General features: G+C 46.1%; 1 protein-coding gene across 4 annotated transcripts; it reads right to left on the bottom strand.

The window, feature by feature from the left end:
- Nucleotides 1–31831: 31831 nt before the first annotated feature.
- GPCPD1 (glycerophosphocholine phosphodiesterase 1) lies at nt 31832–143459 on the bottom strand. 4 transcript variants are annotated; one of them, XM_063918605.1, is made up of 21 exons: nt 143343–143458; nt 141745–141833; nt 124329–124419; nt 122326–122410; nt 114981–115056; nt 107717–107758; nt 92372–92495; nt 69251–69494; nt 67136–67298; nt 66191–66323; nt 64811–64865; nt 62033–62125; nt 59116–59193; nt 57860–57899; nt 56469–56527; nt 53845–53910; nt 52029–52165; nt 51147–51282; nt 49821–49981; nt 35439–35460; nt 34582–34670 (listed from the first exon to the last, which is right to left on the bottom strand). In XM_063918605.1, the coding sequence occupies exons 2-20, from the start codon at nt 141791–141793 to the stop codon at nt 35448–35450; spliced, it is 1845 nt and encodes a 614-aa protein (XP_063774675.1). In that variant the 5' UTR covers nt 141794–141833; nt 143343–143458; the 3' UTR covers nt 34582–34670; nt 35439–35447. The 4 variants fall into 4 exon arrangements, with proteins under 4 accessions (XP_063774672.1, XP_063774673.1, XP_063774675.1 ...); XM_063918602.1 differs by lacking the exon at nt 35439–35460 and having other exon boundaries at nt 31832–34670; nt 143343–143456; XM_063918603.1 differs by lacking the exons at nt 35439–35460; nt 143343–143458 and adding an exon at nt 143212–143313 and having other exon boundaries at nt 31832–34670.
- Nucleotides 143460–144179: the final 720 nt, after the last annotated feature.

Raw genomic sequence — 144179 nt, 5'->3', positions numbered from 1 at the left:
CAGCACACACCAGAGCGCTATATATATACAGGGACTAACTGAGTTATGTCCCTAATAGCTGCTTTTTATATAATATACTGTATACAGTGCCAATTTTAATGCCCCCCCTCTCTTTTCCCTCTTACTGTACTGTAGAATTGCAGGGAAGAGCCAGGGAGCTTCCTTCCAGCCGAGCTGTGAGGGAAAAATGGCGCCAGTGTGCTGAGGAGATAGGCTCCGCCCCTTTTTCGCGGCCTATTCTCCCGCTTTTTATGGGATTCTGGCAGGGGTATTTACCTCATATATAGCCCCAGGGGCTATATATTGAGGTATTTTAGCCAGCCAAGGTGTTTTTATTGCTGCCTCAGGGCGCCCCCTCCCCCCCCCCCCCCCCAGCGCCCTGCACCCTCAGTGACCGGAGTGTGAAGTGTGTATGAGGAGCAATGGCACACAGCTGCAGTGCTGTGCGCTACCTTGGTGAAGACAGGATGTCTTCATGCCGCCGATTTTCCGGACCATCTTCTTGCTTCTGGCTCTGTAAGGGGGACGGCGGCGCGGCTCCGGGACCGAACATCAAGGCTGGGCCTGCGGTCGATCCCTCTGGAGCTAATGGTGTCCAGTAGCCTAAGAAGCCCAATCCGGCTGCAAGCAGGCGAGTTCGCTTCTTCTCCCCTTAGTCCCTCGCTGCAGTGAGCCTGTTGCCAGCAGGTCTCACTGAAAATAACAAATTCTAAGACTATAACTTTCTAAGAGCTCAGGAGAGCCCCTAGTGTGCATCCAACCTCGTCCGGGCACGAAATCTAACTGAGGCTTGGAGGAGGGTCATAGTGGGAGGAGCCAGTGCACACCAGGTAGTCTAAGATCTTTCTAGAGTGGTCAGCCTCCTTCGGAGCCCGCTATTCCCCATGGTCCTTACGGAGTTCCCAGCATCCACTAGGACGTTAGAGAAAATATATTGAAAAAGCCAGATTCACATAATACACTTCAGCTCCCACATGTGTCACTCCAGCCAGTACCCCTGCTGTGTCACTCCAGCCAGTACCCTGCTGTCACTCCAGCCAGCTACCTCATGTGCCACTCCTGCTAGCACACTACTACAGTATGTCACTCCAGCCAGCTCCCCCATGAGTCACTCCTGCCAGCACTCTCCTGTGTCACTCCTGCCAGGACCCTCATATGTCACTACAGCCCCCCCCCCCCCCAAAAAAAAAACCCAAAAAACAAACACCTCGTGCCATTGTAGCAGCCCCTTATGTGTCCTCTGTTTGACAGTGGGTGTCTCACCTCAAGTATCTGGCTCTCTTAGTTCTCAGTCCCCGTAGTGCTGCTGTTGACTGTCTGGCTGGAGTGCAGCAGTTTCCGGATCTGTTGTGGTCATGTGACTTTGAGTGTCGGGAGCCACATTTGAATAAAGAAAGAGCCGCATGAGGCTCAAGAGCCACAGGTTGGCCACCGCTGTTCTATATATTTGCAGACAATCATGACCTGCTATGAAGGAAAATAAGATTTTAAACCTACCGGTAAATCTTTTTCTCCTAGTCCTTAGAGGATGCTGGGGACTCCGTAAGGACCATGGGGTATAGACAGGCTCCGCAGGAGACATGGGCACCTAAAAGAACTTTCTAGTATGGTGTGCACTGGCTCCTCCCTCTATGCCCCTCCTCCAGACCTCAGTTAGAGAACGGTGCCCAGAGGAGATGGACAACACGAGGAAAGGATTTTGTTAATCTAAGGGCAAGATTCATACCAGCCCACACCAATCATACCATAAAACCTGGAATACACATACCCAATTAACAGTATGAACAAACAACAGTACCGGTCCAAGACAGAGTCTAACTGTAACATAACCCTTATGTAAGCAATAACTATATACAAGCCTTGCAGATTTTCCGCACTGGGACGGGCGCCCAGCATCCTCTACGGACTAGGAGAAAAAGATTTACCGGTAGGTTTAAAATCTTATTTTCTCTTACGTCCTATAGGATGTTGGGGACTCCGTAAGGACCATGGGGTTTATACCAAAGCTCCCAATCGGGCAGGAGAGTGCGGATGACTCTGCAGCACCGACTGAGGAAATGCTAGGTCCTCATCAGCCAGGGTATCAAACTTGTAGAATTTAGCAAAAGTGTTTGACCCCCGACCAAGTTGCTACTCGGCAAAGCTGTAATGCCGAGACGCCCCGGGCAGCCGCCCAAGAAGAGCCCACCTTCCTAGTGGAATGGGCCTTTACTGAATGCGGTAACAGCAATCCAGCCGTAACATAAGCCTGCTGAATCGTGTTACAGATCCAGCGAGCAATAGTCTGCTTCGAAGCAGGCGCGCCAATCTTGATAGCAGCATACAGGACAAACAATGCATCTGTTTTCCTAATCCTAGCCGTCCTGGCTACATACATTTTTAAGGCCCTGACTACATCAAGGGACATGGAATCCTCCAAGTCACTCATAGCCACCGGCACCACAATAGGTTGGTTCATATGAAATGAAGACACCACCTTGAGTAAAAATTGAGGACGAGTCCTCAATTCCGCTCTATCTACGTGAAAAATCAAGTAAGGGCTCTTGTAAGACAAGGCCGCCAATCCTGACACGCACCTCGCAGATGCCAAGGCTAACAACATGACCACCTTCTAGGTGAGAAGTTTCAACTCCACCGTTTTAAGGGGTTCAAACCAGTGTGATTTAAGGAACTGCAACACCACGTTCAGGTCCCATGGTGCCACCGGGGGCACAAAAGGAGGCTGGATGTGTAGTACTCCTTTTACAAACGTCTGGACTTCTGGAAGAGAAGCCAATTCCTTCTGAAAGAATATTGACAAGGCCGAAATCTGTACTTTTACAGAGCCTAACTTTAGGCCCATATCCACTCCTGTCTGTAGGAAGTGGAGAAAACGACCCAGATGGAAATCTTCCGTAGGAGCATTCTTGGTTTCACACCAAGAGACATATTTCCGCCAGATACGGTGATAATGTTTTACCGTCACCTCCTTCCTAGCCTTTATTAGAGTAGGTATGACCTCCTCCGGAATACACTTCTCCGCTAGGATCCGGCGTTCAACCTCCATGCCGTCAAACGTAACCGCGGTAAGTCTTGGAACATGCAGGGCCCCTGCTGTAACAGGTCTTCCCTTAGAGGAAGAGGCCAGGGATCTTCCGTGAGCATCTCCTGAAGATCCGAGTACCAGGCTCTTCGAGGCCAGTCTGGAACAATGAGTATTGTTTGAACTCTTTTTCGATTAATGATCCTCAACACTTTTGTGATGAGAGAAAGAGGAGGAAACACGTAGACCGACTGGAATACCCGTGGTGTTACCAGAGCGTCTACTGCTATTGCCTGAGGGTCCCGGGACCTGGCACAATAGCTCTGAAGCTTCTTGTTGAGGCGTGACGCCATCATGTCTATTTGAGGAACTCCCCAGAGATCCGTTATCTCTGCAAAGACTTCTTGATGAAGTCCCCACTCTCCTGGATGGAGATCGTGTCTGCTGAGGAAGTCGGCTTCCCAGTTGTCCACTCCCGGAATGAAGACAGCTGACAGAGCGCTTACGTGATTTTCCGCCCAGCGAAGAATCCTGGTGGCTTCCGCCATCGCAACTCTGCTTCTTGTCCCGCCTTGCCGGTTCACATGAGCTACTGCTGTGACATTGTCTGATTGAATCAGAACCGATAGGTTGCGAAGAAGAATCTCCGCTTGTCGAAGGCCGTTGTATATGGCCCTTAGCTCCAACACGTTGATGTGTAGACAGGACTCCTGGTCTGACCATAGTCCCTAAAAAATTCTTCCTTGGGTGACTGCACCCCATCCTCGGAGGCTCGCGTCCGTGGTTACCAGGATCCAGTCCTTAATGCCGAACCTGCGACCCTCTAGAAGGTGAGTACTTTGCAGCCACCATAGAAGAGACACCCTGGCCCTGGGGGACAGTGTTATTTTTTGATGTAATTGTAGATGGGACCCGGACCACTTGTCCAGAAGATCCCATTGAAACGTCCTTGCATGGAACCTGCCAAAGGGAATGGCCTCGTAAGTTGCCACCATTTTCCCCAGAACCCAAGTGCATTGATGAGCTGACACTCTTTTCGGCTTAAGTAGTTCTCGGACCATGTTCTGGAGGTCCTGGACTTTTTCCAACGGGAGGAAACCTTTCTTTTGTTCCGTGTTCAGTATCATGCCAAGGAAGGCTAGTCGAGTTGTCAGAACCAACTGTGACTTTGGTAGATTGAGAATCCACCCATGTTGCTGAAGCACTCTCTGAGAGAGTGCCACGTTCTCCAGTAATTGCTCTCTTGATCTCGCTTTTATCAGGAGGTCGTCCAAGTATGGGATAATTGTGACTCCTCGCTTGCGCAGGACCACCATCATTTCCGCCATTATCTTGGTGAAAATCCTCGGGGCCGTGGATAGCCCAAACGGTAATGTCTGAAACTGGTAATGACAATCCTGTACCGTGAATCTCAGGTACTCCTGATGAGAGGGATATATTGGGACATGAAGGTAAGCATCCTTTATGTCCAGTGACACCATAAAATCCCCCCTTCCAGGCAGGCTATCACCGCTCGGAGCGATTCCATCTTGAATTTGAATCTTTTCAGGTACAGGTTCAAGGATTTTAGGTTTAAAATGGGCCTGACCGAACCATCCGGCTTCGGGACCACAAATAGGGTTGAATAATACCCTTTTCCCTGTTGGCTCAGGGGAACCCTGATAATCACACGCTGTTGACACAGCGTTTGAATTGCAGCTAGCACTACTTTCCGCTCTGGAGTAGAAGCTGGTAAGGCAGACTTGAAAAATCGGCGTGGGGGCACCTCTTCGAATTCCAGCTTGCAGCCCTGGGAGACTATTTCTATCACCCAAGGGTCCACGTCTGACTGAACCCAGACTTGGCTGAATAGTCAAAGGCGTGCCCCCACCCGAGCGGACTCCCGCAGGGGAGCCCCAGCGTCATGCGGTGGACTTAGCGGAAGCCGGGGAGGACTTCTGCTCTTGGGAACCAGCCTCAGCAGGTGTCCTTCTTGCCTCTACCTTTACCTCTGGCGAGGAAAGAGGAGCCCCGACCTCTTCTGGATCTATGTGACCGAAAGGACTGCATCTGATATTGTGGGGGTTTCTTTTGCTGTTGGGGAACAAAAGGTAAAAAGGTCGCGGTAGCTGTAGAGATTAGGTCCGCGAGGCCGACCCCAAACAATACATCACCTTTGTAAGGTAAAACCTCCATATGCCTTTTTGAGTCTGCATCCCCCCGTCCATTGGTGGATCCACAAGGCTCTTCTTGTCGAAATAGCCATAGCATTGGCTCTTGAACCCAGTAAACCAATGTCTCTTTGAGCGTCCCTCATATATAAGACTGCGTCCTTAATATGAGCTAATGTTAACAAAATTGTATCCCTCTCTAGGGTATCAAGGTCAGCTGACAGTGTATTTGTCCAAGCTGCTACTGCACTACATACCCATGCCGACGCAATTGCCGGTCTAAGCAAAGTACCAGTATGAGTGTAGATAGACTTTAGTGTAGTCTCTTGCCTGCGGTCCTTGAGGGCCGCTGTGTCAGGGGACGGTAGCGCCACCTTCTTGGACAGGCGTGTTAAGGCTTTGTCCACTTGTTTCTTTCCCTTAAACATGTGTATCCTCGTGTCTGGCACAGAGGGCTCATCAGTGATATGTAACACATCTTTTATTGCAATAATCATGCACTGAATACTTTTTGTCACCCTAGGGTGCAACCTTGCTTCATCATAGTCGACACTGGAATCAGAGTCCGTGTTGGTATCCGTGTCCCTTATTTGTGAGAAGGGAAGTTTCTGAGACCCCGACGGGTCCTGTGAGTTGGCACAATCTGTAGATTGATTACCTACCGACGCTCTGGACTCTGCTTTGTCCAGTCTTTCATGCAGTGAAGCTACACTAGCATTTAACATATGCCACATATTCATCCAATCCTGAGTCGGCACCGCCGACTGAGACACCACTCATCTGTTCCACCTCCTCTTTGGATAAGCCTTCCGTTTCAGACATGCCGACACACGTACCGACACCCCCCACACACACTGGGATATAACTATAAGGGGACAATTCCCCAAAGAAGGCCCTTTGGAGAGACAGAGAGAGAGTATGCCAGCACACACCAGCGCAAACTGACCCAGGGAAAAAACCCCAGATAGCGCTTTTACATATAAATGTATACAGAATTCCCCACTCACTGCGCTTTAAATATGTGCCCCCCTCTTATTTTCAGCCCTCTGATGCTCAGCAGGGGAGAGTCCAGGGAGCCAGCGTTCTCTGCAGCCTCTGTGGAGAAAATGGTGCTGGTTAGTGTTGAGGGATCAGCTCCGCCCCCTCGCGCGGCAGGCTTCAGTCCCGCTCGATATTTAAAAAAAAAAAAAAAAATAATGGCGGGGATTCGTACTTTACTGCCCCGCAGCCTCTCTACATGCTTCTTGCCTAAAAACGAGGTCTATTGCTGCCCAGGGCGCCGGCGCGCCCCCCCCCCCCCCCCGCACCCATCAGTGCCATGTGTGTGTGTAAATGTGGGTGCAATGGCGCGCAGCTACCTGCTGCGCGCTTACCTCATGAAGATCTGAAGTCTTCTGCCGCCTGACGTCTTCTTATGATCTGTCATACTCACCCGGCTTCTTTTTTCCGGCATCTGAGGAGGATGGCGGCGCGGCTCCGGGACGAACCCCAGGGTGAGACCTGTGTTCAGACTCCCTCTGGAGCTAATGGTGTCCAGTAGCCTAAGAAGCAAAGCCCTTAACTCTTAAGAAGTGGGTCTGCTTCTCTCCCCTCAGTCCCACGATGCAAGGAGTCTGTTGCCAGCAGAGCTCCCTGAAAATAAAAAAACCTAACAAAATTATTTTTACAGAAAACTCAGGAGAGCTCCTGTAATGCACCCTATCTCCTCTGGGCACAAGATCTAACTGGGGTCTGGAGGAGGGGCATAGAGGGAGGAGCCAGTGCACACCATACTAGAAAGTTTTTAGGTGCCCATGTCTCCTGCGGAGCCCGTCTATACCCCATGGTCCTTACGGAGTCCACAGCATCCTCTAGGACGTAAGAGAAAATAGGATTTTGGTACTTACCAGGTAAATCCTTTTCTTTGAATCCATAGGGGGCACTGGAGTACTCTTGGGATATGGATGGCTTCCACAGGAAGTAGGCACTGAATAAATTAATTTTGGAACTATACCTCCCCTCCATATCCCTGAGTACCTCAGTGTTTTTTACTGAGCCGAACAGGAGCGATAGAGAGGTTGACAATGGAGCATTACATATAACATAACGGACAACAATAAAGTTGACCCAACATTACTGAGAACTAAACAGTTGACACCATAACTTGTTAATCTGAACCAGTCGGTGAAAGTGTGTTACCATAAGATCTACTGAACCTACCCCAAACCAGGTAAACTGCTCTGGGTGGGCGTCCAGTGCCCCCTATGGATTCAAAGAAAAGGATTTACCTGGTAAGTAACAAAATCCTATTTTCTTTTTCATCCACTAGGGGTCACTGGAGTACTCTTGGGACGTACCAAAGTTTCCCCCGCGGGCGGGAGAGCTGTTTGGCACCTGTAACACTAGGCGGCCAAAGCTAGATGCTGATGCCGCAAACGTATCAAACTTGTAGAGGCGCACAAACGTGTGCACCGAAGACCATGTAGCCGCCCGGCAAAGCTGTGTCGTAGAAGCTCCACGACTCGCTGACCATGATGTTCCCACAGCACGTGTGGAATGAGCTGTTATCGATGTAGGCGGCTGTAACCTAGCATGAAGGTAAGTCTGACGTATGGTCACTTTAATCCAACTGGATAAGGTCTGCCTAGAAGCTGGCCAACCCATCTTGGCAGCATCATAGAGAGCAAACAACGTATCCGTCTTACGAACGGTCGACGTTCGGGATACATAAATGCGTAATGCGCGTACCACATCCAACCTACCAGAGTCTCCTGTTAACATAGGAACTACTATTGGTTGATTGATGTGAAAAGATGACACTACCTTTGGTAGAAAAGCAGAATTCGCTCGGAATACCGCTCTGTCATCATGAAACACTAAATACGGTGGTTTGCACGACAAAGCACCCAATCTGAAACACGCCTTGCTGACGCTAAGGCTAAAAGAAACATTATTTTCCCAAGTGAGAAATTTAATATCCACTTGTTGTAAGGGTTCATAATAAAAAGACTAAGAAATCTAAAAACCAGATTCAAGTCTTATGGCGCAGTAGGTAGAGTGAATGGAGGCTGAACTCTGAGGACACCCTGCATAAAAAGGTGTGAACCGACGGCAATAGGGCCAATCTACTATGAAAATAAATGGACAATGCCGATATCCGTACTTTTAGTGTGAATAAACTCAGACCTCTATCTAACCTAGGCACGCCAAATTCTGTAATAATGAGCTGCCGTAACCGGCTTCCTAGCTCGTAACATGGTTGGAATACCCGATTCTGGAATGCCCTCTCTTCTTAAGAGGGCTGTCTCAACAGCCACCCCGTCAAACGCGGCCGCGCTAAATCGGGTAAAAGGAACGGACCCTGCTGTAACAGGTCAGAACGTAGTGGGAGCGGCCAAAGACCGACTGCGAGTAGACCGCGGAGATCCGAGAACCAAGCTCTCCGAGGCCAAAGAGGCGCCACTAGTATAACTGTGACGGACTCTCCTTTGATCCGTTTTAGCCACAGAGGGAGCAGCGTGTCAAAGTCAGAAAAATATCCCCATGCACGTTGCCATATTTGCACCGCACACTGGTCCGTGCTGCGCATGTGTACGCTCTCCCATGAAGGCGCATACCCGCAATAGCGTGCACTCGCAGGCGCGGTATGCGTATTTACGGTAGAGTTTATGTAGTCGTAGCGTGCGACTCATTCGTTACATATTTTCACAATTAATGTAGTTTATAGATCATGATCTCTTTGATAGTTTCTGAAAGTTTGGTTAATATAGAAGGTCCCTGTTTAAAGTAATCCCTCTTTGTATTGTACGAAGGGTCTAACAGGAATCATACAGCAGTGTTTGGTACCCATCGGAAGAGTATTTAATTAGCAATATTCCGGTGTTGGTTTGGAGCGTATTAATCGCTCGTGCGAATAGTTATGGACATAAGAAGTTTATGTCCATTTCTATTATTTACACATACTCAGGTATGCGGCGGGAAACCTAGTTTCCCACCCACCTGAGCTGTTGGAAATCGTCACAGCCCACCTGTATGAATCAACCTATGACCTTTTGTTGTGATACAGGGTCGAATTCCTTCATCCAATGGACAATGGGATTGTAGGGACTATGAGATTGCATTGTGTGTGGGGCATAAATAGGCAGGCCGACCACATCCAGCTCTCACTCTTCAACGGTTCTCATTGCTGAAAATCGGGTGCTGGATGTCCAGGCGCATGCGATCGTTTACCCTTGTGCGTAAGTTTCTCTCCGTAATCATTGTCTTTCTGTGAGCCAATTTCTCTCATCTCTCTCCGTCTCTCTCTCTCTTTCCCTTCTCTTTCTCTCGTATCTCCCCTAGACTAGTATTGTATTGTATTAGATAGTATTGTATTTTGGTTAGGAAGTCTCTGTTATATTGTAGTGTATCATTTGTACTGTTATCCCCTTTTACAAATACATTAGATATAATACAGTTAATAGGCTTTGGACCCTAAACCAGTATCTGTGTATTTCCTATAGTGTTAAGTGTTCACTTGAGCGTCGGTGACGCTCAAGCAGCTTTGTAGTTAGTCAGGTTACACAAGGTTGCACTTACACCCTGTATTCACATTAAGGTATTCCGTGTATTTCATTGGTATAAAGTTTAGACATAAAGGTATAGCGTTGTGAGCGTCTGCGCCGCTGGTGATCTCCTCGTGGTCTCGAGCGTCCGCTACGCCATAGCGAATCATTACTCTAGTCATAGCCAATAACGTGTCCTGTGATCACTGGGCCGTGAGCGAACGTGACGCTTGAGCGTCTCGCCTACGGCTGAGCGATCGTTACGCAACTAGCGTACCATTACGGTACTTCTTAAGCAAACAGCGTACAGTGTTCTTAGACTTCATAAAGGGTTGTTTATACGACAAGGGAATTTAGCATTGTCAATTGGGGACTCGTCCTATCCTTCTCATATCTGCACTAGGTAGATCAGCAGACATTATCCCCCCAGCAAAGGGTGGGAGGTTGTCTCGCAGTGCTGACGGGATAAGCGTCTGCTTCGCTTAGATAAAGAGTGCTGAAGGAATCCGGGAACCGGAAGTAAGAACAAAACGCTTGTGTCTTTTAAAACTGTTTTATTTCTCTTCTGTCTTGCGTATACACGCACGCATACATTTATCTGCATTTCTTTTTCAAATTTCGTATATCACTATTCCTGTTTGCCAAGTTTTATAGTTGATAGAAAGTGCAAAAAGAGATTTGCTGTTATTTCATAGTAGAGGTAATAGTTAAAATATAGACCAACACACGGCTTGTCTGGGAGATAAGACAGTCAGTGTGGTGTGCGGTAGATGATCAGGGATCACCTACATTGATAAAGGTAGAAATTGTGTTACGGTGGATCTTTGTTTTGCGTACACGTGTCCCTAACAAAAGACTTGCGTACGCAATCCAAACGGCAGACGCACGCAGCGTACATTACGCAACGTAGCGTCTGGTTACGCAACGTAGCTCAAGTCACGAAAAGTTGAATTAGCGCAAAGCGATAATTAGCGCAAAGGCGATAAGTAACGCGACGCGGTAAATAACGCAAATCTATTTTTGGAAAAATCTGAAATTTAGCTTAACAGATCCTGCTCCTAATTGGTAACACAGTTGGACTGAAGACAATTTCTGCGCAGAAATAGATATAGAAACAAAGTGTACATGTGTTGAGTGAGTGTGTTTTTATTACATAAGTTTATATAACTTAAGAGGTTGAACCAAAAGGAAAGTCGGGTACTCGTCAAGGGACACACGTGTAAGTGACATATACGGTGGCTAGGGAGGCATCCTTGGTTAAATAATATTTGAGCATTAGAGTATAGCGGACCATAAGGTAACAGACCAGGAGGTCATAAGGTAACAGACCAGGAGGTCATTAACAGACGGTAACAGACCAGGAGGTCATAAGGTAACAGGTAAAATAGACAAAGAGGTCCGCTATAAAAGTCCAGTGGCACAACCCCTGGGGGCGTTGGTGCAGAACCCATATAGGCCATAAGCTCTTGCTGAAGGAATCGCGGCCGGAAACATCGATTCCATTGATCTTTCAGTACATGACAAGTAGTGCTTATGTACTGAACGATTGGACCGCACGTAATTGTGTGCAGTAGTTAGTAATCTGACCTAATACCATTAGAGTAAAGTGGTCACAAACGCTATCTGTACATTCTGACGTGATTTGTGTAATTTTTTATTTTTAAAGGGAAGTTCGCTGGTCACTCAGGAACTATCTAACAACCCCAACTTTACTGGAAAGAGTAAGTGTCCTTCGGGTAACCCTCATATGTTCCAGTAAACAGAAGGTTCACAGGGGCCCTGGGTTGGGTACAGCAGCTCTGGTTACAGTTATTGCAGTACTGGCCAACGTGGGCGAGAAGTAAGTGGGGTACTTGGTAAACCGCCACCGCCGGCCTGCCCAGGACATCTTGGTTTGTTTGTAAGGGTTCGCTGAAAACCTTGAGATAAAGATCCAAGGAGGAATAAGCAACACCTGCAGAATTATGGGGGCCAGTTGTTCAGGTAGGGGGCGATCAACCTCGGTTCGGGTTGATTCAGAGAACCGACCCGTTGGGTCGGCAAGGTACATCATGTGTGAAAAATACGGAAGTCACACAGAATCTTTATGTGATGAATGGGAGAGAATGACTGTACAAGACAGGGACAAATTCCCAAGAATAGGTAGCTTCAGTCCAGACGTGTTACAAAATTTAAGGAGGAGGATATGTCTCGTAAAATCAACAAAGAGACGAATTCAGCATCATGATTATTTACAGTTATGGCACCAGGAAGGTGAGATACAGAGAGGTTTGGCTCTGGCGGCAGGATCTGGGGCAGTCAGTAAGCTGATAGCCACAGCCCCTCCTCCACCATACATTGCAGGAGAGAGGTTGATTGCGGAGAGAAACGCACTGGGTTGTAAAACACAAACACTTAGTAACCCTGTAAATGTAAATGATGTTAACCAAGTAACTCATGCTATTATTAACCCGTGCAAGTTGTACCCTGTTTTGAACCTTCCTCAGGAGTGTGATCAAGAAGAAGATTCGGCAACAATTTCAGCTCTCTCTCTTGCGGCCACCATAGCAGAGACCACAGTAGGCACAGCGACACCCACGAGATTAGTGAAAGCCCCTAGCGGAGGGATAGGTGAGGTCGTGTCAACGGGTAAGTACGGCACCATGCACTACACTGAAACAATTGTACCACAAGTTGTAGAATCTACGCAGAATGAGGCTGTTAGAATTGCTCCTGTAAGGGTAATAGCAGTTCCCAATGGAAAAACAGATGTGTCTGGAGCCACTCCCATAAGGAACATTGCCATGTACACTCCATTTTCCCGAATGGAATTAAGAACAATAGTGTCCGAATTTCCTGACCCCAGGAAAGACTTAGTTGCTAGCCAAAAATACATCAGGGATCTAGGTAACACTGTAGAACCCAACAACAAGGATTGGCAGATACTGCTAAGAGCTTGTTTACCTTCCAATGTCGACGCAACTCAATTCTTAGTTGACTGCGCCTTGGATAAAGATGTACCGCTTACAGACGTGTACAACAAGGATAATGTAAAAAGGATAAATTTACAGCTAAAGGAGTATTTCCCAGCCGTTGTTAAATGGAATAAAATATTTTCCATTAAGCAAAAGGAGTCCGAAACGGCAACAGAATATTTTCACCGGGCACTATTAGAAATGGCAAAGTACACTGGTATAGAAGACATTAAGACCAACCCAAACCATCGAGAAGTAGCAGTATCTGTACTGATGGATGGTTTGAAAGAAACATTAAAAGCTAGGGTACAGACCACACAACCATGTTGGCGAGGTCTGTCAGTGTCCACATTGAGAGAGGCTGCTATTGATCACGACAGAAACATCACTAGGCACAGGGAGTCGCAAAGTGATAAGTTGATGTCCGTAAGTATACAGGCGCTGACCACAAGGCAGCCTGCGTATGTACCACCGAATCCTGTGGGTAAGGCAAGTGTAATGACATGTTTTTCTTGTAACAGACCGGGACACTATGCACGAGAATGTAGAACAAAGAGTGTACAAAGATCTTTTCAACCCCCTAGACAACGACACGACACACGACATTGGGAGCAGGGTCCACAGAGGCGGAGTTTCGAGCCACATACAGGGGAAACAAAAAGATATCCCCCGAACAGAGATTGGCATGCCTCTGGTAGTTCCCAGCTAACCCCCTCACAAGTAGTCGCTGCCAGCGGGATTCAGGGAGGTCAGCATACCCACTAGGGGTGTGGCCATACCTGTAATCTGCAGCCAGTTAAGTTGATTGCCAGTCTTGGAAGTGAACCAGAGATTGCAATCAATGTAGCTGGTAAAACTTTAAACTTTCTTGTAGACACAGGGGCGGCCAAGTCAGTGATAAATTCGACAGTGGGCATGAGAACCACTGGTAGGACAATTCCAGCCATGGGAGTAACAGGAGTAGTCCAGCACTACCCTGTTAGCAAACCAGCCGAGATTACAATAGGGCCTTTGCATACCAAGCATTCCTTTTTGCTGGCTGCATCGGCACCAACTAATCTCCTGGGTAGAGACTTACTATGTAAAATGGGTTGCGTCATTTATTGTACTCCTGAAGGTGTATTCTTGGACATACCTGAGAATCACGCTCAGGAGGTACGAGACATGTTAGACTCCCCATCAAAATTAATGTCACATTCCATTATGACAAATAGGAATCCATCCCAAGTAGAAGAGATGACATCTCAGATACCAGAGTCACTTTGGACAAAAGATGGACAGGACACTGGATTAATGGCAAACGTAGCTCCAGTAATTGTACAAGTAAAAGATGGTAGGATAGCTCCAAAAATCCCACAGTATCCTCTGAAGCCAGAGGTGGAGTTAGGAGTTTTTCCCGTAATAGAGCGCTTGCTACAACAGGGCATTCTAGTAAGAACGTCCAGCACAGCAAATAGTCCCATCTTCCCTGTTAAAAAGAGTGGGGGGAGGGGTTACAGGCTAGTGCAGGATCTAAGGGGGATTAACAAAATAGTTGAAAGTCAGTTCCCCGTAGTGCCTAATCCAGCTGTCATCCTAATGCAAATTCCTCCCACTGCCAAATTTTTCACTGTTATTGACCTCTGCTCCGCTTTCTTTTCGGTACCTCTGCACCCTGACAGCCAATATTTGTTTGCATTCACATACAGAGGAGTCCAATACACGTGGACTCGGTTACCCCAAGGTTTCATAGATAGTCCAAGTATATTTTCTCAGGCTTTGCATGATTGTTTACAGTCTTTCCAACCAGACAGTGGATCAATATTGATACAGTATGTGGACGATTTATTACTGTGTTCAGATTCACTGGAAGCATCTCTGAAGGATACGAAACAGCTCCTGTTTCATCTTTCAGACACCGGACACAAGGTGTCCAAAGACAAGTTACAATTATGCCAAACTAAGGTAAAATATTTGGGACACTGTCTAACACAAGGACTGAGACACCTGACCGCTGATAGAATCCAAGCCATTAGAGACATGACACTGCCACAAACCCAGCAACAGATCAGGACGTTTTTAGGAATGTGTGGGTATTGCCGTAATTGGATCCCAGGGTTTTCCATATTGGCGTTACCTTTGCAGGAAATGGTCTCTTCAAACAAACCTGATCGGATTTCGCATACAGACGAATCCGAAACAGCATTTGAGAGACTCAAACAGTGCCTAACGCAGGCACCAGCACTAGGTATGCCAGACTATGGGAAACCCTTTGAACTATACGGAACAGAAAGTGCTGGGTGCGCAGCAGGTGTACTAACCCAAAAACACGGTGACGCCAGCAGGCCAGTCGCATACTACAGCGCCCAGCTAGACACGGTAGCGCGATCCCTCCCCACATGCTTGCGTAGCGTTGCGGCGATAGCATTGCTAGTGACAAAAAGCGAAGATGTCGTGCTAGGCCACAACCTCACAATCCATACACCACATGCGGTATCTGCCTTATTGAATTCTGCCCAAACCAGACACGTCTCATCTGCAAGGTTTACAAGATGGGAATTGGCATTAATGGCCCCAGTAAACATCACCATAAGGAGATGCAGCGCATTAAATCCTGCAACTTTTCTCCCAGGTGTGCCTGGTCAGGCACAAAGGGTGGAAGGTGAGAGTGATGGGGAAGGAGGATTTAATGCAAAGGAAGATACACATGATTGTATGGAATATTTGACCCAAAATTTCACCGCAAGGCCTGACATCAGTGACAATCCACTGGAAGATGCAGAACTCACGTTCTACACGGACGGTAGTTGTCATAGACAGTCAGACTCGGGAGACTTGTGTACTGGATACGCAGTCGTAGATGACCAAGACACCATAGAAGCGGAACCGCTAGGCCCACCTCACTCAGCCCAGGTTGCTGAACTGGTCGCCCTAACCAGAGCATGTGAATTGGCTAAGGGTAAGTCAGCCAATATCTACACCGACTCTAGATACGCCTTCGGGGTAGTACATGATTTCGGAGCCCTATGGCGCCTCAGAAATTTCATGACGGCAGCTGGTACACCGATAGCGCATGCAGCATATATAAAAAGGCTTCTAACAGCGATACAGGAACCCGACAGAGTGGCTGTTATCAAATGTAAAGCACATACATATAGCCAAGACCCAGTATCCCTTGGTAACAGCCGAGCAGACGAAGCCGCAAAGCTTGCAGCTGCTACCCCCATACAGACAGACACCACACAACTGATGGTATTTAATACCATCAACACACAAAAGTTGTGTGAGATGCAGAATTTGTGTTCCACACAGGAAAGAGCAGTCTGGAAGGCAAAGGGATATGGCCAGGAGTCCTCAGGGCTCTGGACGGATGGACATGGTAAACCAGTGGCCCCCAGGGCATACCTTCCATGTCTGGCTGAAGCAGCTCACGGGCTGACTCATCTAGGCAAGGAGGGGATGTGCAAATTGGTAAGAGCATACTGGTGCGCCCCAGGATTCTCCTCTCATGCGAGTAAAAGAGCAATGTCATGCCTTACCTGTCTGAGAAAGAATATTGGAAAGGCAATACCTACAGAACCATCCCATATCCCACCTGCCGGCGGCCCTTTCCAGGTAATACAAATCGACTTCATTCAATTACCCCCATGTCGAAATTTGAAATATGTACTTGTTTGTATAGATGTTTTCTCGAATTGGGTCGAAGCTTTCCCAGCAGCTACAAATACCGCTATGTTTACAGCTAAGAAAATTGTGCAGGAATTTGTATGTAGATATGGTATCCCTAGAATCATTGAAAGTGATAGGGGTACCCATTTTACAGGTGATGTCTTTCAAGGAATGTGTAAGTTGATGGGAATTGATAGCAAGCTGCACACTCCGTACCGTCCACAGGCGAGCGCGAAGGTCGAAAGAGTGAACAGCACTATTAAAAATAAATTGAGTAAAGTAATGGCAGAGACAGGATTGACGTGGCCAGAAGCTTTACCCATTGTTTTGTATAGCATCAGAACCACTCCCAGGTCCCCTCTTAATCTGTCTCCTTTTGAAATCTTGTTTGGTCGACAACCGCATGTCATGATTAACCCTCAGGATGATTTGAAATGTAACAATGAAGTAACTGTGAAGTACTTGATTAACATGAGTAAGCAGTTGAGGAATCAAAATGATAATCTGAAGTTGGTGATTCCTGATTTACCAGATAGTAATTGTCATGACATTGAACCTGGGGATTATGTAATGATACGAAATTTTCTACGCTCAGGTTGTCTTATTGATAGATGGGAAGGACCATACCAGGTCTTATTGACTAGCACCACAGCATTGAAGGTGGCTGAGAGAGAGACTTGGGTCCATTCATCCCACTGCAAAAAGGTTGCTGATCCAGAGAAGTCCCGTGATAAGGAACAGACGGTAGAGGTTGTATCACTGGAGTGTCTGTTCCAGGAGGACTGAGGCGGCACCTGAGCCTTGAAGACCGAAAGCAGTTGTCGACTCCCCTCTCCCTTTTATTGTTTTTCTCCACTTCCCATCCCCTCTTCCTTGAAATTTCTTTTTTCCCCCTTCTCATTCTTCTCTATTTCCTCCTCAAAGATGGACTTGCCCCAAGAGACTGTGATCCGGATTTTGATGTTAACCGTGATGTTGACCAGAGCAGTCTGTTCCGGCGAGAGTACCATAGAGGTCGAGAGAGGATCTGGAATGGGTTCCGATTATGATGATGGAGGCGTAGTTTTCCAAGATCAACCAAACCAACAAGCAAAGGCGAGTATCATAAAACGATCCGATAGAAGAAATTGTGATGGATTGTTAGCTGAAGAAAATTGTATCTGTAGGCTCTGTGATAATCTGGTTGAAGATGGATGCATAAAGAAATGCCAATCCAGTTTTAATATCCATATGGACCGGCATCCATTGAGTGACTATCACTCTTTAGTGGGTAACGTGTTAAACCAAACAGATTGTTGGGTATGCTCTCAAGTACCTCAGGGTCATAGCAAATCAGGGCTAGTACCATTTCCTTTAACGTTAGGGGAGGTACTTGAGCTAAGTGGTGGGAGACCGGTGGACCGGAGATTTAACATCTCCAGCCCTCCTAGTTTGAAGCTCCACCAATACCATGTGGATAGGTCCCTCTTATGTTTTAATATCTCCAACCCCCGTAAGCCGGGAAATTGGGAAGTGTCATGGAGCAACCTTACCATGACCTTTTCACACAGAGCAGATAGAATGCCTACAGATACAGAGCTTGTACGCCACATAGCCAGTAGAGGAAAATCTTTCCGGTATCGATATACCTTAGGAAATAGGATTACTAGAGTTGGAGAGGTATCACCAGGATACTGTGCACATATCGTACAAACTGATACGTGCATTAAGCAGATGGAAGAATTAGGGTCAGGAGATTTCACCTGGAAGGTTTGTAACATGGTAATGTCCTTCTCCGTCCCATATGTTCTCCCCGATGACGCATATTTCATATGCGGGAGAAAGGCGTACAAGTGGCTTGCCCCAAACTCTGAAGGATTGTGTTATATTGGAAAAGTATTGCCTGAAGTGATGACTGTAACACATGACAAAATGAAAGACATACACCGTGGTGCCCAAGCTCCTTATACTCACACTCATTACGAGCACCGAGTTAAAAGACAACTGTCAGAAAGGTTAGAGCATCCGGCCTCTGATCTTATCCATGAATCCACCGGGATTCAGGTCCTGGTAGCGTTAGATTTCACTCGCACCGCTCGAGGAGTGATGAATTATAGATACATTTCCGCACTCGCCAATTTGTTAGATAATATCACTGAAATGTATGATGACACGTTTAGATACACTGGAAGAGAACTTCAAGCTTACAAAACGGAACTAGTTCAGCATAGGATGGTTCTTAATTATCTTACAGCAGTAACAGGCGGATATTGTGTTACATTGGCAACACAGTACGGCATAAAGTGTTGCACTTATATCACGAATAGCACCGAGGATCCGGTAGAGGTCATAGACCAAAAGATGGACGATATTCTGCAATTAAAGTGGGAATTTCGTCGAAAACACAATCTCACCCTTGCTGCTGTAGGTAATGAGCTGACTGGTTGGGTGTCATGGTTGAACCCGCGAAATTGGTTCTCCGGTTTAGGAGACTGGGCTCAAGGAGTCATAATGGATGTTGGAAAGTTTCTACTATGTATCTTGGGTGTCGTTATATCGATTGGATTGATATTTAGATGCGGGCAGGCTTTAATGAGGTGCAAACAAAGTACAAAAGTGATGAGTTTGAGGAGTGAGGAAACTGTAATTAACCTGGATTTGATTTATGACCCAATAATAGAAACCAGAATGTGATGAAAATGCGATTATACGGTCCGTTTCTTTCACCTGTTTTTCTGCTTTTCTCCAAGATACAAAGACCCCCTTGGACGAGGAAGTTGACGAGACGCTATACAGACAACAGACAAGCACCAAAGATGAAGTTTTGACCACTTGAGAAATGGACATTTGATGAACTTTGCCATGGATCCCCAGTTTCCCTAGTACTTTTAAACTCACGCTAGCCCAACATTTTTTTGTAAATCCGATGGCTCTGACAAAGCTATTTGCTCATGCCCAAGGAGCAATACAGCGCAAAGAAGACGACTCTCAACAGATACCGAACACAACTTCGACGACAGATGTACATTTCCCTGACATAGAATATCATTGCATTTTCCATAAGTGTTCTTTATCTTCATCTCTACAACCCTCAGGTAATGACACACATAGACGATAGGGAATACAGGCACAGATATCAGCAACCACATACCTCCCCCATTCATGTATCATCAACTAAAATGTGCTCCCCATTTTGTTCAAAATCCGAAAAGAGCTCGGTAAAGTTTGACAGCCCATCCACAGACCTGTACCACAGGATAAGAAGGAATTCAAATGTATACTTCGCAATACCTCGAAGCTTGATTTACAACACGTACGGCACGATGATACATGACCCTCCAAACATGGACTCATACACACATGCTTCTGCTATCACACTAGGTCATACCCTCTTCACACCTACTCCTCTCTCCTCCCTCACCCAACCATGGAAATGAATTAACCCCTGACATATATTTTTCTCCTTTTGAAATGTTTTAGAAGGTGGCAGTTATTATTGACTGCCAAAGGGTGGACTGTCAAAGTCAGAAAAATATCCCCATGCACGTTGCCATATTTGCACCGCACACTGGTCCGTGCTGCGCATGCGTACGCTCTCCCGTGAAGGCGCATACCCGCAATAGCGTGCACTCGCAGGCGCGGTATGCGTATTTACGGTAGAGTTTATGTAGTCGTAGCGTGCGACTCATTCGTTACATATTTTCACAATTAATGTAGTTTATAGATCATGATCTCTTTGATAGTTTCTGAAAGTTTGGTTAATATAGAAGGTCCCTGTTTAAAGTAATCCCTCTTTGTATTGTACGAAGGGTCTAACAGGAATCATACAGCAGTGTTTGGTACCCATCGGAAGAGTATTTAATTAGCAATATTCCGGTGTTGGTTTGGAGCGTATTAATCGCTCGTGCGAATAGTTATGGACATAAGAAGTTTATGTCCATTTCTATTATTTACACATACTCAGGTATGCGGCGGGAAACCTAGTTTCCCACCCACCTGAGCTGTTGGAAATCGTCACAGCCCACCTGTATGAATCAACCTATGACCTTTTGTTGTGATACAGGGTCGAATTCCTTCATCCAATGGACAATGGGATTGTAGGGACTATGAGATTGCATTGTGTGTGGGGCATAAATAGGCAGGCCGACCACATCCAGCTCTCACTCTTCAACGGTTCTCATTGCTGAAAATCGGGTGCTGGATGTCCAGGCGCATGCGATCGTTTACCCTTGTGCGTAAGTTTCTCTCCGTAATCATTGTCTTTCTGTGAGCCAATTTCTCTCATCTCTCTCCGTCTCTCTCTCTCTTTCCCTTCTCTTTCTCTCGTATCTCCCCTAGACTAGTATTGTATTGTATTAGATAGTATTGTATTTTGGTTAGGAAGTCTCTGTTATATTGTAGTGTATCATTTGTACTGTTATCCCCTTTTACAAATACATTAGATATAATACAGTTAATAGGCTTTGGACCCTAAACCAGTATCTGTGTATTTCCTATAGTGTTAAGTGTTCACTTGAGCGTCGGTGACGCTCAAGCAGCTTTGTAGTTAGTCAGGTTACACAAGGTTGCACTTACACCCTGTATTCACATTAAGGTATTCCGTGTATTTCATTGGTATAAAGTTTAGACATAAAGGTATAGCGTTGTGAGCGTCTGCGCCGCTGGTGATCTCCTCGTGGTCTCGAGCGTCCGCTACGCCATAGCGAATCATTACTCTAGTCATAGCCAATAACGTGTCCTGTGATCACTGGGCCGTGAGCGAACGTGACGCTTGAGCGTCTCGCCTACGGCTGAGCGATCGTTACGCAACTAGCGTACCATTACGGTACTTCTTAAGCAAACAGCGTACAGTGTTCTTAGACTTCATAAAGGGTTGTTTATACGACAAGGGAATTTAGCATTGTCAAGCGGAAACGGTGGAAATAGATACGCGAGACTGTATGGCCACGCGATTGTGAGAGCATCCACCGCCACTGCCTTTGGATCTCTCGTTCTGGACACGACCTAGGGCGTTTGATGATTGTGGCGAGATGCCATCAGGTCCACCTGCGGGTAACTCCACTTCTGGACCAGCATGTGAAATACTTCTGGATTTAATGCCCATTCTCCTGGATGAAAATTCAGACGGCTGAGATAATCCGCCTCCCAGTTGTCCACTCCCGGAATGACTACTGCCAACAATATCATTTGGTGATACTCGGCCCAATAGAGGATTCAAGCTACAGATGTGACTGCTTACATCTTTGCTTATTTTTTTTTACAAATTTGGCACAACATGCAAAACACAGCTAAACTGTTTTTCATGAGGAGTGAGTGGATGAATTTTAAAATTTTTGTTTGCCATAAAATAATATGTATAAAGTAACATATTAAGGCAGCAAATTAAGAAAAAAAAACACAAGACATGACTAAATCTCTGAGTATATAGCATGCAAAACCGTGCCATACATGACGGGACACAGCAAAGATGCACGTGGACACATCTGTACCTCCCGCATTGCCATACGGCTTTTCGTTCCTCCTTGTTTGTTGATGTATGCGACTGCTGTCGCATTGTCTGACTGCACCTGAACAGCCCGAGCCTGCAGCCTGTGCACTGCTTATAGTAGCGCATTGTAAATTGCCCGGAGTTCCAGGACATTTATAGGCAGCAATCTTTCGTGATCCGCCCAGAGACCCTGGAGCTGATAATTTTGAACTACAGCTCCCCAACCTCTGAGACTTGCGTCCGCCGTGAGAATTATCCAATTCCAGGCACCGAACCGTTTCCCTGCGGTTAGATTCTGTACTTTGAGCCACCAGAGTAGAGACTCTCTGGTCCTTGGAGACAACCTCACTTCTGCAGTAAATCTGCAGATGCGAGCCCGACCACTGTGCGAACACATCCAATTGAAAAGGACGTGAGTGAAGTCCTCCGAAATGAAGCGCTTCGAAAGCCGCCACCATTGTCTAATAGGCGAATGCACAAGTGAACCGAGACTGTGCGTGGCTTGAGCACTAATTGTACCAGATGACGAATGACCTGTACTTTCTGTTCGGGTATGTAAATTCTTTGATTTACCGTATTGAGAATCATACCTAGGAATTGAAGTCGTTGAGACGGAATCATTCAGGAATTCGCGTAGACAATGGTAGGAAATCAGATTTTCCTCCCCACTTGGTCTGCGATCTATCTCGTTTGGAATCCGACTCCGCCTGTTAGGAACGTAGCCAAAGTGGACGTTATGCGCTACTAGCGAAGCTGAAAACGCAAGAACCAACTGCCAACGTCCAAAGAAGCTGTAGGCAGCAAGAAGTGTAAGGTGGTCTTTATTTAGGGCAAACCTGAACTGGAATGCCCTGCCACTACAGCCTTGTTACCTCAAACCCTTACCAAAGCAGGGCGAAGCAACAGCCCTACTGCTGTGTAGGGTATACTCCGATATGTAGTAAAACACCCAATAAATGCAATTGTCTCTGATTGGAAATTGTTCAGCCTTCGCTGAGAACCTGACGTACTGGCCTGGTGCTATGAGGGCTGGCGGCAAATCGACCGCAACAATGTAACTGAAACTGTCTGTGCAGTCTTTACGCAGAGTACTAACCACTATACGATCACGGCAACTTAAACGAGCCAGGTAGGAGACGAACCTACAATCTTGTTATGCATAGTCAGATGCGTTATACATTGCGCCACTGGCCCAGATTCGTATTTGTCCGACACACTGTGTGACCGACTTTGCAGCGAAGCTGCTTGTTTGATTATGCATAAATGCATATAGCAGAGGATAGTTTCAATCTGCCTACCTCTGGGTTATGGGCCCAGCATGCTTCCATTGCAGTACTCTGCTGCACATGTAAGTGCAAGAGATCATGTACTCCAACCAGTAAGTACACCACGGAAGTAACGTGTGTATAAACCTGCATTACCGTGCATGTGGTTACCAGCAATAGTGAATCTTCCTGTAGAGTCATGCTGTACAAAAACAATTAATAAATTAAACTCCTAACAACACCCCGCTCCTCCAGAGTCTAAGTGTTGTAGGGCAGCAACTTCCGAGTAAGAACCAGGAAGTAACATTAAAAGAAAAAATTGTCCTACCATGGATTTTTTTTTTTTTTTTTTAAACACCTGTTAAACCAGGATCTGAACCAGTGTCCATGCAAACACAATGTTCACTGTGGCCGGAAAGCCTAACCACTTGGCTACAGAGCCACCTGTAAAAACAATAAGCAAAGCTGCTGCGGTGTGGCCATGTTTGTAGTGCTCAACAGATAGTGTTAATAAGCACTGAGTGCTGACCAATTATTCTTGCTTACTGCAAAATAGACTTTTAATGTCAGCATATATTATATATATATATATATATACACACACACACACACACACACACACACACACATACATATATACACACACACATACATTTTTTTTTATTTATAATAATATCAAACACAGTGCAACATCCAATTGAGGATACAACCATCATCCACAAACACATGTATGCTAAGCCATATGGAAGCATTTCCAATGTACTCACTGAGGAAACCCATGGCCAATTATGTACTGAGACTGTTAACACTATGTGGTGTATAGACAGTAGTTGAACCCAGGATTCGAACCAATGACCCTGCAAGCAGCATCTACACTGTTGGCGGGAAGCCTAACCAGTAGGCTACAGAGTCTCCCTGATACACAGGTATAACACATTTTTACAAGTCTGAAACTAAATGTGACCTCGCACAGGCTTAAAACCTGAGATGACTGCTGCTTGACCACAGCTTAGTTAATGGGCCCTTCTAGTGGCCGGCGCCGGGAGCGCGCTCTGGAGAGCTATCCTGACTGTAAAACCTATGGTAGGTTTATATTGATAGTGTAAGGCCAAACTGAGCTATTTTTAACAGTTTAAACTAGCATGTATTTGTATGCAATCTAGTTGGATCACCAGTTTCCCCCAGATGGCAAAACAGTATGCAACCCTGCTTAGCTTCCAGGCTCAGATGAGTTTGGGCGTATCCAGTGTGGTGTGGCTGTAGAATAAAAATACCTACAGCACCTTGTACTCCCAGGTGGCTAATCAGGCCCAACACTGCTTAGCTTCCAAAATCAGATGAGATTGGGCGTATCCAGTGTGGTGTGGCCAAGTGAATTAAGCCAAAGCTGCTGCAGGTGAGTGAACTCACACGGCTCCACAGATACTGTTTTATAAGCACCATGTGCTGACCAATTGTTATAACATATCTTACTTTACAACAAATGAACAAAGCCAGTATTTGGCTGCCACAACCATGATTCAGATTTGCAGTCTTTAGGATAATATCATTATAAACAGTTATGATATAAATAATTATGTATATCCATGTTTTAGACATGGCAGGGAAACTGCTTATTAGTAATTGCTGGTGTCTTACTCATGCAGACGGACAATACTCAAAACAAAGACAGACAACTCAGTAAATAGCACTAAGGTGTCTCTATAAATATATATCTGGCCAAGTGCAGTGCACGCCAGCCATATGCCTGCTCCCAAATTCCCCTTAACACCCCTGCGCCTTCAATGGAGGAGAGATGTAACACAGGAAATTCTGGAAATACAACAGGAAACATGGTTAATCTTGTTTTAACAAAGACTTCATAGCCTTTTGTAATACATATGCAGCGCTGCTGTATTCCCTTATCAATAAGAGTTGAATCATGAGATTTTATCCAGTGACCCTGACATTTCTGTGTGCAGGGAACATCACTGTGGCAGCAAAGTTACTCACTAGGCTAAGAAACCTGCCTTTTGACTCTCATTTGTGTGTCCCCCCATGCTCCGTATACCGTTCTCTATACACGGAGCCGGGCTATGGTGGAGAGGGAGCCCGAAGCGGCATCGAGGGCCTGGGCCACACACACACACACAGACAGTATCCCACACAGTGGGGCGGCAGCGTGAGCTGACCGCCCCGTTCAACATACCTGGACCCTGTGGTGAGGGCTATGACGGGGCTTCTCTGTAAGTTCCGTCCAGCCTTTACTGCAGGTTTTAGTCCTGCAGGTGGTAGTGAGGGAGCTCTTTTTAGAGAGGTCCGACACCCACAGCTGCTAAAGCAGCCTTCACTTATCCCGGACCCACGCCTATTGGAAGGGGGGAAGGGATGTGGTAAATCGTTGAAAAAAGAAAAACTTAGAAAAAATCCAATGAAATGTGGACCTCTGTGGCAGCAAAGCCACAAGCCTACTAACTGTGTCGAGCACAGAAAAAACACTAAGGTACTCAGGGATATGGAGGGGAGGTATAGTTCCAAAATTAATTTATTCAGTGCCTACTTCCTGTGGAAGCCGTCCATATCCCAAGAGTACTCCAGTGACCCCTAGTGGATGAAAAAGAAAATAAGATTTTACTTACCGATAAATCTATTTCTCGTAGTCCGTAGTGGATGCTGGGGACTCCGTCAGGACCATGGGGATATAGCGGCTCCGCAGGAGACAGGGCACAATAATAAAAGCTTTAGGATCAGGTGGTGTGCACTGGCTCCTCCCCCTATGACCCTCCTCCAAGCCTCAGTTAGGATACTGTGCCCGGACGAGCGTGCATAATAAGGAAGGATATTGAATCCCGGGTAAGACTCATACCAGCCACACCAATCACACCGTACAACCTGTGATCTGAACCCAGTTAACAGTATGATAACAACGAAGGAGCCTCTGAAAAGATGGCTCACAACAAGAATAACCCGATTTTTGTAACAATAACTATGTACAAGTATTGCAGACAATCCGCACTTGGGATGGGCGCCCAGCATCCACTACGGACTACGAGAAATAGATTTATCGGTAAGTAAAATCTTATTTTCTCTGACGTCCTAGTGGATGCTGGGGACTCCGTCAGGACCATGGGGATTATACCAAAGCTCCCAAACGGGCGGGAGAGTGCGGATGACCCTGCAGCACCGAATGAGAGAACTCCATGTCCTCCTCAGCCAGGGTATCAAATTTGTAGAATTTAGCAAACGTGTTTTCCCCTGACCAAGTAACTGCTCGGCAAAGTTGTAAAGCCGAGACCCCTCGGGCAGTCGCCCAAGATGAGCCCCCTTCCTTTTGGAATGGGCTTTTACCGATTTTGGCTGTGGCAGGCCTGCCACAGAATGTGTAAACTGAATTGTATTACAAATCCAGCGAGCAATCGTCTGCTTAGAAGCAGGAGCACCCATCTTGTTGGGTGCATACAGGCTAAACAGCGAGTCAGATTTTCTGACTCCAGCCTTCCTGGAAACATATTTTTCAGGGCCCTGACAACGTCAAGTAACTTGGAGTCCTCCAAGTCCCTAGTACCCGCAGGTACCACAATAGGTTGGTTCATGTGAAAAACAGAAAACACCTTAAGGAGAAATTGAGGACGAGTCCTCAATTCTGCCCTGTCAGAATGAAAAATTAAGTAAGGGCTTTATATATGATAAAGCCGCCAATTCTGACACACGCCTGGCTGAAGCCAGGGCTAATAGCATCGTCACCTTCCATGTGAGATATTTTAAGTCCACAGTGGTGAGTGGTTCAAACCAATGTGACTTTAGGAAACTCAAAACAACATTGAGATCCCAAGGTGCCACTGGGGCACAAAAGGAGGCTGTATATGCAGTACCCCTTTTACAAACATCTGAACGTCAGGCACTAAAGCCAGTTCTTTCTGGAAGAAATTCGACAGGGCCGAAATTTGAACCTTAATGGACCCTAATTTTAGGCCCATAGACAGTCCTGTTTTCAGGAAATGTAGGAAACGACCCAGTTGGAATTCCTCTGTAGGGGCCTTCTTGGCCTCACACCACGCAACATATCTTCGCCAAATGCGGTGAAAATGTTTTGCGGTTACATCCTTCCTGTCTTCGACCAGGGTAGGGATGACTTCATCTGGAATGCCCTTTCAGGATCCGGCGTTCAACCGCCATGCCGTCAAACGCGGCCGCGGTAAGTCTTGGAACAGACAAGGCCCCTGCTGGAGCAGGTCCTTTCTTAAAGGTAGATGCCACGGGTCTTCCGTGAACATCTCTTGAAGTTTCGGGTACCAAGTCCTTCTTGGCCAATCCGGAACCACGAGTATCATTCTTACTCATCGCCCTCTTATGATTCTCAGTACTTTTTGTATGAGAGGCATAGGAGGGAACACATACTCTGACTGGTACATCCACAGTGTTACCAGAGCGTCCACCGCTATTGCCTGAGGGTCCCTTGACCTGGCGCAATATCTAGTTTTTTGTTCAGGCGGGACGCCATCATGTCCACCTTTGGTTTTTCACAACGGTTTACAATCATGTGGAAGACTTCCCGATGAAGTCCCCACTCTCCCGGGTGGAGGTCATGCCTGCTGAGGAAGTCTGCTTCCCAGTTTTCCACTCCCGGAATGAACACTGCTGAGAGTGTTATCACATGATTTTTCGCCCAGCGAAGAATCCTTGCAGTTTCTGCCATTTCCCTCCTGCTTCTTGTGCCGCCCTGTCTGTTTACGTGGGCGACTGCCGTGATGTTGTCACACTGGATCAATACCGGCTGACCTTGAAGCAGAGGTCTTGCTAAGCTTAGAGCATTGTAAATTGCCCTTAGCTCCAGTATATTTATGTGGAGAGAAGTCTCCAGACTCGATCACACTCTCTGGAAATTTTTTCCTTGTGTGACTGCTCCCCAGCCACTCAGGCTGGCATCCGTGGTCACCAGGACCCAGTCCTGAATGCCGAATCTGCGGCCCTTTCATAGATGAGCACTCTGCAGCCACCGCAGAAGAAACACCCTTGTCCTTGGAGACAGGGTTATCCGCTGATGCATCTGAAGATGCGATCCGGACCATTTTTCCAGCAGATCCCACGTAAAGGTTCTTGCGTGAAATCTACCGAATGGGATCGCTTTGTAAGAAACCACCATTTTTCACAGGATCCTTGTGCAATAATGCACTGATACTTTTCCTGGTTTTAGGAGGTTCCTGACTAGCTCGGATAACTCCCTGGCTTTCTTCTCCGGGAGAAAACATCCTTTTCTGGACTGTGTCCAGAATCATCCCTAGGAACAGTAGACGTGTCGTCGGAAAAAACTGCGATTTTGGAATATTTAGAATCCACTCGTGCTGTCGTAGAACTACTTAAGATAGTGCTACTCCGACCTCCAACTGTTCTCTGGACCTTGCCCTTATCAGGAAAGCGTCCATATTTCTTTTAAGAAGAATCATCATTTCGGCCATTACCTTGGTAAAGACCCGGGGTGCCGTGGACAATCCAAACGGCAGCGTCTGAACTGATAGTGACAGTTCTGTACCACGAACCTGAGGTACCCTTGGTGAGAAGGGCAAATTTGGACATGTAGGTAAACGTCCCTGATATCCAGTGACACCATATCGTCCCCTTCTTCCTGGTTCGCTATCACTGCTCTGAGTGACTCCATCTTGATTTGAACGCTTGTATGTAAGTGTTCAAATATTTCAGATCTCACCTAGCCGTCTGGCTTCAGTACCACAATATAGTGTGGAATAATACCCCTTCCCTTGTTGTAGAAGGGGTACTTTGATTATCACCTGCTGGGAATACAGCCTGTGAATTGTTCCCAATACTGCCTCCCTGTCGGAGGGAGACGTTGGTAAAGCAGACTTCAGGAACTTGTGAGGGGGAGACGTCTCGAATTTCCAATGTACACCTGGGATACTACGTGTAGGATCCAGGAGTCCACTTGTGAGTGAGCCCACTGCGTGCTGAAACTCTTGAGATGACCCCCTACCGCACCTGAGTCCGCTTGTACGGCCCCAGCGTCATGCTGCGGACTTGGCAGAAGCTGTGGAGGGCTTCTGTTCCTGGGAATGGGCTGCCTGCTGCAGTCTTCTTCCCTTTCCTCTACCCCTGGGCAGATATGACTGGCCCTTTTGCCCGCCTGCCCTTATGGGGACGAAAGGACTGAGACTGAAAAGACTGTGTCCTTTTCTGCTGAGATGTGACTTGGGGTAACAAAAGGTGGATTTTTCAGCTGTTGCCATGGCCACCAGGTCCGATGGACCGCCCCTTTATACGGCAATACTTCCATGTGCCGTCTGGAATCTGCATCACCTGACCACTGTCGTCTGGCAGATATGGACATCACATTTACTCTTGATGCCAGAATGCAAATATCCCTCTGCGCATCTCGCATATATAGAAATGCATCCTTAAAATGCTCTATAGTCAATAAAATCTTGTCCCTGTCAAGGGTATCAATATTTTCAGTCAGGAAATCCGACCAAGCCCCCTCAGCGCTGCACATCCAGGCTGAGGCGATTGCTGGTCGTAGTATAACACCAGTATATGTGTATATACTTTTAGGATATTTTTCAGCTTCCTATCAGCTGGCTCCTTGAGGGCTGCCGTATCTGGAGACGGTAACGCCACTTGTTTTTATAAGCGTGTGAGCGCCTTATTCACCCTAAGGTGTGTTTACCAACTCGCCCTAACTTCTGGCGGGAAAGGGTATAGCGCCAATAATTTTCTATCGGAGGAAACCCACGTATCATCACACACTTCATTTAATTTATCTGATTCAGGAAAAACTACAAGTAGTTTATTCACACCCTACATAATACCCTTATTTGTGGTACTTGTAGTATCAGAAATATGTAACACCTCCTTCATTGCCCTTAACATGAAACGTGTGGCCCTAAAGGAAAATACGTTTGTTTCTTCACCGTCGACACTGGAGTCAGTGTCCGTGTCTGTGTCTGTGTCGACCGACTGAGGTAAATGGGCGTTTTTACAAGCCCCTGACGGTGTCTGAGACGCCTGGACAGGTACTAATTTGTTTGCCGGCCGTCTCATGTCGTCAACCGACCTTGCAGCGTGTTGACATTATCACGTAATTCCTAAATAAGCCATCCATTCCAGTGTCGACTCCCTAGAGAGTGACATCACCAATACAGGCAATTTGCTCCGCCTCCTCACCAACATCGTCCTCCTACATGTCGACACACACGTACAGACACACAGCACACACACAGGGAATGCTCTGACAGAGGACAGGACCCCACTAGCCCTTTGGGGAGACAGAGGGAGAGTTTGCCAGCACACACCAAAAACGCTATAATTATACAGGGACAACCCCTTATACAAGTGTTTTCCCTTATAGCATTTTTATATATGTAATCATATCGCCAAATAAGTGCCCCCCCTCTCTGTTTTAACCCTGTTTCTGTAGTGCAGTGCAGGGGAGAGCCTGGGAGCCTTCCTCACAGCAGAGCTGAGCAGGAAAATGGCGCCGTGTGCTGAGGAGAATAGGCCCCGCCCCCTTTTCGGCGGGCTCTTCTCCCGGAGTTTGTGAGATCTGGCAGGGGTTAAATACATCCATATAGCCTCAAGGGCTATATGTGATGTATTTTAGCCATAAAAAGGTATTATACATTGCTGCCCAGGGCGCCCCCCCCAGCGCCCTGCACCCTCAGTGACAGTTGGTGACTGTTGGTGAAGTGTGCTGACAACAATGGCGCACAGCTGCAGTGCTGTGCGCTACCTTATGAAGACTGAAAGTCTTCTGCCGCCTGTTTCTGGACCTCTTCAACTTCGGCATCTGCAAGGGGGGTCGGCGGCACGGCTCCGGGACGAACCCCAGGGTGAGACCTGTGTTCCGACTCCCTCTGGAGCTAATGGTGTCCAGTAGCCTAAGAAGCAAATCCATCCTGCACGCAGGTGAGTTTTCTTCTCTCCCCTAAGTCCCTCGTAGCAGTGAGCCTGTTGCCAGCAGGACTCACTGAAAATAAAAAACCTAACTTAAACTTTTATTCTAAGCAGCTCAGGAGAGCCACCTAGATTGCACCCTTCTCGTCGGGCACAAAAATCTAACTGAGGCTTGGAGGAGGGTCATAGGGGGAGGAGCCAGTGCACACCACCTGATCCTAAAGCTTTTATTATTGTGCCCTGTCTCCTGCGGAGCCGCTATATCCCCATGGTCCTGACGGAGTCCCCAGCATCCACTAGGACGTCAGAGAAATAGTATTATGTATTGCACTTGATTGTTCTAACAAACTTAAGGCATTAATATGTATATGATATATGGGAGGACTACGGTAAGTTAGACTCCGTATGTAACACATTCTCAGCCTACTGAGCCTAGATTACTAAACACACAGTTAAAAAGGTATGCAAATGTCTCAAGGGAATTTTAGAGAAATGTTCTTCAGTAAAATCCAGTATAGTATCATTAAACGGTTTGCTAAAGCTATGACTAAAACATTGACCAAAATTAGACTAAAATGAAAACAGAGATCCACTGACTAAATCTGGACTAAACCGAAGCAAAAAAAAAAAAAAAAAAAAAAAACTAAAAATGTGACTATAAACCAACTAGAATTTTAAGTAAGTGACTAAGACTAATATTAAATAGAAAATCCTTGTCAAAATTAACACGGCCTACACACTAATGGAACATCTGGTTTCCAAAGTGACCCTTACATTAGGCACTAGTATAAACTTGGTAATTCTATTTATCATAGCTACAGACTAAAAAAAAAAAACACATCATCCAGATATATCATACATCACAAAATGCATTTATTTATTTTTTACAAAACGTGCACTTACAAATTAGAAGAATCAAAATTCGAAGTGAAAATACTTTATTATTAAGTATAAAGTTAAACCTAACAACGACACAACCTACAATGAAAAAGATCTATACATAAATGGCATGCTTATAAACCGGTTACAGTCCGTACTATTGTAATCATCAACTGCACACCCATACACAAATGTCAGAGGTGGCATTATAGCACCAGAATGGGATGTCACGACCATTTATTATTCAAGTCGTTTCTGAAGAATTGTGATCCACTAAGCTCTTGTTGGACAGCACTCTCATTGGTTATGGAAGTAAAATTAGTATAGTACTTCTCTCTCTTGGAAGCTTGATAGAACATTTGAGAAATACATTCATACTCCTGAGTGTGTAAATCATCTCTTCTAATAAAGGAACACGTCTCACAAAACACCAATGTTGAGGTTATGGCATTTTACATGGTGGAGGCGCTCGATGCCTGGGTTACTGTACCAGCATCAGGTAATCAAGTTCCTCCACTGCACATTCTTCCACTGCAAAAGATGGTTGTGAATACCCTTGATTGTGTAATTATGACATAATTCACCTCTAATACATGATGTGGAGGCACAAGAAGGGATTTCAAAGCAGCTACTATATTAGACGGTGAACGCAATACAGGTTTTCTCCTCTGTGATTTCCTATAATGTCATGCAGAACCTTAACTTCCTGTCCACCTAATGTCATTTCCCAGTGCTTTTCAGTACTCCTGTGATGGAAATTTAAAAGGCCAACCAATTCTAACCTAGAGAACTCATACCAGACAGAGACTTAATAAAATATACAGGTAAGTGCACATCAAGGACCCTCGTCTCCAGGGATGCTGTATAACAGACCACTGAAGGACACATCACAAATGTACACTGGTACATTATGCATTATTCCAGAAGACAATTCCCTACATTCAGCCAGTACATAAAATGCCAGAGTGCAGGAATTTAGCTAATTTATAAACAGTTACATATTTATTTACAGATGTTACCAAATAACGCTGTATTCCAAATCAATGTACTGGTTAGATTTAATGGCCTTTTAAAAGGTGCTAAGGGCAGGCCTAGACACAGGTGAGTTGTGATGATGAAGAGTGGTAGCCGACAACGTGAGGGGAATAAAGTCGAAATATTACCAAGGATGGAGCCATTCTCTGCACAGTGTGTAGGCAATGAGTGAGCTTAGAGAAAACCTGACAAAGTGCCATGATTCTTTTGTTTTTTTTTTTAATTCCCCGTTCACTCAGGAGAAAGCATTTTGTTCATCAGACCATCCTTTCTCCCTGCAAGCTTCCTACCGCTCTCGCAGCAGAGAGCTGTGATGCAGATAGGAAGCTGGCCCAAGAGCTTCCTCTCGGCAATCCTGCTGTGTCCCCTGGAGGAAGCAAAGCGCATGCACAGAACTCTGAATAAAATGCTCTCTCTCTATATTAAACATAATAGGACTTGGCGACAGGACTGCTTTAGAATACACACACATACAAAAGTAGACATAGAGGGTGTTAGGATTACAGACATATTTCCTCTTGGAAATAATAAATAAGTCGGTGCATGTGCCGCGGACAATGCTACATTCCACAGTTGCAGCAAATGTGTTTGTATATGAAATCTGCAGCCAACACACCAGATATTCAGGAACAGTCTATGACATCATACTGTACATCGACAAGACTGTTCCTGGCGTTGGACTTTGACTGTACTGCTGAATAGTCAGTGACTTGCATATATATTATTTTGGGGGGGAGAATCCGTTAATAAACCCCACATCGTTCTAAGCATACTGTACAGATTGGCTTTTGTAAAAATGTATAGGCACAGTGATTAGTAACCAGTCCATGCTAAGTGCTTGCAATCACGTCAGCAGATAGAACAAGCATTGCACAGAATAGTCTAGCCTACGTTTTTTTTTTTTTTTTTTTTTTTTTATACATATTTGTTAAAACAATCCTGTGTTATTAATCAAACTCTACATTGACCTATACATTATCACTACACACATTTGGAACAAAGCTTTTTCGTTTTGTATTTTACATGTTTTTAGTGAAGGCAAGGCGACAGCTGCCTCACTATAGGACGACATTCCAATTCTACAGCTAAGATCTAGAGAAATCTGCTTCTATGGTATGGCACAAAACACGCAAACAAATAGACGTCAACTAATGTCTCCATAAAGCTAGAATGCATGAGCTTGGGGAGCATGGCACAAACTTTCAAAAACAGCAGTGGTGCATGTATGGACTGCACCACTGCTATTCGCAGTGCAAAAATCTGCAACTGAGGTAATCAGTCAATGGCGGCCAGAAATAATGATGTATACAGTACAGTGATTGATGCGTACACGGAATACAAGTTTCCGGATAATGAATATTGCACTTGAAGGATAAAAGGGAAACCTTTTCCTCTGAGGTATAATGGTTACACAAAGTAACAGTTTATACAGGAACCTTCTCTACCAGTAATTGCTTTTACTCAACAAGAGCCATTACAATTGATCGTCACGTTGGAATGATTTTCTGGCCGGAAAAAAAAAAAAAAAAAAAAAAAAAATTAGGATGCAAATAGGTGTAATGGAACATCAAAATGGCTTCACTATTGCTTCAGTAGGACAGCAAATGAGGATGCAAACCCTGAGATGCTAGCTGAAAGAATGAGAAATTACAGTGGCTGATGGTTAGCAACGCCATTGGTATCCATGGCGATACCGTTCCGCGTGCAGTGCTCTGATTTACAAACATAGGGATTGATAACTGGGCAGAGACAGCTCTGAAGCATTTCCGCCGGTAGCTCTTTCTTAAGACGCTCCATTTGTTCCACCTGGAATACGTTCGGCTGCTCGGGGTTCCAGTCGTATATCCTGTAAAAAGAAAACATTGGCAATAAGTTGGAGATAACTCGCCATACTATGGATTTGATCCTGGTTTAATATACTGTAGTCTTTTCGAAAAGCATGATTATACCATCTGGTAAAGGTTTCGGGGGAATTAAATTGTACCCAATCATTTTTTGTGTGGGGAAAAAAAAACTGGTTGTTTTCACAATTTTTGCTTGAAATTGTTTATGGGGTAATTCAATTGCAGCACATTTTTTCAACTGAAAACTGTATGCGTTTTGAGATCGATCCTGGATAAATTCCCAGGATCCATGTGTTTTTTTGGCCACAATCATTAAAATGGATCAGTTATCAGGAATTTTTTTTTATGTCTGCCTCCGGCCACGTGAAAAAAAGATCCCCGAAAGTACAGACTTTGGGGGCTAATTGAATAGTCCCTGAGGGAATCAATTAGCTACAATAATTTACTGCAGCTAATTGAATTTCCCCGTTAATCTGTGAACACAGAGGGGTGCAGATGTTTTTATTTTTTATTTAGCAAAATATTCGTGTTATGATGTGGAGTATAATTAAAAAAAAGAATATTGCAGTGTCTTATAAACCATGCAAATAACACTGTTCTGCATACACGTTATACACATGCCATAGCTGGTGGAAGAGAAAGAAGGATTTGCAATCCACAACCAAGCACAACATGTTAATGTAAGTCTGGCAAAGAAAATAAAAATTCAGATGCTATCAAACAGGTTAGGATTTAGTATGAATAGCTCCAATATAAAAGGGATACTTAACCGCCAACGTTTAAGAACAAAGTCTATAGAAAGAGATGGATGAAATTGTAACTTGTACTAGTGGAAATAAAGGAGTAAACAAAAATGTCCGATTACCATCAACCTGACAGATCTGCATAGACAAGACTATCAGAGCTCCTGCAGGCTCCACAGAAGGCTGTGACAGGGCTAACTGATCCAGAAACTAGCATCTTCACATGATAGAGGCAGCCATTTTGTGACCTGAACCAATACTAATGAGAATGCAGCCTATCATATCACTAGTAACCAGCGAGTGTGACATCACTGAGGTGCCAGTCCATGGCCTGGACTAATACGCAATAAATAAAATTCACTAGGAACCAGCGGCTTCCTGACCCAGTGAGCTCTCTAGTTTCCTAGCGAACTGACAGGTTGCATTCTTATATATATGTATAGGCCACAAGATGTCTTCCACCACTGGGTGTAGTCAAGTGAGTGTTGCATTGCAAAATATGCGTTTCTGTTCAAGCATCAACATGAAGAATATTGTGGATAATAGCAAGTAAACGTAGATAGAAACAAATAATGGATGGACTACCCAGAAATCTTGGATAGAGCAATACAATATCTTTATGTTTCATATACAGTACAGAATTCCTTTAAGAAAAGGACATAACTTATAACTGTAACCAGTAAAGTTAACTGCACAGCTTGGTAGTGTTTACAATGCTGTATCTCACAGTATAGTATAAATAATTAGGCAAAAATTCAACTAGCTGTGGTAAAATACTGCAAATAACTGACCACCGGGGGAAGGGGGTGGAGGCGGGGGGGGGGGGTAATTCAACAGACGCCGATAGCCGACATTATTAGGGATTTTGTTTCACCTGCCCTGAGGCAGGAAAAAACAAAATCCGAGATAAATAAGTGCCGGTTATGTCGGGGCAGTAAAAAAACATGGATCCGACGGGATCTTATCCTAGGTTCTGTGTTTTTTTTTTCTCTCATGAATGGAAATAGGTAAAAGATTTTGCGAAAAATATGGGTATTAACTATACCCCCCCCCCCCCCCCCAAAAAAAATAAAAATGGGTACAAACAATTGATTTCCCCCAATGTGTCTACATATGTTCGTGCAGGTCACAAAGGTGATGGGTGATCTTCGATTATTACAGTATCAAGCTATTCATACAGTTAAACATACTTGATAGTTCAGAATGCATAGATATGCTTTAACCCATATACAATATCAGCTTTTGTAGCTTACAGCCTGTGTCATGACATATTTTATAACACTGAAGAAGAGAAGCTTCTGATGAAGGACTTTGCGTCCGATACGCGTTAAGCGTGGTTCCCGTTTTTAACCTGCATTTACTCTGATCCACACGGACTTTGACCATCTGCCTGAGGTTTGATCCTGCATACTGTTTAGGCATCCGGAAAGCCTGACAGTATTCCACACTATCGATCTATGTGGCCTTGAGGATTCCCTTGGTGATATATCCGCTGTGTGATTTGATGACATGCTGTTTTTTTACATGTATTCTGTAAATTTAATCTGTGGTATTAAACCTGTGCGTGTTTTTAAATACTACTACACTATGGTCTGCAATTTTTAGTGCCTCTTATTTCCATTCATATTGGGAAAAGAGGTACTTATCTTCCAGGTGCCTTGAAGGAATAATCAGGCCTGCTTGTGTTCTACATGCGAAGGAAAGATCTCTTAGAGAACTAACTCTTCTAATCTGCCTTCTCAAATACTGAGGACTATCATCCATGTTAGGGTGAATGTATTTATTTCATACCACTATGTTTTTTGGCATGCACATGTGGTGTTATGGTGCTTGGTGAGCGCTTCAGTCGTATGTACATTATCTCTTCTTTCATGTATTATCTTTGATGTGTGGGATACACTTCCATTTGTACACATTGTAGCTGAACATCAAGTTTTGTTGCGCATACCTACCAGGGACATCTGTTGTTGTTCTGTATATTTTATAACATTGTTAATATGTAACCCTTCAGTTTTCCAAATTACAGACACGTAGTCAGGCTAACCAGTTTTTATTTTTTTTATTTACGTATGCAAGACCTCAAAGACCACCTGATAGAAACAACAAAAAGCCAATACTTCTGAAACACTGGGCCGGATTAAGAGATGTACATAAATACGATGGTTTACGTACATCTCCGATGGTGGGTCACATGCAGTGCCCCCATGCTGGCGTCTTATTGACTGGAAAAAAAAACTGTTTGGGGGCAGGTGGAGTTGGGCAGCGTTCCCAAAAAATAAGATTTTACTTACCGATAAATCTATTTCTCGTAGTCCGTAGTGGATGCTGGGGACTCCGTCAGGACCATGGGGAATAGCGGCTCCGCAGGAGACAGGGCACAAAACTAAAGCTTTAGGATCAGGTGGTGTGTACTGGCTCCTCCCCCTATGACCCTCCTCCAAGCCTCAGTTAGGATACTGTGCCCGGACGAGCGTACACAATAAGGAAGGATATTGAATCCCGGGTAAGACTCATACCAGCCACACCAATCACACCGTATAACTTGTGATCTAAACCCAGTTAACAGTATGACAAACGTAGGAGCCTCTGAACAGACGGCTCACAACAAATAACAACCCGATTTTTTTGTAACAATAACTATGTACAAGTATTGCAGACAATCCGCACTTGGGATGGGCGCCCAGCATCCACTACGGACTACGAGAAATAGAATTATCGGTAAGTAAAATCTTATTTTCTCTGACGTCCTAAGTGGATGCTGGGGACTCCGTCAGGACCATGGGGATTATACCAAAGCTCCCAAACGGGCGGGAGAGTGCGGATGACTCTGCAGCACCGAATGAGAGAACTCCAGGTCCTCTTTAGCCAGGGTATCAAATTTGTAGAATTTTACAAACGTGTTCTCCCCCGACCACGTAGCTGCTCGGCAGAGTTGTAATGCCGAGACCCCTCGGGCAGCCGCCCAGGATGAGCCCACCTTCCTTGTGGAATGGGCCTTGACAGATTTAGGCTGTGGCAGGCCTGCCACAGAATGTGCAAGTTGAATTGTGCTACAAATCCAACGAGCAATCGTCTGCTTAGAAGCAGGAGCACCCAGCTTGTTGGGTGCATACAGTATAAACAGCGAGTCAGATTTTCTGACTCCAGCCGTCCTTGAAATGTATATTTTCAATGCCCTGACAACGTCCAGCAACTTGGAATCTTCCAAATCGCTAGTAGCCGCAGGCACCACAAAAGGCTGGTTCAGGTGAAACGCTGACACCACCTTAGGCAGAAACTGAGGACGCGTCCGCAGTTCTGCCCTGTCCGAATGGAAAATCAGATATGGGCTCTTATACGATAAAGCCGCCAATTCTGATACTCTCCTGGCTGAAGCCAGGGCCAGTAGCATGGTTACTTTCCATGTAAGATATTTCAAATCCACCGATTTGAGTGGCTCAAACCAATGGGATTTGAGAAAATCCAAAACTACATTCAGGTCCCACGGAGCCACTGGGGGCACAACCGGGGGCTGTATATGTAGTACTCCTTTTACAAAAGTCTGGACTTCAGGAACTGAAGCCAATTCTTTCTGGAAGAAAATCGACAGGGCCGAAATTTGAACCTTAATGGACCCCAATTTGAGGCCCATAGACACTCCTGTTAGCAGGAAATGCAGGAATCGACCGAGTTGAAATTTCTTCGTGGGGCCTTCCTGGCCTCACACCACGCAACATATTTTCTCCAAATGCGGTGATAATGTTGTGCAGTCACCTCCTTCCTGGCTTTAACGTGTCCTCATACATGTCGACACACACGTACCGACACACAGCAGACACACAGGGAATGCTCTTATCAAAGACAGGACCCCACTAGCCCTTTGGGGAGACAGAGGGAGAGTTTGCCAGCACACACCCAAGCGCTATAATATATATGGGAACAACCTTATATAAGTGTTGTATCCTTATAGCAGCTTAAATATATAAAATATCGCCAACAAAGTGCCCCCCCTCTCTGTTTTACCCTGTTTCTGTAGTGCAGTGCAGGGGAGAGTCCTGGGAGCCTTCCTCACAGCGGAGCTGAGCAGGAAAATGGCGCTGTGTGCTATTCCGGCGGGCTTTTCTCCCGTAGTTTGTAATATCTGGCAGGGGTTAAATACATCCATATAGCCTCAAGGGCTATATGTGATGTATTTTTTTTAGCCATAAAAGGTATTTACATTGCTGCCCAGGGCGCCCCCAGCAGCGCCCTGCACCCTCCGTGACCGTTGGTGAGAAGTGTGTGACAAACAATGGCGCACAGCTGCAGTGCTGTGCGCTACCTTCAAGAAGACTGAAGAGCCTTCTGCCGCCGGTTTCTGGACCTTCAATCTTCAGCATCTGCAAGGGGGGTCGGCGGCGCGGCTCCGGGACGAACCCCAGGGTGAGACCTGTGTTCCGACTCCCTCTGGAGCTAATGGTGTCCAGTAGCCTAAGAAGCCAATCCATCCTGCACGCAGGTGAGTTGAACTTCTCTCCCCTAAGTCCCTCGATGCAGTGAGCCTGTTGCCAGCAGGACTCACTGAAAATAAAAAACCTAAAAACTTTTTCTAAGCAGCTCCTTAAGAGAGCCACCTAGATTGCACCCTGCTCGGACGGGCACAAAAACCTAACTGAGGCTTGGAGGAGGGTCATAGGGGGAGGAGCCAGTACACACCACCTGATCCTAAAGCTTTAGTTTTGTGCCCTGTCTCCTGCGGAGCCGCTATTCCCCATGGTCCTGACGGAGTCCCCAGCATCCACTTAGGACGTCAGAGAAATGGGGGCGTGTGTTCCCTCTTTTCTGGGAGTGGCGAGGCCAGGGTCGGAGTCTTTCAACACAGATTTTCTTGCCCCAGCAGCGTGAACAGGTAAATTATGGGGAGTTGGATCCAGATACTCCCCTGTGAAACTCCAAATTGTTAAATGAATTGTCCTCCTTACAGACTGATACTGTGTGGGGTTTTCAGGGAGCGGTTTCTATTGGTCAGCTTTATGAGCAATAGAAACCACTCCCGCCAATAATGGATTCTACTGTTAAGAAATTGTTGTTGTCTATAGGTTCACGGAAAACCACTGGTTTATATCACTTTATCCTGTCCGCTCAGCATAGTTCAGATCTTCCTAGTCTCAGGGACCAATGGGTAGCAAATATTGGCCCTATGAGTGATGACTCTTGGAATCTCTCCATGGCTTTCCCTGATGTTTCACTTCAGCAAATCCAATTGTTTATTCTTCACAGAACTTATCTCACACCCGTAAAGCTTATGACATTTCCTTGGAGGGTGACTGACATCTGGCCAAATGTACAACTTATAGCAGTACTTTTTGGCACCCAGTGTGGGAGTGCTCCATTGTAGGTGCCTCTTATAGTAGTGTAACCAGGCTATAGTTAGTAAGGATGTTCCTCTCTCTCTCTATTAAACGCCCAGGGTTTGTGTCCTTGGAATCTTACCTCCTGATTTACTAAATACACCACACAATATGTTATTAATCTTTGCACTTTGGCAAAGGTCATAATAGCTAGATCAGGGATGGTGGCTGTTGGGCCTTATTTCAGGTCTTGGAAGATGCTAGTTAATTCTACTGTATCTCATGAACAATACAGGTTGAGTATCCCTTATCCAAAATGCTTGGGACCAGAAGTATTTTGGATATCGGATTTTTCCGTTTTTTGGAATAATTGCATACCATAATGAGATATCATAGTGATGTGACCTAAATCTAAGCACAGAATTCATTTATGTTTCATATACACCTTATACACACAGCCTGAAGGTAATTTTAGGCAATATTTTTTATAACTTTGTGTATTAAACAAAGTGTGTGTACATTCACACCATTTATGTTTCATATACACCTTATACACACAGCCTGAAGATCATTTAATACAATATTTTTAATAACTTTGTGTATTAAACAAAGTTTGTTTAGATTGAGCCATCAGAAAACAAAGGTTTCACTATCTCACTCTCACTCAAAAAAGTCTTTATTTCGGAATATTTGGATATGGGATACTCAACCTGTATATGTTTATTTCACGTAATGCTGAATCTTAAAATTGACAAGATCTGGCGTAGATGGTTACAGTCTCAGTTTGATGTTGCATGTCACAGCTTTTAAAAGACGTATCCCCTTATCGTGCTCCTGTGCGATATTGGTACCCTATTTACTGTCTCCAGCATCTGGATACGTGCTGTGCATCACATCACACTGTCCGATTTGATGTATTTTAATTTCTGATTTTACGATTTTATTATGGCTTGATTATAGTGATATGATAAAGTGTTACCTACATGCTGTCAAGACTGCATAGATGTAAATGTATGTGATCACTTGGGTCTACTGTACCCGTTTGTCTTTTGTCCGCAAATGTATATACTTTAATATCTCGATGTAACACAAGCACTGATCCATTCACATGGGTGTTTTATAGTATTTTTTTTTTTTGCTTGTTGTCTTCGGATATGTAAAATTCAATCAAAATGTACTCAATTTACAGGTATGTCCTACAGGTGACTTGAGGATAGTGCACAGAAATATTAAACGCTGGTAAAGCATTTATTGTCGTCAGTTAGCATTGCAATGGCCAGGTCTGATGATTAAGATTACAGTGCCATAAATATCTAACACTACACCACACCACAATACCCAGTCAGTTAAATGTTGGCATTCCAACCAACGGGGCAGATGCATTAAGCCCGGAGAAGTGATAAAGCAGTGATAAGTGGAAGGTGATAACGCATCGGCCAGTCAGCTCCTGTCAATTTACATACTGGAGCTGATTGGCTGGTGCGTTATCACTGCTTTATCACTTCTACAAGCTAAATACATCTGCCCCATTGTCATCCTTTCAACAGTAGAATATGCTACTTGCAGGAACATAAAAACCAAAAAATAAGATTTTACTTACCGGTAAATCTATTTCTCGTAGTCCGTAGTGGATGCTGGGGACTCCGTAAGGACCATGGGGAATAGACGGGCTCCGCAGGAGACAGGGCACTTTAAGAAAGAATTTGGATACTGGGGTGCTCTGGCTCCTCCCTCTATGTCCCTCCTCCAGACCACAGTTAGAGAAACTGTGCCCGGAAGAGCCGACAGTACAAGGAAAGGATTTTGGAATCCAGGGCAAGACTCATACCAGTCACACCAATCACACCGTATAACTTGTGATAAACTTACCCAGTTAACAGTATGAACAACAACGGAGCATCAGATCAACCCTGATGCAACCACAACAGAACCCTTATTTAAGCAATAACTATATACAAGTATTGCAGAAGAAGTCCGCACTTGGGACGGGCGCCCAGCATCCACTACGGACTACGAGAAATAGATTTACCGGTAAGTAAAATCTTATTTTCTCTAACGTCCTAGTGGATGCTGGGGACTCCGTAAGGACCATGGGGATTATAACAAAAGCTCCCAAACGGGCGGGAGAGTGCGGATGACTCTGCAGCACCGAATGAGCAAACACAAGGTCCTCCTCAGCCAGAGTATCAAACTTGTAAAACTTTGCAAAAGTGTTCGAACCTAAGTTGCTGCTCGGCAAAGCTGTAAAGCCGAGACCCCTCAGGCAGCCGCCCAAGAAGAGCCCACCTTCCTTGTGGAATGGGCTTTTACTGATTTTGGAAGCGGCAATCCAGCCGCAGAATGAGCCTGCTGAATCGTGCTACAGATCCAGCGAGCAATAGTTTGCTTTGAAGCAGGAGCACCCAGCTTGTTGGATGCATACAGGATAAACAGCGACTCAGTTTTCCTGACTCTAGCCGTTCTGGCTACATAAACCTTCAAAGCCCTGACCACATCTAGTAACTCGGAATCCTCCAAGTCACAAGTAGCCACAGGCACCACAATAGGTGGGTTCATATGAAAAGATGACAACACTTTTGGCAGAAATTGTGGACGGGTCCGCAATTCTGCCCTGTCCATATGGAAAACCAGATAGGGGCTTTTATGTGACAAAGCCGCTAATTCTGACACACGCCTAGCTGAAGCCAAGGCTAATAGCATGACCACCTTCACGTGAGAAATTTTAACTCCACGGTTTTGAGTGGCTCAAACCAGAGAGACTTCAGGAAACTCAACACCACGTTAAGATCCCAAGGTGCCACTGGAGGCACAAAAGGGGGCTGAATATGCAGCACTCCCTTCACAAACGTCTGAACTTCAGGTAGAGAAGCCAGTTCTTTTTGAAAGAAAATGGATAGCGCAGAAATCTGGACCTTAATGGAACCCAATTTCAGGCCCAAAGTCACTCCCGACTGTAGGAAGTGAAGGAAACGGCCCAGCTGGAATTCCTCCGTAGGGGCATTCCTGGCCTCACACCAAGCAACATATTTTCGCCATATACGGTGATAAGGTTTAGCCGTCACGTCCTTTCTAGCCTTTATCAGCGTAGGAATAACCTCAACCGGAATGCCTTTTTCTGCTAGGATCCGGCGTTCAACCGCCATGCCGTCAAACGCAGCCGTGGTAAGTCTTGGAACAGACAGGGCCCCTGTTGCAACAAGTCCTGTCTTAGAGGCAGAGGCCATGGGTCCTCTGTGAGCATTTCTTGGAGATCTGGATACCAAGTCCTTCTTGGCCAATTCGGAACAATGAGTATTGTTCTCACTCCTCTTTTTCTTATGATTCTCAGCACCTTGGGTATGAGAGGAAGAGGAGGAAATACATAAACAGACTGGAACACCCACGGTGTCACTAGTGCGTCTACAGCTATCGCCTGAGGGTCTCTTGACCTGGCGCAATACCTCTGTAGCTTTTTGTTGAGGCGGGATGCCATCATGTCCACCTGTGGCAGTTCCCACCGACTTGCAATCTGCGTGAAGACTTCTTGATGAAGTCCACACTCTCCCAGGTGGAGGTCGTGCCTGCTGAGGAAGTCTGCTTCCCAGTTGTCCACTCCCGGAATGAACACTGCTGACAGTGCTCTTACGTGATTCTCCGCCCAGCGAAGAATTCTGGTGGCTTCCGCCATCGCCACCCTGCTCCTTGTGCCGCCCTGGCGGTTTACATGAGCCACTGCGGTGATGTTGTCTGACTGAATCAGCACCGATTGGTCGCGAAGCAGGGTCTCCGCTTGACTTAGGGCGTTGTATATGGCCCTTAGTTCCAGGATATTGATGTGAAGGCAAGTCTCCTGACTTGACCACAGCCCTTGGAAATTTCTTCCCTGTGTGACTGCCCCCCACCCTCGGAGGCTTGCATCCGTGGTCACCAGGACCCAGGAGAGACACCCTGGCCCTGGGGGATAGGGTGATCAGCCGATGCATCTGTAGATGTGATCCGGACCACTTGTCCAACAGATCCCATTGAAAGGTCCTCGCATGGAACCTGCCAAAGGGAATGGCCTTGTATGATGCCACCATCTTTCCCAGGACTCGCGTGCAGCGATGCACCGACACCTGTTTTGGTTTTAATAGGTCTCTGACCAGTGTCATGAGCTCCTGAGCCTTCTCCATCGGGAGATAAACCCTCTTCTGGTCTGTGTCCAGAATCATGCCCAGGAAGGGCAGACGAGTCGTAGGAATCAACTGCGACTTTGGAATATTTAGAATCCAGCCGTGCTGTTGTAACACTTCCCAAGAGCGTGCTACGCTGATCAGCAACTGCTCTCTGGACCTCGCCTTTATGAGGTGATCGTCCAAGTATGGGATAATTGTGACCCCTTGCTTTCGCAGGAGCACCATCATTTCCGCCATTACCTTGGTAAATATTCTCGGTGCCGTAGAGAGACCAAACGGCAACGTCTGGAATTGGTAATGACAATCCTGCACCACAAATCTGAGGTACGCCTGATGAGGTGGATAAATGGGGACATGAAGGTATGCATCCTTTATGTCCAGAGACACCATAACATCCCCCCCTTCCAGGCTTGCGATGACCACTCTGAGCGATTCCATCTTGAACTTGAACCTTTTCAGGTATATGTTCAGGAATTTTAAATTCAATATGGGTCTGACCGAACCGTCCGGTTTCGGTACCACAAACATGGTCGAATAATAACCCTTTCCCTGTTGAAGGAGGGGAACCTTGACCACCACCTGCTGAAGATACAATTTGTGAATTGCAGCTAACACTATTTCCCTCTCTAATGGGGAAGCTGGCAGGGCCGATTTGAGGTATCGGTGAGGGGGCATCTCTTCGAATTCCAGCTTGTATCCCTGAGACACAATCTCTAGTGCCCAGGGATCCACCTGGGAGTGAACCCACTTGTGGCTGAAATTTCGGAGACGCGCCCCCACCGGGCCTAGCTCCGCCTGTGGAGCCCCAGCGTCATGCGGTGGATTTAGTGGAAGCCGGGGAGGACTTCTGTTCCTGGGAACTAGCTGTGTTGTGCAGCTTCTTTCCTCTGCCCCTGGCAAGAAAGGACGCACCTCGGACTTTCTTGCCTTTTTGTGATCGAAAGGACTGCATTTGGTAATACGGTGCTTTCTTAGGTTGTGAGGGAACATACGGCAAAAAATTTGACTTTCCAGCAGTAGCTGTGGAGACCAGGTCCGAGAGACCCTCCCCAAACAACTCCTCACCCTTGTAAGGTAAAACCTCCATGTGCCTTTTTGAGTCGGCATCGCCTGTCCATTGCCGAGTCCACAGGACCCTTCTGGCAGAAATCGACATTGCATTTATTCTAGAGCCCAGAAGGCTAATGTCTCTTTGAGCATCTCTCATATATAGGACAGCGTCTTTTATATGCCCCAGGGTCATTAATATAGTATCCTTGTCCAAGGTATCAAGTTCCTCAGATAAGGTATCCGTCCATGCTGCTACAGCACTACACACCCAGGCCAACGCAATTGCCGGCCTTAGTAAGGTACCTGAATGTATATAAATGGACTTCAGGGTACCCTCTTGCTTTCTATCCGCAGCATCTTTTAGGGTGGCCGTATCCTGTGACAGCAGGGCTACCCTCTTGGATAAGCGTGTGAGAGTTTTGTCCACCTTAGGGGAGGATTCCCAGCGTAACCTGTCTGTTGGCGGGAAGGGATACGCCATAAGCATCAGTTTGGAAATCTGCAGTTTTTTATCTGGAGATTCCCAAGCCTTTTCACATAACTCATTTAGCTCATGTGAAGGGGGAAAGGTCACCACCTGCCTTTTTTCCCCATACATATGAACCCTCTTGTCAGGGACTGGAGTTTCCTCTGTGATGTGCAACACATCCTTTATTGCTATAATCATATAACGGATGGCTTTAGCCAATTTAGGCTGTAACTTTGCATCATCGCCATCGACACTGGAGTCAGAATCCGTGTCGATATCTGTGTCAACAATTTGGGATAGTGGGCGTTTGATACCCTGACGGCCTCTGCGACATAGGATCAGGCATGGGCTGAGACCCCGACTGTCCTAAGGTTTCAGCTTTATCCAACCTTTTATGCAAGGAATTAACATTATCATTTAAAACCTTCCACATATCCATCCAATCAGGTGTCGGCGCCGTCGGCGGCGACCCCACATTCATTTGCTCCCGCTCTGCTTCCACATAGCCTTCCTCGTCAAACATGTCGACACAAGCGTACCGACACACCACACACACACAGGGGATGCTCTTTTTGAAGACCGTTCCACCATAAGGCCTTTTGGAGAGACCGAGAGAGAGTATGCCAGCACACACCCCAGCGCTATATGTCCCAGGAATCACACAGTAACTTAGTGTTAACCCAGTAGCTGCTGTATATAATGTTTTTGCGCCTAATTTATGTGCCCCCTCTCTCTTTTTACCCTCTTCTACCGTGAATCTGCAGGGGAGAGCCTGGGGAGCTTCCTCTCAGCGGAGCTGTGGAGAGAAAATGGCGCTAGTGAGTGCTGAGGAAGAAGCCCCGCCCCCTCAGCGACAGGCTTCTGTCCCGCGTTTCTGTGTAAAATTATGGCGGGGGCTCATGCATATATACAGTGCCCAACTGTATATATGCCCAACTTTTGCCAAGAGGTCCTAATTGCTGCCCAGGGCGCCTCCCCCTGTACCCTGCACCCTACAGTGACCGGAGTATGTGGGTTTAATGTGGGAGCAATGGCGCACAGCTGCAGTGCTGTGCGCTACCTCAGTGAAGACTGAAGTCTTCTGCCGCCGATTTCGAAGTCTTCTTGCTTCTTTCATCCAGCTTCTGTCTTCCGGCTCTGCGAGGGGGACGGCGGCGCGGCTCCGGGATCGGACGACAAAGGGTGAGATCCTTTGTACGATCCCTCTGGAGCTAATGGTGTCCAGTAGCCTAAGAAGCAGGACCTATCTTCATTGAGTAGGGCTGCTTCTCTCCCCTCAGTCCCACGCTGCAGAGAGTCTGTTGCCAGCAGATCTCTCTGAAAATAAAAAAAACCTACTTTCTTATAGCAAGCTCAGGAGAGCTCACTAAGTAGCACCCAGCTCGTCCGGGCACAGATTCAAACTGAGGTCTGGAGGAGGGACATAGAGGGAGGAGCCAGAGCACACCAGTATCCAAATTCTTTCTTAAAGTGCCCTGTCTCCTGCGGAGCCCGTCTATTCCCCATGGTCCTTACGGAGTCCACAGCATCCACTAGGACGTTAGAGAAATGATGGATCAACATTGATCAATAAGGTATAAGTATATTGCCTATATTATATTACAGGTCAATTAGTTTATACTATTGCTGGATGCATGCTGTACAAGTAACAGAAGATGAAATAATATTGTGATCAGTACAAGTCATTAGATAACTGTTGGGGTGTAGTAGGTCTGACCAGCGGTCAGGAGACCGCCGGTCAGCATACCGACGCCGGGATCCCAGCAGCATACAGACGCCGGGATCACGGCGGGGAGGGGCGAGTGCAGTAAGCCCCTTGCGGGCTCGCTGCGCTCGCCACGCTGTGAGCTCGGGTTCTATTCCCACTCTATGGGTGTCGTGGACACCCACGAGTGGAAATAGTCCCTGTTGGTCGGCATGCCGACCATCGGGATAGTGAGGGGGCGGGATGTCAGTGGAGGTCATGTGACCGTCAGTCTCCCGACCGCCGGTCACATGAATACCACCCTAACTGTTGGGGCAGGCAGTAAAAAAAAAAAATGAATACACCAGGTAAATGAAGGACATCAATCACAGTGAGACATTATATATTAATTATGCAAATATATTCTAAAGTGCTGAACTTTTTTTGCTGTCTGTAATTATGGCAAGAATGGCTCCAAAAGACCTTAGTGACTATGAAATAAGGATAGTTTTTGGAGCTCACTTAATAGGCGCTTCAGTGCCCAAGACAGCGGAGACTGCTGACATGTCACAAGCAATGGTGTCATTGGGGTCTTCTAAGCGCCAAAGAAAATCTCAGAGGATCAGTGGAACTTATTCTAGGTGACCAATGGTAACCCTGAAAACTGTGGGTTACTAACGGACTGTTGTTTCTATGCAAATAACTGGTTAACAAATAAGCACCTTTCTGTCCCCCAGCTTATCAATCATACCTTGTCCCTAATCAATGAATTTATTCATCGCTCAACTTCCTCCTCATGTAATCCCTCAATTCACGAAAAAAAGCTTAGCAAATACTGGAAATATATTAAATGCAGGGCTGACAAGACATTGAGCCGGCCTGGGTACTGGTGTGCATCCTGGTGTTAATTTCTATGGTGTGGCCACGAGGTGCTATCACACACTGGGGAACCCCCAGGCTTCTGCAGAGGCCAGGACAATTTGTACCTGCCTGTCCTCTAGGTGTCGCAGGCTAAATGCACAAGGGTACAGCATTCCTTGTACTATTCAAATAAACATCAAGAATAATTTCTACAGCTTTCAAGTACAAAGTGTCAACCATATATTTGCATCTCTCGCTCTCTATAATAAAAAAAATATATATATAAAAGCCCTCACTCACTGACTGGCTGATCACTAATTCTACTTCCTGATGTGTTCTACTTCCCAATATGACATCATGACATAATTACCGATGCGCGGCTTACGTTGCGTGAATGAGAAACTCACTGACTCATCACTAAATCTCTCCCCGATATGTTAGGAAGATGAAATTCAACATAGGTATTCTGCAGGTGGAAAAATAGGAAAACTACGTAATAAGAATTTTAATAAACCTCCCCTAAGGGGATGAAAGGGGGTTGACATAATTACGTCATTGTGTCTTGTGTTGCATGAACGATAACGCACAAATGGACAATCGGATCAAAATTTGGATTGCACCTCCAGTGTGCAGAACTTAATTAACTACAAAAATGGTCCTGTCCCTTTTTACCGTATCTGTTACGGGTGCTCCTCAGGTAACGCTAAGAACCATGGATTAATATTTTCTTACATTAAGAAGTCTCAAATTTACAGCTCTATAGATTTACCAAATTTATAACACTCATTTATATTTACAACCGTGAAAATCAGAATCTCCTGTGCGAAGAACGGGTAGAACAGCTAGCTAAAGTAATAAACATGTTAATGTATAGAACATTACCTGTCATAGATCAGACCATCAATGCCATATTCCCTTAAGAGCTTGCGGTTCTCCGGGTCATTGGTGTCTTCCCCCCAGCAAAATACAACTAAGCCCTTAGATTTAGCTTCTTGTATATAGTGCGGGTTTTTCAGAAGGTCTTCTGTGTGGACATTTATTCCCTGTTTAAACATAAGAAAATAAATTGATACAAATAAAATATTTATTTCTGACCTGTTCCAATTAAAAAATATCGGGTTTTTTTTGCTGAAAAAAAATTAATAATAGGCCAAAAACTTGGGCACCCAGGAGAAGAGAGGTGTCTTGTTGTAAAGAAAATACTTGTTAAAACTAAGTAAGTAAATGAGAGCAATACTGGCCCAATACTGGAAGAGTTCTGACCCTCCCCTCCTATCAAAACTTATCTTATCTTTTTTGAAGTTGCTTTTTTTTGGGGGGGAGGGGGGGGGGGGAGATTTCGGTCTCCAGTAGCCCTAATCCCCAGCTTTCCTTTCTTTTCAGTTTCATAATCAATTTTACATTTGGAGATGGGTTTAAAGTTTTCCTTTTGTTAGCAATGTTGCTATTCCAAGGCGTTTGGGTACACAATTTTTGTCTTCCCACTTCCATTTCTGTCAATTAGTTCAGGTCCTTAAAGTTTTCGTCCAAACCCATCCAGTTGAAGGCTCAGAACAGCCTCCCCAGGTCAAAGTTTTGCCCAGCGTACACCAATTGAAGTTCTAACCGAGGCCCCAACCACCTAGTATATGTTTTTGGAGCCAATGTTACCACTCTGTGAAGTTTTCGTCCAAACCCATCCAGTTGAAGGCTCAGAACAGGCTCCCAAGGTCAAAGTTCTGCCCAGCGTAGACCAATGGAAGGTCCGACTGGGACACTAAACCCCCTAACACCTGGCCAGGATCCATCAGGACCAACTTGAGCTGGATTCAAACCCAACCAAACAGACCAATAAATTTTATATATAAGATATGTTTTTTTTTTTATTATGAAAAATGGGCCCTCACTGGTCTTTTTATACAGTCTTACTTTATACAAAAGGGCAGATTCAATTACGCGCAGATGCTGCCAAAATGGATCCACGTGCTATCTACAGAAGGCATCTTCCAAACATTGCTAACGTGTCTGTCTGTGTGTCAGGTAAAAAACTGTCAAACGACCCGTGAGTGCCCATATGGTTTAATACCTCTGTTGAGTATAAGTTATGGAGCAACTGGACATTAAGATATCCTTTCTATAATGGAGTCTTCCTTTTGGTGTGTATACGCCTGTGTGACTATAAGCTTCCATGCCTAAATGCCTGCGCGTCTGCCACACAGTGACACTTACCAGAATATTTTCAAACTGAGCAAAACTGACTGCAATAGGAGTTGACCGAGACCTGAGATCCATGAGTTCAGGATATATATCAGATTGCCCTTGTGTCAGAAAAAGTATGGGGTATCTGTTTTGTTTGAGTCGGACCCTAGGAAGAAAGAAAAAGATATACAATCCCTTACATTTACAAAGAATAAATCTTGCTCCCGTTACAATGTGAACTTTATTTATCATCATTACCTGGAAACTTCACTCACTTGGGTCTAGTACCCACTAGCATTCGATTTGCACCTGTGAGGTCATTGCAGGTCAATGCAGTTAGGGCCTGATTCAGATGTGGTTGGAGGTGCTATCACTGCTGCACATAGAAGAAGCAGTGATAGCACTAATATGGTAATGTAGCATGAGGCGTCACACCTCCTGCTGCATTACTGATCCGGACTGCATCCAAGGACGCAGTATTGGCTCTTCCCCGGCACGATCGGATGCCTTGCGGTACCCATGGGGATGCGCAATCCGCCTGTCGCAGAGGCCAGGAAATCTCTGTGCAAGGGCGGAGATTCCCTCGCCCTAAATGGCGGAGGCACGCCTCTGTTTTCACAAATAGAAGCCGTTGCCACCCCCCTTTTTGCCCCCAAACGGCATAAGACTGCCAATCACAGAGTTTGATGTCGTCCCTGTGTCCTGTGTCACAGGACCTATTTGCGCACGTGCAGAATGGGTACTGCGTATGCACAAAGTACTGAACATCTGTACTTTGCGCATCAGGGCTCAAGAACAACCGGACCTGAATGAGGTCCATAATGTAAATTGAATTGAGCAGGCAGTAGAAAACTGCAATGTTCCCATGCATGATGTACACTGCAAATAGCCAGGTATATGCCATTTACTTACATTGTGCAAATATCTGCGTCAAATGAAGAGAATACAATCCGTCTGTGGCTGGGGTTTTCCAGGACAGTTTTTAAAATGATATCCAGATAGGTGTTCATATCAAAGTAAGTAGACAAATTGCCATCCCATTTACCACTCTATAAACAGACAAACCAAATGTTAAATTATATGTAATATTATATATATAAAAACAGAGTTAAGTTGGGTAGAAATAATTATGTATAAAAAAGCATCAATTAGGATGCTTTTTTATGACCTGCACATGAATAATTTCATCACATTACAAATGGCCAATGAGATTTAACTACCAGAAACCACTCATTGATAGAGAAATATAAAAAGCCATTCTATTGGTGTCTCCCCCTGGTGAGGAAGCACATTCTAGTATGGAATGTGGTCAGGATTGTGGAAATATACCTAGAGAATACAAACATCGGGTAGCTGATATCTGCCATTGAGACATCCACTGGGCCCAGGGTTTCAGTAGGACGTGGCCTAATCCCAGATGCATGGTCATGCCCCCTCCTCATAAAAATAGATGCAATATACTATGTGCTGTACCTCGTGCTGCAAAGCAGGGCCCTCTGCAGCTGGTCTAGGCCCCAAAGGGTCCCTCCAACATGCCCGGGCGATTAGTACCTGTCCTCTACTCTCAGCCCTTGAGATCTGTGCCAGTACAGTAATGGCAGAGGACTGCTCACAGGTTCAGAATATAGACATGTCAGCAGAAATTGGCATGTCGACCATCTATTTTGTATTGACAAGCTGACTATACTAAAGCTTAAAACCGTGGGGGGGGGGGGGGGGAAGATATGAACGTTCTCGTTCATTAATGAACGAGATTTAGTTCATATCGCTCAGTGTGTAGGCACCAACGATGAATAATGCACGGCCCAGCGGTCGTTCATTGTTGATTTACCGCCGTTTTTCAATGTAAACCAATTTGGACGATAACGATCATCATGTAGGGCGCTTTATGCAGTCATTCAGCTTGGATTGCTATATTCCAAAAACGCAAATGGGACAATTATCGGAAGGCTGCGTGTACCCAAAAGGCGCACTGCGATCGCCATGTGATCGCAAACTCAGTGAAATGCAATTGCAGAGTGATTGACCGGAAGTAACCATTCGTGGGTGTTAACATGGCGTTTGTGGGGACTGTTTGGTGCCTGTCCCTGGTCTCCACCATCATACCCCAATGTCATCCCTGTGGATGTCTATAGACTTTGATGGATGTTTTCGGGGGCGTGTATCGGACATCAGCTGTGATCGCTTGCAAATAAAAAACATGGTGCCGATGCGACTGCATCCACATTATTCAGAGTAGGCATTATTCAGTGTCAACCGCAACTGTGGATGATACTCTGTTTCTGCATATGGATCGCACTTCTGCCACTGTATACGCAGAGTTGCGACCGCATCGGTATCGGTCTTAACATTTCTGGGAGGCACTTCACATGCGATTTTTCGCAGTAACAGTTTTGAAACCATTGCAATTTCAGCCTCCATAACGATGCTGAATCTCCCCCTTAGTGCTACAAGTAGTTCATTAACTTTCCTAGCTACACTGAATACCAGATACTCCTGTGTTCGTACTACTAGGGAAAGCCGCGACACTTTTTATTTTTTACTAATAAATTTTCTTTTAAATTCAACTTTCATGGAAAATACAAAATACACGTCAATCACAGAAACTACGTTTAAAAGCATCAAACTTATTTTTATGGGTGAATTTTTGACAAGCTGAATAAAAAAAAAAAAGAAGAGGAAAAAAAAAAAAATAAATAGTAAGAAACAAAAAGGGACTTTTACTAACCTTCTCTTGACAGATCCACTTGATTTCAATATTGAATCCAACATCATCAGGGACATAGTCCAACACCTGTGTAGAAACAAACACTAACCATTGGGACACTTGCGTCAGAAGAATAAGAAAAAAATAAAACTAAAAGAACACACACACACTCTATTTACATTGATACAAAATCAATAGACAACATTAAATATAGCGATGAAAGAAATACCACTTTAAAAAAAACTGTACTGTTCTAGGTCTCTTGAATGCACGGATGCAACATTTATTCTCCTCAAATGCAAATATATGTAAAACTCTAGGAAAGGATTATAACCTCCACGTTTAGAGACTTTATAACAGGAAAAGAATGGGGCCCCCATTTATCAAGCCTTGGAGCATGATAAATAGCATGGTGATAAAGTACCAGCCATTCAGCTCCTAACTGCCGAGGCTTGATAAATTTGGGCCTGGGTCCCATAGGGGGTAGCTGCTGTTCTCCATTCACTTGGGAGAGGATCCAGCATCCCTTCCCTGTAATACAATTGGTGGAGTATAGTTACCTGGCTCCTTGGGGGTGTGCCCTTCTCGAGATACAAATATTAAGGACTGGGCAAGCACATTGTAATTTAAAAAAATATTTTTATTTTCAAAATTTCCTTAAACAAATCAATAATTGCAAAGGGCCATAAATGTCCTGACAGAAACCTGGGCAGATTACAGCATTATTCCACTCAGTTTTTTGTATTTACTTCCTCTGCCCTTGAACCTGAGGAGCGGTGACATAACGAGGATGCTCTGTTAGCAGGAAATGCCGCTATGCCAACCAGCTTGTCAAGCCAATTTAAGGCATTTTCATGCACAGTTTATTCCTCAGAGAATACAGTAATGGGGCTTTTCATTTAAGAGTTTAAAAAAGATAAACCCTATGTTAAAAACGCAGTTATCCGAAAAAGATATGTTATTTTACATTAAATCAACCTGAGCTCTCTTTTTAGCATTTGAAGTAAAACTTTAACGTCTGACCATACATTGCAGGTTTTGGTGGCACAGGACACAGGTGCCTGAATTTAGGCAATATATGTTTATTTGATTAAAATGCCGTTTGGAGGTATTATGCCGTGCCTTAGCCATATCTGGGAAAGATTAGTCTGCGGAACATGGCATACCACAGTTCTACTGACCGTTCTGCATGTGTAATAACCTACAGTATTATGTGTCCGGATAAACTGAAAACCAACTAATAAAAAGCCCAGAATGTGCTCTCCGGTAATACTGTACAAGGGGTGATTTCCCCCCTATTATTATTTGTTTTCAAGTAGAAAAGTTAAGATTCTTGATTACCGTGGTTAGTCTGGTGAAATCGGGATAAGAGTAAATGTGAAACGGGAAAACGTGTGCTGTGAGAAGCTAGGTTGCTGGTATCTAGTTACTTTGCAGGCGGAAATCAGCCCCAATTCGCACAACATTGCTCAGAACTCTATGAGGTGGCAAGCACTTGTGTGAATCTGGGGCGCTGGTGTGCGAGTGGTGCCATCGCCCAAGGTGCAGCACCGCCGCTGTCTGCATTTGGCTTGGTTATAAACTGCCTGGAATGGGACCCTGCAGCGCCGTACTTCTGTGTGCCAGCAGCTGGCCCTACGGGTGTGACATCACGATGACAGGTGTTTGCCAGGAAGGGGTGGCCAAGGGTGCAAAACTACCCCGCACGGATTCCAGCATCAGTATCAGCACATTATACTTGTTTTATTTCAGGAGACTTTGAATTTTCAGAAATTAGCATTAACTTATTTCTACCTACACAGCAAAGACAATCTGACTGCAATGGCTAAAAAAAGCGTTTTGTTTTTCATTTTAACTGCAAGAAATTTAATTAAAAAGCAAAAAAAAAAAAAAGTGTGCGTTTTTCGGACCACTGTTCAAAAACAAAAAAAATCCTTTGAGGTTCTTTCTTTGCCATTAATCTACCTCTGCAAAACAGCAGAAAGCCAGAAACTGCACATAAGGTTTTTCTAGGTGTTTAAACAAAGCACATAAAATGTGAGGGAATATGGTGAAACAGGACTACAGCGACAGCCATTTTGCTACCGGGATACGGTCATTAGGTCAACAGTCATTAGGTCGTCATGTACTAGGCCGACAGGTCAAAAGGCCAACATGAGTTTTTCACATTTTTCTCTTCATTTTTTGGATTTTTTCATACTTAACGATCCACGTGGACTACAATTGGAACGGCAACCTTTCGACACGGTGCACTAATTGGGGTTCCCCAAGACTTTACGAAGAAAAAGACACCAAAAACAGCCCAAAACCTCATGTCGACATTTTCACCTGTCGACCTATTGACTGTCGACCTAAGTTGGGTCAACCCAACGACCCATACCCGTGCTACCCCTCCCCCAGTACTTGTCGCTCCTTGTCTGTGGTTTTACGGCTAGCTGTGTACTCCTGTGATTACTGTTGTGCAGTGTATTTATGCTGTTCACTGTATTTGTATTTAGTCCTACCAATTGTACTGCCATGTAAACCTTGTAGCGCCATACAAATGACAGCATGGTAAGAACACTGAAATGTATCTGAACATCTACGCGCAGTTATACTGTACTTGCACAGCACGTTGGAACAGATTTGAGGAACATATGTTTTACCATTTGCAGGGAAGGAAACGGCTGGCTGTCTAACACAGAACACTCCTCATCAATAGAGTCTGCAGAGGTAAAGAAAAATTGGAGATCATTACAGGTGTTGAGCACAAAATATAGTAATGTAACGGAATATATTGATCCCACGTACAGATAACATTAACCAAACACAGAAAGAAACATGGGGTTAACTAAAATGATAGGAAAACCATAGACACACTCCTGCGGAAATATTATCAGGACAATTAATCCTTTCACAGCCAAGGAATATGCTCAGGGCTAAGCAAAGACCTCCTTGCCTAGCACTTATGCTGGGATCAGGAACCATATCAAACGCACACGGAGGATCATTCAGGTGCGGTCCCAAAGCGGCTATTGGGGGTTATTCAGATTTGTTAGCAAACCAAAAGAACACACTATGGGGTCTATTCAATGACTGCTGGATCCTCTCCGTCGGAGAGGATCTGACAGTTCAGCATTCAATTAGCGGGCAATTCCGACAGGTTTTGCCCATTTTCGACTATGCTGATCCCACTATTTTGGAAGTCGAATCAGCATTGTCGAAAACGGGCCAGAATCCTGTCTGAATTGGCCGCTAATTAGACAAAAACGTGGATCCATGGCTAATCCATTGATCCGCGTGGTTTTCGACAAGAGCCGGTTTTTCCGACTATCAGAAAAACCGGCACCAATTGAATAGACCCCTATGGGTAAAACTATTTGCACTGCAGGTGGGGCAGATAAAACATGTGTAGAGAGAGTTAGATTTGTGTGGGTTATATTGTTTCTGTGCAGGGTAAATACAGTTTACTTTAACACTGCAATTTAGATTTCAGTTTGAACACACCACACCCAAATCTAACTTTCTGTACTTGTTACATCTGCCCCACGTCAGAGACATTGGGGGTCATTCCGATCCAATCACTTGCTGCAGTTTATCGCAGCGCAGCGATCGGGTCGGAATTGCGCATGCGCAAGCGCTGCAGTGTGTTCAGTAGCGATTGCCTCTGCCTGATTGACAGGCAGAAGCGGTCGCAGGGCGGGAAGGGGCTGGACAGCTGCGTTAAGCCGCTGTTTAGGGGGCGTGGTCCGGCCAACGCAGGCGTGGCTGGACCATTGAGGGGGGGAGGGGGGGGGGGTAGAGAGTGGTGGCTATGTGACGTCTCACGCAGCCGCTGAGGCCAGTAGCAGCGACGATCAACTCCCGGGCAGCCGCAGGAGCTGCGCTGGCCGGGAGTTACTCCGCAAATACAAAAGCATCGCCGATGTGCGACAGGTCTCCACCTTGGGAATAAAAACAAAAACTAACTACTATGGTCCCTGACCTAGACTTCCTCAGACCTTTACAATCCATCACGAACAATATACGTTACATTTCCTTTCGTGTTGCTACGTACCAAAATGATCTTTTAGCGTCAGTGCAGTCACGTGTGCCAGCTGGGAAGAAAACATAAGGAATTGTTACTGTGTGGTACAGAAATTTACTGGTGTGTATATCAGGCTTTTGTAATATCAGTCTGGTAAACAGTGACACAGACATTGGGTGGTATTCAAATGCTATATCATGCCCAATCAGCTTTCTAAAGTGCTCCCCGTTATCGCACATATCACGCCCATAGTAATCAGGTTTAGCTGTGTAAAGGGTTAGGGTGCCCCGGTACCACGGGGGGTAGCGAGCTGAAATAACGATACCACGCCCGTCATCAGAAACAGAACGGGTCTGGAAGTTGGTGAAAAAAATTTGAATACTGCCCAATAGTGAGTGTGAACAAGTGACATTATTGTGGCACTGATCCTTCGCTGAAGGGCAGAGTTTCTCTCCCAAATTACTTACCGTATATACTCGAGTATAAGTTGACCCGAAAATAAGCCGAGGCACCTAATTTTACCACAAAAACCTGGGAAAACTTATTGACTCGAGTATAAGCCTAGGGTGGGAAATGCAGCTCTAGCCGTACACAGCCCTCACACTGCCAGATATGCCCACTCAGCGCCAGATATGCCCCCTCACAGTGCCAGATATGCCCCCCCCCCCGCCCAAGTGCCAAATATGCTCCCCCAGTGCCAGTTACTTACCTTCCATCGCTCCCGCGCTGTCTTGTGAAAGAGGGACATGGAGGACACAGCGCGCGCCTCTCCTGTGTCCCTCCTGCGTCTCCGGCGGGTCTGTTAAATGAAGTGACGGTTCGTGAGTCAGAGCTCACGAACGGGTACTTCCTTTAATAGACCCGCCGCTGCCGCCAGAGATGCAGGAGGGACACAGGAGAGACGCGCGCTGTGCCCTCAGTGTCCCTTGCACTGACTCGAGTATAAGCAGAGGGGGCTTTTTCAGCACACAAAAAAAAAAAGTGCTGAAAAAGTCGGCTTATACTCTAGTATATACGGTACATCAAACTATCTGTTAAGGATTTCACAGATCAATTGGGGCTGTAGATTACTAGCCTTTGGTAGCAATCAGCAGACCGTTTCTAGTAAACTGATGAGTCTTTCAAGATTGGTGGAGCTGTATTTGCTGAAAATGATCTGCAGATCACTGAAAAATATCTGTAACGTATGGGAGCAGACTGACGGATTGGGGAATTTTGAAACCTGGAAAAAAAAAAATCTCAGAATCTGCAAATTGTGTTTTTGTGATTGCCAGAAACTTAATTACCTTCAACAGCTGAAGCTGGTCATAGGATAGCTCCTTCACAGGGATCTCAAACAGCTCCACAGACGTAGCATTCGCTTTCTACAATGAAGGAATCCATTATTTTCGTGAACACGGTTCTGATAAATGCTTCGCTTTAAAATGCGGTAGCATTCTTCAGTGGGAAATGCATCTTATTATTCCTGATAAGCAGCACTGGACTGTTCAAGCAAAAGTCCATTATCTATTTAATAATGTACATTGTAATGTTAATCACGCCAGTGTTACAGAAGAGATATGTAAATACCCACTTGAATACGACTTTTACAATCTTGCATTGACAACGCTGCTGTTACAATTAATGATATATTTTACAAAAGTATCATGCGCTGTATCAGGCCAATATGGACAATCTGGTCCATATTAACATGCAGTGCTATGGAGCCGGGTGATGGGGGGGGGGGGTGAGTGAAGAAACTTCACCCCCGCTGCCGGGGCGGCCGTCGTCCGTCAGGAACCTCGCCCAGCAATCGGCAGGTGTGTAGGGCCCATTAGTGATTGATTAATGAAGCTATACATTTGTCTCGCTTTTAATTTTAAGTGAAGTCAATAAAGAATATTTTTAAACGGACACCTTTCAGAATTATTAGTAGTTATAGCTTTTAAGAAATCAGAGATTAGAAATGATTTTCTTTTGTAATGTGAATTGGGTACTTGAGCAACAGATACTAGAAATATGTATGTGTATAACAGGATCTGCATATAATTGTATTAATATGACCTATGTCCTCTACAATTCCTCATAATCCTTTTCTAAAACATGAGAGCACTTGACAGTATACTATAACTGGAAGAGCCCCTAATGAAATCACCCGGAATGTTTTTCTTCCTTTTATCCTCCGTATTATCTCAGTGTATTCCCATTTTTCCCAAACTGCCCTCTGAAACCCTTGTTTCTGTTAAGCTCTAAAGCTGAAAACTGGGACCAATACACCAAACATTCGGGTTCATTACGCTAGTTTTCCCTTTCACTGACTGCGTTGTGACCGTTTCTACATACACATATCCCTTTTGCACGATATAGCACATTTTCATATGGATATAGGTGGTCATTCAGAGGTGATCGCTTGCTAGCAGTTTTTAGCAGCCGTGCAAACGTTATGCCGCCGCCCACTTTGAGTGTATTTTAGCTTAGCAGAAGTGTGAACGAATGTATCGCAGAGCGGCTACAAAGTTTTTTTGTGCAGTTTCAGAGTAGCTCAAAACCTACTCAGCGCTTGCGATCACTTCAGACTGTTAAGTTCCTGTTTTGACGTCACAAACACGCCCTGCGTTCGGTCAGCCACGCCTGCATTTTTCCTTGCACGCCTGCGTTTTTTCAAACACTCCCTGAAAACGGTCAGTTGACACCCAGAAACGCCCACTACATGTCAATCACTCTGCAGCCACCAGTGTGACTGAAATGCTTCGCTAGACCCTATGCAAAACTACATTGTTCGTTGTTCCCGTACGACGCGCGTGCGCATTGCGCCGCATACGCAGAACTGCCGTTTTTTAGCCTTATCGCTGCGAACAAATGCAGCTAGCGATCAACTCGGAATGACCACCATAGTGTACTAGATACTTAGGATTAGGTTTTTATGTTGCAAAGAAATTGGTATAAAGTCACAGATTGGTTGTGCCCTTTGTTTTCTATTTTTATACTTTTTCCTCAATTCTGCATCTTGGTGCACGATGTATGCTGCATGTAACTACACCGGGTCGGCCATGGAATCATCCCATTGGACGTGGAGCACATCCAATAAACAACGGCTGGGAACGACAGATTGTGCTGTACAAAAAATACCAGACCTGGCCCACCTGTGGCTCTCCAGCTGTTGTGAAACTAAAAGTCCCAGCATGTCCTGCCACCAACCAACTGGTAAAGCATGCTGGGACTTTTAGTTCCCCAAAAGCTGGAGAGCTACAGGTGTATGGTGTGTACAATCTCTTGTACAGTGTGTACCTAGCTGTAATTTGCATGCAGTGTACTAGGTACTTAGGATTAGTGTTTTGGCGAGGCTAAGGGTGGTATCCTATTATCTGCAGTATATTCCAGCAGTTAATTGATCACCCCTGGGGTTATACAATTTACCCCATAAACCAGCATTTATCGGAGATTATGCTGCAGAATACCTGATAACCAGACCCAGGAGACCTGCTTTTCAAACGATAACACATGGGTCTGTGGACTTACCACGAATCCGTGTTATTGGAAAATAACGGGTCATTTACTGCACGGTAACAACGGGCTATAATTGAATAGCCCGATAGTACCATCAAGCTAAAAAGCCTGTTTATACTGTGTGGTTAATTATCGCACGTAATAGGATACCGGTCTAAGGGGTCTATTCAATTAGTGACGGTATTTCCGACAGTCGGAAATACCGACACTTAACAGGAATAGGTCGAATTTGCATTCGACCTATTCAATGCAAGTGCCGATTTTCTGACTCTCGGAAAAAACGGCAACGGTGGAAAACCACGGGTTTTGTGGAATTCGCGGCCAATTCAGACAGGATTTTGGCCCGTTTTCGACAATGGTGATCAGACTTCAAAAAAAGTCGGATCAGCATTGTCGAGAAACAGGCAAAACCTGTTGGAAATTGCCCGAGAATTAAATACTGCACCGTCGGAGAATATCCGACATGCATTAAATACCCCATAAGTAGCAAAGTCTGTGACGCGCTAAAAGGGGCTTTTTTGGCACAATTGGAAAACAGGTATAAGTGAATGGTCAAATATTCTCTTTAAAGTGCAGCAGGATTTGCATGCGCTACATAAATAAATGTGGACACATCTATTCCACTGTATTCTATGTGTATTGGATCATTTTTGTTAAATAAAGTAAAAAAATAAAATTAAAAAACATTTGGCACTGCATAAATACAATATACAATACCTTTTTCATAGATATACAGCAGGTCAGGTCATGATAGATAACTGGAACAAGATCTTTGGAAAGATGGACATCAAACTCGACAAATGCTGCCCCCTGGGGGAATAAGTACATACATCATTATGTTGCTGCAACAAATCACCGCAACGTTACAAATAAAACATAATAAAGCAGCAAACTATATGCATTATGAAGAGCAAAAATAAATGAAAACTGCAGCAGATGCTATCAAAGAAGTAATACAGAGAAGTATAGTGTGGGTATCACGGTATATAGCAAATACGTTTCCACTGCTGCTAAAACCCGGGTTATTGTCATAATAACCCTTTTCTACTGAGCAGCTTCTGGGTTAACACAGATACAGCGACTTGGGAATCCAACCCGGGTACCTTGCAGGGTTGGTCCCAGGTCGTGGTGCAGTGTAAACGGGTAACCTGGGTCGATGCAACCTGGCACCTGTTAACAGGATAGGGAGAGCTGGATCTAGGAGAGGCGTTCATCTCCAAGTGCTGGCACTGGTCACATGTGCAGTGACAACACCGAACTGGCAGTAAGCCGGGTCCAGCAGCCACTCTAAAAGGGTCATCACCCGGGTTGCACCCAGGTTGGACCCATATACAAAATCATAGATGCGACCCGGTATTTTAGCGTAAAAGAGGTATTAGAGACATAGAAATAACCTGCTCTTACACGCTAAGCCACTGGTAATAGGAAACAAGATGACCCCTACTCTGGTGTTTAGGATTAGATCCCTCCACAATTTAGCATTCCCTTTTGGTTTGTACCTGAATGTTTTGGGGAAAAACTAGAACTGTCTTATATTGTCATATATATCATGTCATCTGTCTGTCGCCCCTTCCCACTAGACTGTTAGCTTGTCAGAGCAGGACCTTCTTTCCTCTTGATGTCAAAGCCCTCTTCTCAACACATTTTACTCGCAGCTCTCTCCTACTCAGCGACCATCTTTACCCACTTTTTCTCCTGTTGGTAAAGGCACATCTCCATCAATGGCCGCCAGCCCCAAGTAGTACGATGATTACTCCCTCGCTACTTACATCTTAGCTGTATTATGTTTTGAGAATTGTGGTGCTCTTTGTCACCAGTACTCTATTTTTGTTATTTATTTACTGTAATACTAAGTTTTGTCTCCCTGTACTGTACTGTCCTTTGTACGGCGCTGCAAAACACTTGTGGCGCCTTATAAATAAAATTTAATAATAATAATAATAATAATAATAATATTGAACGAAGCCATCAAAAAGTTTGCAAAACAAAATAATAAAAAAGCAAAGCACGAGTCAAAAATGAGAACAGAGAGCACATTCAGCATTACACTAAATCAGTAATTAGGCAGGTTTGCCAAAACCCATTAAAAAGCATATAAAAAAAATAAAAATGTGCTGACTGAAATAGAACGTGGAGAAAAACTCTGCAAGTGATTAGTCAGACGGCTAGCAGTACTTCCAGGCAGCAATGACTCTACAAGCACAAATAGGCCTCAATACATTAGCATTACACAAACAACTATACATTCTTTGCAGACCCACAAAGTGGTCTCTATAGATTGTAAGACTGCGAGCAGGGCCCTCCTACCTCTAGGACTCTGTTGTTACACAGTCTTGTTTTATACTGTTGTTTCGGTTTTGTTTTATGGAATTTGCTGCTCTATATAAGAAACGGTTAATGATAATCATCCCAGGCCCTGTGCATTCAGATGCATGCTTGCACACAAGGAGAAGGGCCTTTACTAGCATTAGCATCAGGGCGGATTAATGCTGGTGGGGGCCCAGAGGCAAGGGAGTTGTGGGGGTCCCAAGTAGTAAAAAGTGCACATGAACAGACAGACACACACGGCCCATGTCACGGAGCACCAGCAAGCCACAGCAGCGCACACTCGCGTTACTGTCCCGCAGGATTACATGTTGCGGTGGGGCTCACTGGAGACGGACGAGACGACCTCCAACGCGGGCATCATTAATGAATAGCTCGGCCGCCGGAGGAGTACTGTTGCAGTGCACTTCAAACACCTGTATGAGGGGGGCCCCTAATGTATGGGGGGCCCCGGGACGACCACCTATGTCACCCCTTCCATAATCGGGCCGATTTGTACACAATTGCAGGCACCACTACAGCAGAAGACACTAAAGTGGTGCTAAGCGTGGGAAAGCCTCTGCCATATTTCCTACAGTTCAGCATGTTTCAGACACAATTTGACAGCACGAACATTCAGGCAAAAATAAAAGCGGTGCAGTTATCATAGAAACCTGCACAATTCATTTCTTCCAATGTAGCCTGCTCTCTTTTTATCTATCTGGATGCATATTTAATAGAAATACCATGTACCAGGACCGATGTATACAATTTTATCAATTGGGATTTCTACATGTGCTCTAGAACAGTCCAGGTATTCAATTCCAAAAAGGTACCCATGCTCCCTTGTCCAATAAAGCAGAACATATAAGTTTTCCCACATGAACAGCCATAGCTATCTGAGATTAGCATTGATTGTCAGAGAGGAATTGTTTCACTGCTTAATTGGCTGGCCTACATACAACTGAACAGAATCTGTGACACTGTATAACCATATGGATGTATAGATACAGTACATTTTATTGCTAAATCCACATGCCTGGAAATCAGCTCACTACCATTCAAGCACACAAAATACATACATGTGGCTGTACTGTAACAATGTAAGGTAGACTATTACAAATATATATATATATATTTTTTTACTTTTTTTTTTTATTATTAATTACACACACACACAGAGAAACTTACGTGGTTGGCAGCGCTTTTTAGTGAAGCCACAGAGTTTTCACGAATTTTAGCCATTCTGTCAAATGAAATATTGTAAGTTAGAAAAAATGAACAAGAATAAAAAAAAAAGTGCACAGTTCTACAAAACAGAAAAAGGTTACAAAAACTAGTGGAAATGACTATACCAGTGGTTTCCAAACTTTTTAGAATCACGTCGCTCTAGAGTATCCGTTTATTTCACGGCGCCCCTATGCCAAAAGTATCTTATTGAGAAATTAAACAAAACATTAAGAAAACTGTGTTTATATGTCATCCTTAGGGTCAGTTATGTGGTGAGGGACAGGATTCGCTTCTGGTTTGTCCACATATGTTGTGACTGGAAGCCACAAGCACTGGTTTTGCCTATTCCAGAGGTTCCCAAACTGTGTGCCGTGGCTCCCTGGGGTGCCTCGGGACACTTGCAGGGGTGCCCTTGGTTGGTGGTCCTGGACCAATTCAAATTATTCATGGTCAATATAATAGGAAAAACCAGTGCTGGTGGCTGCCAGTCATAAAATATGTGGCCAAACAGAAGCAAATCTTGTCCCTCACCACACAAATGACCCTAAGGATGACATATAAACGCGATCTACTTAATGTAATATTTCTTTCTAAAATTTCTCAATAAGAAATTTTTGGCCTAGGGGTGCCGTGAAAAAAATTCTGATATTCTAGGGTACCTTGATTCAAAAAAGTTTGGAAACCACTGGCCTATTCCATTGAATTGGTCCTGGATTACCAACCCAGGATACCCCTGCAAGTGCCCTGAGGCATCCCAGGCCAGGGTGCCAAGACACACAATTTGGGAACCACTGGACTATAGGATAGAGAACATATTAACATTTATGAAATAATATGAATTAATTAGGGAAGAGGTTGAATCCATATACAGGTCATAATAAACACACATCATAGCCAATGTTCTGTACATTTACCTCTTGTTTTACCAAGCCAGTAACTAATAATCTAAGCTTATAATAATTACTCTTCATACATTAAACCTACACAGACCTTTTCGTGCCTGACTGCATGCAGGAGATGCCCCAAAATAACCCAACAATGTGACCGAAATAGCAATGAACTGAAAAAGCCTTCATCTTAAATATACAACACGAACAGCAGGGCGATTAAACCTCAGTTATTTTGGGCCGATTGCTGACGAACCTTTCAGTGCTTTTCCTTAGTGTAACCAAGGAGGCACAGAACACCATGGAGAGGAAAGAGAACTAATTGAAAAACATTTTCCATCTTAAATGGTTTTCTAAAAATGATATTCTCCGAATACTGTAATACAGAACGGAACATTTTGTTTTCTCTTTCTATAAACATTTAGGCATAGTAACTGTACTATTATAAACTCACTTTGCAGCTGTGGTTGAATTACCGGCGCCTCTATGTCCAACATCAAGTGAGGTCCGTGGCTTCCAGTACTTGCAGAAAGAGCTGGCCATGTCGCATGAAAATCCTCGGATTGGCTTTATAAGAATAAAATCAACTGCACAGAGAAATGGGGTATGACATACGTGTCAGGATAATAGGCTTTCAGGAAAACTTGAAAATCGACTTCATAACAAATAATGATTTAATGCTACCAGCATGTCAGGCCAAACTCTGCTTCAAGATCACAGCTCTAGTAGGAACCCTCGAGCTCTCAGATAATGGGATAAGTTGGACGGCATTGCTCACTATAGAGGTAGAGGGGACTTTTGGGGTACATGTAATACACATTTAAGCTGTAGGCAGCCGCGAGTCTTCAGTAATTTAGCTGCTAGATTTATAAGCAGTGATCATTTAAGAAAAGCAAAACTAAAACCTTTCAAATGAATCTCGCTTTAAGTCCAGCGGCTAAATCATCTAAATTGTGTGGCTGCCCACAACACGCGGGAGTCCAAAACTGGACAACACCTTCAGCCCCAGATAATAGATGTCTTTACTATCACCTAGCCTTTTGCAAGAGAACCTAAAAGTTTCTTCTGCGGCCCAGCCCTCTGTATACATTTATGCCTGGCATGTGGACTCATAGCCCTACATAACACAAAGAAAAGCCTGAGAATAATTAACTAGCTATTCCTGTAAGTCTGAATTTGTTGGAACATTATGCGACAAGCTGTTTCTTCTTCCAAAATAGCAATTATGTCACACTGTAGAACCGAGTGGGATTGTGTGTTTCGTTGGCTCATCGTTGCGTAGGCTGGTGGTGTGAAATTGCTTTTTTTTTAATCCATCATTTCCCACGGAAAACATGCCCAGAAAATAAAACAGGCTTGTATGTTTTGTTTCATAGGGAAAAAGAAAATAGAAGCATACCTCTAACTTTCCCAAGGGTTTGTCTGGCATTCCTGCTCATAATGGGGAGTGTGATAACGCCGTTGCTCTTCCCAGTCTCCGTGATGGTGGAGGACAGGAGACAAGCTATGCCCACGTGTCCTGGGAGTGCGTCCCCCTGTACCACCGCCTCACTGAGGTCTTCCTACAGGTACAGAAACCAGGAACAACATTATAAGCCAGCAGGAGAGAATAAAATAAATAAATGTACCACTTTATATGAAGTGAACCCCAGCTTACCATGTGTATACTACAAAACCACAGATCATACATGTACACCACTATATATTCTTGACTCATTCATTAAATATTATAAATAAATAAAAAATGGTGGAAAACACAAGTTGCTTTAAACGACAATCCAACTCATATTTTGTAAATGAAATAGGAAGCAATGTACAAACACAATAATATTCCAACTCGAAAACTTCCTGTAACTTTAACAGTGAAGCAATAGAAGAGGCTCAAGTACAAAAGACTTCTATGTCTAAGAACGCCATATACAATAACGTCATTTCCTGCTTATGGAAATTTACTATACTGCACTTTTTGAGTTTGAGATGCTCTTCTACAATAACGGAGAGTTTGAATTAGAACTAAATTTGGCCAAAATATATTCAACGCTGGTTAAAAACCCAATGGCGCAACTTTCTCTTATTCAATGAGAAATCCAGGTTAAGTTACTGCGGGCTTCAATGGTAGTTAAAGCATATTTTAGCTCGCAGCTCCAGACTAAGTGAAAAATATGAGTAAAAAAAAAAATCCTTAATGTAAATAAAATAAAACCGTGCAGTACCCCGCGGGTCACCCCTCCCAATGAATAATAATCTATTTATTAAATAAGACAATATGGCCAATAAAGACGTAATTTTGTCTAAAGAGCAGAAAAATTGGTTAAATGATGTGGGACATGTATGTTGAGCTGCAATTGCTAAGGTACATGTTGAGGTGTTCTATTGATGGAAAATATTTTTTTAGGAATTGCAAATGGGAGTTATGGGGTTTTACACTCTCAATCACTATAGAGCAACGGTTCTCAAACGCGTTCAAGGCATCCCAACAGTCCAGGTTTTAGGTATCTCCATGGCTCAGCACAGATTGTTAAATCAAATTGACTAAGGTAAAAATTAAGTCACCTGTGGCCAAGCATGGATAAACTTAAAACCTGGACCGTTGGGGTGCCTTGGGGACCACGTTTGAGAACCTCTCACTACAGAGACTTTAATTTACCACTAAACGAACTAAACTTTTATTTGCGGAAATAAACTTGTTGGCTAATCATTTTTACATAATTTATAATAGTTTGACACCATATCCTGCAGCTGCGGCTAACTGAATCTTCGCCTAAGTGTTGCTATATAACAGGCATAAAGAGAATTGCATCTAACATCCACAAAAGTGAATTATATGTTGCAAATGGGTCAATGAGAAATTGGAACATTTTCAAGCACAAACCATTAAGACCTATAATTATTTGAAAAACAGGAAAAGTTGGCAACTATGTAAAATAGGTCCTGCCTACATGGAATTTTACAGTATGTATGGTTGTGCACAGCTGGACACAAAGAACATGCGCAGATGGGGTGGAATTCTTTTGGCGCCTCATTTTGCTAAATCTGCAGCGACTCCCATCATGAACTCAAGTCGAATTGAGATGGGACGCAGAGTAGGAGAAGGGGGGCGAGCCGCGGGGGGCCAGCGGGGGACAGCCGGTGGGCATGCAGGGGAGTTCAGCGCTACAGTAGCGCTGCAGCAGTATGTCACTCAGCCGCCCGACCTCACGGCAGTGTCCACCCGGCTCCAGCAAGCGTGCTGGAGCCGGGTGGAAGCTCATGTCGGACTGAGATGGTCGAAAAGGGGGCCAAAACCTCTCGGTTTTGGCCCCATTTTCAACACAAGCACGTGGATCGGCAGCTATTCCGCCGATCCACGTGCTTTTCGACAAGTCGAATGCCTCGGCATGTCGAAAAGCATTGAATAGGTCGAATCACGTTTCGGCCTTAAAAAGTCTAAAACTGCCGTCTTTTTGACAGACGGCAGTTTTCGACACCAATTGATTATACCCCATAGTCTGTACAGAGCATCATAAACCCTTACTTCAAAAAAGTCAAACAGTAGCTCCAAATTTTCTGGCTCCATGGTGTGTATACTGAATTCAGTCCATCGGTCAGGCTGGAGAGCATAGCCACATTCTGGCTGCGAATGCCGACACTTATATTCTGTGTTGCTTATTAGCGAGATGTCAAAACTGCTAGCCATCTTTAGGAGAAAACCAGGTGGCGTTTTATCTGGTTCTTCATCTTCGCCGTCTTCTTCAAAGCCTTCCAATGTCAGTTTCACCCTGTCCGCACAAGCACATGTACTGTAAGCTCATGACAAATCTGTGATTATACAACATAAACTGCTGCGGTACAACATACTACACTATCTACCTATGGATTTCCACTCTTCAATACAATGTATAAAATCATGCAGCAATCAACTACATCTTGTTCTTCTAACAGCACATCAAATCTACTATTAAAATACACATATTTAGATTTTACTGCTTAAAAGCAAAAATCTCTCCCTTGTGCTGTAAGATAATATTGCGTACTAACAAAAAAAATCCTTTCTAAAAAATAAAAATCTTAATTTTTCCTGCATGCAATCTTTCCATTTCTACAATACAGCCACTTGAATGGTCTTTTAAAGTTTCTTTTTAGTAAAATGTTTGAAGACTATGTAAAGTAGGCCCGGCCAACCTGTGGCTCTCCAGCTGTTGGGACACAACACATCCCAGCATGCCCTGCCACACTTTTGCTATTAGGCAATTGTAAAACTGTGGCAGAGCATGCTGGGATGTGTAGTGTCACAACAGCTTGAGAGCCACAGGCTGGGCGAGGTTACTTGTGATTTGACAATTTTTAAAATATGAATGGCATATTTCTGATTATTATAAAACAGGAAAGGGCATTTATAAAAACTGGTGCACAGGCAATTAAAAAAAATAAAAAATTCTTTACTTTCATTTTGTAAATTGTACTAGAAAGCTTATAGTGATTGGCTGCCATAGGTGCAGATTTGCTATCTGTCGGATTTGCAAAGCCGCTGATTACCGGCGGTGTTGACTGATGGATTTCAAAAACAAATAGTAAATAATGCTAAACCACGCTGATTGAGCACTAATTGCTATTGCCCTTTTCAATGCATCAGAAAACTGCAGAATGTCATCTGCATTGAAAAAAAATAAGATTTTACTCACCGGTAAATCTATTTCTCGTAGTCCGTAGTGGATGCTGGGACTCCGTAAGGACCATGGGGAATAGCGGCTCCGCAGGAGACTGGGCACAACTAAAGAAAGCTTTAGGACTACCTGGTGTGCACTGGCTCCTCCCACTATGACCCTCCTCCAGACCTCAGTTAGGATACTGTGCCCGGAAGAGCTGACACAATAAGGAAGGATTTTGAATCCCGGGTAAGACTCATACCAGCCACACCAATCACACCGTATAACTCGTGATACTATACCCAGTTAACAGTATGAAATATAACTGAGCCTCTCAACAGATGGCTCAACAATAACCCTTTAGTTAGGCAATAACTATATACAAGTATTGCAGACAATCCGCACTTGGGATGGGCGCCCAGCATCCACTACGGACTACGAGAAATAGATTTACCGGTGAGTAAAATCTTATTTTCTCTGACGTCCTAGTGGATGCTGGGACTCCGTAAGGACCATGGGGATTATACCAAAGCTCCCAAACGGGCGGGAGAGTGCGGATGACTCTGCAGCACCGAATGAGCAAACTCTAGGCCCTCCTCAGCCAGGGTATCAAACTTGTAGACTCTTGCAAAAAAGTGTTTGAACCCGACCAAGTAACAGCTCGGCAAATTTGTAAAGCCGAGACCCCTCGGGCAGCCGCCCAAGAAGAGCCCACTTTCCTCGTGGAATGGGCTTTTACAGATTTAGGGTGCGGCAGTCCAGCCGCAGAATGTGCAAGTTGAATCGTGCTACAGATCCAGCGAGCAATAGTCTGCTTAGAAGCAGGAGCACCCAGCTTGTTGGGTGCATACAGGATAAATAGCGAGTCAGTTTTCCTGACTCCAGCCGTCCTGGAAACATATATTTTTCAGGGCCCTGACTACGTCCAGTAACTTGGAATCCTCCAAGTCCCAAGTAGCCGCAGGCACCACAATAGGTTGGTTCACATGAAAAACTGATACCACCTTAGGAAGGAATTGGGAACGAGTCCTCAATTCCGCCTTATCCATATAAAAAAAAAATCAGATAAGGGCATTTGCATGACAAAACCGCCAATTCTGATACACGCCTGGCCGACGCCAAGGCCAACAGCATGACCACTTTCCACGTGAGGTATTTTAGCTCCACGGATTTAAGTGGCTCAACCCAATGCGACTTCAGGAAATCCAACACCACGTTGAGATCCCACGGTGCCCCTGGAGGCACAAACGGGGGCTGACTATGCAGCACTCCCTTAACAAAAGTCTGAACTTCAGGCAGTGAAGCCAGTTCTATTTTGGAAGAAAATCGATAGAGCCGAAATCTGGACCTTAATGGAACCCAATTTTAGGCCCATAGTCACCCCTGACTGTAGGAAGTGCAGAAATCGACCTAGCTGAAATTCCTCCGTTGGGGCCTTCCTGGCCTCAAAGCACGCAACATATTTCCGCCATATGCGGTGATAATGGTTTGCGTTCACTTCTTTCATAGCTTTAATTAGCGTAGGGATAACTTCCTCCGGAATGCCCTTTTCCTTCAGGATCCGGCGTTCAACCGCCATGCCGTCAAACGCAGCACGTCTTGGAACAGACAGGCCCCCTGCTGCAGCAGGTCCTGTCTGAGCGGCAGAGGCCATGGGTCCTCTGAGATCATTTCTTGGAGTTCTGGGTACCAAGCTCTTCTTGGCCAATCCGGAACAATGAGTATAGTTCTTACTCCTCTCCTTCTTATTATTCTCATTACCCTGGGTATGAGAGGCAGAGAAGGGAACACATACACCGACTGGTACACCCACGGTGTTACCAGAGCGTCCACAGCTATCGCCTGAGGGTCCCTTGACCTGGCGCAATATCTTTTTAGCTTTTTGTTGAGGCGGGACGCCATCATGTCCACCTGTGGCCTTTCCCAACGGTGTACAATCATTTGGAAGACTTCTGGATGAAGTCCCCACTCTCCCGGGTGGAGGTCGTGTCTGCTGAGAAAGTCTGCATTCCAGTTGTCCACTCCGGGAATGAAAACTGCTGACAGTGCTAACACATGATTTTCCGCCCATAGGAGAATCCTTGTGGCTTCTGCCATCGCCATCCTGCTTCTTGTACCGCCCTGTCGGTTTACATGAGCGACCGCCGTGATGTTGTCTGACTGGATCAGCACCGGCCGGTGTTGAAGCAGGGGTGTAGCCTGACTTAGGGCATTGTAAATGGCCCTTAGTTCCAGAATATTTATGTGTAGGGAAGTCTCCCGACTTTCCTTGGAAGTTTCTTCCCTGTGTGACTGCCCCCCAGCCTCGAAGGCTGGCATCCGTGGTCACCAGGACCCAGTCCTGTATGCCGAATCTGCGGCCCTCTCGAAGATGAGCACTCTGCAGCCACCACAACCGCGACACCCTGGCCCTTGGAGACAGGGTTATCCGCCGATGCATCTGAAGATGCGACCCGGACCACTTGTCCAACAGATCCCACTGGAAGATCCTTGCATGGAACCTGCCGAATGGAATTTCTTCGTAAGAAGCTACCATCTTTTCCAGGGCTCGCGTGCATTGATGAACCGACACCTGTATTTGTATTAGGAGGTCTCTGTCTAGAGACGACAACTCCTTGGACTTCTCCTCCGGGAGAAACCCTTTTTTCTTGTTCGGTGTCCAGAACCACACCCAGGAACAGTAGACGCGTCGCAGGAACCAGCTGCTACTTTGGAATATTCAGAATCCAGCCGTGCTGTTGTAGCACTTCCCGAGATAGTGCTACTCCGACGAACAACTGCTCCCTGGACCTCGTCTTTATAAGGAGATCGTCCAAGTACGGGATAATTATTTCGGCCATTACCTTGGTAAATACCCTCAGTGCCGGGGACAGACCAACGGCAACGTCTGGAATTGGTAATGACAATCCTGTACCACAATTTTGAGGTACTCCTGGTGAGGAGGGTAAATAGGGACATGCAGGTAAGCATCCTTGATGTCCAGTGATACCATGAATTTCTCCAGGCTTGCAATAATCGCCCTGAGCGATTCCATTTTGAACTTGAACCTTCGTATATAAGTGTTCAAGGATTTCAATTTTAGAATGGGTCTCACCGAACCGTCTGGTTTCGGTACCCCAAACATTTTGGAATAGTAACCCCGGCCTTGTTGAAGGAGGGGTACCTTGATTTCACCTGCTGGAAGTACAGCTTGTGAATTGCCGCCAGTACTACCTCCCTTTCTCCGAGGGCAGCAGGCAAGGCTGATGTGAGGTAACGGCGAGGGGGAGTCGCCTCGAACTCCAGCATGTATCCCTGTGATACTACTTGCAGAACCTAGGGATCCACCTGTGGGCAAGCCCACTGGTCCCTGAAGTTCCCGAGACGCGCCCTCACCGCACTTGTCTCCACCTGTGGAGCCCCAGTGTCATTCGGTGGACTCAGAGGAAGCGGGGGAAGATTTTTGATCCTGGGAACTGGCTGTCTGGTGCAGCTTTTTCCTTCTTCCCTTGTCTCTGTGCAGAAAGGAAGCGCCTTTGACCCGCTTGCTTTTCTGAAGCCGAAAGGACTGTACCTGAAAATACGGTGCTTTCTTAGGCTGTGAAGAAACCTGAGGTAAAAATTTTTCTTCCCAGCTGTTGCTGCGGATACGAGGTCCCAGAGACCATCCCCAAACAATTCCTCACCCTTATAAGGCAGAATCTCCATGTGCCTTTTAAAGTCAGCATCACCTGTCCACTGCCGGGTCTCTAATACCCCCCTGGCAGAATGGACAGTGCCTTAATTCTGGATGCCAGCCGGCAAATATCACTCTGTGCATCCCTCATATATAAGACGACGTCTTTAATATGCTCTATGTTAGCAAAATATTATCTCTTCATATTATCTGACAGGGTATCAGACCACGCTGCAGCAGCACTATTCATGCTGAGGCAATTGCAGGTCTCAGTATAGTACCTGAGTGTGTATATACAGACTTCAGGATAGCCTCCTGCTTTTTATCAGCAGGCTCCTTCAAAGTGGCCGTATCCTAAGACGGCAGTGCCACCTTTTTTGACAAACGTGTGAGCGCCTTATCCACCCTAGGGGATAACTCCCAACGTGACCTATCCTCTGGCGGGAAAAGGTACGCCATCAGTAACTTTTTAGAAATTACCAGTTTCTTATCGGGGGAACCCACGCTTCTTTACACACTTCATTCACTCATCTGATGGGGGAACAAAACACTGGCTGCTTTTTCTCCCCAAACATAAAACCCCTTTTATGTGGTACTTGGGTTCATGTCAGAAATGTGTAACACATTTTTCATTGCCGAGATCATGCAACGGATGTTCCTAGTGGATTGTGTATATGTCTCAATCTCGTCGACACTGGAGTCAGACTCCGTGTCGACATCTGTGTCTGCCATCTGAGGTAACGGGCGTTTTTTGAGCCCCTGATGACCTTTGAGACGCCTGGGCAGGCGCGGGCTGAGAAGCCGGCTGTCCCACAGCTGTTACGTCATCCAGCCTTTTATGTAAGGAGTTGACATTGTCAGTTAATACCTTCCACCTATCCATCCACTCTGATGTCGGCCCCACAGGGGGCGACATCCCATTTATCGGCCTCTGCTCCGCCTCCACGTAACCTTCCTCATCCAACATGTCGACACAGCCCTACCGACACACCGCACACACACAGGGAATGCTCTGACTGAGGACAGGACCCCACAAAGTCCTTTGGGGAGACAGAGAGAGAGTATGCCAGCACACACCAGAGCGCTATATAATGCAGGGATTAACACTATAACCGAGTGATTTTTTTCCCCCCAATAGCTGCTTGTATACACATATTGCGCCTAAATTTAGTGCCCCCCCTCTCTTTTTAACCCTTGGAGCCTGAAAACTACAGGGGAGAGCCTGGGGAGCTGTCTTCCAGCTGCACTGTGAAGAAAAAATGGCGCCAGTGTGCTGAGGGAGATAGCCCCGCCCCTTTTTCGGCTGACTTTTCTCCCGCTTTTTTCATGGATTCTGGCAGGGGTATTTATCACATATATAGCCTCTGGGACTATATATTGTGATTTTTTTGCCAGCCAAGGTATTCATATTGCTGCTCAGGGCGCCCCCCCCCCCCAGCGCCCTGCACCCATCAGTGACCGGAGTGTGAGGTGTGCATGAGGAGCAATGGCGCACAGCTGCAGTGCTGTGCGCTACCTTGTTGAAGACCGAAGTCTTCTGCCGCCGATTTCCAGGACCATCTTCATGCTTCTGGCTCTGTAAGGGGGACGGCGGAGCGGCTCCGGGACCGAACGATCGAGGTCGGGTCCTGTGTTCGATCCCTCTGGAGCTAATAGTGTCCAGTAGCCTAAGAAGCCCAAACTATCTCCAGTCAGGTAGGTTCGCTTCTTCTCCCCTTAGTTCCTCGTAGCAGTGAGTCTGTTGCCAGCAGATCTCACTGAAAATAAAAAACCCAAATAGACTTTCTTTTCTAGGAGCTCAGGAGAGCCCCTAGTGTGCATCCAGCTCAGCCGGGCACAAGATTCTAACTGAGGTCTGGAGGAGGGTCATAGTGGGAGGAGCCAGTGCACACCAGGTAGTCCTAAAGCTTTCTTTAGTTGTGCCCAGTCTCCTGCGGAGCCGCTATTTCCCATGGTCCTTACGGAGTCCCAGCATCCACTTAGGACGTCAGAGAAAATAGGATTTTGGTACTTACCAGGTAAATCCTTTTCTTTGAATCCATAGGGGGCACTGGAGTACTCTTGGGATATGGACGGTTTCCGTAGGAACAGGGCACTGAATATTTAAATTTAGAACACTCCACCCCTCCATATCCCCGAGTACCTCAGTGTTTTTTACTGAGCCGAACAGGAACTATAGAGAGGTTGACAATGGAGTATTACATATAACATAACGGACAACAACAAAGTTGACACATAACGTTACTGACAACTAAACAGTTGACACCATAACCAGCACTTGATAATGTGAACCAGTCGGTGAGATTGTGTTACCATAAGATCCCCTGAACTTACCACAAACCAGGTAAAACTGCTCTGGGTGGGCGTCCAGTGCCCCCTATGGATTCAAAGAAAAGGATTTACCTGGTAAGTACCAAATCCTATTTTCTTTTTCATCCGCTAGGGGTCACTGGAGTACTCTTGGGACGTACCAAAGCTTCCCCCGAGGGCGGGAGAGCTGTTTGGCACCTGTAACACTAGGCGGCCAAAGCTAGATGCTGATGCCGCAAACGTATCAAACTTGTAAAAGCGCACAAACGTGTGCACTGAAGACCATGTAGCCGCACGGCAAAGCTGCGTCGTAGAAGCTCCCCGACCAGCTGCCCATGAAGTTCCCACAGAACGTGTGGAATGAGCCGTTACTGATGTAGGCGGCTGTATCCTAGCATGAAGGTAAGCCTGACGTATGGTCAGTTTTATCCATCTGGATAAGGTTTGTTTAGACGCTGGCCAACCCATCTTGGCAGCATCATAGAAAACAAACAACGTATCCGTCTTACGAACTGAAGACGTTCGGGATACATAAACGCGTAATGCGCGTACTACATCCAGAGTTCCAGAATGTGCTGTCAACACAGGAACTACTATTGGTTGATTGATGTGAAAAGATGACACTACCTTTGGTAAGAAAGCGGGATTCGTCCGAAGTTCCGCTCGGTCATCATGAAACACCAAATACGGTGGCTTGCATGACAAGGCCCCCAAATCTGAAACACGCCTTGCCGAAGCTAAGGCTAGAAGAAAAATTGTTTTCCAAGTGAGAAACTTTATATCCACTTACTGTAAGGGTTCAAAATATGAAGACTGTAAGAAATCTAAAACCAGATTCAAGTCCCATGGCGCTGTAGGTGGAATGAATGGAGGCTGTACTCTGAGGACACCCTGCAGAAAAGTGTGTACCAACGGCAATAAAGCCAATCGTCTTTGAAAATAAATTGACAATGCAGATACCTGCACCTTTAGTGTAGATAAACGCAGTCCTCCATCCAACCCCATCTGTAGAAATAACAGAAGACGGGATAACTTGAAAGATGATGTCGGAAACTTACGAGTTTCACACCAACCTATATAGGCACGCCAAATTCTGTAATAATGAGCTGCCGTAACTGGCTTCCTAGCACGTAACATTGTTGGTATAACCGATTCTGGAATGCCCTCTCTTCTTAAGAGGGCGGTCTCAACAGCCACCCCGTCAAACGCAGCCGCGCTAAATCGGGGTAAAGGAACGGACCCTGTTGTAACAAGTCCGGACGTAGAGGGAGCAGCCAAGGTTCGTCTGCGAGTAGTCCGCGGAGATCCGAGAACCAATCTCTCCGAGGCCAATGAGGCGCCACTAGTATGACTGTGACAGACTCTCTTTTGATCCGTTTTAGCACCAGAGGGAGCAACGGAAATGGTGGAAACAGATACACAAGGCTGTACGGCCACGCGACAGTGAGAGCATCCACCTCCACTGCCTTTGGATCTCTCGTTCTGGACACATACTGGAGCGTCTGGTGATTGTGTCGAGACGCCATCAGGTCCACCTGAGGATAACCCCACCGCTGAACCAACATGTGAAACACTTCTGGATTTAATGCCCATTCTCCTGGATAAAAATCCCGACGACTGAGATAATCCGCTTCCCAGTTGTCCACTCCCGGAATGAACACTGCCGACAATATCACCTGGTGGTATTCAGCCCAATTGAGGATTCGAGCTACTTCCCACATTGCCATGCGGCTTCTCGTTCCTCCTTGTTTGTTGATGTATGCGACAGCCGTCGCATTGTCTGACTGCACCTGGACAGTGTGAGACCGAAGCATGTGCACTGCTTGTCGTAACTGATAAAGCTAAATATTTATCTTACTTAAAACCCTTTAAGAGGTCTAAGAACACAGTACGCTATTTACGTATGGTATACCGTAAGGGTACGCACGTTGCGTAACAATCGCTTAGCCGTAGTCGAGACGCTCGAGCGTCACGTTCGCTTACGGCCAAGGGATCACAGGCAGGCACGCTATAGGCTGCCGACTAGATAAAGCCAAATATTTATCCTATATAACACACTATACAGAGGTTAAGAAACACTGTACGCAACCGGCGCACGAGGTACCGTAAGGGTACGCTCTTAGCGTAGCGGACGCTGTATCGGGAGCGAGCCGCTCGAGCGACACAAACGCTCGCGAGAATACGCTGTTGGTATCGGGCACACTATAGGTGAGCGACTACCGTAATGCTACGCTATCAGCGTAGCGGACGCTCGAGACCACGAGGAGATCACGAGCGGCGCAGACGCTCACAAGATAACAATCAGTAGACCTTGAATGTAACACACAGAAATGATATTCTTATACTGTAAACCCTTTGGTAGTGATAAGGTGAAAATGCAACACAGTGTAAGCTGGTTTACACTAAAGCTGTTTGAGCGATAGAGACGCTCCTATTACCCACTGCAATAAACACCCAATACCGGTCTAAGGGTCTAACGCCTTTTAAGGAAATGAATGAACGTTCAAAAAGAATAATACAATACAAGTCATACACTACCAATATAACATAGACTACCTAACCAGATAACTACACAGGAAATACAATATCAGTACAATAACTATATAAGAGAAACGAGGGAGAAAGAGAAGAGAGATAGAGAGAGAGATATGGCTCAGAATAACAAGAAAGACAATATGATTGCGGAGAAAACTTACGCACAAAGGGGAACGATCGCATGCGCCTCTGGACATCCAGCTCCCGATTATCAGCAATGAGAACCGTTGAAGAGTGAGAGCTGGATGTGATCGGCTTGTCTATTTATGCCCCACACACAATACAATTCAATGGTCCCTACAATCTCATTGTTCATTGGACACAGGAATTCGTCTTCGCACTAAAACAAAAGGTCATAGGTTGATTCATACAGGTGGGCTGTGTCTACTTCCAACTGCTCAGGTGGGTGGGAAACTAGGTTTCCCGCCGCATGGATAAGTGCAAATAATAGTAAATGGACATAAACTTCTTATGTCCATAACTATTCGCACGAGCGATTAATTCGCTTCAAACCAACACCGGAATATTGCTAATTAAATACTCTTCCGATGGATACTAAACACCACTGTATAATCCTTGTCTGACCCTTTGTATCAGACAAAGAGGGATCTCTCTGTCCATGAACATGCTACATTAACTAAACTTTCAGAATCTATCAAAGGGACCATGATCTACAAAATACATTATATGGTTAAAATATGTAACGATTGAGTCGCACGCTACGCACACATAAACTCTACCGTAAATGCACATCCCGTGCGCCTGCGGGTGCACGTAACAGCGGGTATGCGCACGCACGGGAGAGCGTACGCATGCGCAGAGCGGACATGTATGAGGTGCAAATATGGCAGTGTGCATAGTGATATTTTTCTGACTTTGACATAACGCATTGTAAATTGCGCGGAGTTCCAGGACATTTATAGACAGCAATCTCTCGTGATCCGCCCAGAGACCCTGGAGCTGACAATTTTGAACTACAGCTCCCCAACCTCTGAGACTGGCGTCCGTCGTTAGAATTATCCAATTCCAGCCGCCGAACAGTCTCCCTACGGTTAGATTGTGTTCCTTGAGCCACCAGAGCAGAGACACCCTTGCCCTTGGCGACAACCTCACCCTGTGGTGAATCTGCAGATGCGAGCCCGACCACTGTGCGAGTACATCCAGTTGAAATGGACGCGAGTGAAATCTTCCCAACTGAAGCGCTTCGAAAGCTGCCACCATTGTGCCTAAGAGGCGAATGCACAAATGTACCGACACTGTGCGTGGCTTGAGCACTAATTGTACCAGATGGCGTAGAATCTGTACTTTCTGTTGTGGTAGGTAAATTCTTTGATTGACCGTATCGAAAATAATACCTAGGAATTGAAGGCGTTGAGATGGAATTAGATGTGATTTCTTGAAGTTGACAATCCAACCGTGGTGAACCAGTACATTGTACGTTAGCAGCGCATGTTGGAGAAGTATGTGTTGAGACGGGGCTTTGATGAGCAGATCGTCTAAATACGGAACTATTGTCACTCCCAGGGATCTGAGATGAGCTATCATCACAGACATCACTTTGGTGAACACCCGAGGCGCTGACGATAGGCCAAACGGTAGAGCCTGAAACTGGTAATGGTTCTGGCGTATTGCAAACCGCAAGAATCTCTGATGAGGCTGCCAAATCGGAATGTGTAAGTACGCATCCTTGAGATCTAGCGCAATCATGAATTCCTTTGGCTCTAAACCCGCAATCACGGAACGCAGAGATTCCATCTTGAATCTGTAGTAAGTTACGTACCGATTGAGACCCTTTAAGTTCAATATTGGTCTGACTGAGCCATCCGGCTTCGGTACCACAAACAGACTGGAATAATAACCCTGACCCTGTTGGTGTACAGAGACCGGAATCAAAACTGCTGAATCCAGTAGGGACTGAATAGCAATTTGCAGAACCGCCCTCTTGTCGTCCGACAGAGGCAATCCTGTCTTGAAAAACCGCAGTGGCGGAAGACAGTCGAACTCTATTTTGTAACCTTTTAACACTAAATTGCGGATCCACCCATCCGCGGATGTCTGGAACCACGCCAACTGGAACGTCTAAAGGCGTGCTCCCACAATCGGAGAACTGAGATGGGCTGGGAGCCCGTCATCCCACTGGCTTGTCGGTAACCTTAGCGTCCTGACGACTTGTGTTGGTTTGTTGGAAACCACGTCCACCAGGCGTGGCTGTTCCTCTGCCACGTCCTCGAAAGGACTGAGGTCTATAGGATTTGAACGAAGGTCCAGAGTACCTCCTTCTTGGTACCGGTGGAGGCAATGGTAAGAAAACAGACTTTCCTCCCGTAGCCTCAGCAATCCATGTGTCCAATTCAGGACCAAACAACTTCTTGCCATCGTAAGGTAACGCCTCTATACCTCGTTTGACCTCTGCCTCCACTTGCCAAGCACGCAGCCAGAGTGCTCGTCGTGCCGTAACTAGCGGACGATGAAATACGAGAAGTGAGCTGACAGACGTCAGTAGAAGCTGTACAGAGATACTCTGCAGCCTCACACATTTGATCAGCAAGAAGTACAAGGTGTTCGTGTAAGGCAGACTTAAGTTCTGTTATCCATACTATGAGCGCCTTAGTGACCCAGATACCAACCAAGCCAGGTCTCAGCAGCACTCCTGCTGCTACATACATGGACTTTAGCATAGTTTCTATTTTGCGATCTGAAGGGTCTTTAAGCGTAGTAGCCGCTGGCACTGGTATGGTTAATTTCTTTGTAAGCTTCGACACTGACGAATCAACTATTGGTGGATTCTCCCATGTACATGTCACAGAATCTGGAAACGGGTAACTAGACTTAAATTTGCGAGGTATAGAAAATAAGATTTTACTCACCGGTAAATCTATTTCTCGTAGTCCGTAGTGGATGCTGGGACTCCGTAAGGACCATGGGGAATAGCGTTAGGACTACCTGGTGTGCACTGGCTCCTCCCACTATGACCCTCCTCCAGACCTCAGTTAGGATACTGTGCCCGGAAGAGCTGACACAATAAGGAAGGATTTTGAATCCCGGGTAAGACTCATACCAGCCACACCAATCACACCGTATAACTCGTGATACTATACCCAGTTAACAGTATGAAATATAACTGAGCCTCTCAACAGATGGCTCAACAATAACCCTTTAGTTAGGCAATAACTATATACAAGTATTGCAGACAATCCACACTTGGGATGGGCGCCCAGCATCCACTACGGACTACGAGAAATAGAATTACCGGTGAGTAAATTCTTATTTTCTCTGACGTCCTAAGTGGATGCTGGGACTCCGTAAGGACCATGGGGATTATACCAAAGCTCCCAAACGGACGGGAGAGTGCGGATGACTCTGCAGCACCGAATGAGCAAACTCTAGGTCCTCCTCAGCAAGGGTATCAAACTTGTAGACTCTTGCAAAAATGTTTGAACCCGACCAAGTAACAGCTCGGCAAATTTGTAAAGCCGAGACCCCTCGGGCAGCCGCCCAAGAAGAGCCCACTTTCCTCGTGGAATGGGCTTTTACAGATTTAGGGTGCGGCAGTCCAGCCGCAGAATGTGCAAGTTGAATCGTGCTACAGATCCAGCGGGCAATAGTCTGCTTAGAAGCAGAAGCACCCAGCTTGTTGGGTGCATACAGGATAAATAGCGAGTCAGTATTCCTGACTCCAGCCGTCCTGGAAACATATTTTCAGGGCCCTGACTACGTCCAGTAACTTGGAATCCTCCAAGTCCCAAGTAGCCGCAGGCACCACAATAGGTTGGTTCACATGAAAAACTGATACCACCTTAGGAAGGAATTGGGAACGAGTCCTCAATTCCGCCTTATCCATATAAAAAAAAAATCAGATAAGGGCTTTTGCATGACAAAGCCGCCAATTCTGATACACGCCTGGCCGACGCCAAGGCCCACAGCATGACCACTTTCCACGTGAGGTATTGTAGCTCCACGGATTTAAGTGGCTCAACCCAATGCGACTTCAGGAAATCCAACACCACGTTGAGATCCCACGGTGCCCCTGGAGGCACAAACGGGGGCTGACTATGCAGCACTCCCTTAACAAAAGTCTGAACTTCAGGCAGTGAAGCCAGTTCTATTTTGGAAGAAAATCGATAGAGCCGAAATCTGGACCTTAATGGAACCCAATTTTAGGCCCATAGACACCTTTGGCTGTAGGAAGTACAGAAATCGACCTAGCTGAAATTCCTCCTTTGGGGCCTTCCTGGACTCACAGCAGGCAACATATTTCCGCCATATGCGGTGATAATGGTTTGCGTTCACTTCTTTCCTAGCTTTAATAGGCGTAGGGATAACTTCCTCCGGAAAGCCCCTTTCCTTCAGGATCCGGCGTTCAACCGCCATGCCGTCAAACGCAGCCGCGGTACGTCTTGGAACAGACAGGCCCCCTGCTGCAGCAGGTTCTATCTGAGCGGCAGAGGCCATGGGTCCTCTGAGATCATTTCTTGGAGTTCTGGGTACCAAGCTCTTCTTGGCCAATCCGGAACAATAAGTATAGTTCTTACTCCTCTCCTTCTTATTATTCTCATTACCCTGGGTAAGAAAGGCAGAGAAGGGAACACATACACCGACTGGTACACCCACGGTGTTACCAGAGCGTCCACAGCTATCGCCTGAGGGTCCCGTGACCAGGCGCAATATCTTTGTAGCTTTTTGTTGAGGCGGGACGCCATCATGTCCACCTGTGGCCTTTCCCAACGGTGTACAATCATTTGGAAGACTTCTGGATGAAGTCCTCACTCTCCCAGGTGGAGGTCGTGTCTGCTGAGAAAGTCTGCTTCTCAGTTGTCCACTCCGGGAATGAACACTGCTGACAGTGCTAACACATGATTTTCCACCCATCGGAGAATCCTTGTGGCTTCTGCAATCGCCATCCTGCTTCTTGTGCCGCCCTGTCGGTTTACATGAGCGACCGCCGTGATGTTGTCTGACTGGATCAGCACCGGCCGGTGTTGAAGCAGGGGTCTAGCCTGACTTAGGGCATTGTAAATGTACCTTAGTTCCAGAATATTTATGTGTAGGGAAGTCTCCTGACTTTTCCATAGTCCTTGGAAGTTTCTTCCCTGTGTGACTGCCCCCCAGCCTCGAAGGCTGGCATCCGTGGTCACCAGGACCCAGTCCTGTATGCCGAATCTGCGGCCCCCTAGAAGATGAGCACTCTGCAGCCACCACAACAGCGACACCCTGGCCCTTGGAGACAGGGTTATCCGCCGATGCATCTGAAGATGCGACCCGGACCACTTGTCCAACAGATCCCACTGGAAGATCCTTGCATGGGACCTGGCGAATGGAATTTCTTCGTAAGAAGCTACCATCTTTCCCAGGGCTCGCGTGCATTGATGCACCGACACCTGTATGTGTATTAGGAGGTCTCTGTCTCGAGACGACAACTCCTTGGACTTCTCCTCCGGGAGAAACCCTTTTTATCCTGTTCTATGTCCAGAACCATACCCAGGAACAGTAGACGCGTCGTAGGAACCAGCTGCGACTTTGGAATATTCAGAATCCAGCCGTGCTGTTGTAGCACTTCCTAAGATAGTGCTACTCCGACGAACAACTGCTCCCTGGACCTCGCCTGTATAAGGAGATCGTCCAAGTACGGGATAATTATTTCGGCCATTACTTTGGTAAATACCCTCGGTGCCGGGGACAGACCAACGGCAACGTCTGGAATTGGTAATGACAATCCTGTACCACATTTTTGAGGTACTCCTGGTGAAGAGGGTAAATAGGGACATGCAGGTAAGCATCCTTGATGTCCAGTGATACCATGAAATTCTCCAGGCTTGCAATAATCGCCCTGAGCGATTCCATTTTGAACTTGAACCTTCGTATATAAGTGTTCAAGGATTTCAATTTTAGAATGGGTCTCACCGAACCGTCTGGTTTCGGTACCACAACATTTTTCGAATAGTAACCCCGGCCTTGTTGAAGAAGGGGTACCTTGATTTCACCTGCTGGAAGTACAGCTTGTGAATTGCCGCCAGTACTACCTCCCTTTCTACGAGGGGAGCAGGCAAGGCTGATGTGAAGTAACGGCGAGGGGGAGTCGCCTCGAACTCCAGCCTGTATCCCTGTGATACTACTTGCAGAACCTAGGGATCCACCTGTGGGCAAGCCCACTGGTCCCTGAAGTTCCCGAGACGCGCCCCCACCGCACCCGTCTCCACCTGTGGAGCCCCAGCGTCATGCGGTGGACTCAGAGGAAGCGGGGGAAGATTTTTGATCCTGGGAACTGGCTGTCTGGTGCAGCTTTTTCCTTCTTCCCTTGTCTCTGTGCAGAAAGGAAGCGCCTTTGACCCGCTTGCCTTTCTGAAGCCGAAAGGACTGTACCTGAAAATACGGTGCTTTCTTAGGCTGTGAGGAAACCTGAGGTAAAAAAATTTTCTTCCCAGCTGTTGCTGTGGATACGAGGTCCCAGAGACCATCCCCAAACAATTCCTCACCCTTATAAGGCAGAATCTCCATGTGCCTTTTAAAGGCAGCATCACCTGTCCACTGCCGGGTCTCTAATACCCTCCTGGCAGAATGGACATTGCATTAATTCTGGATGCCAGCCGGCAAAATATCCCTCTGTGCATCCTTCATATATAAGACGACGTCTTTAATATGCTCTATGTTAGCAAAATATTATCCCTGTCTAGGGTATTAATATTATCTGATAGACCACGCTGCAGCAGCACTATTTATGCTGAGGCAATTGCAGGTCTCAGTATAGTACCCGAGTGTGTATATACAGACTTCAGGATAGCCTCCTGCTTTTTATCAGCAGGCTCCTTCAAAGTGGCCGTATCCTAAGACGGCAGTGCCACCTTTTTTGACAAACGTGTGAGCGCCTTATCCACCCTAGGGGATATCTCCTCTGGCGGGAAAGGGTACGCCAGCAGTAACTTTTTAGAAATTACCAGTTTCTTATCGGGGGAACCCACGCTTCTTTACACACTTCATTCACTCATCTGATGGGGGAACAAAACACTGGCTGCTTTTCCTCCCCAAAAATAAAACCCCTTTTATGTGGTACTTGGGTTCATGTCAGAAATGTGTAACACATTTTTCATTGCCGAGATCATGCAACGGATGTTCCTAGTGGATTGTGTATATGTCTCAACCTCGTCGACACTGGAGTCAGACTCCGTGTCGACATCTGTGTCTGCCATCTGAGGTAACGGGCGTTTTTTTGAGCCCCTGATGGCCTTTGAGACGCCTGGGCAGGCGCGGGCTGAGAAGCCGGCTGTCCCACAGCTGTTACGTCATCCAGCCTTTTATGTAAGGAGTTGACATTGTCGGTTAATACCTTCCACCTATCCATCCACTCTGGTGTCGGCACCACAGGGGGTGACATCACATTTATCGGCCTCTGCTCCGCCTTCACGTAACCTTCCTCATCCAACATGTCGACACAGCCGTACCGACACACCGCACACACACAGGGAATGCTCTGACTGAGGACAGGACCCCACAAAGTCCTTTGGGGAGACAGAGAGAGAGTATGCCAGCACACACCAGAGCGCTATATAATGCAGGGATTAACACTATAACTGAGTGATTTTTCCCCCAATAGCTGCTTGTATACACATATTGCGCCTAAATTTAGTGCCCCCCCTCTCTTTTTAACCCTTTGAGCCTGAAAACTACAGGGGAGAGCCTGGGGAGCTGTCTTCCAGCTGCACTGTGAAGAAAAAATGGCGCCAGTGTGCTGAGGGAGATAGCCCCGCCCCATTTTCGGCTGACTTTTCTCCCGCTTTTTTCATGGATTCTGGCAGGGGTAATTTATCACATATATAGCCCTGGGACTATATATTGTGATGATTTGCCAGCCAAGGTGTATTATATTGCCCTCAGGGCGCCCCCCCACCAGCGCCCTGCACCCATCAGTGACCGGAGTGTGAGGTGTGCATGAGGAGCAATGGCGCACAGCTGCAGTGCTGTGCGCTACCTTGTTGAAGACAGAAGTCTTCTGCCGCCGATTTTCCGGAACACTTCTTGCTTCTGGCTCTGTAAGGGGGCCGGCGGCGCGGCTCCGGGACCGAACATCGAGGTCGGGTCCTGTGGTCGATCCCTCTGGAGCTAATGGTGTCCAGTAGCCTAAGAAGCCCAAACTACCACCAGTTAGGTAGGTTCGCTTCTTCTCCCCTTAGTCCCTCGCTGCAGTGAGTCTGTTGCCAGCAGATCTCACTGTAAAATAAAAAACCTAAAATATACTTTCTTTCTAGGAGCTCAGGAGAGCCCCTAGTGTGCATCCAGCTCAGCCGGGCACAAGATTCTAACTGAGGTCTGGAGGAGGGTCATAGTGGGAGGAGCCAGTGCACACCAGGTAGTCCTAAAGCTTTCTTTAGTTGTGCCCAGTCTCCTGCGGAGCCGCTATTCCCCATGGTCCTTACGGAGTCCCAGCATCCACTTAGGACGTCAGAGAAAACCGTTTATCTGGAGCCTGTCGTGTTTCCACTAACATCTTATTAAGAGACTCCGACACAGGAAAACTTATTGGAGTTCTTTGTCGTTTAGTAAAGACAACCTGATCATTTGTGAGAGGCTCCTCAGTTTCTGTAAACTTCAGAGACTGACGCACCGCTCTGATGAGATTATCAATGCCGGAGCTGTTAAAATCCTCACCATCTGACTCCACTTCGCCCTCCTCACCCTCTTGTGCCGTGAGGTCTGGCATGGAATCGTCAGAATGCAACATAGCAGAAACTGGTAAATCATAAGACATATGAAATTTATCCCCTCTACCCAAAATGGATTTGGACCTTTCGCAAGGCTGAGAGGCCTCTGGTAATTCTGGCGGTCTCACCCTAGACTCAGATCTTGCAGTTTCCCGCTCCTGTCGAGCGGCGGTCAATTCTGATTGCAACCCAGCCAGTACATTGGCTAGCATTTCCCAAGGAGGGTTTCGGGGAGGAAATTTGGCTTTAAAACCGGAGCAGAAATTGTATTCTGAACCGAATCCACAAAACATACTGTACATGTGGTAGATCCATCCGGTAACACACTGCTACAGACTTTGCAATTATGCTTTTTAGTTTTTGCTGGTGCCTTACTCATTATGGCGACAGACAATACAATACAATACACAAAACACAGACACTTGCACGACTCAGTAAAATAGTACTAAGGTGTCTCTATATATATATATATATATATATATATATATATATATATATATATCTGGGCAAGTGCAGTACACGTGGCCAGTACTATGTAATGTGATCCCAAATTCCCTCTAACACCCCTGTGCCTCCGGTGGAGTAGAGATGTAGTACTGGAATGTTCTGGAATCACAGAGGAAGACACAGGAAGCATGGTTAAAAATGGCTGCCATGCTCTCACATAGAATCACAGTGCAGTTACTATGAAAGCCTGTGTAAATACCCCTGCAGCCTAGCATCTGCTGTTGCTGCAGGTTTATCTTATGCCGCTGTATTGCCCCCTTCTATTGCCCCTCTGTTATCTATCTCTGTTTATTGCCCCCCTCCGTGAGGTAATGCCCCCTCTTCCCCCTGCATGCTCTTTCAGATGCAGAGCGGCGGGCAGCGCAGCGTGTGGGGCCGCCAGCGGGAGCCAGGTATCGGGCGCAATGACAGATAGACAGAGAGCGGGGATCGTGAAGTGCTGTGAGCAGCGGGAGCCGGGTATCAAGCGCTGTGAGCAGCGGGAGTACAGCGGTGGGGGCCGGAGCAGCGTGAGCGGGCAGAGCAGCGGCGGCGGCCGGAGCCGGCGGCGGGCGTCTGCAGAGGGATCCCGGTGCATAACAATGTCCCCACACCTCGGGGCGGCAGCGGGAGCTGACCGCCCCGTTCACATACCTTCACTCCTGCAGCGTGTGATGAGGCTCCGACGGGGCTTCTGTACAAGCGCCGGCCAGCCTGTGCAGGAGGATCTGTGTGTGGCTGTGAGGGAGCTCATTCAGTGAGGACCGACACGCCACTGCTGCTATCAGCAGCTTGCACTATCCCTGACCCTGCCTTTTGGAAGGGGAAAAGGGATGTGAAAAAAAAAATTAAAATCTTAAAACAAAAATTCAAAAGAATTGTGGACCCAGCCACAAACGACCTGTTGCTACTTCGAGCACAGAAAAAACACTGAGGTACTCGGGGATATGGAGGGGTGGAGTGTTCTAAATTTAAATATTCAGTGCCCTGTTCCTACGGAAACCGTCCATATCCCAAGAGTACTCCAGTGACCCCTAGTGGATGAAAAAGAAATTTAAGATATCAAATCTGCACCCTTGGACCGTTCACACAGATGAGCACCAGCTTCATAAATATCCCCCCTCCCATACAAAGCAACATAGAGCGTCTATGTTGCTTTGTATGGTAAGCAGACAATGTCATTTGAGAGAAACTTGAGAAAATCCCAGACTACTCAAAATCTAGATTAAGTCACCTTTATTTTATACTGGTACTTAAAAAAAGCACAGGGACCAATTCAGTTAGCCGCTGTAGACTCGCACAGATTGTTCCCCAGTGTGAAGTGCCCGCAGCTATTGATTTACAGACCTGCAATCAACCCGCAAGAAGCCGCTGGGGCTGCACTTGATGCTCAGTTCTCCATGCACCCTCTAGAGGGGAGGTATTAACGTGACCGGCAGTCAGGAAACCGCCGGTCACAACACAGATGCCGGAAACCCGCTCCCTTACAGTCCCGCAGTCGGCATGCCGACTAACAAGGACTAATCCCACTTATGGGTGTCCACGACACCCATAGAGTAGGAATAAAACCTGTTTGCGAGCACAGCTCACCACCGAGCCCGCAAGGGACTTCGTTGCGCTTGCCCCACTGTCCCCGCCGCCCATCTAGATGCCAGCGTCTGTATGGTGACCGGCGGTCTCCTGACCACTGGTCACGCATACCCAACCCCTCTAGACGTGCAAGCCAAAATTAATGTTAACTGCAGCATGCTAGCTACTCGCGGATCTATCACGGATTAGCTCCATGCACTCTACCTGGGAAAACAGATCATACAAGTCAACCCGCTAAGTGAATCGGCCTCATAATATCATCATCTTAGTCTAGTCCTCCTAGAACCCCAATTTACTGCAACATGAGCACAAAACTTTTGCAGCAAACTCCTTTGGGTATTTATTGTTATTTTGTAATGCTGTTTGTACAGTATAGCACAGCGGTGCTTGAACATTTTTTCCTGTAGGGACCAAGGCCGCCGAGACATCAAGCAAGCCCCTGTTACTAGAGAGGGTGCAACCTAGAATGAAGCATGGCCATGCCCTTTATGAAGACAATTTCACTAAGAAGGGGCAAACTTTCCTGCCTCCATGGCTGGCCAGGCCCCCCATGATGGGACTGGGCCAGAGTTATTAGTACCTAGTCACAGAAAGGGTAGTGGATAAGTGGAATAGCCTCCCATCAGAGGTGGTAGAGGCTAAGACTGTAGAGCAATTTAAACATGCTTGGGATAGGCATATGAATATCCTTACAAAGAATTAAGGTTCAAAAAGGGTTGAGATTACCTAAAGGATAAAAAGTAAAAGGGGCAGACTAGATGGGCCAAGTTGTTCTTATCTGCCGTCAAATTCTATGTTTCTATGTTTACCTGCCTCACCCTATTCTTAGCACCCCTGGTTGGACCCAAAGAATCAGTGTCATTGCTTTGGACTCCTAAATGAGACAGTTCCCAAAAGAATGGATCAGATATCTGATTAACAGGAGACCCTAAATGGAGGTCTCCACTTGGAATTGCTCATGGTATGCTATTCTGGTCTACAGGGTAATATGGCCATACACTAGGAGCTGAGGCGGCAATAATTTATTCTCCATTTAATTATTTGTGCGTAAATTTGCTACTAAAGATGCAATCCCACAAAAACTTAACATAGGGGACATATGGGGCAGTATGTAATGACCTCCGAGATCACCGGATGTGCTGGATGCCGCCAGATCTCAGACATTTCTTTAAAAGGGGCATGCCGCACCTCCGGCCATCTCGGACGCCATTAAATCCCGCTGGTAGAGTTGAATGATGTACTACTTGCACTATAACTTTTCTCAGTATTCAAGTTCGTAGTTCACCTCACACTCCTGCCCTTTCAGCTATAAATGTGACCACTGAGGAGATGTGTGACCGACTGGCTCCGACTTAGAGAACAGGTTACACTCTCCTAATGAACAGCCTTGAGAGCTCAATCAAATGCTCCAGTTAAGACACGTTCTTGCATGGAAAGCCATAGAGCAATACAACAAGCAATATCTAAGAAGTTTTATGGGGGATTGCATCTTTAACTAGTTTCCATTTAAATAAAAAAAATAAAAAAGGCATCGTCTTACCTTACTGGATTATAATTACAGATGAGAAAGCCTACCCCACTGGATTTACAGAATTGACTTGAGTCAGTCTGGCTGCCTCAGTTATATGATAAAGCAAACATTCACTATGCGGATTAACTCATACTTTTTGATATCTGGATTAGTATAGAAAAGGGAAAACATTCCCATTATGTAACTTTAATTATAATTAGCATATAAAATGCAGTAAAAATTCAGTGCAAGAGAAGGTTGTACAGCAGCTTCCAGTCAACAAAGGTGGTGACTGTAGAGCTGAACATAAATATTAAGCCTGTGCCAAAAGGTGTTGCCTCGTACATGGAGTTACTGCAGTGACGCTATAGTCAAAGATTTAGAAAGGTTATTCTTATTTCACTACACTTATCAGGAGTCCTTTAGATTTACTAACTGTGGACAAGATTTTAGAATGTGCTTGAGCAAAAGTGGAAAATTATAGGCCCGATCTCCATAAAACTTAGTTACAAAGTTGGATCCACAAATACACTATAAAAAAGGACCAACATATGGTACCACTGTAGCTACTCGTGAATTGTCATATTGTTAAGATGTTGGTTCAGTTTAAAAAAAAAACAGTCTGCATCCACCCAGCAAAAAATATATCTTTAAAGTCTATTTTTATTAAAGGTCATTCAAAGCATAGTGAGAGGCTCAGAGATTTGTGATGCGAAGCCGCCCAGCCTGCAAATCACCCAAGGTCGATGTTGTTGCACGCTTCTCATCAGAGCGCCACAATCTTAAGTACCGTGGAGCAGGAGGCCGGTGGGGGATGGATGCCCTGTATGCTTTTTATCTGCCCCAATCTCAGGCCCACTAAGGGAGTGGGATTTATTTACTTCCTAACAGAGGATTTGGCTACTTAACAAAGAGAACCGGGTGACAGGTTGATTTTTAAAGGAATACTTTTGTTGCAAATAATCATGCAACCGATGTGTTTGCCTGATCCTTGTTGAAAACGTGTTATTTAAAAACCGGTGTTAAATCTTATATCTAAGGCAGGTGTGGGAAATCTCCACCGTCTGAACACAGTGCCCCCCTACTGCTCAGTTAATGGCTAATGAGCAAGTACCAGGCGAGAAGTACTCCAACCTGCGAGTAACATGGTTACACTAGTATCTGTACAAACAGCATTAGCTAAAGAAGGTGGCAATGCTCTGGAAAAAGCAAGACCAGTTTATCACCATACCTAAACCTAGACTTTTTAAATTTTTTCTTGGATATAGAAACAGGCTGTTTTTCAGAATAATGTAGACGTAATCTAAGCTCAGTCTGACATGTCAGCCATCCGGAATCCACTGTTTCAACGCCATCTGGCAAAGTAGATGAAAGTTATCAGTTGCAACAAACAACCCAAATCAGTTAAAAGTCACATACAAAAAAAACATCACTTCAATGGCCATTGATTAATTCAGTATCCATAGGCAACGTGATGTTTCTTTGCACTGAATAAGCAGCATCCAAAAAAGTTCAATGCATTAATAGTAAATGTAAGACTGAAAAGGACTTTACTTTGGTGTACCTTGTTTACTTGCGCAATGATAATATAAAGCGGACGCACACCCAAGTTTCAGCTGTCAGTTAGTACTTCGGTAAGACTTTGTGGAATCGTATACACACTGTTATAGATCACCATAAAAAAAATAAAAAATAAAAAAGGGACAAGTCTGTCGCGCCCCCCACCCCCCTTCCGCGCCACATACAATATTAACGTACATAGTCTACAAGGTAAACCAAACTAAAGGTAGGTCTTTGGTGTCCTTTTAGAATTAACCCCTTCCTTAAAGCCCATTAACATACAATTCACTAAATGTCAATTTAGCAATAAAGTATTACCATATAATATAATCCCCAAAACACCTTGAAAAAAAAAATGGTCTTACAAAAATAGGCCTTTAATGGATCGCCCATTAATATTCATTCACGGAAAGGTTTCGAGAACAGAAAATGCATTATCAAACCTTTATCACAACACATATGAATATGAGATGCAAGAAAGCCACAAGGGACCGTCTGCATTGTTCACCAAGCTCAGAGCAGCAGAATCCCTCAGCGCAGTTGAAAATCCCACGGATACAAGGAAAACAGAATATGGTGTCTAATGTTTATGTGATCAAATTCTACAAACCAACTGAGTGTTGGGACTTTATCTCTCTCTAAGGTCCGATACATTTCCACCTATGCGCGTTAAGGTTTAATATGTGTTGGACAAATCTTAACACAGAATAAAAGTCTGTTTTACATTCGTCCCACTGGACTGCTAGCCATTTGTAGCACAAATTGCACTATTTTTTCTTTTCTCTTCTATACACAAAAGAGTGAACTGAGATTAGGAGGAAGAACAACTTCCCTTTCCACCATGTGGTCCGATTTCACCATAAATAGAAGCTGGACAAATGTAATTCATTTGTAGAATCATTTCACAGAAATGTTACACATATAATGTTTTCCCCTTCCAAGTGCACGGAGGATTTAGCGCATATTGGACGTCCAAAAAGGAAGGATATATATCTTTACCCCTCTTGCTGTGAGGTGAACTGAAGAGCGGATTAATCCGAATTTAATGGAGTTTAACTCGCTCAAATAAAAAAAAAAAATAAGATTTAACTTACCGGTGAATCTATTTCTCGTAGTCCGTAGTGGATGCTGGGGACTCCGTAAGGACCATGGGGATAGACGGGCTCCGAAGGAGACATGGGCACTTTAAGAAAGAACTTAGGTTCTGGTGTGCTCTGGCTCCTCCCTCTATGCCCCTCCTCCAGACCTCAGAGAAACTGTGCCCAGAAGAGCTGACAGTACAAGGAAAGGATTTTGGTAATCCAGGGCAAGATTCATACCAGCCACACCAATCACACCGTATAACATGTGAAAACAACCAGTTAACAGTATGATTAACAGAGCATCAGGTCAACCCTGATGCAACCATAACATAACCCTTATTGAAGCAATAACTATATACAAGTATTGCAGAAGAATTCCGCACTTGGTACGGGCGCCCAGCATCCACTACGGACTACGAGAAATAGATTTACCGGTAAGTAAAATCTTATTTTCTCTAACGTCCTAGTGGATGCTGGGGACTCCGTAAGGACCATGGGGATTATACCAAAGCTCCCAAACGGGCGGGAGAGTGCGGATGACTCTGCAGCACCGATTGAGCAAACACAAGGTCCTCCTCAGCCAGGGTATCAAACTTGTAGAACTTTGCAAAAAAGTGTTTGAAGTGAACCTGGCCAAGTAGCTGCTCGGCAAAGCTGTAATGCCGAGACCCCTCGGGCAGCCGCCCAAGAAGAGCCCACCTTCCTAGTGGAATGGGCCTTAACTGATTTTGGCAGCAGCAATCCAGCCGCAGAATGAGCCTGCTGAATCGTGTTACAGATCCAGCGAGCAATAGTTTGCTTTGAAGCAGGAGCACCAAGCTTGTTGGAAGCATACAGGATAAACAAAGACTCTGTTTTCCTGACCCTAGCCGTTCTGGCTACATAAACCTTCAAAGCCCTGACCACATCAAGCAACTCGGAATCCTCCAAGTCAGTAGTAGCCACAGGCACCACAATAGGTTGGTTTATATGAAAGGAGGAAACCACTTTCGGCAGAAATTGTGGACGGGTCCGCAATTCTGCTCTATCCGCATGGAAAACCAGATAGGGGCTTTTATGTGACAACTCTGACACACGCCTAGCCGAAGCCAAGGCTAATAGCATGACCACCTTCCACGTGAGATATTTCAACTCCGTTTTGAGTGGTACAAACCAGTGGGATTTTCAGGAAACTCAACACCACGTTAAGATCCCAAGGTGCCACTGGAGGCACAAAAGGGGGCTGAATATGCAGCACTCCCTTTACAAACGTCTGAACTTCAGGTAGAGAAGTCAACTCCTTTTGAAAGAAAATGGATAGGGCCGAAATCTGGACCTTAATGGAACCCAATTTTAGGCCCAAATTAACTCCTGACTGTAGGAAGTGAAGGAAAGGGCCCAGCTGGAATTCCTCCGTAGGGGCATTCCTGGCCTCACACCAAGCAACATACTTTCGCCATATAAGGTGATAATGTTGAGCTGTCACGTCCTTCCTAGCCTTTATCAGCGTAGGAATGACCTCATCCGGAATGTCTTTCTCTGCTAGGATTCGGCGTTCAACCGCCATGTCGTCAAATGCAGCCGCGGTAAGTCTTGGAACAGACAGGGCCCCTGTTGCAACAAGTCCTGTCTTAGAGGAAGAGGCCACGGGTCCTCTGTGAGCATTTCTTGCAGATCTGGATACCAAGTCCTTCGTGGCCAATCTGGAACAATGAGTATAGTTCTCACTTCTCTTTTTCTTATTATCCTCAGCACCTTGGGTATGAGAGGAAGAGGAGGAAATACATAGACCGACTGGAACACCCACGGTGTCACCAGGGCGTCTACAGCTATCGCCTAAAGGTCTCTTGACCTAGCGCAATACCTCTGTAGCTTTTTGTTGAGGCGGGATGCCATCATGTCCACCTGTGGCAGTTCCCACAGACTTGTCATCTGTGCGAAGACTTCCTGATGAAGTCCCCACTCTCCCGGGTGGAGGTCGTGTCTGCTGAGGAAGTCTGCTTCCAAGTTGTCCACTCCCGGGATGAACACTGCTGACAGTGCGCTTACGTGATTTTCCGCCCAGCGAAGAATTCTGGTGGCTTCCGCCATCACCACCCTGCTCCTTGTGCCGCCTTGTCGGTTTACATGAGCCACTGCGGTGATGTTGTCTGACTGAATCAGAACCGGTTGGTCGCGAAGCAGGGTCTCCGCTTGACGTAGGGCGTTGTATATGGCCCTTAGTCCCAGGATGTTGATGTGAAGGCAAGTCTCCTGACTTGACCACAGACCTTGGAAATTTCTTCCCTGTGTGACTGCTCCCCACCCTCGGAGGCTTGCATCCGTGGTCACCAAGACCCAGTCCTGAATGCCGAATCTGCGGCCCTCGAGAAGGTGAGCACTCTGCAGCCACCACAGGAGAGACACCCTTGCCCTGGGGGATAGGGTGATTAAACGATGCATCTGAAGATGTGATCCGGACCACTTGTCCAGTAAGTCCCAGTGAAAGGTCCTCGCATGGAACCTGCCGAAGGGAATGGCCTCGTATGATGCCCCCATCTTTCCCAGGACTCGAGTGCAGTAATGCACTGACACCTGTTTTGGTTTTAATAGGTTCCTGACCAGTGTCATGAGTTCCTGAGCTTTCTCTATCGGGAGATCAACCCTTTTCTGGTCTGTGTCTAGAATCATGCCTAGGAAAGGCAGACGAGTCGTAGGAACCAACTGCGACTTTGGAATATTTAGAATCCAGCCATGTTGCCATAACACTTCCAGAGAAAGTGCTACGCTGATCAGCAACTGCACTCTTGATCTCGCTTTTATGAGGAGATCGTCCAAGTATGGGATAATTGTGACCCCTTGCTTCCGCAGGAGTACCATCATTTCAGCCATTACCTTGGTAAATATTCTCGGAGCCGTGGAGAGACCAAACGGCAACGTCTGAAATTGGTAATGACAATCCTGTACCACAAATCTGAGGTACGCCTGATGAGGTGGATTAATGGGGACATGAAGGTATGCATCCTTTATGTCCAGAGACACCAAAAAATCCCCCCCCTTCCAGGCTTGCGATGACCGCTCTCAGCGATTCCATCTTGAACTTGAACCTTTTCAGGTACATGTTCAGGGATTTTAAATTCAATATGGGTCTGACCGAACCGTCCGGTTTCGCAACTACAAACATGGTCGAATAATGACCCTTCCCTTGTTGAAGGATGGGAACCTTGACCACCACCTGTTGAAGATACAATTTGTGAATTGCAGTTAACACTATTTCCCTCTCGTGGGGGGAAGCTGGCAGGGCCGATTTGAGGTATCGGTGAGGGAGCATCTCCTCGAATTCCAGCTTGTATCCCTAAGACACAATATCTATTGCCCAGGGATCCAACTGGGAGTGAACCCACTTGTGGCTGAAATTTCGAAGACGTGCCCCCACCAGGCCCAGCTCCGCCTGTGGAGCCCCAGCGTCATGCGGTGGATTTTGTAGAGGCCGGGGAGGACTTCTGTTCCTGGGAACTAGCTGTGTTGTGCAGCTTTTTTCCTCTGCCCCTGCCTCTGGCAAGAAAGGACGCACCTCGGACTTTCTTGTTTTTCTGTGATCGAAAGGACTGCATTTGATAATACGGTGCTCTCTTAGGCTGTGAGTAAACATATGGCAAAAAATTTGACTTTCCAGTAGTAGCTGTGGAGACCAGGTCCGAGAGACCCCCCCCAAACAATTCCTCACCCTTGTAAGGTAAAACCTCCATATGCCTTTTTGAGTCGGCATCACCTGTCCATTGCCGAGTCCACAGGACCCTTCTGGCAGAAATTGACATAGCATTTATTCTAGAACCCAGTAGACTAATGTCTCTTTGAGCATCTCTCATATATAGGACAGCGTCTTTAATATGCCCCAAGGTCAACAATATAGTATCCTTGTCTAAGGTATCAATTTCCTCAGATAAGGTATCCGTCCATGCTGCTACAGCACTACACACCCAGGCCGACGCGATCGCCGGCCTCAGCAAGGTACCCGAATGTGTATAAATGGACTTCAGGGTAACCTCCTGTTTGCGATCCGCAGCATCTTTGAGGGTAGCCGTATCCTGTGACGGCAGGGCTACCTTCTTGGATAAGCGTGTTAAAGCTTTGTCCCTTAGGGGAGGATTCCCAGCATAACCTGTCCATTGGTGGGAAAGGATACGCCATAAGAATCCTTTTGGAGATCTGCAGTTTTTTTTCTGGAGATTCCCAAGCCTTTTCACATAACTCATTTAGCTCATGTGAGGGGGTAAAGGTTACCTCCAGCTTCTTTTCCCCATACATATGTACCCTCTTGTCAGGGACTGGGGTTTCCTCTGTGATGTGCAACACATCCTTAATTGCTATAATCATATAACGGATGGATTTAGCCAATTTTGGCTGTAACTTTGCATCATCGTAATCGACACTGGAGTCAGAGTTCATGTCGGTATCTGTGTCAACAATTTGGGATAGTGTGCGCTTCTGAGACCCTGACGGCCTCTGCGACATAGGATCAGGCACGGGTTGGGACCCTGACTGTCCTGAGGCTTCAGCTTTTTCTAACCTTTTATGCAAGGAATTAACATTATCATTTAAAACCTTCCACATATCCATCCAATCAGGTGTCGGCGCCCTCGGCGGAGACACCACATTCATTTGCTCCCGCTCTGCTTCCACATAGCCTTCCTCGTCAAACATGTCGACACAAGCGTACCGACACCACACACACAGGGAATGCCCTTTTTGAAGACAGTTCCCCCACAAGGCCCTTAGGAGAGACAGAGAGAGAGAGAGTATGCCAGCACACACCCCAGCGCTATAAACCCAGGAATAACACAGTAACTTAATGTTAACCCAGTAGCTGCTGTTTATATTGTTTTTGCGCCTAATTATGTGCCCCCTTCTCTTTTTACCCTCTTCTACCATGTATCTGCAGGGGAGAGCCTGGGGAGCTTCCTCTCAGCGGAGCTGTGGAGAAAAAATGGCGCTGGTGAGTGCTGAGGAAGAAGCCCCGCCCCCTCAGCGGCGGGCTTCTGTCCCGCTTAAATATTACATTTTTGGCAGGGGCTCATACATATATACAGTGCCCAACTGTATATATGTTAAACTTTTGCCAAAAGAGGTCCCAATTGCTGCCTAGGGCGCCCCCCCCCCCCCCCCTGCGCCCTGCACTCTTACAGTGACCGGAGTATGTGAGATGTGTGGGAGCAATGGCGCACAGCTGCAGTGCTCTGCGTTACCTCAGTGAAGAACACGGAGTCTTCTGCCGCTTGTGAAGTCTTCTTTGCTTCTCATACTCACCCGGCTTCTGTCTTCCGGCTCTGCGAGGGGGACGGCGGCGCGGCTCTGGGATCGGACGGCGAGGGTGAGATCCTGTGTACGATCCCTCTGGAGCCAATGGTGTCCAGTAGCCTAAGAAGCAGGACCTAGCTTCAGAGAGTAGGGCTGCTTCTCTCCCCTCTGTCCCGCGATGCAGGGAGTCTGTTGCCAGCAGAGCTCCCTGAAAATAAAAAATCTAACAAAATGCTTTCTCTCAGCAAACTCAGGAGAGCTCACTGAACAGCACCCAGCTCGTCCGGCACAGATTCAAACTGAGGTCTGGAGGAGGGACATAGAGGGAGGAGCCAGAGCACACCAGAATCTAAATTCTTTTTTAAAGTGCCAATGTCTCCTGCGGAGCCAGTCTATTCCCCATGGTCCTTACGGAGTCCCCAGCATCCACTAGGACGTTAGAGAAATAAAAAATGGGGCATAAGTCTATCCTTTTAGTATTAGGAATCACCAAGAAGTCCTATAGCCATGGAACATTGTAAGCCAGTTGAGTATTGTATACTTATAATACACAAGTGATTAGTGTTATTATAGGTTGTGAACAAACAAGTATTAACTTTGTAGCTAAAACGCAAATAAAACATTTTAATAATAAAGCCTTATCTGCAGCTTCAGTGCTGTAAGGTTCAGATACCCAGTACCCGTTGCTCATTGAGGATTATAGAGTAGCATTGGCTGATGGTAGGGGAACGGTCATATTCCGAGACGGGTCACATGTGCAGGGCACCGGCTGACCATGTGCTTCAGTGGACATGTTTATTAAAGTTACTCAGTTCTTACAAGTTACTTAAGGATATTGGCATACGGAATTAAAAAATGTAAGAACAATGGGCAATTATTTAATACTGGTAGTTGTACAGATATTTATTCAAGGTTCAGCAAGAGATCAATCAGACGTCACTTAAGAACGTAGATCTTTAAATGGTCAGAGGAATTATCTTTGTGAATGCAAAGCAGATGGTACATTATGCCCAATATTACTGCCGTCTCACATAGACTATGGAGTGGTTCACGGATGTTGCTGGGACAGTCTGAACCTAGAAAATACAAGAACAAGCCAATATATGCATAAACTAGTGATAATAGAAGTATAACTGGAAGACCAGTGACATCACTTCCTTAGGAACACCAGCGTATTATAAGGAATAACATAGCCTGTATTGTATATTATAAGAACACAATAATCACTGCAGTTTTCAACGTCCTTTAGTACAGCAGGCATCATTGTGCCTTGACATTATTACAGAGCTTCTTGGTCATTTGTAATAACTTTAGGAGTTTACAGGCACATTCATCTATGCATTATTCACAATATTATTTTACGGATAATAGAAGAGTTTCAGCAGAGTTCCAATTACAGAATGTTGAAGTGATATCACCAATTACAGCGACACAGTATACAGCAGTGGTTACCAAGAACCCCTCCCTCCAGCCTGAGCTATGGTAGTTGTTCCCAAACCAAGAGAATGTGCCTTTCAATGAATCCTCCCGCTCAAACACACACCATCTACATTGCCATTTAGAGTTGTTTAGCTTAAATATTATAAGCTACATACTTCCATAGGGGGCAGTGCGGCTTTAAGATCGCAAACAAAAAATAAAAGCAGGTTCCCAAAGGCCACAACAGTCAAAGCTCACCTGTTCTATTACAGCGAGCCTAATTTAAAAGCAATGTGTTGAATCCCATCCAATGAATCTCCCATTCACACAAATGGTAAGCCCATGGAGTAAAGGTGCCTACACACTGGGCGATAAATCGTTCATATCTTTCAGTGGTGATGCATCAACGATGAACGATGCGCGTGCCCGCAATCGTTCATGTTTGAACGATCATCGTTGATACATGCCAGTCAATTTGGACGATATAGATGTATGTACTCTCATATTGTCCAAATTAACCATCGATATCGTCCAGTGTGTAGTAAAAATAGAACATAGATAATATCGTTGGTTGATAATATCGATGGTCGAAAACATCGCCCAGTGTGTAGGCCCCTTTAGGCCATCTGCATGTGCTGCCTTAGTAGAACGTAGCCCCGGACTGTTTGAGCCTTTGAGTACCTGCTGGATCGGATGGATCAACACACCAAAAAGATAATAAACTATATTTTTTCATACTCAAGACTATTTTAAATGTATTCTTTAAAACAGGAAAATAAGAATTTACTTACCGATAATTCTATTTCTCGGAGTCCGTAGTGGATGCTGGGGTTCCTGAAAGGACCATGGGGAACAGCGGCTCCGCAGGAGACAGGGCACAAAAAGTAAAGCTTTCCGATCAGGTGGTGTGCACTGGCTCCTCCCCCCATGACCCTCCTCCAGACTCCAGTCAGGTACTGTGCCCGGACGAGCGTACACAATAAAGGAGGAATTTTGAATCCCGGGTAAGACTCATACCAGCCACACCAATCACACTGTACAACCTGTGATCTGAACCCAGTTAACAGTATGATAACAGCGGAGCCTCTGAAAAGATGGCTCACAACAACAATAACCCGATTTAGTTAGCAATAACTATGTACAAGTATTGCAGATAATCCGCACTTGGGATGGGCGCCCAGCATCCACTACGGACTCCGAGAAATAGAATTATCGGTAAGTAAATTCTTATTTTCTCTATCGTCCTTGTGGATGCTGGGGTTCCTGAAAGGACCATGGGGATTATACCAAAGCTCCCAAACGGGCGGGAGAGTGCGGATGACTCTGCAGCACCGAATGAGAGAACTCCAGGTCCTCTTTTGCCAGGGTATCAAATTTGTAGAATTTTACAAACGTGTTCTCCCCCGACCACGTAGCTGCTCGGCAAAGTTGTAATGCCGAGACCCCTCGGGCAGCCGCCCAAGATGAGCCCACCTTCCTTGTGGAATGGGCCTTAACAGATTTAGACTGTGGCAGGCCTGCCACAGAATGTGCAAGTTGAATTGTGCTACCAATCCCACGAGCAATCGACTGCCTAGAAGCAGAAGCACCCAGCATTGTTGGGTGCATACAGGATAAACAGCAAGTCAGATTTCCTGACTCCAGCCAACCTGGAAACTATATTTTCAGGGCCCTGATAACATCCAGCAACTTGGAGTCCTCCAAGTCCCTAGTAGCCGCAGGTACCACAATAAGCTGGTTCAGGTGAAACGCTGACACCACCTTAAGGAGAAACTGGGGACGAGTCCGCAGCTTTGCTCTGTCCGAATGGACAATCAGATATGGCTTTGTGAGATAAAGCCGCCAATTCTGACACTCGCCTGGCCGAGGCCAGGACCAACAGCATGGTCATTTTCCATGTGAGATATATCAAATCCACAGATTTGAGTTGTTTAAACCAATGTGATTTTTTTTTTAGGAATCCCAAAACTACGTTGAGATCGCCCAGTGCCACTGGAGACATCAAAGGGGCTGTATATGCAGTACTCCCTTAACAACTTCTGGACTTCAGGAACTGAAGCCAATTTCTTTCTGGAAGAAAATCAACAGGCCGAAATTTGAACCTTAATGGACCAATTTTGAGACCCATAGACACTCCTGTTTGCAGGAAATGTAGAAATTAACCTAGTTGAAATTCTTCCGTGGAGCCTTCCTGGACTCACACCCTGGCACATATTTTCACCTAAGTGGTGATAATGTTGTGCGGTCACCTCCTTCCTGGCTCTGACCAGGGTAGGGATGACCTCTTCCGGAATGCCTCTTTCCCTTAGGATCCGGCGTTCACCCGCCTTGGCGTCAACGCAGCTGCGGTAAGTCCCGGAACAGACACGGTTCTTGCCGAATCAAGACCCTTCTTAGTATCTCTTGAAGTTCCGGGAACCAAGTCCTTCTTGGCCAAACCGGAGCCACGAGTATAGTTCTTACTCCTCTCCTTCCTATCATTTTCAATACATTGGGTATGAAAAGCAGAGGATGGAACACATACACCGACTGGTACACCGACGGTGTTACCAGAGCGTCCCAGCTATTGCCTGAGTGTCTCTTGACCTGGCGCTTCAGGTGGGACGCCATCATAACCACCTTTGGTCTTTCCCAATGGTTTACAATCATGTGGAAACTTCCAGATTAAGTTTCCACTTTTCCGGGTGGAATTCATTTATGCTGAGGAAATCTTCCCAGTTGCCCACTCCCGGAATGAACACTGCTGACAGTGTTATCACATGATTTTCCGCCCAGCGAAGAATCCTTGCTGTCATTGCCCTCCTGCTTCTTGTGTCGCCCCGTCTGATAACGTGGGCGACAGCCATGATGATGTCCTACTGGATCAGCACCGGTTGACTTTGAAGCAGGAGTCTTCCTAGGCTCAGAGCATTGTAAATTGCCCTTAGCTCCAGTATATTCATGTGGAGAGAAGTCTCCAGACTTGACCACACTTCCTTGGAAATTTTTTCCCTGTGTGACTACTCCCCAGCCTCTCAGGCTGGTATCCGTGGTCCCCAGAACACAGTCCTGAATGCTGAGTGTGCTGCCCTCTAAAAGATGAGCACTCTGCAGCCCCCACAGAAGAGACACCCTTGTCCTTGGAGACAGGATTATCCACTGATGCATCTGAAAATGCGATCCGGACCATTCGTCCAGCAAATCCCCTGAGATCTGCCGAATGGAATCGCTTCGTAAGAAGCCACCATTTTTCCCAGGACTCCTGTGCATTGATGCACTGATACTTGGCCTGGTTTTAGGAGGTTTCTGACTAGGTCGAATAACTCCTTGGCTTTTTCCTCCCGGAGGAACACCTTTTTCTGGACTATGCCCAGAATCATTCCTAGGAACAGCAGACGTATCGTCGGAAAACAGCTGCGATTCTTGGAATATTTAGAATCCAGTCGTGCTGTCGTAGAACTACTTTAGATAGTGCTCTTCCGACCTCCAACTGTTCTCTGGAACTTGCCCTTTTCAGGATATCGTCCAAGTAAGGGATAATTTAGATGCCTTTTTTCTTTGAAGAAACATCTTTTCGGCCATTACCTTGGTAAAAGGCCCGGGGTGCCGTGGATAATTCAAACGGCATCGTCTGAAACTGATATTGACAGTTCTGTACCACGAACCAGAGGTACCCTTGTTGAGAAGGGCAAATTTGGACATGGAGGTAATCCTTGATGTCCAGGGACACCATATAGTCCCCTTTTTTCCGGTTCGCTATCACTGCTCTGAGTGACTCCATCTCGATTTGAACCTTTTATGTAAGTGTTCAAAGATTTCAGTTTAGACTATGTCTCACCAAGCCGTCTGGCGTCAGTACCACAATATAGTGTGGAAAAATAATACCCTTTTCCTTGTTGTAGGAGGGGTACTTTGATTATCACCTGCTGGATATACAGCTTGTGAATTGTTTCCAATGCTGCCTCCCTGTCGGAGGGAGCCGTTGGTAAAGCAGACTTCAGAAACCTGCGAGGAGAAGATGTCTCGACTCTCCAATCTGTACCCCTGGGATAATACTTGTACTATCTAGGGGTCAACCTGCGAGTGATCCCACTGCGCGCTGAGACTCTTGAGACTACCCCCCCACCTTGAGTCCGCTTGCATGGCCCCAGCGTCATGCTGAGGACTTGGCAGACGCGGTGGAGGGCTTCTTTTCCTGGGAAGGGGCTGCCTGCTGCAGTCTACTTCCCTTACCTCTATGTCTGGGCAGATATGACTGGCCTTTTGCCTGCATGCCCTCATGGGAAAGGAAGGATTGAGGCTGAAAAGACGGTGTCTTTTTCAGCTGAGATGTAACTTGGGGTAAAAAGGTTGGATTTCCCAGCTGTTGCCGTGGTCCCCAGGTCCGATGGACCGACCCCACTAACTCCTTCCCTTTATACGGCAATACTTCCATGTGCCGTATGGGATCTGTATCACCTGACCACTGTCGTGTCCATGACATCTTCTGGGTGATATGGACAACGTACTTATCTTGATGCCAGAGAGCAAATATCCCTCTGTGCATCTCACGTACATATATATAGAATGCATCCTATTAAATGCTCTATATGAATAAAATATTTTCAGTCAGGGAATCCGACCAAGCCAACCCAGCACTGCATCTCCAGGCTGATGGCGATCGCTGGTCGCAGTATAACCACCGTATGTGTGTATATACTTTTTAGGATATCTTTCCAGCTTCCTATCAGCTGGCTCCTTGAGGGCGGCCGTATCTGGAGACGGTAACACCACTTGATAAGCGTGTGAGCGCCTTATCACCCTAAGGGGTGTTTCCCAACGCGCCCTAATTTCTGGCGGGAAAGGGTATAACGCCAATATTTGCTATCGGGGTAACCCCACGCATCATCACACACTTCATTTTATTTTATCTGATTCAGGAAAAACTACAGGTAGTTTTTTCACTCCCACATAATACCCTTTTTTGTGGTACTTGTAGTATCAGAAATATGCAACACCTCCTTCATTGCCCTTAACGTGTGGCCCTAATGAGAAATACGTTTGTTTATTCACCGTCGACACTGGATTCAGTGTCCGTGTCTGTGTCTGTGTCGACCGACTGAGGTAAATGGGCGTTTTTAACGCCCCTGACGGTGTTTCTGAGACGCCTGGACCGGTACTAATAGTTTGTCGGCCGTCTCACGTCGTCAACCGACCTTGCAGCGTGTTGACATTCTCACGTAATTCCCTAAATAAGCCATCCATTCCGGTGTCGACTCCCTAGAGAGTGACATCACCATTACAGGCAATTTCTCCGCCTCCTCACCAACATCGTCCTCATACATGTCGACACACACGTACCGACACACAGCACACACACCGGGAATGCTCTGACAGAGGACAGGACCCACACTAGCCCTTTGGGGAGACAGAGGGAGAGTTTGCCAGCACACACCAAAACGCTATAATTATATAGGGACAACCTTATATAAGTGTTTTCCCTTATAGCATCTTTATATATATCTCAATATCGCCAAAATCAGTGCCCCCCCTCTCTGTTTTAACCCTGTTTCTGTAGTGCAGTGCAGGGGAGAGCCTGGGAGCCTTCTCTCCAGGCTTTCTGTGAGAGAAAATGGCGCTGTGTGCTGAGGAGATAGGCCCCGCCCCTTTTTCGGCGGGCTCGTCTCCCGCTATTTAGTGAATCTTGGCAGGGGTTAAATATCTCCATATAGCCTCTGGGGGCTATATGTGAGGTATTTTTCGCCAAAAAAGGTTTTCATTTGCCTCCCAGGGCGCCCCCCTCCCAGCGCCCTGCACCCTCAGTGACTGCCGTGTGAAGTGTGCTGAGAGGAAAATGGCGCACAGCTGCAGTGCTGTGCGCTACCTTTAGAAGACTGCAGGAGTCTTCAGCCGCCGATTCTGGACCTCTTCTTACTTCAGCATCTGCAAGGGGGCCGGCGGCGCGGCTCCGGTGACCATCCAGGCTGTACCTGTGATCGTCCCTCTGGAGCTGATGTCCAGTAGCCAAGAAGCCAATCCATCCTGCACGCAGGTGAGTTCACTCCTTCTCCCCTAAGTCCCTCGTTGCAGTGATCCTGTTGCCAGCAGGACTCACTGTAAAATAAAAAACCTAAGCTAAACTTTCTCTAAGCAGCTCTTTAGGAGAGCCACCTAGATTGCACCCTTCTCGGCCGGGCACAAAAATCTAACTGGAGTCTGGAGGAGGGTCATGGGGGGAGGAGCCAGTGCACACCACCTGATCGGAAAGCTTTACTTTTTGTGCCCTGTCTCCTGCGGAGCCGCTGTTCCCCATGGTCCTTTCAGGAACCCCAGCATCCACAAGGACGATAGAGAAAATGTGTTAAATTATCATTTGTATTTCATGTTCTAACAATAATTAAATGTAATACGTTTGTGTAAGAAGCAATGAACCGTATATTTATTTTCCTATTTCACACCATTGTCTGTGAAAGCAGCGTTTCTGTAATTCTTTCAGTCTGTATTATTAGCAAATCCCGTCATTGTCCGTGCTCAATACTGGAGTAACAATTATTCAAACAGTTCGGAATTAAAAAGAGGAACATTATGTTTATCTGCTGAAGAGCAATCCAAGATTCTTATAGGGGGTCAATTTATATAAGTGAAAGGGGGTGACTTGGCGGCACCTTGTCTCACCCCCCTCATGGCCTGAGTTTTCTTAGGATTCACAGATTATTATTATTATTATTATTATTTTTTTAACACAACCCTTTGGGGCTGCAGACAGAAATCGGCGAATCTGGAGCTACCATTGGCGTGGCATATAGCAGCACTTAGGACCATCGGTGGGTCCAAATAACGATTACCAGACACAAAAAGATTAAGCCACCACATACAGAAGTGAAACATTAATAATGCACCATGTGTAGCCAAGCTTTAAGCAACAGGTCCATATATATTGATGTTAGAGATGCCTGTACATTAGTGCATTGCATATACTATACTGGACAGTGTAATAATTGCCTTTTCTAGCAATCTAGAACCAATGGCTAAAACGGAGAAAGGTTTACACCTAATGTCAGAGCAGGCCCTTCCGAAACTGACACCCCTACAGTGGAGACAACAGTTTTGGGAGTAAGTTGCAACTAAGCAATATGAACAGATTTGTTATACTCCCATATGGAAAGTGTAAGGTTTTTTTTTGCCTTTATAGTAGTGTAGTTCATGCTTTTCAAATCACCGTAAGATACCGGAAGGTGCGTTTCAGAACTACACTATGAATGACTTATTTCCTTGATAATGAAATAAATCATTTAACTTACTGTGAATTCCAAATTCTCCATCATCAATAAAAGATTCATTATCTGTAAATAAAACAAACTTCATTAAAAGCAACACCAGAAAACACAAAGTTACAACTTACTGTATTCTACTACCAAAGCTGGTTTTGTTACACTTATGCTGGGTACACATTACAGGATGTGTGTGCCCAGCCGACACAACAGCCAATGTATTGTTACATCGGCCATCGCGTACACACTGAACCATGTAATGAACGATGGAACAATCTGTCGATACGTCCTTCTTTACTATGCATGGCGCCACAAACATTGTCAGATTGACAAACCATGACACGGGCGTGCACAAAGTACACACACACACACACTGGATGATTTGAACGCATTGTTGTTCCGATACATTGGAAATCGATAAATCGTTCAAGATATCATCTAGTGTGTACCCAGTTTGACACTATAAGTCACGTTTCCTTGATTTTGTTAGAAGAACATGGAGTGGCAGATGACTGATGAGACTACAGAACCTGCACCACACCAATAGTATATTTTATATTAATATTTTAGCGTTTTCAGAATTGATTTTAAATTGTAACTAAAGAAAACTAAAATGCTTGTTATGGCCAAATGGGCTCACTATGGAGGTGGGGGGGATATTCAATTAACTGCCGTTTTCTTTCGACTGGTCGAAAAAAGGCACTAATCCGACACAGGGTATTCAATTGTGGGCTAAAATTGCGCCAAAATCTGAGGAAAACTCTTGCAAATTCGCCGACACATGTGGTTTTCGCCAGTGCCAGATTTTTTGACCAGTCGAAATAAATGGCACGGGCACTGAATAGTTTGAATGGAAATTCGACCTAAAAATGGACAAAAAGTGTTGTTTTTTCGAGTGGTTGAAAAAACAGCACTAATTGAATACCCCTTATATGTACCCCAGCCTTAATATATTCTACACATCTAGGAACTATACTATACTATACTATACAGGCAAACCTTGGGAAGCATAGGGGGAGACTTATCAAGTCTTCTAAACAGTGAAGTTGCCCATAGCAACCAATCAGCTGCTTTCCACCATTTTATAGAATGAACTTCATACACGTTAACTAGTAAGATGATCAGTTGCTATCGGCAACATTGCCACTCTATAGGCTTGACACAACTTCCCCTTACTGCTACAGGAGGGGGTGGTAGGACAAAAGGAACACTCTAGAGTGCCCATGATAAACATGGAACCAGTATTACCATGCTTAGAGTCTTAATAATAGTTGCAAACTAAGGATTGGGGTCCTAAAGTTGGCTTTCAGTTGCTCAGTATATTAAAGAAGCCCTGTAGTCTCTGTCATACATTATCCAATACTCAGGAACAGTAGGGAATGGCTTTATAGACCGTTCTGAATGTTGAACAATCATTATAAGGACTACAGTGAAATGTTTTTCCCCCAATGATGTTAATAATAAGAATTTACTTACTGATAATTCTATTTCTCGGAGTCCGTAGTGGATGCTGGGGTTCCTGAAAGGACCATGGGGAATAGCGGCTCCGCAGGAGACAGGGCACAAAAAGTAAAGCTTTAGGATCAGGTGGTGTGCACTGGCTCCTCCCCCTATGACCCTCCTCCAAGCCTCAGTTAGGATACTGTGCCCGGACGAGCGTACACAATAAGGAAGGATTTATGAATCCCGGGTAAGACTCATACCAGCCACACCAATCACACTGTACAACCTGTGATCTGAACCCAGTTAACAGTATGATAACAGCGGAGCCTCTGAAAGATGGCTCACAACAATAATAGCCCGATTTTTGTAACTATGTACAAGTATTGCAGATAATCCGCACTTGGGATGGGCGCCCAGCATCCACTACGGACTCCGAGAAATAGAATTATCGGTAAGTAAATTCTTATTTTCTCTATCGTCCTAGTGGATGCTGGGGTTCCTGAAAGGACCATGGGGATTATACCAAAGCTCCCAAACGGGCGGGAGAGTGCGGATGACTCTGCAGCACCGAATGAGAGAACTCCAGGTCCTCCTTAGCCAGGTTATCAAATTTGTAGGATTTTACAAACGTGTTTGCCCCTGACTAAATAGCCGCTCGGCAAAGTTGTAAAGCCGAGACCCCTCGGGCAGCCGCCCAAGATGAGCCCACCTTCCTTGTGGAATGGGCATTTACATATTTTGGCTGTGGCAGGCCTGCCACAGAATGTGCAAGCTGAATTGTATTACACATCCAACTAGCAAAAGTCTGCTTAGAAGCAAGAGCACCCAGTTTGTTGGGTGCATACAGGATAACAGCAAGTCAGTTTTCCTGACTCCAGCCGTCCTGGAACCTATATTTTCAGGGCCCTGACCACATCTAGCAACTTGGAGTCCTCCAAGTCCCTAGTAGGCGCAAGACACCACAATAAGCTGGTTCAGGTGAAACACTGACACCACCTTAGGGAGAGAACTGGGGACGAGTCCGCAGCTCTGCCCTGTCCGAATGGACAAACAGATATGGTCTTTTTTGAGAAAAAAACCACCAATTTGACACTCGCCTGGTCCAGGCCAGGTCCAAGAGCATGTTCACTTTTCATGTGAGATGCTTCAAATCCACAGATTTGACTGGTTTTAAACCAATGTGTTTTGAGGAATCCCAGAACTACGTTGAGATCCCACAGTGCCACTGGAGGCACAAAAGGGGGTTGTATATGCAATACTCCCTTGACAAACTTCTGGACTTCAGGAACTGAAGCCAATTCTTTCTGGAAGAAAAATCGACAGGGCCGAAATTTGAACCTTAATGGACCCCAATTTGAGGCCCATAGACACTCCTGTTTGCAGGAAATGCAGGAATCGACCGAGTTGAAATTTCTTTGTGGGGCCTTCCTGGCCTCACACCACGCAACATATTTTCGCTACATGTGGTGATAATGTTGTGCGGTCACCTCCTTTCTGGCTTTGACCAGGGTAGGAATGACCTCTTCCTGAATGCCTTTTCCCTTAGGATCCGGCGTTCCACCGCCATGCCGTCAAACGCAGCTGCGGTAAGTCTTGGAACAGACATGGTACTTGCTGAAACAAGTCCCTTCTTAGCAGCAGAGGCCATAAGTCCTCTGTGAGCATCTCTTGAAGTTCCGGGTACCAAGTCCTTCTTGGCCAATCCGGAGCCATGAGTATAGTTCTTACTCCTCTACGTCTTATAATTCTCAGTACCTTAGGTATGAAAAGCAGAGGATGGAACACATACACCGACTGGTACACCCACGGTGTTACCAGAACGTCCACAGCTATTGCCTGAGGGTCTCTTGACCTGGCGCAATACCTGTCCCGTTTTTTGTTCAGACGGGACGCCATCATGTCCACCTTTGGTAATTCCCAACGGTTTACAATCATGTGGAAAACTTCCCCATGAAGTTCCCACTCTGCCGGGTGAAGGTCGTGCCTACTGAGGAAGTCTGCTTCCCAGTTTCCATTCCCGGAATGAAACACTGCTGACAGTGCTATCACATGATTTTCCGCCCAGCGAAAAGTCCTTGCAGTTTTTGCCACTGCCCTCCTGCTTCTTGTGCCGCCCTGTCTATTTACGTGGGCGACTGCCGTGATGTTTTATCCCACTGGATCAATACCGGCTGACCTTGAAGCAGAGGTCTTGCTAAGCTTAGAGCATTATAAATTTACCCTTAGCTATATTTATGTGGAGAAAAGTCTCCAGACTTGATCACACTCCCTGGAAATTTTTTCCTTGTGTGACTGCTCCCCAGCCTCTCGGGCTGGCCTCCGTGGTCACCAACATCCAAAACTGAAATGCCGAATCTGCGGCCCTCTAGAAGATGAGCACTCTGTAACCACCACAGGAGAGACACCCTTGTCCTTGGATATAGGGTTATCCGCTGATGCATCTGAAGATGCGATCCGGACCATTTGTCCAGCAGATCCCACTGAAAAGTTCTTGCATGAAATCTGCCGACTGGAATTGCTTCGAAGGAAGTCACCATTTTTTTTACCATGGCCCTTGTGCAATGATGCACTGATTTTAGGAGGTTCCTGACTAGCTCGGATAACTCCCTGGCTTTCTCTTCCGGGAGAAACACCTTTTTCTGGACTGTGTCCAGAATCATCCCTAAGCACAGGAGACTTGTTGTCGGGATCAGCTGCGATTTTGGAATATTTAGAATCCACCCCTGCTGTTGTAACAGTATCCGAGATAGTGCTACTCCGACCTCCAACTGTTCCCTGGACTTTGCCCTTATCAGGAGATCGTCCAAGTAAGGGATAATTAAGACGCCTTTTCTTCGAAGAAGAACCATCATTTCGGCCATTACCTTGGTAAAGACCCGGGGTGCCGTGGACAATCCAAACGGCAGCGTCTGAAACTGATAGTGACAGTTCTGTACCACGAACCTGAGGTATCCTTAGTGATAAGGGCAAATTTGGGACATGGAGGTAAGCATCCCTGATGTCTCGGGACACCATATAGTCCCCTTCTTCCCGGTTCGTTATCACTGCTCTGAGTGACTCCATCTTGATTTGAACCTTTGTAAGTGTTCAAATTTTTTTAGATTTAGAATAGGTCTCACCTAGCCTTCTGGCTTCAGTACCACAATATAGTGTGGAATAATACCCCTTTTCTTGTTGTAGGAGGGGTAATTTAATTATCACCTGCTGGGAATACAGCTCGTGAATTGTTTCCCATACTGCCTCCTTGTCGGAGGGAGACCTTGGTAAAGCAGACTTCAGGAGCCTGCGCAGGGGAAACGTCTCGACATTCCAATCTGTACCCCTGGGATACTACTTGTAGGATCCAGGGGTCCTGTACGGTCTCAGCGTCATGCTGAGAGCTTGTCAGAAGCGGTGGAACGCTTCTGTTCCTGGGAATGGGCTGCCTGCTGCAGTCTTCTTCCCTTTCCTCTATCCCTGGGCAGATATGACTCTTATAGGGACGAAAGGACTGAAGCTGAAAAGACGGTGTCTTTTTCTGCAGAGATGTGACTTAGGGTAAAAAACGGTGGATTTTCCAGCAGTTGCCCTGGCCACCAGGTCCGATGGACCGACCCCAAATAACTCCTCTTCCTTTATACGGCAATACACCTTTGTGCCGTTTGGAATCTGCATCACCTGACCACTGTCGTGTCCATAAACATCTTCTGGCAGATATGGACATCGCACTTACTCTTGATGCCAGAGTGCAAATATCCCTCTGTGCATCTCGCATATATAGAAATGCATCCTTTAAATGCTCTATAGTCAATAAAATACTGTCCCTGTCAAGGGTATCAATATTTTTAGTCAGGGAATCCGACCAAGCCACCCCAGCTCTGCACATCCAGGCTGAGGCGATCGCTGGTCGCAGTATAACACCAGTATGTGTGTATATACTTTTTATGATATTTTCCAGCCTCCTGTCAGCTGGCTCCTTGAGGACGGCCCTATCTATAGACGGTACCGCCACTTGTTCTGATAAGCGTGTGAGCGCCTTATCCACCCTAAGGGGTGTTTCCCAACGCGCCCTAACTTCTGGCGGGAACCCACGCATCATCACACACTTCATTTAATTTATCTGATTCAGGAAAAACTACGGTAGTTTTTTCACATCCCACATAATACCCTCTTTTGTGGTACTTGTAGTATCAGAAATATGTAACACCTCCTTCATTGCCCTTAACGTGTGGCCCTAATAAGGAATACGTTTGTTTAGTCACCGTCGACACTGGATTCAGTGTCCCTGTCTGTGTCTGTGTCGACCGACTAAAGTAAACGGGCGTTTTAAAACCCCTGACGGTGTTTTTGAGACGTCTGGACCGGTACTAATTGTTTGTCGGCCGTCTCATGTCGTCAACCGACCTTGCCGCGTGTTGACATTATCACGTAATTCCCTAAATAAGCCATCCATTCCGGTGTCGACTCCCTAGAGAGTGACATCACCATTACAGGCAATTGCTCCGCCTCCTCACCAACATCGTCCTCATACATGTCGACACACACGTACCGACACACAGCACACACACAGGGAATGCTCTGATAGAGGACAGGACCTACTAGCCCTTTGGAGAGACAGAGGGAGAGTTTGCCAGCACACACCAAAAACGCTATAATTATATAGGGACAACCTTATATAAGTGTTTTCCCTTATAGCATCTTTTTTATATATTTCTAACGCCAAATGAGTGCCCCCCCTCTCTGTTTTAACCCTGTTTCTGTAGTGCAGTGCAGGGGAGAGCCTGGGAGCCTTCCCTCCAGCCTTTCTGTGAGGGAAAATGGCGCTGTGTGCTGAGGAGATAGGCCCCGCCCCTTTTTCGGCGGCCTCGTCTCCCGCTCATAACGGATTCTGGCAGGGGTTAAATATCTCCATATAGCCCCCGGAGGCTATATGTGAGGTATTTTTAGCCAAAAATAGGTTTTCATTGCCTCCCAGGGCGCCCCCCTTCCAGCGCCCTGCACCCTCAGTGACTGCCGTGTGAAGTGTGCTGAGAGGAAATGGCGCACAGCTGCAGTGCTGTGCGCTACCTTAAGAAGACTGAGGAGTCTTCATGCCGCCGATTCTGGACCTTCTTCTTGTTTCAGCATCTGCAAGGGGGCCGGCGGCGAGGCTCCGGTGACCATCCAGGCTGTACCTGTGATCGTCCCTCTGGAGCTAATGTCCAGTAGCCAAAGAAGCCAATCCATCCTGCACGCAGGTGAGTTCACTTCTTCTCCCCTAAGTCCCTCGTTGCAGTGATCCTGTTGCCAGCAGGACTCACTGTAAAATAAAAAACCTAAGCTAAACTTTTCTAAGCAGCTCTTTAGGAGAGCCACCTAGATTGCACCCTTCTCGGCCGGGCACAAAAATCTAACTGAGGCTTGGAGGAGGGTCATAGGGGGAGGAGCCAGTGCACACCACCTGATCCTAAAGCTTTACTTTTTGTGCCCTGTCTCCTGCGGAGCCGCTATTCCCCATGGTCCTTTCAGGAACCCCAGCATCCACTAGGACGATAGAGAAAATACAGTGTGTTCTAATACTTCATAACTACTAATCCAAATTATCCAATTAACAAAACCTTAGGGCACAGGATTTCAACAATAAATCATTAGCAAAGCTTTCAATAAAATGTCTGTACAGACACTTCTGCTTCTAAGGGTTATCGGAGCCAGACGGCTCAATGTTAGTAAGTCTGCCAGTCTGGTCTCACACAGCGACGTAACCCACGAGGAAGACCTGGTGAGATAATCAGGGCAGAGGGTTCACTCAGTGACAAGACATCTATGAGTAAGACCACAGCGTTAGGTGGTAAGAGTAAGTAACTGATCCCTTGCAGCAGCTGCCTGCACATACCTAAAGGGATTTTTGATCGCGGCTGCAGATGAGTCTCCCACTTCTGAACTATGACTTGGCATGGACCTCCGGTACTCTGCAAAATTAAAAGTTGAAGACCTGCATTGATATTTTCGCACTGCTTTAAAGTATACACGGGTTAACGCATTCCAAACTGTAAAAATAGGATTTTAAAATTACCTACCAGTAAATCCTTTTCTCATAGTCCATAAGGGATATTGGGGAATCTAGTACGATGGGGTATAGACGGGGCCCAAAGGAGTCAGTGCACTTTAAATTTCTTCAACTGGGTGTGCTGGCTCCTCCCCTCTATGCTCCCTCCCATAAGCAGGTATAGGTGAAAACATGCCCGAAGGAGAAAGGACATATATGAGAGAAGGAACATAATAACAATGAGTGGTGAGATTTACATACCAGCACGCCACTAACATATAACAACGGCTGGTAAGAACAACAGCGACAGCTGAACGGGTAACCACATAACAAGAACCTGCAGAAAAGTCAACGCACTGAGGCGGGCGCCCAGTATTCCTTATAGACTACGAGAAAATAATTTACCAGTAGGTAATTAAAATCCTATTTTCTCTAGCATCCATAAGGGATATTGGGGAATCTAGTACGATGGGGACGTCCCAAAGCTTCCAGAACAGGCGGGAACGTGCGGAGACTGCACATACTGGGTATCCTCTTTGGCCAGGGTATCAAACTTCTAGTACTTAACAAAAAAAGTGTTATTCCCCGACCAGGTAGCAGCGTGGCATAGTTGTCAGGCCGAGACTCCACAGGCAGCTGCCCAGGAAGAGCCCACTGATCTCGTAGAGTGGGCCATCAGAGACTTAGAAACCGGTAAGGCTGCCGACACATAGGCCTGTTGAATAGTAATCCTAATCCAACGAGCAATAAACTGCTGTGAAGCAGGACAACCCTTTTATGCGCATCATAGAGCATGACCAAACAATCAGTCTTTCTGATCAGAGCCGTTCTCTTGACCTAGATCTTCAAGGCTTACACAGCATCCAATGCCTCCGGAGGTGCGGAAGCATCAGAACTGGACGGAATCACAATAGGCTGATTTCAAGTGAAACGCAGAGACAACCTTCGGCAGGAACTTCTGCCTAGTCCGGAGCTCCGCTCTGTCCCCGTAAAAGACCAACTATGGACTATTACACAACAAGGCCCTTAATTCTGAGACACGCCTAGCAGAAGCCAGGGCCAGCAACATTACCATCTTCCATGTATGGTACTTGTCTTCTACCGCCATCAGAGGTTCAAACCAGGAGGACTGTAGACATTCCAACACTACACTCAGATCCCAGGGTGCCGTAGGCGGCACAAAAGGAGGTTGTATGTGGAGTACCCCTTGCAAGAAGGTCTGAACTTCTGTCAACACAGCCAATATCTTCTGGAAGAAAATGGAGAGGGCTGAGATCTGGACCCTAATGGAACCCAGACGAAAGCCCTTATCCACACCAGCCTGCAGGAAACGTAAGAAACGTCCCCAGTGAAACTCAGCAGGCGGATACGTGCATTCCTCGCAACAAGAGACATATCTCCTCCAGATACGATGATAGTTTTTTGACGTCACTGGCTTCCTGGCCTGAACCATGGTAGCAATAACCTTTTTGGAAAGGCCCTTGTGAGCTAGGATGTTCCGCTCAACCTCCATGCCGTCAAAGTCGCTGTAAATCCAGGTATATGAACGGTCCTTGTTGAAGAAGATCTCTTCTTCGTGGTAGAGGCCAAGGGTCTTCGGCGAACATAGCCAGAAGATCAGCGTACCACGCCCTCCTAGGCCAATCCTGGGCAATTAGAATTGCCTGGACTCAGATTTCTGATGCGCTTGAGCACCATGGGGAGTAACGGAAACAGGTAGACCAGCCGGTAAGGCCATCCACTGCCCTCGCCTGAGGGTCCCTGGTTCGTGAGCAATACCAGGGAAGCTTCTTGTTGAGATGAGAAGCCATCGTGTCGATTTGCGGGCAGCCCCACCGGTTGATGACCTGCTGGTGGAGTTCCCACCCCCTCCAGGTGGAGAGAGTCACGACTCAGGAAGTCCGCTTCCCAGTTGTCCACACCCAGAATGAAGATTGCTGACATTGCTCTTGCATTTCTTTCCGCCCAGAGGAGTATCTTTGATACCTCTCGCATGCAGGCTCTGCTTTTTGTCCCTACTTGTCGATTGATATACGCCACTGCTGTGGCGTTGTCCGACTGAACTTGGATCGCGTGATCCCTGAGCAGAGGAGAGGCCTGAAGCAGAGCATTGTAGATCACCCGAAATTCCAAAATGTTGATCGGAAGGAGGGCTTCGTGGGTTGACCACCTGCCCTGGAACTGAGCCCCCTGGGTTACAGCTCCCCATCCTCACATCCGTCCTGAAGAGTATCCAATCCAGGATCCCGAAACTTTGGCCTTCCAGTAGGTGGGAGGACCGCAGCCACCACAGGAGAGAAATCCTGGCCTGAGGTGACAGCCGTAATATCCGGTGCATCTGAAGATGTGATCCAGACCACTTGCTCAGGAGATCCAATTGAAATGTCCTGGCATAGAACCTTCCATACTGGATCGCCTCGTATGAGGCTACCATCTTTCCCAACAATCCTATGCAAGAATGGATAGATATTCGAGTAGGCAGGAAAACCATGTGGACCATCTCCTGAAGTGCTCTCACTGTGCCTCCTGGGAGGAACACCTTCCGGGACACAGTATCCAGCAACATTCCCAGGAACAGGAGCCGCTGAATTGGCTCCAGGTGGGACTTCTGCAAATTGAGGATCCAACCATGGTGTAACAGAAGTTAGATAGTGCAGTCTAAATGGAGCAATAAACGGTCCCGGTCTTCCAGGCCTGCAAGCAAGTATTCCACCTGGAGCCTGAAAACCTTCAGGCAAGGGTTCAAGGATTTTAGATCCAAAATGAGCCTTACTGAACCAACCGGTGTCGGTACCACGAACAGGTTGGAGTAGTAACCCTTTTCCTGTTGATGCGGTGGCACAGGAACAATGACTTGAGACTGGACCAATTTTTGAATGGCCTGTTGCCGCGTAACACACGTATCCTCCAAAGCTGGGAAGTTTGATTTGAAAAATCGTTGGTGAGGAGCGCCGTCGAACTCCACCTTGTAGCTCTGAGAGATGAGGTCCTTTACCCAGGAATCCTGGCAGGAGCTCTCTTAGATGCGGCTGAAGTGACGCAGTCGAGCTCCCACCTCGAGATCCCCTCGGGATGGGTGGGCACCGTCATGCCAAGGCCTCAGTGGAAGCGGAACTGGTGCTCTCCTGAGAACTTGCGACAGCTGGGTTTCCAGTCTCCTCTCTGGTGCCTCCAGTCACAGTGGAGGCAACTCTGGCCCTAGAACGAAATCTGTTAGACCGAAAGGACTGAACAGATGGCCCCTGGGTAGGAACGCCTAGCTGGCGGGGTTCCAGAGGGAAAAACGTGGATTTCCCTGCAGTGACTTTGGAAATCCACATATCCAACTCAACCCCAAAGAGTCATTCCCCAGAAAAGGGGAGGGACTCCAAACTGCGCTTGGATTCTGTGTCCGCTATCCACTGACGCAACCACAAGGCCCTGCGCGCCGACACTGCCATGGTAGAAGTCCTAGAATTAATATTGCCCATCTCCTTGAGCGAGTCACACAGGACGCGTGTAGTGTCCTGAATGTGTTTCAGGAGAGTCACCATAGTGACTGCTGTGACGCAGCGTCCTCTAGAGGGAGCTTTAACACGTCCCGTATAGCCATAAGTGGTTCAATACCATGAGCAGAATCAAGATCCCCACTAATGGGATCCAGGACATCCCCATCTGTATCAGAGAGTAGAGCAGGTAAACCCACGTTTCTGTGGACCTGCATGAGAGAGGGGTCGGTGTAACATCTACCCTAGCAGCTAAATCTGCAACAGCTTGTTGTAGTAGCCGAGTCTTCTGCACATTAGCAGTGAGCTGAGAGGACATATCTGACATCAAAGCTCCCCCAACTGATTTGTGAAGATTGACTGCATTGTTCACATGAAACAGAATCAGCAGATAATGGATAGAATCTGGTGTGACATACACTGCACAGTTTGTGTTTACCCATGTTTCACAGTAAGCACAGTAACAAACACACAGACAGTGATACTGCAAGCCTGCCCTACTGTATGTGAGAGGAGACACAGAGAAAGAGAAGGACACCAGCACACCCTGAGCTGCACAGCCCCAGTGAGGCTGTCAGCTCACTAGAATACAGTAAAAACTAACAATTTCTGTCCTAAATAGGATCCAGATAGTGTACACAAGTGGCTCTCCCCCTTTGCTACACCCTGTACCAGATATCCAGCGTGGCTGAAGAACCAGGAAGCGCTGTGTGTGCTGTCTGTGGCTGCAGTAAGCAGAGAAAGGCCTCAGGTCCCACTCTGATATAGCTCCGCCCCCACCACAGGCGCCGGAGCTACCCTAATATATTATACTGGCAAAGTCTCCATTTTAGCTCAAAACATCACACAAGTGCTAGTCAAGCGTTTTTGTGCCAGTTCCACAGGGGAGATCTTAGCGGGAACCCCCGGGAGGGTCCCGTACACCACTCCCGTGGTCAGCTGCACTTTGTTCCAGGGGACCCACCTAGCGAGGCCCCCGGTTTGTATTCTCCACCGATGTCCCCTTCAGGCAGAGTTAGGGGTGTGCGGCGTGCTGCGGCTGTGACAGCCAATGCGCAGTGCCCCGCTGAACAACAGCCCCTCAGGACGGTGGTCCTGCAGCGGGGAAGCAGCTCTGCACCTCCGAAGGCTGGTGACCACCCCCCTAACTCCCACTGTGCAGGTATGCTGTTGCCCAGACAGCATACCGAAAATAACAAACAGAAAAAAGAAATTGAAGAAAACTCTCTGGAGCTCAGAGATGTGCATCATCTCCTGAGGGCACTTTTTTCTAAACTGCCTGTGAGAGGGGGCATAGAGGGGAGGAGCCAGCACACCCAGTTGAAGAAATTTAAAGTGCACTGGCTCCTTTGGACCCAGTCTATACCCCATCGTACTAGATTCCCCAATATCCCTTATGGATGCTCGAAAAATATAAGATTGCAAGTCACACGAGACCATGGGGGTAGTTTTACTATCTGCCAGCATTACAAAGAACAGTCAGGCTTCAATGGGCGATAGCATTAACTACTATTGCTGCTTGAAATCCATTAAGTAAAGCCGCTGATCATTGGCCGGATAGTAAACCTACCAGCAGGAGAAGCAATGGGCCTAATTCAGTAAGGATCCCAAATTCTGCTAAGTAGCAGAATTTGCAATCCTTTGTATCACATGCTGAGGGCCGCCAGCATACTACTCGTCGCCTCTCCCCCCGACCACGCAGAAATTGCGGCTGCACCGCAATTTCATCGTGATCGTAAAAAATGGGGTAGCCTCTTGCTGGCGTCCGCAGAAGGGCCATCGCCATTTCTATGATAGCAGCGGCTGTGTCGCAGCTGCCCAGTTCACGCCACCCCCCCATGCCCTCCTGTTTCTTTGCCACCGCTCCCGTTTTGAAGCCACGCCCCCGCAACGCTCTGTCTCGTTTGCGGGGGTTGCATCTTGCACAATGTCATATCTGATGTGACATCGGCAAGTGTGTACCCAGCCTTAGTGTTCTTACAATCTTACTGCACTTTACTCTTTAGCGGACCATTCCTGTGCAGCACAAAGAGACAGTCAATTACTATTAAGCTTCCATGGTTACATTCCAGTTCAATCCATTTACAGGTTGAGTCTTCAATATAATCAAATTTCCGAAATACAGATTTATTTATTTATGTGTAATTGAGATGCAACACATTTGCTTTCTGATGGTTCAAGTATGTAAACGGTATTTAATGCACAAAATTATCACAAATGTTGTATAAAATTATCTTCAGTCATTATGTATACGGTGTATATGAAACAAATGCATTCTGTGTTTAGACTTGAGTCACAACACAATATGGAATTGTATGTAAATATTTAAAACTACGGAAAAATCCAATAACCCAAATACTTTTGGTCCCAAGCATTTTGCATATGGAAGACTCAAACTGTATTTTGTATAAGCAGAAGCCACATTTAGAAGTGAGATTACGCTTAAATCAGAATAATCCCAATTTAGAGAGAAGGCGGATTTATAAACAATATGTAAATAATATTTTTTTTAATTTAACCTGTGGTTTAGAGTCATAACATTATTATAAAATGAATGTGTTTTATAGGAAGTGGTACAGCAATTGTGGTATAATACACCAGATTGGGTAATTTTGAAACTAAAATCAACCACTAAACCAGAAACTCAAATTCAATATAAAAGAAGCGGCTTTATGTAAAGTTCCCATACTAAAGCATCACTTAACAGATTAGCCATGATAGAAAACCTTGCGACACCATTAGGGCAGCCAGGAGATCTTACAGGCCCTGTACCAGTGGGGCGTGGCCCAGTATTTGGGGGCGTGAACACATGGCTACTGTGAATAGCAGGTTTCCTCTTTACATCCTGTGCTGAAGCAAATAGCAGTGACAGGTTTGAGACCAGGTGCTTTGTAATTGTAGTCCCCACCCCAACAACTATTTGCAATATAGACCTTAAGGCAGGACTTGACAATTTTTTTTTTTTTTTTTAAAGTCAAGGAGCCATGATGATAGTGTAGGAGCCAGACCACTGTCGCCCTCCACCCGTAGCCACATTATTAAGCAGCATTCCGCCACCTCCCAGGCAAACCAACCCCCAAGGCCACACAACTAAGGGTGTAGCCCCAGGCAAACCCACCCTCCGCAGCTACCCCTGGGCAAACTATCCCCCCACCCTGTAGCCACATCACTAGACCCTCCGAAGCCGCAATCCCAGCGCAGGACGGGACGGGCAAGAGGAGGAGCCAGCGCAGGACAGGACGGGCAAGAGGAGGAGCCAGCGCAGGACGGGCCGGACACTCAGCACATGCACAGTGCATTAAACAGCCGCTGCAACACAGGAACGCCCACGAATCTCCTGCTGGGGCTGGAGAGGAACGGTTTCCTCCATCCCTGCATAATCTGATTGCCAGGCAGCAAAATCTAGGGGCCTGCGATTTGTCGAGCCCTGCCATAAGGTACTGTTGCATTTCACTATAAAACAGTAAAATGTTCACAAAGGAGGACTATTCCTTTAAAAGCACAAATCCAGGTCTTCAAAACGTGCATAATATAGTGAGGTCATACATGCCTACTCTCCTGGAATGACCGGGAGGCTCCCGAAAATCGTGTGGTGCTCCCGGCCTCCGGGAACAGTGAACAAGTCTCCCGGTTGGAAATTATTCCCTCAAAACACCTCATATAATGTTATCATGAAATACAGACTTCACAGCCGGCTCACTACATACCATTGGCTCCAGGAAGACACCCTTGAAATACCGATACTGTATTGGGATTCCTCTAGGAAGCGTAACATTTGTTTTCCAGACCGTACTGTTGAAAGAGCATAAAGAAATGATTACAGATGGGACATTATATGAGGACTGAAACACATGTAATCAATAAAGTGGTTTTCGGGACAACACCACTTAACAAGTATACATTCGTTAAGGTCCCACCATTTGCGAGATCTGGAAGTTCTCAAGACTTAGTGGGACCATCCCCAGAGTACTAGTGAGGAATAAGGGAGTTAGCGTCTGTAAACCAAAAAAGATCGTCAAGTAAGATTTGTAAAACGTCACCGTACCAAGTTATTCCAATGCATAGCACAGTGCAGGGCCGTACATAAAGGTTTCAGAATTAAAACGGCGATCCTTGTGCTTTGCACATGTGCAGGACAGTGGTGCTCACACAGAAACCTACAGTATGCAGATTTCCATGACTCTGCCACTAACGCCTGGATAGGCGGGAAGGGATCATTCTAATGTATACCAAGTACAGTAAGGACACATTCAGCATGCCCAAAAAGCTGTATTACTTGCATTTGGTGACCTGCTTGTGATTGGCTCTCACTGATCAGTGCTGTCTTCATTGCTCATGTAGAGATTCTGCGTGCGTGTGTGTGTTTCAGCAATGCTAGACTGTTCTATTCTTTCTATATACGAGAAGCAGAGCTGTTTCTGCTGTTAGAGAGGCTTTATCAGTTTTCTGGATGCTGAATAGCAAATGCAAAATACATTTTTTTTTTTTTTTTTTTTAAACCTGGTCATAGTGGGTCGGAAGTGTGACAATTGTACCCGGTCTTCAGATCTACAATAAAACGGTCTACAGTCAATAGATCAACAAGGTCAAAAGGTCAACACATTTTAATTTATTTCTTTTACAACTTTTGCTGCATTTACTATCCATGTCACAAACCACTACCTTTAGTAACCTTGTGGCGAGCGAAGCGAGCCCGATGCGTGGTTAGCAAAGCGAGACCACGAGGGGACACATTTCAACAAATTGGGTCACAAAATGTTTAAAAATACAAAAACACCCAAAGTTTTATTTTTATATGTCAACCTTTTGACCCGTCGACCTTTTACTGTCAAACTAATGACTATCTTTTTAATGTCTATCTGCTCTATCAGAACCTCTGACAACACAGGCCTGGCATACACCTAGCACAAATGCTACTGTTGCCAACTGGAACGCATCTCAAGCTCTCCATATGGGCCGGAACATGATATCTGTGCACGCAGTGTTTTAAATTGTAAAACTACTTATTTTACATCCAACTCTGCATAAGCTCCTAGATGTACAGATCGCTTCCCTAGTTTCAAGCATTTCATGAATGATATCCAAAGTAACACAGTGACCTGCCAATGCCCCCTTAAAACAACACCTATTCTTCCAACAAAGACGAAATGATCATAGCTACGTGACAAAGACATTACTCGTTTCCAAGGTATCTGACGTCTCTCTGTACACTAGACTAGCTGTTATTGCTGCGTGCACACGGGAACAGATCGTCGCAAAGCATCAGGGACTAAAGGGCCCCATACACTAGGACGATAATGCCCGATTTCATCCGATTTCAGGCAGTCGGCCCAATATAACAGATGAAATCAGGAATTTTGGAGGTGTTTCCGATCCGATGCGCGTTCCCGTGAGCATTGGATCGGATCCTCCAGATTGAATGTGCAGCACATTCAATCATGTCCGACCCAGCAGGCACGGCTGGGATCGCCCAAGATACATCGTATGCAAAAGGACTAGGGTGATCGCCTGCGACATGGGAGACGGACATGTCGCGTAAGTGTATGGGGCCCTTTACACTGCACACCCATATAGCGTTACATACTTCACTGTCTGCTGCTTCATAAGCCAGTGCTGCAACCTTTAGCTCACATGAAGAATAACTAGCACATAGATAGAGCAAGTGACTCATGCACACTTGGAGGTGCTCATTGCTCTCCCGGTTACTTACCAATCACTAGAGTCAGGATGTAAGATAACGGCTCTTTCTGGTCTCCAGGCACCTAGCACTTCACTGTTCCCAGAGAGTGCAATGACCTCTCCTGCAAATCAAACACAAGTGTTTTAGTAATTCCCATTTTTTGAAAATTTTAGTTCAATGCCGTTAAATTTAAAAAAAAAAATATATATATATTTTTAAGTGGCCAATAACAATGCAATACGTGAAGGCTAGTTGTATACCATTACATAGCATAAGTAAAAGGACTAGTTTATATTTTATTGGCAGCATTCACTAAATAGAAGAACTGCAGAGAAACAGTGGTATATGTAATATGCTATAAGTCTGATAGACAAACCGTGACCTGAGGAAACGGCAAAGATATTTGTACACAAATTAATAATAATCAAGATGCAATTAAGAGAAATTACAAAAGAATAAGGTTTTAGTGTTGAGCTCAATAACACTATTACCCTCGTAACATTGGTCTAATGTAAATATAGTATTGTGTCTTTATTTCTGCTGCAGAGCTGCCAACCATTTGCTTATATCCCTTATTAATATGGTCACTATTTATACAGGACTAACATTTCGAAGCACTTTAACCAGTGTGCCCCACTGACCCTACAGAGAGATCAAAGAACCAATGTCGCAATACCCCTTAGTCGACGCCCCCTCCCACCCCTGATTGACAGGCAGAGGAGTTCGCAGATATGAGATGACGTTGCATCTCCAGTGTGTGCACGCGCAGTGCAGCTTCTGCGTACACGCACACTTCAGAGTATCAGCGTGCTGAATTAGGCCCACTATGCAGTACAGTGTATGTAGTACACACAACTCAAAAAATAAAGAAGTTTCTGCAGTGAATAATAAAACGTCTGTTGACACCAAAATGCAATTAGAGCCGGAGGGAAAAGCAGCCTTCCTACGGAACCACATCCTTTCCAGTCATCTGGGAATGCAACAGAATGTCCCGCTGTTCTCCAGCTGCACAGAACCAGAGAGAAGATGAATTCTATTTATCTACATAAACAACATACAGCAGCTATGCCCAGTGATTATTGGGGTTCAGAAGGATTTCATTATCGTTTGCTCTGCACTCGCCTGACCAAGTTAAGTAAGACAACCTGGTACTATATTGGGTTATTAAACATATCAAACAGGTTATCTGAGGCTGCCCCGTGTGACATGCAGAAGCTAGATCTTCTGTACCTTATCCATTTCTCCGAATTGCTGCTTCCACAATACTTGTGGGATGGTTGGAGTCGAATAAACTTGTCAGTTTTAGAAGTTAATCTAAATGAACAGCCCTATTCTGTATGTTAGAAGAGGATTAGCCAGCCCTTGTCACAAAAGTATGGGGCAGCACTGTCGTCTGTTTCTCATCTTAACACACCAATTCCAATATTAGAGTTTTATTTCTATAAGAAGATGAAATAACTGCAATGTCCCATAAAGATGCTATCAAACTCTAGAAGATGGGTGTTATGTGAAATAACGATATTCAGGGGGTGATGAAACTGTTTTTTCCGGAACCAGACGGCAGCAATTCAATTGTTTTGCCATTTGGGCCTGATCACCGCCGGCACCAACATTTATGTCGGCAGCCTCCTGAGATGGCGAGCAGAAATGTGCGCAGTGTCCTGCTTGGGACTTTTTCTGTTGTGGGCACTATTTTAGTCAAGTGTAGATACTTTGTGCGTAATGGGCCTCCCAAAAAAAAAACACCTGAACCGCCTCATTAGTTTACACAGGAAGGTTTCATTTACTACCTATCCTCAAAAGGAAGAATAAATCCAGCTCCACAGAGAAACTGGGAAATACCACTAATCACCAATATCCACGGTTGAGTCACATTATTATCACCACTTCCTACATTTGATGGGGTAAATTTACTAAGATGGGAGTTCTATTTAAGATGGGATGTTGCCCATAGCAACCAATCAGATTCCAGGTATTATCTTATAGAAGGTGCTAGATAAATGAGAAGTACAATCTGATTGGTTGCTATGGGCAACATCCCATCTTAAACAGAACTCCCACCTTAGTAAATTTACCCCGATGTCGGCAGCGAGTAGCCCATGAAGTATGTCACGTGTCGTGCGCTGGCTTGGTGGGTGTATATAAGGTGTGCGATAGGCCGACAGCACACATCACTCGTTGCTGTCATGGGTAAAAGGGGTGATTTATCAGAGTTGCAAAAAATAAGAATTTACTTACCGATAATTCTATTTCTCGTAGTCCGTAGTGGATGCTGGGAACTCCGTAAGGACCATGGGGAATAGCGGCTCCGCAGGAGACTGGGCACATCTAAAGAAAGCTTTAGGATCACCTGGTGTGCACTGGCTCCTCCCCCTATGACCCTCCTCCAAGCCTCAGTTAGGATACTGTGCCCGGACGAGCGTACACAATAAGGAAGGATTTTGAATCCCGGGTAAGACTCATACCAGCCACACCAATCACACTGTACAACTTGTGATCTGAACCCAGTTAACAGCATGATAATAGAGGAGCCTCTAGAAAAGATGGCTCACTACAACAATAACCCGAATTTTTTTGGTAACAATAATTATGTACCAGTATTGCAGACAATCCGCACTTGGGATGGGCGCCCAGCATCCACTACGGACTACGAGAAATAGAATTATCGGTAAGTAAATTCTTATTTTCTCTGACGTCCTAGTGGATGCTGGGAACTCCGTAAGGACCATGGGGATTATACCAAAGCTCCCAAACGGGCGGGAGAGTGCGGATGACTCTGCAGCACCGAATGAGAGAACTCCAGGTCCTCCTCAGCCAGGGTATCAAATTTGTAGAATTTTACAAACGTATTTGCTCCTGACCAAGTAACTGCTCGGCAAAGTTGTAAAGCCGAGACCCCTCGGGCAGCTGCCCAAGATGATCCCACCTTCCTTGTGGAGTGGGCATTTACAGATTTTTGGCTGTGGCAGGCCTGCCACAGAATGTGCAAGCTGAATTGTACTACAACTCCAACGAGCAATCGTCTGCTTAGAAGCAGGAGCACCCAGCTTGTTGGGTGCATACAGGATAAACAGCGAGCCAGATTTTCTGACTCCAGCCGTCCTGGAAACATATATTTTCAGGGCCCTGACCACGTCAAGCAACTTGGAATCCTCCAAGTCCTTAGTAGCCGCAGGTACCACAATAGGTTGGTTCATGTGAAATGCAGAAACCACCTTAGGTAGAAATTGAGGACAAGTCCTCAATTCTGCCCTGTCAGAATGAAATATTAAGTAAGGGCTTTTATATGATAAAGCCGCCAATTCTGACACACGCCTGGCTGAAGCCAGGGCTAACTCGTCACTTCCATGTGAGATATTTTAAGTCCACAGTGGTGAGTGGTTCAAACCAATGTGACTTTAGGAAACTCAACACAACATTGAGATCCCAAGGTGCCACTGGAGGCACAAAAGGAGGCTGTATATGCAGTACCCCTTTTACAAATGTCTGAACTTCAGGCACTGAAGCCAGTTCTTTTTGGAAGAAAATCGACAGGGCCGAAATTTGAACCTTAATGGACCCCAATTTTTGGCCCATAGACAGTCCTGTTTGCAGGAAATGGAGGAAACGACCCAGTTGAAATTCCTCTGTAGGGGCCTTCTTGGCCTCACCCCACGCAACAAATTTTCGCCAAATGCGGTGATAATGTTTTGTGGTTACGTCCTTCCTGGCCTTGACCAGGGTAGGGATGACTTCATCCGGAATGCCTTCTTCCTTCAGGATCCGGCGTTCAACCGCCATGCCGTCCAACGCAGCCGCGGTAAGTCTTGGAACAGACAAGGCCCCTGCTGGAGCAGGTCCTTTCTTAGAGATAGAGGCCACGGTTCGTCCGTGAGCATCTCTTGAAGTTCCAGATACCAAGTCCTTCTTGGCCAATCCGGAACCACGAGTATAGTTCTTACTCCTCTCCTTCTTATTATTCTCAGTACTTTTGGTATGAGAGGCAGAGGAGGGAACACATACACTGACTGGTACACCCACGGCGTTACCAGAGCGTCCACCGCTATTGCCTGAGGGTCCCTTGACCTGGCGCAATATCTGTCTAGTTTTTTGTTTAGACGGGACGCCATTATGTCCACCTTTGGTTTTTCCCAACGGTTTACAATCAGGTGGAAGACTTCTGAGTGAAGTCTCCACTCTCCCGGGTGAAGGTCGTGTCTGCTGAGGAAGTCTGCTTCCCAGTTGTCCACTCCCGGAATGAACACTGCTGACAGTGCTATCACATGATTTTCCGCCCAGCGAAAATCCTTGCAGCCTCTGCCATTGCCCTCCTGCTTCTCGTACCGCCCTGTCTGTTTACGTGGGCGACTGACGTGATGTTGTCCGATTGGATCAATACCGCCTGACCCTGAAGCAGGGGTTTCGCTTGACTTAGGGCATTGTAAATGGCCCTTAGTTCCAGAATGTTTATATGAAGAGATGTCTCCAGGCTTGACCATAAGCCCTGGAAATTCCTTCCCTGTGTGACTGCTCCCCAGCCTCGCAGGCTGGCATCCGTGGCCACCAGGACCCAGTCCCGAATGCCGAATCTGCGGCCCTCTAGAAGATGAGCACTCTGCAACCACCACAGGAGGGATACCCTTGTCCCTGGTGACAGGGTTATCCGCTGAAGCATCTGAAGATGCGACCCGGACCATTTGTCCAGTAGGTTCCACTGTGCGTGGAATCTGCCGAATGGGATTGCTTCGTAGGAAGCCACCATTTTAACCCAGAACCCTTGTGCATTGATGCACTGGGACTTGGTTCGGTTTTAGGAGGTTCCTGACTAGCTCGGATAACTCCCTGGCTTTCTCCTCCGGGAGAAGCACCTTCTTTCTGGACTATGTCCAGAATCATCCCTAGGAACAGAAGACAAGTCGTCGGAACCAGCTGCGATTTTGGAATATTGAAAATCCAATCGTGCTGCCACAACACTACCTGATATAGTGCTACACCGATCTCCAACTGTTCCCTGGATCTTACCCTTATCAGGGAATCGTTCAAGTAAAGGATAACTAAAATTCCCTTCCTTCGAAGGAATATCATCATTTCGGTCATTACTTCAGTAAAGACCCGGGGTGCCGTGGACCATCCCTACGGCAGCGTCCGAACTGATACAGTTCTGTACCATAACCTGAAATACCCTTGGTGAGAAGGGTAAATTTTGACATGAAGGTAAGCATCCTTGATGTCCCGAGACATCATGTAGTCCCCTTCTTCCAGGTTTGCAATCACTGCTCTGAGTGACTCAATTGAATTTGAACCTCTGTATGCAAGTGTTCAAAGATTTTAGATTTTAGAGTTTAAAATCGGTCTCACCGAGCCGTCTGGCTTCGGTACCACAATAGTGTGGAATAATACCCCGTTCCCTGTTGCAGGAGGGGTACCTTGATTATCACCTGCTGGGAATACAGCTTGTGAATGGCTTCCAAAACTGCCTCCCCGTCAGCGGGAGACGTCGGTAAAACAGACTTTTGGAAACGGCGAGGGGAATACGTCTCGAATTCCAATTTGTACCCCTGAAATATTATCTGAAGGATCCAGGGGTCTACTTGCGAGTGAGCCCACTGCGCACTGAAATTCATTGAGAACGGGACCCCACCGTGCCTGAACTTGTAAAGCCCTAGCGTCATACTGAGGGCTTGGCATAGGCGGAAAAGGGTTTCTGTTCCTTGGAACTGGCTGATCTCTGCAGCCATTTTCCTCTCCCTCTGTCACGAGCAGAAAAGAGGAACCCTTTTGCCCGCTTGCCAACCAGGACTGCGCCTGATAATACGGCGTCTTATTTTGAGAGGCGACCTGGGGTACAGCCCCTCTTTTAAGGCAATACTTCCAAATGCCGTTTGGAATCCGCATCACCTGACCACTTTACTGGAATAATTGGACAACGCACTTATACTTGATGCCAGTCGGCAAATATTCCGCTGTGCATCATGCATATATAGAAATGCATCTTTTAATTGCTCTATAGGCAATAATATACTGTCCTTATCTAGGATATCATATTTCCAGTCAGGGAATCCGACCACGCCAACCCAGCACTGCACATCCAGGCTGAGGCGATTGCTGGTCGCAGTATAACACCAGTATGTGTGTAAATACATTTTAGGATACGCTCCTGCTTTCTATCAGCAGGATCCTTAAGGGCGGCCATCTCAGGAGAGGGTAGAGCCCTTGTTTTTACAAGCGTGTGAGCGCTTTATCCACCCTAGGGGGTGTTTCCCAACGCACCCTAACCTCTGGCGGGAAAAGGTATACTGCCCATAACTTTTTTGAAATTATCAATTGTTATCGGGGGGAAACCCACGCATCATCACACACCTCATTTTATTTCTCAGATTCAGGAAAACTACAGGAAGTTTTTCCTCACCAAACATAATACCCCATTTTTTTGGTGGTATTCATATTATCAGAAAAGTGTAAACTTTTTCCATTGCCTCAATCATGCAATGTGTGGCCTTATTGGAAATCACGGTTGTCTCTTCACCGTCGACACAGGAGTCAGTACCCTTGTCGGCGTCTGTATCTGAGGTAACGGGCGCTTTAGGGCCCCTGTATGAGACGTCTGGACATGCACAAGCTGAGTAGCCGGCTGTCTCATGTCAACCACTGTCTTTTATACAAAGCTGACACTGTCACGCAATTTCAACAGTACATCCACTCAGGTGTCGACCCCCTAGGGGGTGACAACACTATTTCAGACACTCTACTCCGTCTCCTCATCATTTTTCTCCTCATACATGTCGACACCAACGTACCGACACACAGCACACACACAGGGAATGCTCTGATAGAGGACAGGACCCCACTAGCCCTTTGGGAAGACAGAGGGAGAGTTTGCCAGCACACACCAGAGCGCTATATATATACAGGGATAACCTTATATAAGTGTTTTTCCCTTTATAGCTGCTGTATTGTTATATACTGCGCCTAATTTGTGCCCCCCTCTCTTTTTTTTTTAACCCCTTTCTGTAGTGTAGTGACTGCAGGGGAGAGCCAGGGAGCTTCCCTCCAACTGAGCTGTGAGGGAAAATGGCGCCAGTGTGCTGAGGAGATAGGCTCCACCCCTTTCTCGGCGTCCTTATCCTTTTTCTGTATGTTTTGGCAGGGGTTAAATGCATCCATATAGCCCAGGAGTTATATGTGATGCATTTATTTTAGCCATATAAGGTTTTTATATCGATTTATTGCGTCTCAGGGCGCTGCCCCCCCCAGCGCCCTGCACCCTCAGTGACCGGAGTGTGAAGTGTGCTGAGAGCAATGGCGCACAGCTGCGGTGCTGTGCGCTACCTTATCTGAAGACAGGATCATCTTCTGCCGCCGATTTTTCCGGACCTCTTCGCTTTTCTGGCTCTGTAAGGGGGACGGCGGCGCGGCTCCGGTGACCCATCCAGGCTGAACCTGTGATCGTCCCTCTGGAGCTAATGTCCAGTAGCCTAAGAAGCCCAATCCACTCTGCACGCAGGTGAGTTCGCTTCTTCTCCCCTTAGTCCCTCGATGCAGTGAGCCTGTTGCCAGCAGGTCTCACTGAAAATAATAAACCTAAACTAAAACTTTCACAGAGAGCTCAGGAGAGCCCCTAGTGTGCACCCTTCTCGTCGGGCACAGAAATCTAACTGAGGCTTGGAGGAGGGTCATAGGGGGAGGAGCCAGTGCACACCAGGTGATCCTAAAGCTTTCTTTAGATGTGCCCAGTCTCCTGCGGAGCCGCTATTCCCCATGGTCCTTACGGAGTTCCCAGCATCCACTAGGACGTCAGAGAAAAAGGGATGATTATCGGCTTCCAGGCCAAGGGTGGCAGAATGTATGAAACAGCGTCGTTTGGGAACTGTCCGCGTGCTGCTGTGGTGAAGGTGTATCGTGACTGGACAAATGGCAGCATTGCGACTAACCGACGTGGAAACTGCGGAGTAGCACATGCCATTGAAGTGAGAGGTGAACGTCGGCTACGAAGGTGCGGAAGGGCCGACTGACACACTAAAGTGGAGCAGCTCACGTCAAAATCAACCTGGGGGCTACCAGACAACGTGTCTAAAATGACAGTTCAGCCCGTCTAGCTGCTGTCCATGCTGCACAAGGCGGTTACTCTGGGGGTCATTCTGAGTTGATCGCTCGCTAGCTACTTTTAGAAGCTGTGCAAACGCATAGTCGCCACCCACGGGGGAGTGTATTTTTGCTGTGCGAACGCGTGTGCAGCCGAGAGACAAAAAAGGTTTTTGCAGTTTCTGAGTAGCTCTGGACTTACTCAGCCCTTGCGATAACTTCAGTCTTTTTGGTCCCGGAATTGACATCAGACATCCGCCTTGCAAACACTTGGACACGCCTGCGTTTTTCCAAACACTCCAAGAAAACGGTTAGTTGACACCTAAATGCTTTCTTCCTGTCAATCTCCTTGCGATCGCTGTGCGAATGGATTCTTCATTAAATCCATCGCCCAGCAACGATCCGCTTTGTACCCGTACGACATTGCGGTGCATACACATGCGCAGTAGTAACCTGTTCGCTGCACTGTGAAAAACGCCAGCGAGCGATCAACTCGGAATGACACCCTCCGGCTATTAGCTGGTGGTCGTAACAATGTAACCATGTATAAACTAGTTTACCCTAATCTCTAAATGGTCTTACAAACACCCAATCTCTCTCCCTACATGGCGTTTCCGTCCTGACACACTCAGTTCACCGTTCTTCACACCAACAAGTGAGGCAATACTCACCAATATGCAGGATTTCAAAATTGATTCTTTTTAGAGATTTTTAATTGCATATGCTATTTTATTGGTTTGGTTTCAAATTCTAATTTTCAGTCCAAGAAAAGGACGAACACACCATGGATAGGTGACAAAAGTATACACAGGGCGTCTGCGCACCAAAAGGAACACTGCAGCTAACGAGTAACATTAGTTTTACCTTTATAACACATGAAAAAGATTTTACCCTTTTCAGAGCTGTGATATATGATTTTATGTAAACCTTACCTAAGCTAGAAAATCAAAATAAATAACGCAGCGCATAACTTGAATGATTAAACATATACCCCCGAGAAAAGAAAAGAAACATTGAATTAAGCAGTAGTCTTGTGATTCAGAAGGAAACACCACACTGAAATGATAAACAGGGATTCAAAACTCTGAAGGCCCCCAAAACATCACAGATGCACTGGCACAATGTCCCAATTCCCTGACGTCTGGGTTGGGGAAATTGTGAATATTAAACATGTTGAAAAAAATCCCAATTGCCCAATTTTTAAGAGGTTTAATTTCCCAGATTACCAGACAGATCTCTGATCGTCGCGGGTCAAGGATTGCAGGCACTGATGTATCGGTCATAACTTCCAGAAATGAGTTTTGTAGCATTTCTTATATAAACGAATATCCTTTCTCACAGTCAGATTGGCCTAGTAGCATTTTAATATATTGCACTTGTCTTGTGCAAACATATATTTATTATTCTCCTTTATTTATATGGCGCCACATAGGATCCGCACCACCCAATTACAGAGTAAACAAATAAGCAAAACATGAAGACAGTGACTTACAGTTCAATACAATATAGGACAAGTAGAGGGTATATAAACATAGCTGCGTCAGTAAACAGCTCTGAAATAAGTATCAGGGTGGCAGGAAACAGATGGATTTGGTGCCATCAAAGGGAGTATTAAAAAGAGGATATGTTGAATAAGAGACGTAAAAGCACATGAGGGAAGAAGGCCCTGCTTGTGAGAGCTTACATTCTAAAGGGGACAGTCAAACAGACAGGGGTGATACAGATGGGGTAGAAAGTGAGCGTGGGCCACAGAAGGCTTAGGATGAGAGACACCTGGGTTTGGTGAAGAAGTGGGTCTTGAGAGCCCGTTTGAAGTTTTGTAGAGAGGTGGAGAGTCTGAGGGGGAGAGGTAGAGAATTCCAGAATAAGGGAGCAGCACAAGCAAAATCTTGGAGGTACTGTAGGAGTGGGAGGAGGTAATCAGAAGGCAGGAGAGGCGGCGTGCATTAGCAGAGCGAAGAGGATGGGCAGGAGTGTAAAGGGAGATAAGGTCAGAGATGTAGATGGGAGAGGAGTGGGTGAGAGCTTTGTAAGTGTGAGAAGCTTGAAATGAATTCTGAAGGGGAAGGAAAGCCAGTGAAGGGCTAGTAAGAGAGGAGAGGTGGATGTAGTGCATTTGGTGAGGAAGATGATCTGGGCAGCAGCATTGAGGATAGATTGGAGTGGAGAGATGTATGTGTTAGGGATGCTAGTCAAGAGGAGACTACAGTAGTCCAGTCTGGAGATGACCAGTGAGTGTATAAGGGTCTTGGTGGCATCCTGGGTGAGAAAGGGTCTGATCCTGGAAATATTTGAGATGAAAAAGACAGGTTTGTGAGAGGTGCTGAATGTGTGGTTTGAAGGAGAGGGCGGAGTCCAGGATTACTCTAAAACCGCGCACTTGGGGGCTAGAGGAGATAGTAGTGCCATCGATAATGAAATTGTGGGAGGTGATGTTGTGCGGGAGGGTGAGAAGATGATCAGCTCAGTCTTAGACATGTTAAGTTTTATAACACCATATTACAGAATAAATGGACACTAATGGGAATTTAGGACTGGAACCTCTAGGATATTGTTGTATATCTGCAGCAGTGGAATGAAGGCGATAGATAGATAGATAGATAGATAGATAGATAGATAGATAGATAGATAGATAGATAGATAGATAGATAGATAGATAGATAGATAGATAGATAGATAGATAGATAGGATATCCACATCCCTTTGTTCTGTGAGATGCAGTTTTGAATTGGTCTATAAGTGTAACATATTAATACACTGTCATTTTATAAATACAATTGTTGCACTATGTTGTTTTAATGTTTTATTTTATGGCCTATCATCATTATGGGATGGGTATGCGTGACCGGCGGTCTCCATACAGACGCCAGAATCCCGACTTGCAGACAGTCGGTGGGGGGAGGGCACGAGCGGAACGTAGCCCCTTGCGGGCTTGTTGCACTCATCATAGGTTATATTCACACTCGATGGGTGTCGGGGACACCCATGAGTGGGAATAGTCCTTGTTAGTCGGCATGCCGACTGTCGTAACTGTAAGAGGACGATTCCGGTGTCGGTACTGTGACCGGCTGTCTCCTGACCGATAGTCACGTAACTGCCTCCATACTGTACAATCTGTCTGTGAGAGGCTAGTTATCTATATAAGAAATATATAATATTTCAGGAAGTAAGGGCATATGCATCCTAATTAATCATCTCAGTGGTGCAACCATGCCTTACTTGTTGCATCAACTTTGTCACTTCTCCAAAATAAAAAAAGCACAAAATGCCTTTTTGGCACGGCCTACTGCAACACTCCCATATTAGAGCAGACACTTAAATCACATTGCCTAATTCACATGGATATGGGTCATTAAGAGCTGCAGCCTGTATAAAGCAGATTTAAGACAGTTAAGCAAAAGTCCTCAAAACAGTCATAGTAAAATGTTACAGGCCAAGCTCATGCTAAGTGTACTCTGGGGGTAATTCAGACCTGATCACTAGGATGCGGTTTTTGCATCCCTGCGATCAGGTAGTCGCCGCCTATAGGGGGGGAGGGGGGATTTGGGTGGGTGCAGGTGTGCGATCGCATGCGCAGAGAGCTGTACAAACAGATGTTTGTGCAGTCTCTGCACAGCCCAGGACTTACTCAGCCGCTGCGATGATCGGGGCCGGAGCAGACATTAGAAACCCTCCTTCCAAACGGCTGGATACTCCTGCGTTTTTCCGGACACTCCTCTAAAACGGTCAGTTGCCACCCGCAAATGGCCTCTTCCTGTCAGTCACCTTGCGTTCACCTGTGCGATCGCTTTGTTCGCACCATCCCGTCGCTCCACACTGACGCGCCTGCGGATTGCAGTGCATATGCAGTACAGACCGGATCGCCCGCTGTGCGAAAATGCACAGCAGCCATCAGGTCTGAATTAGGCCCTCTGTGCCAACAAAGTGAAGGCAGCCAGCAATGATCAGCCTAGCACTTCACTGCGGACATCATTCAACCGCAAGGAATCTGTGGGAGATGTATCAAAGCTTGGGGACAGATAAAGTGTATAGAGATAAAGGGGTCTATTTACGAAGCCTTGGATGGAGATAAACTGAACGGAGGTAAAGTGCCAGCCAATCAGCTCCTGTCATTTTTAAAACCTGGCCTATGGAATGGCAGCAAGGAGCTGATTGGCTGGTACTTTATCTCTGTCCAAGGCTTAGTAATAGACCCCAAAGCACCAACCAATCAGCTCCTGTCATTTTTCAAACATAGCCTGTTAGTTGGTACTTTATCTCTGATCGAATCGAAGGGTTATGTGTTCTTTATTACTCATCCGACTTGGCAAGCACATATCGAACCAAAAGTGCAATGTGTACGCTCTTTCAACTGCTCGTGCGAGGCTTCACCAGTCTCAGTATTGCCTCTGTTGGCATTCACATTTAAACCTTGTTAGGGGGCTTGCTGTGTAGTCTCATGTAAACTATCCTCTACCACTAGACGAAATATAGCCATGTTCCTCCTCCTGGAGGTTTCTTTATGTTCTGTAATCAAGCTCTTTCCAGCCCATTATAATTATTTGTGAATCGGCTGTGACTGTAGCTTGACATACAGTAGGGAGAGCGTATATGGCGGTACAATCTTTGCTTACGATATTAAGGGTCGAAAGTCACAAGTACGATTGCATATGTGTGTAAGCGCATATCTGTACTGTGGTCAAAAGATCACATTGAAAGGTGTGTACCAGATTTATCATACATATAGTTAACAAGCTAAGTAACTCAGCATCATCAAAACTGAAGTAGACTGCAAAAAGAACAGTTCACAAATCAAAGTGGCAATTCAACTAGGTGCGATGCTAGTGATGTAGCACACAAAGCAGCAACCGCTACATGCACCCCTATGGGGCTGCAAGCTAAAATGCACAATTTTGTGGAGAATTTGAGGCGGTATAGGGTGCTGTTGTTGCTTGCCAACACCATTCAATGGCACATCACGGTCATCAATCTGCAAATCGACCCCATGGAATTGAGACCTTCAAGTGTGTGAAGAAATCTGGGTTCCAGGAGATTCCCGATGTCTGCAGTATCACTGGAGAGCACACATAATTAAGCCTGTGTACAACATTACAGTCACTTGAGTATCACTGGCTGGGTCACAGAGTTCTAGAGATCCTAGTTATGCTGATGTGTGTGTTTAACCGAGACGGAATAAAATTAGCACGTTAGCATTTGCTCTATTCCATGACCTTGTTTACAAGTATCCAGGCTGCGGCAGTAAACTCTATGGAGCACAAGTCCCTAAACTGAAACCATTAAGGTCAATTCTGTTCAAGGACAGTACTACATAAACCCTAAGTCTATCTCTTGACAAACTTGTAAAAGTAGGACATAAGCCGCGTTCTCCAGATAAGTTACAACATAACATTTCTATTAGTTACAGAACACAACTTCTATTATATTTCCAGTTAAAGCTATATTGTGGAGATTAAGCGTTCCAAGCTGTAGCCAACTAATTCTTCTGGGAATTAATCTGAATTAGATCTGCAAAAAGCGGCATATTAAAACAACCCGTGGCTGGCTTAGTGGTAGTAGAAGTTAATCGGACTGCATAAACCTGCAAACAAAGAAAACTTCACTGTGATGAGCGACATAGCAGTAGAGTACGTTATACCTTTACACGGTGCGTGGTAAATATACTTACCGGACCACCATCAGGATGCAGCCGATGGTCTTTTCACCGCCGGCATCCCAAATGTCAGTCACCCACATCACACCCTTACCTACAGTTATCTGGCAAAGTAATACAATTATGATTTCTTAGAGTTTCAGTACTTTTTGTTATGTCGCCCCTGGTGAGTAGCCCCATCTCAGAAGTGCAAGGACTGTGTACTAGTGATTATTAAGTAGAAAAAACACCAGTATGGCCCGTTGTATACTCACCCCTCATCCATTAGGAAGCAATCCCACAATACTTAACATGGCACATAGGTCATGCAAATAGCCTATACAGGTCAATTCTGACATATCTAAAGGGGGGTACACACGGAGCGATAATCTAAGCAATCCGACTAGATTGCTTAGATTTTCAGCAAGATCGCTCCATGTGTACCCCTCACAGCGATAGCGATGCGCAGCCCCGCACATCGCTATCGCTGGTGCTAGATTGGCCTGCATGCAGGCCAATCTAGCGGGTTGCTCACTTCACCCGCTGGGTGAAATGAGCGCCCCCCGTCTCCCCCCGGACGCTCAGCACAGAGCGGTTCGCTCAGCACACATCTCTCCTGCATCGGCCCGTCTATATGGGCCTTAAGAATGAGCAATTCAAGCAGGCATCAGACTAACAGGGACAAGTGCGCCACGATGCGATTTAGAACACTGGGTTACTTCAAGATACAAGTACAGTAGTGGACACCACATCTAGAGATGCATTAAGGCTACATTGATCTCTCCTTTGCATCTCGTGGAGGGCATCTAAAAAGTCAGCAAATATCAATTCACTAATAACTAGTGTCTCATGCAGAGGTTCCCAAACTCTGTGGCAGATGTATTAAGCAGTGATAAGCGGAAGGTGATATCGCACCAACCAATCAGCTCCTAACTGTCAATTTACACATTGGCGCCGATTGGCTTGTGCGTTATCACCTTCCACTTATCATTGCTTTAGCACTTCTCCAGGCTTAATACATCTGCCCCCACTGTTCTCAAGGCATCCTGACCGTCCAGGTTTTAAGGATAAACATGCTCTGGCACAGGTGACTCAATTACTACTTCGGTCAATTCCATCTAAACATCTGTGCTCAGCAATGGAAATCCTCAATACCTGGACTGTTAGGGTGCCTAAGGACAGAGTTTAAGAACCACTAGTATAATGAATATTGATCGGGGATATGAAGTAGAGCAGTACAGTGTCCACGGTTAGCACTGTTGCCTTACAAAGATAGGATCATGGGTACGATTCCAACCAGTTAGGTATATGTGTGGAGTTTGCATGTCCTCCCTGTTTTTTGCATGCATTTCCTCCCACACAGTTCAAAAACATACTGGTAGGTTAACTGTCTCCCAATGATTAAACCTAGAGTGTAAACTCCACTGGGACAGGGAGACTGATGTAGGAGGATAGCAATGAATAGCAATTTGGTGCACCCAAGATGGCTGCCTCAACCTCTGTTAAATGTAAGGTGCTTTCAGTCCTATTGGGACAAATATACTATATAATGAATTATTAATATTGCTCAAGGAAAGCATCAGTGTTGTCACTGTTTCTCATACTAAGGAAATGGAAATGGCTTGGCACAACGGACGAAAACAACAAGGATATGGATTTCCGATTCTTGATTTATTTTGGTGTTCAGACTTTGGGGACATTCCTCCCTACTTCTTGAGGGCACATGAGGACAATACGGTAGTAAGAATTTTAGAATTATTTATTTGTCGCCGGTTGGTGCTGATCTAATGCTTTTTTTCGTTCTCATGCCTTCCAGTGTTTCCAATTAAAAAAAATAGGGCCAATTTTAACCACACCCCAATGAGAACAAATTATTGGCAGCACAACACGACTTTCCTGGCACACGGATTTTCTCTGAAAGAGATTAAAATTGTACCACATCTCCTTTCTGTGCCAGAACTTGAGATAGTTGCCATAGTATTAACATTTGCTGTTCATATGACAGCGAACTATTGTTCTCCGTTAGCCTCCTTCAGAAGAATATATCTGATGGCAATGGGGGCAACTGACTGGGGCTGAAACACAACTTTATTATTATTATTATTATTATTATTATTATTATTACCACCAGGTATTTATAGAGCGCATACATATCACTCTGATAAGCTCCTGTAACATTTACATAAGTCACTTTGAATGTTATGAACAACCCAGGGGCAAGTACAGGAATTCTAGAGCGGGGTTACCAAATGTAGTCAACAACGGAACACTGGAGCAAGTGCAGGAGTCGGGGGGAGCGGTAAAAGAACCTAGTTCCGACAATGGACATGTATGTACACATTGGTAGCAGCAGATTTACTAATTTTATTATATACCATTGCTACTGTGGTCATAATTTGAGCCGCTGGATAAGAGGAGGAGAGTTTCCGGGCAACTGGAACCCCCCCTGCATTTGCTTATGCAAACCCTTTAATATAATTATGTTTAGGGAACCTTCAAGCAGGGACAGTCCAAACTGGTCAAACTTTGTATCATCCTTACCCGCCATGGGCAACATGACACACTTTAGTGGTTGCATTAGTGGCCCTCTAACCTTCAAAACTGCTGTACATAACCCATAATCTCAATGAGAAGTTACAATAATACATTTAATGAAAGAGACACCTATTGGTAATAACATATCAGCAGCTTTTGTTATGCAAGTCAAAAACAAACAAACATAAAGCAGGAAAGAGCTAGACGCTGCAGGTATAGGCTTGGAGATCCACCTGAGACCCATCAATGATCTAGATCAGGCATTCCCAGCCACGGTCCTCAAGGCACACCAACAGTGCAGGTTTTAGTGATATCCAGGCTGCAGCACAGATGGTTAAATCAAAATAACTGAGCTACTAATTAAGTCACCTGTGCTGAAACCTGGATATCACTAAAACCAGCACTGTTAGTGTGCCTTGAGGACCGGTTGTTGGGAATGCCTGATCTAGATCAGTGGTTCTCAAACTCGGTCCTCAGGACCCCACACAGTGCATGTTTTGAAGGTAACCCAGCAGGTGCACAGGTGTATTAATTAATCACCGACACATTTTAAAAGGTCCACAGGTGGAGTTAATTATGTCACTTGCGATTCTGTGAGGAGACCTGCAAAACATGCACCGTGTGGGGTCCCGAGGACCGAGTTTGAGAACCTGTGATCTAGATCATCATTCTTGTCACGCACTATATTTACCGATAAGCAAATAAGCATGCCACTGCCAGAAATACAGATGACTCTACAAAGCTTACATGTTCCCAAAGTCCGGGGAAACGTTTCAATTCTCTGTGACACGCTGTCGGCCATCACCGTGATGTCCCACTAAGCATATTACCACTTCTTACAGTGAGGGATCATCACACATGAATATTCATGTCAGAGTGACCGTGTAAAATCACAAAAATATAAAAAAGTACAAAGCTACAGAAAAGCATAATAAAAGGTATAAACTATATAAATATAGAGTAGACAAGAGCCCTCTGCACCAATTGCAATATTCTGCGGCTCATACAAGTGCCAGCACTATACCACAGGATGAACCGACTAAACCACAGAAAGAGGCTGGTAATATGTATGACGACCTCTGCTTTTTACTACATTCCAGAGGGTATTTGTACTAATTATATACACACCACTCATCAACTAAGAAGGCGTAACCCAAATTGCTGATTAATTCATGTTCATTTGACCAACACATTGGCATCTCTATAAACAATAGGGGTTACCTGGCACCACCGCTCCCCTGACTTGAAAGGTGACGTGGGAGAATGCCATGGTAGAGTCTTCTTATGCTGCCCACATAGAAAGCTCTTCCCTGGAAAGAAAGAAAACCCAAACAGATTAGAGTAAGGCACTGTCAGCATTGACACACATAACCCAGACAGACTTCAGCAGGGCACTGCCAGCATTGACACACATAGCCCAGGCTGATTACAGCAGGGCACTGCTAGCACTGACGCACAAAACCCAGACAGATTACAGCACGACACTGCCAGCACTGACAATCATATCCCGGGCAGACTACAGAAAGGCACTGCCAGTACTGACAATCATATCCCGGGCAGACTACAGAAAGGCACTGCCAGTACTGAGTGACACACCAATCCCAGGCAGATTACAGCAGAGAATGACACACATACTCCGGACAGACTATAATACAGAAAGGCCCTGCCAGCACTGCCACACATACCCCAGTCAGACTAGTGCAGCAGGCACTGCCACACATACCCCAGTCAGACTAGTGCAGCAGGCACTGCCACACATACCCCAGGCAGACTAGTGCAGCAGGCACTGCCACACATACCCCAGGCAGACTAGTGCAGCAGGCACTGCCACACATACCCCAGGCAGACTAGTGCAGCAGGCACTGCCACACATACCCCAGGCAGACTAGTGCAGCAGGCACTGCCACACATACCCCAGGCAGACTAGTGCAGCAGGCACTGCCACACATACCCCAGGCAGACTAGTGCAGCAGGCACTGCCACACATACCCCAGGCAGACTAGTGCAGCAGGCACTGCCACACATACCCCAGGCAGACTAGTGCAGCAGGCACTGCCACACATACCCCAGGCAGACTAGTGCAGCAGGCACTGCCACACATACCCCAGGCAGACTAGTGCAGCAGGCACTGCCACACATACCCCAGGCAGACTAGTGCAGCAGGCACTGCCACACATACCCCAGGCAGACTAGTGCAGCAGGCACTGCCACACATACCCCAGGCAGACTAGTGCAGCAGGCACTGCCACACATACCCCAGGCAGACTAGGGCAGCAGGCACTGCCACACATACCCCAGGCAGACTAGGGCAGCAGGCACTGCCACACATACCCCAGGCAGACTAGTGCAGCAGGCACTGCCACACATACCCCAGGCAGACTAGGGCAGCAGGCACTGCCACACATACCCCAGGCAGACTAGGGCAGCAGGCACTGCCACACATACCCCAGGCAGACTAGGGCAGCAGGCACTGCCACACATACCCCAGGCAGACTAGTGCAGCAGGCACTGACACACATACCCCAGGCAGACTAGTGCAGCAGGCACTGACACACATACCCCAGGCAGACTAGTGCAGCAGGCACTGCCACACATACCCCAGGCAGATTAGTGCAGCAGGCACTGCCACACATACCCCAGGCAGACTCGTGCAGCAGTCAGCAGGGCACTGCCAAACATGTAACTGACCGCTATGGTATCAGGTCTGGCAGCAGCGTCGGTTTCAGTGGAAGCCAGCTGCCAGCATAGGGAGAGGAAGAATCTACTGTATATGATCAGGAAATCGGGCTGTGAACATAGAAAACACCGCGCATACGTACCTCCCCACACCGTCCAAACCGGTCCAGACTGGAATGGAGCCGCCTAGCTCCGGCGGAGATTGCTGCAGTCAGTATATCCGGAAGCCGCAGTCAGCCAGCATAACACTTCCCTACGGCAACAGGCCCCGCCCACCGCCGACCGCAACACTAATCGCCAGGGTGCCAGTCAGCAACCAATAGTAGATGCGCTATCAGCTAGATCCACCCATGGTGCGAATGAAAGTCTGCCTGTGATTTGCTGTCCGCTGGCTGGTGGGGAAAGCGTTGGAGATGGTTTTAGGGTTTTGCTTACATATATGAGATGATAATGGTCCGTCTGCTCCAATTATTTGCCAAAGTAATGCTTGCTAGGCATGTCAGCAGTTCCCAGCTGCAGTAACCTGGGCAAATAATTATTGGTAGTTTGAAACATGGTTTTGAAACGGGTTTCTCAATCAGCTAAGGTGATTTCAGTTGAAAAGCAGAAAATACTGGCGCCTGGTGTTGTATGGTGGCCACTGTGCCAGGTGTGGTAGGGGGGCCACTGTGCCAGGTGTGGTAGGGGGGCCGCTGTGCCAGATGTGGTAGGATGGCAACTGTGCCAGGTGTGGTAGGGGGCCACTGTGCCAGGTGTGGTAGGATGGCCGCTGTGCCAGGTGTGGTAGGGGGGCCACTGTGCCAGGTGTGGTAGGGGGGCTGCTGTGCCAGGTGTGGTAGGATGGCAACTGTGCCAGGTGTGGTAGGGGGGCCACTGTGCCAGGTGTGGTAGGGGGGCCGCTGTGCCAGATGTGGTAGGATGGCCGCTGTGCCAGGTGTGGTAGGGGGGCCACTGTGCCAGGTGTGGTAGGGGGGCTGCTG

Source organism: Pseudophryne corroboree, chromosome 4, assembly GCF_028390025.1.
Source record: "Pseudophryne corroboree isolate aPseCor3 chromosome 4, aPseCor3.hap2, whole genome shotgun sequence".
In the NCBI taxonomy this organism is placed as follows: domain Eukaryota; kingdom Metazoa; phylum Chordata; class Amphibia; order Anura; family Myobatrachidae; genus Pseudophryne; species Pseudophryne corroboree.
The sequence above is the reverse complement of the archived record's forward strand: the minus strand, read 5'-3'. Positions and strand labels throughout refer to the sequence as shown.

What these genes read in the sequence shown, in the direction of transcription:
- GPCPD1 (XM_063918602.1), bottom strand. Translation starts at nt 141,793, where the DNA reads ATGGCATTCTCCCACGTCACCTTTCAAGTCAGGGGAGCGGTGGTGCCA. An exon ending in GACGCTAAAAGATCATTTTG is followed by an intron (nt 56,528 to 57,859) that starts GTACGTAGCAAC and finishes TTACCTCTGCAG; the next exon opens with ACTCTATTGATGAGGAGTGT. An exon ending in AGTGGATCTGTCAAGAGAAG is followed by an intron (nt 52,166 to 53,844) that starts GTTAGTAAAAGT and finishes GTCTGTTTATAG; the next exon opens with AGTGGTAAATGGGATGGCAA.